We start from the raw sequence: 144,179 nt of genomic DNA on the forward strand, positions 1-144,179 counted from the left end.
TATTTTTTCAGAGGTAGATGCAGAAAAAAATTATATTCAGTTTGCAAGCTGATGGAGGTCAGTATAGATGGACTAATAGAACAAGTCCCACACACTGCTAGAAGGCCAAATATTTTTTCAGAGCTAGATGCAGAAAAAAATTATTTTCAATTTGCAACCTGATGGAGGTCAGTATAGATGGACTAATAGACCAAGTCCCATACACTGCTAGAAGGCCAAATATTTTTTCAGAGCTAGATGCAGACAATAAACATTTTTAATTTGCAACCTGATGGAGGTCAGTATAGATGGACTAATAGAACAAGTCCCACACACAGCTAGAAGCCCAAATATTTTTTCAGAGGTAGATGCAGAAAAAAATTATATTCAGTTTGCAACCTGATGGAGGTCAGTATAGATGGACTAATAAAACAAGTCCCACACACTGCTAGAAGCCCAAGTATTTTTTCAAAGGTAGATGCAGAAAAAAATTATATTCAGTTTGCAACCTGATGGAGGTCAGTATAGATGGACTAATAAAACAAGTCCCACACACTGATAGAAGCCCAAATATTTTTTCAGAGCTAGATGCAGACAAAAAATTATTTTGAATTTGCAACCTGATGGAGGTCAGTATAGATGGACTAATAGAACAAGTCCCACACACTGCTAGAAGGCCAAATATTTTTTCAGAGCTAGATGCAGATAAAATTATTTTTAATTTGCAACCTGATGGAGGTCAGTATAGATGGACTAATAAAACAAGTCCCACACACTGCTAGAAGCCCAACATTTTTTCAGAGGTAGATGCAGAAAAAAATTATATTCAATTTGCAACCTGATGGAGCTCAGTATAGATGGACTAATAGACCAAGTCCCACACACTGCTAGAAGGCCAAATATTTTTTTCAGAGCTAGATGCAGACAAAAAAATATTTTTAATTTGCAACCTGATGGAGGTCAGTATAGATGAACTAATAGACCAAGTCCCACACACTGCTAGAAGGCCAAATATTTTTTCAGAGCTAGATGCAGACAAAAAAATATTTTTAATTTGCAACCTGATGGAGGTCAGTATAGATGGACTAATAGAACAAGTCCCACACACTGCTAGATGCCCAAATATTTTTTCAGAGCTAGATGCCGACAAAAAAATATTTTTAATTTGCAACCTGATGGAGGTCAGTATAAATGGACTAATAGAACAAGTCCCACACACAGCTAGATGCCCAAATATTTTTTCAGAGGTACATGCAGAAAAAAATTATATTCAGTTTGCAACCTGATGGAGGTCAGTATAGATGGACTAATAAAATATGTCCCACACACTGCTAGAAGCCCAAATATTTTTTCAGAGATAGATGCAGAAAAAAATTATATTCAGTTTGCAACCTGATGGAGGTCAGTATAGATGGACTAATAGACAAAGTCCCACACACTGCTAGAAGGCCAAATATTTTTTCAGAGCTAGATGCAGAAAAAAAACATTTTTAATTTGCAACCTGATGGAGTTCAGTATAGATGGACTAATAGAACAAGTCCCACACACTGCTAGAAGCCCAAATATTTTTTCAGAGGTAGATGCAGAAAAAAATTATATTCAGTTTGCAACCTGATGGAGGTCAGTATAGATGGACTAATAAAACAAGTCCCACACACAGCTAGAAGCCCAAATATTTTTTCAGAGCTAGATGCAGACAAAAAATTATTTTGAATTTGCAACCTGATGGAGGTCAGTATAGATGAACTAGTAGAAAAAGTCCCACACACTGCTAGAAGGACAAATATTTTTTCAGAGCTAGATGCAGACAAAAATTATATTCAATTTGCAACCTGATGGAGGTCAGTATAGATGGACTAATAGAACAAGTCCCACACACTGCTAGAAGGCAAAATATTTTTTCAGAGCTAGATGCAGACAAAAAAATATTTTTCATTTCCAACCTGATGGAGGTCAGTATAGATGGACTAATAGACCAAGTCCCACACACTGCTAGAAGGCCAAATATTTTTTCAGAGCTAGATGCAGACAAAAAAATATTTTGAATTTGCAACCTGATGGAGGTCAGTATAGATGGACTAATAGAACAAGTCCCACACGCTGCTAGATGCCCAAATATTTTTTCAGAGCTAGATGCCGACAAAAAAATATTTTTAATTTGCAACCTGATGGAGGTCAGTAGAGATGGACTAATAAAACAAGTCCCACACACTGCTAGAAGCCCAAATATTTTTTCAGAGGTAGATGCAGAAAAAAATGATATTCAGTTTGCAACCTGATGGAGGTCAGTATAGATGGACTAATAGAACAAGTGCCACACACTGCTAGAAGGCCAAATATTTTTTCAGATCTAGATGCAGACAAAAAAATATTTTGAATTTGCAACCTGATGGAGGTCAGTATAGATGGACTAGTAGAACAAGTCCCACACACTTCTAGAAAAACAAATATTTTTTCAGAGCTAGATGCAGAAAAAAATTATTTTCAATTTGCAACCTGATGGAGGTCGGTATAGATGGACTAATAGAACAAGTTCCACACACTGCTAGAAGGCCAAATATTTTTTCAGAGCTAGATGCAGACAAAAAATTATGTTTAATTTGCAACCTGATGGAGGTCAGTATAGATGGACTAATAAAACAAGTCCCACACACTGCTAGAAGGCCAAATATTTTTTCAGAGCTAGATGCAGATAAAATTATTTTTAATTTGCAACCTGATGGAGGTCAGTATAGATGGACTAACAGAACAAGTCCCACACACTGCTAGAAGCCCAAATATTTTTTCAGAGCTAGATGCAGATAAAAATTATTTTTAATTTGCAACCTGATGGAGGTCAGTATAGATGGACAAATAGAACAAGTCCCACACACTTCTAGAAGAACAAATAATTTTTCAGAGCTAGATGCAGAAAAAAATTATTTTCAATTTGCAACCTGATGGAGGTCGGTATAGATGGACTAATAGAACAAGTTCCACACACTGCTAGAAGGCCAACTATTTTTTCAGAGCTAGATGCAGACAAAAAATTATATTCAGTTTGCTACCTGATGGAGGTCAGTATAGATGGACTAATAGAACAAGTCCCACACACTGCTAGAAGGCCAAATATTTTTTCAGAGCTAGATGCAGACAAAAAATATTTTTAATTTGCAACCTGATGGAGGTCAGTATAGATGGACTAATAGACCAAGTCCCACACACTGCTAGAAGGCCAAATATTTTTTCAGAGCTAGATGCAGACAAAAAATATTTTAATTTGCAACCTGATGGAGGTCAGTATAGATGGACTAATAGAACAAGTCCCACACACTGCTAGATGCCCAAATATTTTTTCAGAGCTAGATGCCGACAAAAAAATATTTTTAATTTGCAACCTGATGGAGGTCAGTATAAATGGACTAATAGAACAAGTCCCACACACAGCAAGATGCCCAAATATTTTTTCAGAGGTAGATGCAGAAAAAAATTATATTCAGTTTGCAACCTGATGGAGGTCAGTATAGATGGACTAATAAAACAAGTCCCACACACTGCTAGAAGCCCAAATATTTTTTCAGAGGTAGATGCAGAAAAAAATTATATTCAGTTTGCAACCTGATGGAGGTCAGTATAGATGGACTAATAGACAAAGTCCCACACACAGCTAGAAGCCCAAATATTTTTTCAGAGCTAGATGCAGACAAAAAATTATTTTGAATTTGCAACCTGATGGAGGTCAGTATAGATGGACTAGTAGAACAAGTCCCACACACTGCTAGAAGGCCAAATATTTTTTCAGAGCTAGATGCAGAGAAAAAAATATTTTTCATTTGCAACCTGATGGAGGTCAGTATAGATGGACTAATAGAACAAGTCCCACACACTGCTAGATGCCCAAATATTTTTTCAGAGGTAGATGCAGAAAAAAATTATTTTCAGTATGCAACCTGATGGAGGTCAGTATAGATGGACTAATAAAACAAGTCCCACACACAGCTAGAAGCCCAAATATTTTTTCAGAGCTAGATGCAGACAAAAAATTATTTTGAATTTGCAACCTGATGGAGATCAGTATAGATGGACTAGTAGAAAAAGTCCCACACACTGCTAGAAGGACAAATATTTTTTCAGAGCTAGATGCAGACAAAAATTATATTCAATTTGCAACCTGATGGAGGTCAGTATAGATGGACTAATAGAACAAGTCCCACACGCTGCTAGATGCCCAAATATTTTTTCAGAGCTAGATGCCGACAAAAAAATATTTTTAATTTGCAACCTGATGGAGGTCAGTATAGATGGACTAATAGAACAAGTCCCACACACTGCTAGATGCCCAAATATTTTTTCAGAGCTAGATGCAGACAAAAAATTATTTTGAATTTGCAACCTGATGGAGGTCAGTATAGATGGACTAATAGAACAAGTCCCACACACTGCTAGAAGGTCAAATATTTTTTCAGAGCTAGATGCAGACAAAAAAATATTTGTCATTTGCAACCTGATGGAGGTCAGTATAGATGGACTAATAGACCAAGTCCCACACACTGCTAGAAGGCCAAATATTTTTTCAGAGCTAGATGCAGACAAAAAAATATTTTGAATTTGCAACCTGATTGAGGTCAGTATAGATGGACTAATAGAACAAGTCCCACACACTGCTAGATGCCCAAATATTTTTTCAGAGGTAGATGCAGAAAAAAATTATTTTCAGTATGCAACCTGATGGAGGTCAGTATAGATGGACTAATAAAACAAGTCCCACACACAGCTGGAAGCCCAAATATTTTTTCAGAGCTAGATGCAGACAAAAAATTATTTTGAATTTGCAACCTGATGGAGGTCAGTATAGATGGACTAGTAGAACAAGTCCCACACACTGCTAGAAGGACAAATATTTTTTCAGAGCTAGATGCAGACAAAAAAATATTTTTCATTTGCAACCTGATGGAGGTCAGTATAGATGGACTAATAGACCAAGTCCCACACACTGCTAGAAGGCCAAATATTTTTTCAGAGCTAGATGCAGACAAAAAAATATTTTGAATTTGCAACCTGATTGAGGTCAGTATAGATGGACTAATAGAACAAGTACCACACACTGCTAGATGCCCAAATATTTTTTCAGAGCTAGATGCAGACAAAAAATTATTTTGAATTTGCAACCTGATGGAGGTCAGTATAGATGGACTAATAGAACAAGTCCCACACACTGCTAGATGCCCAAATATTTTTTCAGAGCTAGATGCAGACAAAAAATTATTTTGAATTTGCAACCTGATGGAGGTCAGTATAGATGGACTAATAGAACAAGTCCCACACACTGCTAGAAGGCCAAATATTTTTTCAGAGCTAGATGCAGAAAAAAATTATATTCAATTTGCAACCTGATGGAGGTCGGTATAGATGGACTAATAGAACAAGTTCCACACACTGCTAGAAGGCCAAATATTTTTTCAGAGCTAGATGCAGACAAAAAATTATGTTTAATTTGCAACCTGATGGAGGTCAGTATAGATGGACTAATAAAACAAGTCCCACACACTGCTAGAAGCCCAAATATTTTTTCAGAGGTAGATGCAGAAAAAAATTATATTCAGTTTGCAACCTGATGGAGGTCAGTATAGATGGACTAATAGACCAAGTCCCACACACTGCTAGAAGGCCAAATATTTTTCAGAGCTAGATGCAGACAAAAAATTATTTTGAATTTGCAACCTGATGGAGGTCAGTATAGATGGACTAGTTGAACAAGTCCCACACACTTCTAGAAGCCCAAATATTTTTTCAGAGGTAGATGCAGAAAAAAATTATATTCAGTTTGCAACCTGATGCAGGTCAGTATAGATGGACTAATAAAACAAGTCCCACACACTGCTAGAAGCCCAAGTATTTTTTCAGAGGTAGATGCAGAAAAAAATTATATTCAGTTTGCCACCTGATGGAGGTCAGTATAGATGGACTAGTAGAACAAGTCCCACACACTTCTAGAAGAACAAATATTTTTTCAGAGCTAGATGCAGAAAAAAATTATTTTCAATTTGCAACCTGATGGAGGTCGGTATAGATGGACTAATAGAACAAGTTCCACACACTGCTAGAAGGCCAAATATTTTTTCAGAGCTAGATGCAGACAAAAAATTAAGTTTAATTTGCAACCTGATGGAGGTCAGTATAGATGGACTAATAAAACAAGTCCCACACACTGCTAGAAGGCCAAATATTTTTTCAGAGCTAGATGCAGATAAAATTATTTTTAATTTGCAACCTGATGGAGGTCAGTATAGATGGACTAACAGAACAAGTCCCACACACTGGTAGAAGCCCAAATATTTTTTCAGAGCTAGATGCAGATAAAAATTATTTTTAATTTGCAACCTGATGGAGGTCAGTATAGATGGACAAATAGAACAAGTCCCACACACTTCTAGAAGAACAAATAATTTTTCAGAGCTAGATGCAGAAAAAAATTATTTTCAATTTGCAACCTGATGGAGGTCGGTATAGATGGACTAATAGAACAAGTTCCACACACTGCTAGAAGGCCAACTATTTTTTCAGAGGTAGATGCAGAAAAAAATTATATTCAGTTTGCAACCTGATGGAGGTCAGTATAGATGGACTAATAAAACAAGTCCCACACACTGCTCGAAGCCCAAATATTTTTTCAGAGGTAGATGCAGAAAAAAATTATATTCAGTTTGCAACCTGATGGAGGTCAGTATAGATGGACTAATAGACAAAGTCCCACACACAGCTAGAAGCCCAAATATTTTTTCAGAGCTAGATGCAGACAAAAAATTATTTTGAATTTGCAACCTGATGGAGGTCAGTATAGATGGACTAGTAGAACAAGTCCCACACACTGCTAGAAGGCCAAATATTTTTTCAGCGCTAGATGCAGACAAAAAAATATTTTTCATTTGCAACCTGATGGAGGTCAGTATAGATGGACTAATAGAACAAGTCCCACACACTGCTAGATGCCCAAATATTTTTTCAGAGGTAGATGCAGAAAAAAATTATATTCAGTATGCAACCTGATGGAGGTCAGTATAGATGGACTAATAAAACAAGTCCCACACACAGCTGGAAGCCCAAATATTTTTTCAGAGCTAGATGCAGACAAAAAATTATTTTGAATTTGCAACCTGATGGAGGTCAGTATAGATGGACTAGTAGAACAAGTCCCACACACTGCTAGAAGGACAAATATTTTTTCAGAGCTAGATGCAGACAAAAAATATATTCAATTTGCAACCTGATGGAGGTCAGTATAGATGGACTAATAGAACAAGTCCCACACACTGCTAGAAGGTCAAATATTTTTTCAGAGCTAGATGCAGACAAAAAAATATTTTTCATTTGCAACCTGATGGAGGTCAGTATAGATGGACTAATAGACCAAGTCCCACACACTGCTAGAAGGCCAAATATTTTTTCAGAGCTAGATGCAGACAAAAAAATATTTTGAATTTGCAACCTGATTGAGGTCAGTATAGATGGACTAATAGAACAAGTCCCACACACTGCTAGATGCCCAAATATTTTTTCAGAGCTAGATGCAGACAAAAAATTATTTTGAATTTGCAACCTGATGGAGGTCAGTATAGATGGACTAATAGAACAAGTCCCACACACTGCTAGATGCCCAAATATTTTTTCAGAGCTAGATGCAGACAAAAAATTATTTTGAATTTGCAACCTGATGGAGGTCAGTATAGATGGACTAATAGAACAAGTCCCACACACTGCTAGAAGGCCAAATATTTTTTCAGAGCTAGATGCAGAAAAAAATTATATTCAATTTGCAACCTGATGGAGGTCGGTATAGATGGACTAATAGAACAAGTTCCACACACTGCTAGAAGGCCAAATATTTTTTCAGAGGTAGATGCAGAAAAAAATTATATTCAGTTTGCAACCTGATGGAGGTCAGTATAGATGGACTAATAGACCAAGTCCCACACACTGCTAGAAGGCCAAATATTTTTCAGAGCTAGATGCAGACAAAAAATTATTTTGAATTTGCAACCTGATGGAGGTCAGTATAGATGGACTAGTTGAACAAGTCCCACACACTTCTAGAAGCCCAAATATTTTTTCAGAGGTAGATGCAGAAAAAAATTATATTCAGTTTGCAACCTGATGCAGGTCAGTATAGATGGACTAATAAAACAAGTCCCACACACTGCTAGAAGCCCAAATATTTTTTCAGAGGTAGATGCAGAAAAAAATTATATTCAGTTTGCCACCTGATGGAGGTCAGTATAGATGGACTAATAGAACAAGTTCCACACACTGCTAGAAGGCCAAATATTTTTACAGAGCTAGATGCAGATAAAAATTATTTTTAATTTGCAACCTGATGGAGGACAGTATAGATGGACTAATAGAACAAGTCCCACACACTGCTAGAAGCCCAAATATTTTTTCAGAGCTAGATGCAGATAAAAATTATTTTTAATTTGCAACCTGATGGAGGTCAGTATAGATGGACTAATAGAACAAGTCCCACACACTGCTAGAAGGCCAAATATTTTTTCAGAGCTAGATGCAGACAAAAAAATATTTTTAATTTGCAACCTGATGGAGGTCAGTATAGATCGACTAATAGAACAAGTCCCACACACTGCTAGATGCCCAAATATTTTTTCAGAGCTAGATGCCGACAAAAAAATATTTTTAATTTGCAACCTGATAGAGGTCAGTATAGATGGACTAATAGAACAAGTCCCACACACTGCTAGATGCCCAAATATTTTTTCAGAGCTAGATGCAGAAAAAAATTATATTCAATTTGCAACCTGATGGAGGTCAGTATAGATGGATTAATAGAACAAGTCCCACGCAGTGCTAGAAGGCCAAATAATTTTTCAGAGCTAGATGCAGACAAAAAATTATGTTTAATTTGCAACCTGATGGTGGTCAGTATAGATGGACTAATAAAACAAGTCCCACACACTGCTAGAAGCCCAAATATTTTTTCAGAGCTAGATGCAGATAAAAATTATTTTTAATTTGCAACCTGATGGAGGTCAGTATAGATGGACTAATAAAACAAGTCCCACACACTGCTAGAAGCAAAAATATTTTTTCAGAGGTAGATGCAGAAAAAAATTATATTCAGTTTGCAACCTAATGGAGGTCAGTATAGATGGACTAATAGAACAAGTCCCACACACTTCTAGAAGGCCAAATATTTTTTCATAGCTAGATGCAGAAAATAATTATATTCAATTTGCAACCTGATGGAGGTCAGTATAGATGGACTAATAGACCAAGTCCCACACACTGCTAGAAGGCCAAATATTTTTTCAGAGCTAGATGCAGACAAAAAATTATTTTGAATTTGCAACCTGATGGAGATCAGTATAGATGGACTAGTAGAACAAGTCCCACACATTGCTAGAAGGACAAATATTTTTTCAGAGATAGATGCAGACAAAAAAATATTTTTAATTTGCAACCTGATGGAGGACAGTATAGATGGACTAGGAGAACAAGTCCCACACACTGCTAGAAGGACAAATATTTCTTCAGAGCTAGATGCAGAAAAAAGTTATATTCAATTTGCAACCTTATGTAGGTCAGTATAGATGGACTAATAGAACAAGTCCCACACACTGCTAGAAGGCCAAATATTTTTTCAGAGCTAGATGCAGAAAATAATTATTTTTAATTTGCAACCTGATGGAGGTCAGTATAGATGGACTAGTAGAACAAGTCCCACACACTGCTAGAAGGCCAAATATTTTTTCAGAGCTAGATGCAGACAAAAAGTATTTTGAATTTGCAACCTGATGGAGGTCAGTATAGATGGACTAGTAGAACAAGTCCAACACACTGCTAGAAGGACAAATATTTTTTCAGAGCTAGATGCAGAAAAAAATTATATTCAATTTGCCACCTGATGGAGGTCAGTATAGATGGACGAATAGAACAAGTCCCACATACTGCTGGAAGCCAAAATATTTTTTCAGAGCTAGATGCAGACAAAAAATTATTTTTAATTTGCAACCTGATGGAGGTCAATATAGATGGGCTAATAGAACAAGTCCCACACACTGCTAGAAGCCCAAATATTTTTTCAGAGCTAGATGCAGATAAAAATTATTTTTAATTTGCAACCTGATGGAGGTCAGTATAGATGGACTAATAGAACAAGTCCACGCTACCACTAGATATGCCACTCTTGGGCTGTAAGCCTGTATGGACAATATGTCTATGCATGGGGTTTTAACCTACAATGTATGGGCTGGTAGAGCTAGTTAAAACCACCTGTGACTGAATGGGAGGGACACATGGTCAGAAAAAAGGCTGTCAAACTTCTAATAGTGTGAACACGTACCTGCTGCAATGCTCCAGGAGCGGGATCCCAAAAATGATTAATAGAAAAAAAGAGAGGGGTCGCTCACTGGTCTATTCGGATGCTCTGAAGAAAAGAGTAATCTCAATTGCAAAAAGAACTTCGGCACTCCATACATGAAAATATAAGAAATATTGTATCTAGACTAATGTCACTTTAAAAAATGAAGGTTTTTTGCGCATAATTTGGCCAATTTATGTGTGCCCATCAACCATGACAAGGTCACCTTCGTATGATGGGAAACTACGCTACGCTACCACTAGATATGCCACTCTTGGGCTGTAAGCCTGTATGGACAATATGTCTATGCTTGGGCTTTTAACCTACAATGTATGGGCTGGTAGAGCTAGTTAAAAGCACCTGTGACTGAATGGGAGGGACACATGGTCAGAAAAAAGGCTGTCAAACTTCTAATAGTGTGAACACGTACCTGCTGCAATGCTCCAGGAGCGGGATCCCAAAAATGATTAATAGAAAAAAAGAGAGGGGTCGCTCACTGGTCTATTCGGGGGCTCTGAAGAAAAGAGTAATCTCAATTGCAAAAAGAACTTCGGCACTCCATACATGAAAATATAAGAAATATTGTATCTAGACTAATGTCACTTTAAAAAATGAAGGTTTATTGCGCATAATTTGGCCAATTTATGTGTGCCCATCAACCACGACAAGGTCACCTTCGTATGATGGGAAACTACGCTACGCTACCACTAGATATGCCACTCTTGGGCTGTAAGCCTGTATGGACAATATGTCTATGCTTGGGCTTTTAACCTACAATGTATGGGCTGGTAGAGCTAGTTAAAACCACCTGTGACTGAATGGGAGGGACACATGGTCAGAAAAAAGGCTGTCAAACTTCTAATAGTGTGAACACGTACCTGCTGCAATGCTCCAGGAGCGGGATCAAAAAAATGATTAATAGAAAAAAAGAGAGGGGTCGCTCACTGGTCTATTCGGGTGCTCTGAAGAAAAGAGTAATCTCAATTGCAAAAAGAACTTCGGCACTCCATACATGAAAATATAAGAAATATTGTATCTAGACTAATGTCACTTTAAAAAATGAAGGTTTTTTGCGCATAATTTGGCCAATTTATGTGTGCCCATCAACCACGACAAGGTCACCTTCGTATGATGGGAAACTACGCTACGCTACCACTAGATATGCCACTCTTGGGCTGTAAGCCTGTATGGACAAAGTGACATTAGTCTAGATACAATATTTCTTATATTTTCATGTATGGAGTGCCGAAGTTCTTTTTGCAATTGAGATTACTCTTTTCTTCAGAGCACCCGAATAGACCAGTGAGCGACCCCTCTCTTTTTTTCTATTAATCATTTTTGGGATCCCGCTCCTGGAGCATTGCAGCAGGTACGTGTTCACACTATTAGAAGTTTGACAGCCTTTTTTCTGACCATGTGTCCCTCCCATTCAGTCACAGGTGGTTTTAACTAGCTCTACCAGCCCATACATTGTAGGTTAAAAGCCCAAGCATAGACATATTGTCCATACAGGCTTACAGCCCAAGAGTGGCATATCTAGTGGTAGCGTAGCGTAGTTTCCCATCATACGAAGGTGACCTTGTCGTGGTTGATGGGCACACATAAATTGGCCAAATTATGCGCAAAAAACCTTCATTTTTTAAAGTGACATTAGTCTAGATACAATATTTCTTATATTTTCATGTATGGAGTGCCGAAGTTCTTTTTGCAATTGAGATTACTCTTTTCTTCAGAGCACCCGAATAGACCAGTGAGCGACCCCTCTCTTTTTTTATATTAATCATTTTTGGGATCCCGCTCCTGGAGCATTGCAGCAGGTACGTGTTCACACTATTAGAAGTTTGACAGCCTTTTTTCTGACCATGTGTCCCTCCCATTCAGTCACAGGTGGTTTTAACTAGCTCTACCAGCCCATACATTGTAGGTTAAAAGCCCAAGCATAGACATATTGTCCATACAGGCTTACAGCCCAAGAGTGGCATATCTAGTGGTAGCGTAGCGTAGTTTCCCATCATACGAAGGTGACCTTGTCGTGGTTGATGGGCACACATAAATTGGCCAAATTATGCGCAAAAAACCTTCATTTTTTAAAGTGACATTAGTCTAGATACAATATTTCTTATATTTTCATGTATGGAGTGCCGAAGTTCTTTTTGCAATTGAGATTACTCTTTTCTTCAGAGCACCCGAATAGACCAGTGAGCGACCCCTCTCTTTTTTTCTTTTTTTCTAATAGAACAAGTCCCACACACTGCTAGAAGCCCAAATATTTTTTCAGAGCTAGATGCAGATAAAAATTATTTTTAATTTGAAACCTGATGGAGGTCAGTATAGATGGACTAATAGAACAAGTCCGACACAGTGCTAGAAGGCCACATATTTTTTCAGAGCTAGATGCAGACAAAAAAATATTTTTAGTTTGCAACCTGATGGAGGTCAGTATAGATGGACTAGTAGAACAAGTCCCACACACTGCTAGAAGAACACATATTTTTTCAGAGCTAGATGCAGAAAAAAATTATATTCAATTTGCAACCTGATGGAGGTCAGTATAGATGGACTAAAAGAACAAGTCCCACACACTGCTAGAAGCCCAAATATTTTTTCAGAGCTAGATGCAGACAAAAAATTATGTTTAATTTGCAACCTGATGGAGATCAGTATAGATGGACTAATAAAACAAGTCCCACACACTGCTAGAAGGCCAAATATTTTTTCAGAGCTAGATGCAGATAAAAATTATTTTTAATTTGCAACCTGATGGAGGTCAGTATAGATGGACTAATAAAACAAGTCCCACACACTGCTAGAAGCCAAAATATTTATTCAGAGGTAGATGCAGAAAAAAATTATATTCAGTTTGCAACCTGATGGAGGTCAGTATAGATGGACTAATAAAACAAGTACCACAAACTGCTAGAAGCCCAAATATTTTTTCAGAGGTAGATGCAGAAAAAAATTATATTCAATTTGCAACCTGATGGAGGTCAGTATAGATGGACTAATAGAACAAGTCCAACACACTGCTAGAAGGCCAAATATTTTTTAGAGCTAGATGCAGACAAAAAATTATTTTGAATTTGCAACCTGATGGAGGTCAGTATAGATGGACTAGTAGAACAAGTCCCACACACTGCTAGAAGGACAAATATTTTTTCAGAGCTAGATGCAGACAAAAATTATATTCAATTTGCAACCTGATGGAGGTCAGTATAGATGGACTAATAGAACAAGTCCCACACACTGCTAGAAGGCCAAATATTTTTTCAGAGCTAGATAAAGACAAAAAATTATTTTTAATTTGCAACCTGATGGAGGTCAGTATAGATGGACTAATAGAACAAGTCCCACACACTGCTAGAAGGCCAAATATTTTTTCAGAGCTAGATACAGACAAAAAATTATTTTTAATTTGCAACCTGATGGAGGTCAGTATAGATGGTCTAATAGAACAAGTCCCACACACTGCAAGAAGGCCAAATATTTTTTCAGAGCTAGACGCAGACAAAAAAATATTTTTAATTTGCAACCTGATGGAGGTCAGTATAGATGGACTAATAGAACAAGTCCCACACACTGCTAGATGTCCAAATATTTTTTCAGAGCTAGATGCCGACAAAAAAATATTTTTAATTTGCAACCTGATGGAGGTCAGTATAGATGGACTAATAGAACAAGTCCCACACACTGCTAGAAGGCCAAATATTTTTTCAGAGCTAGATGCAGATAAAATTATTTTTAATTTGCAACCTGATGGAGGTCAGTATAGATGGACTAATAAAACAAGTCCCACACACTGATAGAAGGCCAAATATTTTTTCAGAGCTAGATGCAGACAAAAAATTATTTTTAGTTTGCAACCTGATGGAGGTCAGTATAGATGGACTAATAGAACAAGTCTCACACACTGCTAGAAGGCCAAATATTTTTTCAGAGCTAGATGCAGATAAAAATTATTTTTAATTTGCAACCTGATGGAGGTCAGCATAGATGGATTAATAGAACAAGTCCTACACACTGCTAGAAGGCCAAATATTTTTTCAGAGCTAGATGCAGACAAAAAAATATTTTTAATTTGCAACCTGATGGAGGTCAGTATAGATGGACTAATAGACCATGTCCCACACACTGCTAGAAGGCCAAATATTTTTTCAGAGCTAGACGCAGACAAAAAAATATTTTTAATTTGCAACCTGATGGAGGTCAGTATAGATGGACTAATAGAACAAGTCCCACACACTGCTAGATGCCCAAATATTTTTTCAGAGCTAGATGCTGACAAAAAAATATTTTTAATTTGCAACCTGATGGAGGTCAGTATAGATGGACTAATAGAACAAGTCCCACACACTGCTAGATGCCCAAATATTTTTTCAGAGCTAGATGCAGATAAAATTATTTTTAATTTGCAACCTGATGGAGGTCAGTATAGATGGACTAATAAAACAAGTCCCACACACTGCTAGAAGCCCAAATATTTTTTCAGAGGTAGATGCAGAAAAAAATTATATTCAGTTTGCAACCTGATGGAGGTCAGTATAGATGGACTAATAGAACAAGTCCCACACACTGCTAGAAGGCCAAATATTTTTTCAGAGCTAGATGCAGACAAAAAATTATTTTGAATTTGCAACCTGATGGAGGTCAGTATAGATGGACTAGTAGAACAAGTCCCACACACTGCTAGAAGAACACATATTTTTTCAGAGCTAGATGCAGATAAAAATTATTTTTAATTTGCAACCTGATGGAGGTCAGTATAGATGGACTAATAAAACAAGTGCCACACACTGCTAGAAGCCAAAATATTTTTTCAGAGGTAGATGCAGAAAAAAATTATATTCAGTTTGCAACCTGATGGAGGTCAGTATAGATGGACTAATAGAACAAGTCCCACACACTTCTAGGAGGCCAAATATTTTTTCATAGCTAGATGCAGAAAAAAATTATTTTCGTTTTGCAACCTGATGGAGGTCAGTATAGATGGACTAATAGACCAAGTCCCAGACACTGCTAGAAGGCCAAATATTTTTTCAGAGCTAGATGCTGACAAAAAAATATTCTGAATTTGCAACCTGATGGAGATCAGTATAGATGGACTAGTAGAACAAGTCCCACACACTGCTAGAAGGACAAATATTTTTTCAGAGCTAGATGCAGACAAAAAAATATTTTTAATTTGCAACCTGATTGAGGTCAGTATAGATGGACTAGTAGAACAAGTCCCACACACTGCTAGAAGGACAAATATTTTTTCAGAGCTAGATGCAGAAAAAAATTATATTCAATTTGCAACCTTATGGAGGTCAGTATAGATGGACTAATAGAACAAGTCCCACACACTGCTAGAAGGCCAAATATTTTTTCAGAGCTAGATGCAGACAAAAAAATATTTTTAATTTGCAACCTGATGGAGGTCAGTATAGATGGACTAATAGAACAAGTCCCACACACTGCTAGAAGCCCAAATATTTTTTCAGAGGTAGATGCAGAAAAAAATTATATTCAGTTTGCAACCTGATGGAGGTCAGTATAGATGGACTAATATAACAAGTCCCACACACTGCTAGAAGGCCAAATATTTTTTCAGAGCTAGATGCAGAAAAAAATTATTTTGAATTTACAACCTGATGGAGGTCAGTATAGATGGACTAGTAGAACAAGTCCCACACACTGCTAGAAGGACAAATATTTTTTCAGAGCTAGATGCAGAAAAAAATTATATTCAATTTGCAACCTGATGGAGGTCAGTATAGATGGACTAATAGAACAAGTCCCACATACTGTTAGAATCCCAAATATTTTTTCAGAGCTAGATGCAGACAAAAAATTATTTTTAATTTGCAACCTGATGGAGGTCAGTATAGATGAACTAATAGACCAAGTCCTACACACTGCTAGAAGGCCAAATATTTTTTCAGAGCTAGATGCAGACAAAAAAATATTTTTAGTTTGCAACCTGATGGAGGTCAGTATAGATGGACTAATAGAACAAGTCCCACACACTTCTAGGAGGCCAAATATTTTTTCATAGCTAGATGCAGAAAAAAATTATTTTCGTTTTGCAACCTGATGGAGGTCAGTATAGATGGACTAATAGACCAAGTCCCAGACACTGCTAGAAGGCCAAATATTTTTTCAGAGCTAGATGCAGACAAAAAAATATTCTGAATTTGCAACCTGATGGAGATCAGTATAGATGGACTAGTAGAACAAGTCCCACACACTGCTAGAAGGGCAAATATTTTTTCAGAGCTAGATGCAGACAAAAAAATATTTTTAATTTGCAACCTGATTGAGGTCAGTATAGATGGACTAGTAGAACAAGTCCCACACACTGCTAGAAGGACAAATATTTTTTCAGAGCTAGATGCAGAAAAAAATTATATTCAATTTGCAACCTTATGGAGGTCAGTATAGATGGACTAATAGAACAAGTCCCACACACTGCTAGAAGGCCAAATATTTTTTCAGAGCTAGATGCAGACAAAAAAATATTTTTAATTTGCAACCTGATGGAGGTCAGTATAGATGGACTAATAGAACAAGTCCCACACACTGCTAGAAGCCCAAATATTTTTTCAGAGGTAGATGCAGAAAAAAATTATATTCAGTTTGCAACCTGATGGAGGTCAGTATAGATGGACTAATATAACAAGTCCCACACACTGCTAGAAGGCCAAATATTTTTTCAGAGCTAGATGCAGAAAAAAATTATTTTGAATTTACAACCTGATGGAGGTCAGTATAGATGGACTAGTAGAACAAGTCCCACACACTGCTAGAAGGACAAATATTTTTTCAGAGCTAGATTCAGAAAAAAATTATATTCAATTTGCAACCTGATGGAGGTCAGTATAGATGGACTAATAGAACAAGTCCCACATACTGTTAGAAGCCCAAATATATTTTCAGAGCTAGATGCAGACAAAAAATTATTTTTAATTTGCAACCTGATGGAGGTCAGTATAGATGAACTAATAGACCAAGTCCTACACACTGCTAGAAGGCCAAATATTTTTTCAGAGCTAGATGCAGACAAAAAAATATTTTTAGTTTGCAACCTGATGGAGGTCAGTATAGATGAACTAATAGACCAAGTCCTACACACTGCTAGAAGGCCAAATATTTTTTCAGAGCTAGATGCAGACAAAAAAATATTTTAAATTTGCAACCTGATGGAGGTCAGTATAGATGGACTAATAGAACAAGTCCCACACACTTCTAGAAGCCCAAATATTTTTTCAGAGCTAGATGCAGACAAAAAAATTATTTTGAATTTGCAACCTGATGGAGGTCAGTATAGATGGACTAGTAGAACAAGTCCCACACACTTCTAGAAGGACAAATATTTTTTCAGAGCTAGATGCAGAAAAAAATTATATTCAATTTGCAACCTTATAGAAGTCAGTATAGATGGACTAATAGAATGATGCTATGCCCAAAAGGTTTTACTTCACTAGGTGCAGTAAAAAAAATGGTATTCTATACACAGGTGGTGTATCTTGCAACACAGATGGGCTACTCCACTGACTAACACACTCTGCAATAGGCCAAAAAGGATTAGCTTTGCTAGATTCAGCCAAATGCTGTGAAAAAAACTTGCACAGCCCTGGCACAGACCTGCCTGGCAAAAACTGATAGGAACTGATGTAACTTAGTCCTGAAAAGGACTGCAATTACAATTAGTCTTTACTCCCACAACCTATCTATTTAAGAGCACAGACCAGCCTGATAAAAGTCGTAGTAAATGCTGTAACCTAGTCCTTAAAAGGACTGCAATCACAACTATTCCCTACTCCCAAGCTATCTGTAGATTTGTGCGAAAATTGGCTTGAAATTAACAAGGTATAGTGCACACAGCAACAGCGGTGCCGTCTAACACGCAGCTGCAGCAGTGAGAAAATGGTGGCGAAGGGGAAAATGGCTGGGTCTTATAGGGCAAGGACATGTGACATACACTGCCAATGACACATGCCCTTGCTTGTGTGAAAAAAAGCACTTTGCTCCGTGTGTGCGCTGCTGTTAGGCTGACAGATTGCACCTCCCCACTGTAAATGCGGGAAAGAGAACAAAAAAAGGAGATCTTCATTATTCCTGCAGAGATCCATCTCCTGCCTCTCCCCCCCGCCCCGCTGTACACTCAAACTGCGTATTAACATTAATTTTCGTCATTACTGAGAAAAAATCCAGTTATGATTTTGGTGCACGAACAGTTATCGAACATAACCTCGAGCAGCCAAATTTTTCTCAATTCGTTCGTGTTCGCCGAACGGCTTGAACACCGCCCAAAACAGCTCGAATTTGAGATTGGCGAACAGTTCGAGTCGAACAACGCTCATCTCTAATCCTGACATACCCATCATTGTGTGTTGGAGGCTAGGAAATACTGTGACTGCAATAATACAACCTGCAGTAGCTTAATAATGCTGCAATACCCCCACAATAGTGTCAGTCATAGAGTCTTGCGCTAGCAATTACTTTTACCAATTGTCATTTTTATCACTTAATAAATGTTATAAAAAGAAATCACCCCAAAAAATGACAGATTTGCATTTTTTCACCATTTTACCACACTAGGATTTTTTTTCCATTTTTCATTACAATACAGAGTAAATTGTCTAATTCAAAAATTGTAATTCATAAAGAACAAGCAGTGGCGTACCTAGAGTTTGATGGTGCAAAAATTGGACATAGCCACCGCTCCCTGCATGTTGGTCAGATGTATGGGCCCTTTAAGGACATACATGTTGCCCTCTCCCTCCCCCACATTATGTATTAATGTCCCACATTCTGGGATTCTTCCAGGTATATATGTCCCCCATCCTGAGCATCTTCCTGGTATAGATGTCCCCCATTCTGGTATATATGTCCTCCATCCTCCTAGGATCCTTCCTTATATATAACCTCCATCCTGGTATATATGCCCTTCCATCTTGGGTTTATTCCTGGCAAAAATGTCCCTATTCTGCCACTGTTCTCTAACACATGAAAAAAAATTCTTCTCACCTTCCCCTGCTCCCACGACTTGCAACGTCCTCTTCTATAGCTGGCACAAAGGGTGGCTGTTGACATTGGTGTGCCTGGTATTAAAAATAGCAATAAGTGGTACCCAGTTAGTTACAATAATAAATAGCAAGAGGGTAAAACATAACCTTTATTCAGTATTATTTGAAAAAAGGTTCAAAAAGGTGCAAAGTGCATGCATAAGTACAAGAAGTACCAAAGTACAAAAATATTAAGACACAATAGGAAACTTATCCTTATCCTGATGGTGTTCCTATATAAGAAATGGGTCACACAAGACCTTAGAGGAAATGATTTCTCAGGTAAATGATGAATACTTACAAAGATAATTTCACTGGTATAGTTCACCAAACAACCGTGTCCTCTCTAGCTATTTCCCATCCATAATTCAGCCAAAAAAGATAAGGTGTTGATGTAAATACAATACACAGCATATGGGAAAGGTATATGCTAGTAAGTATATAAAGCAACTCAGCCAACCATATAGAACAACAATATTTTTGTACTTTGGTACTTCTTGCACTTATGCATGCACTTTGCACCTTTTTTGAACCTTTTTTAAAATAATACTGAATAAAGGTTATGTTTTACCCTCTTCCTATTTATTATTGTGCCTGGTATTAGCAACGTATGATGACACTGCCATGTGTCACCTGCCGATGTCAGCCTCTGATTAGCAGGCAGCGTTTATTGCGGTGCAGGGACCCGGCGCCGCAATACATTTCAGCTGAATGTGCGTCCTTGGATGCACATCCAGCTGAAATAGACGTTAGCATTGGTGAGCTCCTCTCCAACACGGGCCCAGTCGGTGTTACTCCCTCATATGGCTATATTGACAGAGAAATAAAAAAGTTATGGCAATTAGAAGGAGGGCAGTAAGAAACAAAATGCAAAAATGGAAAATTGACAGGTCAAAATGGGGTTAAAGCAATTCAAACTTGTTTCTAATTTATGTCGTGTCATGTCTATTTTTTTATGCAACTAACATGTTAATTTTTAAATATGCATGAACAACAAATGTACATATGAAGAAGGATAAATTACACAAAGACTAAATAGAAGATAGATAGATAGATAGCTTTTCTATCTATCTATCTATCTATCTATCTATCTATCTATCTATCTAACTGTCGAGAAATGCCCAGCAGAAAGATATAGCTCTATTCTTCTTGCTTCTGTGAATAATATTTTTTTTACTATAATTATATAACTTACACTGCATTGTAACACTAGGGAGCAGACTTTCACTATGAATTAGGCTGCCTGAAATATCTTCAGAGAATGTGTATCCCACCATCTGTAAAATGGTAATTCGGCCGTGTTCCAGACAGGGCCCTGCTGTGCAATATAAGAAAGCATAAGAATATGACAGTACTAATGGTAAACAGTGTCCTTTTCATCAAAAGGCTAAAGGGCGGCCCATCTAACTTTTGAATTTAGTGAATGGTATGCGGATATACAGCTGTTTGGTTGGAGGCATACATTGAACAGATGAACTTGAACTTCATGTCAACTCATTTTTCGCAGATCAGCCTTTTACGTTCTAAAATCTTGAAAAGTGAAATGAAATCCTTTTAAAAGGCATGCACATATAAAATGTCAATAAGGTATTAAATATATACTTAAGCCATATATGCTGTTATTACTGCTTCCATTCCAGCAATTATGCATAAGCACCATCTAACCATACATTTCACTAATGGAAAAGTTTTATGTATTAGTCATTACAACTTTAGTGAGACTTGATATGTCAGCAATTGAACAAGTGCAGGTATGGGACCTTTGTTGTGGTGTTCTGGTTTGTAAAATACATGAAACTTGTGACAGATAATATCAGTGTTAAAAAGAATTGTCTTATCTCTTCATATGTTATAGCTGATTTCCATGACACAACTATCTATCAACTTCTGACCAGGCATTCTAGAGTTATTGTAGCTGAGAAAGGAAAAATATTTCAGTGGTAGCACAACATGAACATCTGCCATGTAATTACAGTTGTGCTCAAAAGTTTACATACCCCAGCAGAATTGTTCCTTTCTTGGCCTTGTTTCAGAGAATATGAATGATAACAAAAAAACTTTTTCTCCACTCATGGTTATTGGTTGGGTGAAGCCATTTATTGTCAAAATACTGTGTTTTCTCTTTTTAAATCTTAATGACAACCAAAAACATCCAAATGACCCTGATCAAAAGTTCACATATCCTGGTGATTTTGGCCTGATAACATGCACAGAATTTGACACAAATGACTAAAGGTTACTAAAGGTAACATCCTCAACTGTGACCTGTTTGCTTGTAATCAGTGTTCGTGCATAAAAGCTGAGTGAGTTTCTGGGATACAGACAGACTCTTGCATATTTCATCCAGGCACTGACGTTTCTGGATTGTGAGTCATGGGGAAAGCAAAATAATTGTCAACGGATCTACGGGAAAAGGTAGTTGAACTTTACAACACAGGAAGGGGATACAAAAAAATATCCAAGGATAACTGTGATTAACCAATGGAAAATCTGGGGCTCTGTAAAACCCAAACCACGGTCAGATAGACCAACAAAAATTTCGGCCACAACTGCCAGGAAAATTGCTCGGGATGCAAAGAAAAACCCACAAATAACATCAGCTGAAATTCAGGACTCTCTGAAAACTAGCGGTGTGGCTGTTTCAAGATGCACCATAAGGAGGCATTTGAAGAAAAATGGGCTGCATGGTCGAGTCACCAGAAGAAGGCCATTACTGTGCAAATGCCACAAAGTATCTCGCCTACAATATGCCAAACAGCACAGAGACAAGCCTCAAAACTTCTGGAACAAGGTAATTTGGAGTGATGAGACCAAAATGGAATTTTTTGGCCACAACCATAAACTTACATTTGGAGAGCGTTAACAAGGCCTATGATGAAAGGAACACCATTCCTACAGTAAAGCACAGAAGTGGATCGCTGAGGTTTTGGGGATGTGTGAGCTACAAAGGCACAGGAAACTTGGTGAAAGTTGAAGGAAAGATGATTGCAGCACGTTATCAGCAAATACTGGAGGCAAATTAGCACTCACCAGCCCGGAAAATGCGCACGGGACGTACTTGGATGTCCCAACATGACAACGATCCAAAACACAAGTACAAGTAGACCTGTCATTGGCTATAGAAGAACAAAGTGAAGGTTCTGGACTGGCCATCTCAGTCTCCTGACCTTAATATCATTGAGCCACTCTGGGGAGATCTCAAGCGCTCAGTTCATGCTAGACAGCCTAGGAATTTACAAGAACTGGAGGCTTTTTGCCAATAAGAATGGGCAGCTTTACCATCTGAGAAAATAAAGAACCTCATCCACAACTACCACAGAAGACTTCAAGCTGTCATTGATGTTAGAGGGGGCAATACACGGTATTAAGAACTGGGGTATGTGAACTTTTGATCAGGGTAATTTGGATGTTTTTGGTTGGCATTAAGATTTAAAAAGAGAAAACACAGTAGTTTGTCAATAAATGGCTTCACCTAACCAATAACCATGAGTGGAGAAAAAGTTTTTTTGTTATCATTCATATTCTCTGAAACAAGGCCAAGAAAGGAAAAATTCTGCTGGAGTATGTTAACTTTTGAGCACAACTGTATAGCCCAATAAGTGCTTTTATACTGCTAAGAAAAATCGAATTGGCCCTGACAAAAAAAAGTATCATGACTGGTAATAAACATGCAGCAGTACATTACTGCATTGAAAACATGGTTCATATCTACACCTGAAATATGTTTACTTGGAGCATCTGCTAAAGGGATGTCCCAGTCTACATGCATTATCACATATCCACTAGGAAGGTGATATTTGTTAGACCTCCAATCAAAGTATCTGTCATATATTTTGAATGGAGGTGCCGCACACTTATGTGATCAGGTTCTTCATTAAACAGTTTTTAATTATGTCTTGTATTGTAATAGCTAGAGAAAAAAGAGGGACACAAGTAGCACATTCAATGATTGGTATGGGTTCCAGCAGTGGAAGTCACACCATTGTAACTATTCAGTAGAGATGATAATTTAGTCTGAAATGTCACTTTAAGAGTGTTTTAACATACACAATTTTAACCCCTTTGTGCCGAGTCCAATAAAAATAATTCTTTCTTCCATCCTTTTCTACTTTCAAGAGCCATGTCTTTTTTATTTTTCTGTTGACATAGTCATTTGAGGGGATGTTTTTACTGGGTGAGTTCTAGTTTTGCTTAGAGATGAACAAATCTTTTGAAATTCAATTTCGCCAACTTCGCTGAATTTAACCAAAATATTCTATTTGCGGCGAATATACTTACGCAAATCTCAATACCGGAAAGATTGTTATTGTTTGAAAAATAGACATGGGGTAGAGGAGGGAGACAAAACCTCGCTAGCCATAAGATCTTACATTTTACAGGCAACAGCGAGAGAGGACAGCACTGACCATAAGAGCTTTCACTCTACAGGAGAGAAAGAAGACATTACTGACCATAAGAGCTTACACTCTCCAGGAGAGAGAGAGAGAGAAGACATTGATGAGCACAAGAGCTTTCTACAGGAAAGAAAGACTTACCCAATGACTCTGGAGATGGAAAATTACTCTGATATGCAAACTGTGCGCTACTGGGAACCGGTGATCTCAGATGGCCCGCGCACTGACCACCACTGTACTAGGTATGATAATCCATAAGATGTCATAGCTGCATGGCATTATGGGGTGGCTCGCTTGGCAATGCAAAATTACATTAGCCTTCAGGTCTGTGTGAAATAGTTTTCTTGGCATATTGCAATTCAGAAAAGTAACTATAGGGGTTTGAATGCTCACCAGTAGTGATGAGCGAACGTTCTCGCCACTACTCGGTATTCACCCGAACATCACGGTGCTCGACAATCTCAGTGCTCGGCGAGTATTTCCATGTTGCTCGGGCAGGAGCTCGGGTCCCCGTCCTGCATGTTTGGCACTTTTTAGAAACCAAATAAACATGCGGGGATTGCTTGCCACACACTGTAATTCCGTAGCCATGTTGGTTCTGGCATTACAGTGATTGGCAGGCCGCATAGCATCAATTGGTCTATTTAAGACCCGGTGACGCTAGGCTCATCACAGTCTACCCTGGAACAGGCATAGTAGACAGAGATGCTGCTGAGTCAGGGAGAGATTTGCTTGTTTATTAGTGTAGTTATTCCACAACATATCTACAGTTATATGAAAAAGTTTGGGCACCCCTATTAATTTTAAGCTTAATGTTTTATAAAAATTGGTGTTTTTGCAACAGCTATTTCAGTTTGATATATGTAATAACTGTTGGACACAGTAATGTTTCTGCCTTGAAATGAGGTTTATTGTACTAACAGAAAATGTGCAATCTGCATTCAAACAAAATTTGACAGGTGCATAAGTATGGGCACCTCACCAGAAAAGTGATATTAATATTTAGTAGATCCTCATTTTGCAAAAATAACAGCCTCTAGTCGCTTCCTGTAGCTTTTAATGATTTCCTGGATCCTGGATGAAGGTATTTTTGACCATTCCTCTTTACAAAACAATTCCAGTTCAGTTAAGTATGATGGTCGTCGAGCATGGACAGCCCTCTTCAAATGATCCCACAGATGTTCAATGATATTCAGGTCTGGGGACTGGGATGGCCATACCAGAACATTGTAATTGTTCCTTCCTCTACATGAATGCCTGAGTAGATTTGGAGAGGTGTTTTGGATCATTGTCTTGCTCTAAGATCCATCCCCTGCGTAACTTCAACTTTTTCACTGATTCTTGAACATTATTGTCAAGAATCTGCTGATACTGAGTGGAATCCATGCGTCCCTCAACTTTAACAAGATTCCCGGTGCCGGCATTGGCCACACAGCCCCAAAGCATGATGGAACCTCCACCAAATTTTACTGTGGGTAGCAACTGTTTTTCTTGGAATGCTGTGTTTTTTTTCCGCCATGCATAACGCCTTTTTGTATGACCAAACAACTCAATCTTGGTTTCATCAGTCCACAGGACCTTCTTCCAAAAAGAAATTGTCTTCTCCAAATGTGCTTTTGCATACCTCAGCCGACTCTGTTTGTGGCGTGCTTGCAGAAACGGCTTCTTTCGCATCACTCTCCCATACAGCTTCTCCTTGTGCAAAGTATGTTGTATAGTTGACCGATGCACAGTGACCCCATCTGCAGCAAGTTGATGCTGCAGCTCTCTGGAGGTGGTCTGAGGATTGTCCTTGACTGATCTCACCATTCTTCTTCTCTGCCTTTCTGATGTTTTTCTTGGCCTGCCACTTCTGGCCTTAACAAGAACTGTCCCTGTGTTCTTCCATTTCCTTACTATGTTCCTCACAGTGGAAACTGACAGGTTAAATCTCTGAGACAGCTTTTTGTATCCTTCCCCTGAACAACTATGTTGAATAATCTTTGTTTTCAGATCATTTGACAGTTGTTTTGAGGAGCCCATGATGCCACTCTTCAGAGGAGATTCAAACAGGAGAACAACTTGCAAGTGGCCACTTTAAGTAGCTTTTCTCATGATTGCATACACCTGGCTATGAAGTTCAAAGCTCAATGTGGTTACAAAACCAAAAAAAGTGCTTTAGTAAGTCAGTAAAAAGTAGGTAGGAGTATTTAAAGCAAGAAAATGATAAGGGTGCCCAAACTTATGCACCTGTCAAATTTTGTTTGAATGCAGATTGCACATTTTCTGTTAGTACAATAAACCTCATTTCAAGGCAGAAACATTACTGTGTCCAACAGTTATTACATATATCAAACTGAAATAGCTGTTGCAAAAACACCAATTTTTATAAAACATTAAGCTTAAGATTAATAGGGGTGCCCAAACTTTTTCATATAACTGTATATATCCATCTGAACTAACAGTCCTTCTGAGGACTAACTAAGCTGCATATATTCAGTGGTCAGGCAGGCAGAGAAATTTGTGAACAATATACAACACAATAGTGTTCATTGCACGTTTTGTCTGCTCCTGCTCTTACAGATATCCGTAGACATAGTCCCAGATATCAGGGCCAGGGCTAATTTTTTTTTATCTTAATCCTGATTATTTGCTTAAAAAGCAAGGCAGGCAGGGTTTGTGGCAGTGCATACAGCACAAGAGGGTCCATTGCACGTTCTGGCTGTTGCTGCTGTTACAGATATTTATAGATATAGCCCCATATATCAGGGGTCAGGGCTAACTTTTTTTTATCTTAATCCTGAATATTTGCTTAAAAAGCCATCCAGAGTACACAATTTGTCTGCTTCATTTGCTTTTTAGCACTGCAGAATACAGACAGATCTTTTTCATATTACAGCGATAAAAATCTAGAAATTTGTAATGAACTTGGAAAATATTGGCCTCCATTTACTGTTTGTTGCAGTGTGTCAGTGAAGCTATTCACACGTGCTCGCTGTGAAGAATAGTAAACTACAAGCCCTCTATTTAAAACCATGGTTTTCCGTCAGGTGTACCACATATAACTGCAGTTCAAATCCAGCCATTTGTAGTGAACGTGTAAAATATTGTCCTTCATTTAAAATGGACAAGATGCATGGCAAGGGATGGGGAAGAGGACGTGATGGTGATGGTGCATGCAGAGGCCGAGGTTGTGGACCAGCTGAAATTGTGCCACAACAAACACCCACATCTTGTCGCTCGACCTTCCTGTCCCAATTGCTAGGGGACCGCAGAACACCACTATTGAACACAGAGCAATGTCAAAAGGTCATTGGTTGGATAGCAGATAATGCTTCCAGTCACTTTGCCACCACTACCAGCACCACCACCCTGTCTTCCACATGGTCAAGTCTCAGTAGTCGTGAGTTTGGATCGCATATTCCTCACCCTGATCCTCCTTCCTCCCACCATGCCGAGTGTCCGGAGACAACTTATCACACACTTGCACACTCAGAAGAGCTGTTCACTTTTCAATTTATAGATTCGAGTCTCTCGCCCGTCCAGTTTCAAGCGGAGCAAGAGGAGAATGCATGTAGCGATGCCCAAAATATTTGAGCAGCCACACGAAGGCAATGGTAGGAAAGCGCAATTACTATTGCAAGAGGTGGATGATGATGATGAGACACAATTGCCAGAAAGTCAGGAAGAGGACCAGGGTGTGGAAGTGGAAGACGAGGTGGTGGACGATATAGTCACTGACCCAATCTGGCAAGGACACATTGCAGAGCGAGGAGAGCAGCACACAAGGGGAGGGAGGCATAGCACCACAAAAGGCAGGAAGAAGCAGTGGTGATACAAGGTGGGCAATCGTTCCCCAGAACACCAACACAATGGAAGTTGCCAGTACAAATGTTAGGTATTGCCACGAGCCTGGTTGTTTTTTAAAGACTCTGCCGATAGCCCTAAAAAGGCCATTTGCACCATCTCCCAGGCCAGCATCAGCAGGGGTAGCAAAACTACCAGCCTGACCACCACCAGCATGATCAGTCACATGACAGCAAATCACCTGACTAGGTGGGCAGAATGCCAGGGTCCAGAAACAGTGTCTGTGGGTGATACCACCGCTTCTTCTGCTGTTGTGTTGTGTTGTGTAGGCCAATCTCCTATACATGGCACATGCGAAGATGCCTCCTGCCCTGCACCTGTCATTGCAAACTGTCAACAAGCACCATCAGCAAGCACGTTCACATCCTTGTCCCAGCGCAGCGCAGCGTTCAGTTATCCCTACCCCAGTCCTTGGAATGCAAGCGTAAATACGCAGCCAACACCTCACAGGCCACACTACTAAATTCACACATTTTGTGAATGTTTGCACTCAAAATGTTGCCTTTTAGGCTGGTGGAGACGGAAGCCTTACGCAACCTGATGGCGGCGGCCGACCCTCGATACTCAGTCCCCAGTCACCACTATTTCTCCCGATGTGCCATCCCCGCATTACACAAGCACGTGTCCCACAACATTAGCCGTACCCTCAACAACGAAGTTACTGTTAAAGTCTACCTAACCACGGACATGTGGACAAGTGCTTGTGGGCAGGGACGGTACATCTCGCTGACGGCACACTGGGTTAAAATAGTGGAAGCCGAGACCCAGTCGGATCTTGGGATGGAACGCTTCCTCCCGAAACTGAGGATTGAGTGCCCTGGGTCAAACAGGGTTGCCCCCACATTCTACACCTCCTGCACCTGCTCCTCCTCTTCAGCCTCCATCTCCTAAATGACCACATCAGTCAGAAGCTAGAAGCACTTCAGCACTGCCTTGGCCAAGCGGCAACAGGCTGTGCTGAAGCTAATATGCTTAGGTGACAAACCGCACAAGCTGAAGAGTTGTGGATAGCTTTGAAAGAGCAGGCAGATCTGTGGCTGACACCGCTGAACCTACAGCCAGGCATGGTCATGTGTGACAATGGCCGGAACCTGGTGGCAGCTCTGAAGCGAGGCGAGCTCACACAGGTACCATGCCTGGCCCATGTGCTTAACCTTGTGGGTAAGCGGTTTCTCACAACCTACAAGGATCTGCTGGATCTGCTTGTCAAATTTTAGAAAGTCAGCTACAGCTTCCGCCACCCTTGCCGTGCTTCAGCAATGTTTGCAGCTTTCAGCTCACTGACTGGTGTTGGAACTCAACTTTTCTGATGTTGGGAAGGATTTGTGAGCAGCAGAGGGCAGTTGTTGACTACCAGCATGAACACGGCCATTAGTATTCAGGTCAGCCTCCACACATAAGACCTCAGGGGTGGGCATGTATGTCAGACATCTGTGCCATCCTCCAAAACTTTGAGGACTCCACCAAAATGTTCAGCGGCCATGATGCCATAATTAGAGTCACCATCCCACTTCTCTGTCTTCTGAAGCACTCTCTGCTCACAATTAAAGTGGAGATATTGGAGGCTGAGCACGATGAGATGGAGCAATGAACCATACAGGGTGATTCCACACAGCCCAGCCTCATCTCATCCCAATGTGGATTGGGTGACAATGAGGAAGAGGAGGTGGAGGAGGAAGAACAGGAACTAGTTTCCTGCGCTATTGATGGTACTACCCGAAAAACTCTCATACCCACTTCCTAATATTGGGAAAAAATATTTCTTTAGGCCCTCCTCTACGTCTCTTGCAAGTGGCATTGGAGTGCCTCCAATTTTTGTCAGCCCTTGCATTCACTACATAGGCAATAGCAGTATGTGAGACCCACTTCCTAATAATAGGAAAAATAAAATTCATGAGGCCCTCCTCTACGTCTCATGCAAGGGGCATTGGAGTGCTTCCAAATTTTTGGCCGCCGTTGCAGTCATTGCAACGCAAGAATAGTATGGGAGACCTGCTCCTTTCTAATGGGAACATGTCATTACTGAGGCCCATCTCTAGGTGTCTTTAAATTGTTATTGGGGTTTTTCCTAAATTTTGGCAGCCGTTGTACTCACTGCATACCCTATTACTATACAGCAGAACCGTTCCTTTCTAATGAGAACATGTCGTTACTGAGGCCCGCTTCTATGTGTCTTTAAATTGCTATTGGCATTTGTCCTTAATTTTGGCAGCCACTGTACTCACTACATATGCAAGAACTGTATGGGGACCAACTCCTTTCTAATTGTTAACATGTCATTACTGGGGCCCACCTCTATGTGTCTTTAAATTGTTTTTAGGGTTTTTCCTAAATTTTGCCAACCGCTGTATTCACTGCATACTCTATAACTGTATAGCAGAACTGCTCCTTTCTAATCGGAATATGTCATTACTGAGGCCCACCTCTATGTGTCTTTAAATTGGTATTGAGGCTTTTCACAAATTTTGGCAGCCGTTGTACTCACTGCATACAATATAAATGTATAGCAGAACCGCTTCTTTCTAATGGGAACATGTTATTACTGAGGCCCACCTCTATGTGTCTTTAAATTGTTACTGGGGTTTTTCCTAAATTTTGGCAGCCTGTTAGGCCGGTACGCAGGAGAAGGGCTTTCTCGCGGCATCCGGCCAGGCCCTTTCCTGCTGGTCAGTAATTGTCAGCATTTAGGTTCAGTTCTAGGGATTCTAAGTGTGGTTTCTGCGTTTCTGCTCATGTGCCGCTAAGCCACGCCCCTTGTGGTCATGTGCCACTGAGCCACGCCCCCTTGCATTCATGTGTCGCTAAGCCACGCCCCAAGCTGTCTGGTACAGTGTGGCTGGTTGTCCTGGGGGGCTGGGGCTGTCTCTAGTGTACTCAAGGGCTCCGTGGGCTCCGCCCCATTGCCTAGTCTATCTCTTTCTATCCTGGGGTGAGGTCTCTGGCAGTAAATGCAGTGTGTGAGAGTCGTTGCCAAGGTTTCCTGCTGAAAGCTCCCTAGTCATCCTAGCCATCAATTAGGGCTAGGGGAATGCTGTGAGCAGCACGCTCTACCGTGTCGGTTCACCGGTTGGTGTCCACGCCACGGAGGCGTCCTTGCTACCGATCCAGCATTCCAGGGTCCGCCATTGTATGTGTGGTCACACTGACGCTTTTACACCCATGTGTTGGGTGCTGCCGAGATCCTCCTCCTCTTTAGGAACTAAAGTTCCAGGCCTTTCCTGGCTTGCAGCTATCTGCAGCTCTATACGTCGCCATCTAGTGCTCAGGCGTTTCATGCTGCCAAATCCTTCCTGCTCTGCACAGTGGTGTCTTGCAGTGCAGAAGTTTATTAGTTTCGTTTTTGGAGTGTTGCTAACTCCCAGCATTGTACCTTGTTAGTTACTACTTGTGTGTGCACTTAACACACTAGTTCATTTCTTTCTCTGTGCTTAGCTGAACATTCCTCTGGGACTCAGCTGCTCCAGCTCCTCTGCAGTCCGGTGGACCCCGGCGTGTCCTTTAAGTTTTAATTTATTTTATTACTGGACACGCCAGCATAACACAGCAATTGTACTCACTGCATATCCTATAACTGTATAGCAGAACAGCTCCTTTCTAATGGGAACATGTCATTACTGAGGCCCACCTCTCTTTTCCCAAATTTTGGCAGCCCTTTCAGTCATGGGCATTACCACTATAGGAGACCCGCTCCTTTATAATGGGAACATTTTTTTTTAATGAGGCCCTCCTCTATGTCTCTTCAAAGGGGTATTGGGGTCCATCCACATTTTTGGCAGTGCTTCCATTCACTGCATACGCAATAACAGTATAAGAAACCCACTCGTTAATAATGGGAACAACAAAGCATAGCCGACTGATGGATCTTTAACAATAGTGAGGGCCGACTGCTGGCCCTTTAAGAATAGTAAGGGCCGCCTGATGGCCCTATAAAAATAGGCTTTGTGACTTTCAGAGTCCCTCCTTCATAAATTAAACAGGATGTGTCCGATCATGTTTCACACACCACATGACCAAATAAGGTAGTAAAATGTTAAAATGACATTTACCGGTCAATAGATTTTTCACCTTTGAAAGCAATGCAAAAGTGCAAAAATGCATCAAAAACGCTATGCGTGAACATAGCCCAAGGTGTGGAGGAGCATTTTTGTTTTTTCATATTTATTTTGCCTTATATACAAGTCATTACCCTGGAAAGGATGTTCCCTAACATTTTTCCCAGGAAAATCAATTTTGGTTTAGTTTTTGTATGTTTTATTGTGAGTACGTAAAAGTGGCATAATACTCTGACAACATTGTTGACAGCATTGACCTGGGAGTCAGAGATGCTTCCAGGGGTCTTCCCCATGCTGTTCTCATGTCATCTGAGCACTGTTCCCATTGATTTGGGCAATTTTTAGGCCCTCTGCAGACCGCTCAAGTTTCCCATAGACTTACACTGGGCTCGTTGCTCGGATCGAGCATTCGAGAATTCCAATTTGCTCGACTCGAACAACGAGCACCCGAGCATTTTAGTGCTCACTCATCACTACTAACCAGCTGTTGCTAAGCTCATTGATACACCTTTTTTATGATGCCAAAGCTTTTGGTACCGGGAATTAACAATATGAAGGACTAGCGCTCCCATTATTCCTCCCCACACAATGAGAAAGATTAAAAGTGTTATCCTCTGTAAAGAATTTTTACTACCAATTCTCAGAATAGGTATTCAATATCAGATAAGTAGAGATGAGCGTTGTTCTACTCGAACTGTTCGCCAATCTCAAATTCGAACTGTTTTGGGCGGTGTTCGAGCCGTTCGGCGAACACGAACAATTTGAGAAAAATTCGGCTGTTCGAGGTTATGTTCGATAACTGTTCGTGCACCAAAATCATAACTGGATTTTTTCTCAGTAATGATGAAAAGTAATGTTAATACGCAGTTTGAGTGTACAGCGGGGTGGAGGGAGGGGCAGGGGATGGATCTCTGCAGGAACAATGAAGATCTCCATTTTTTTTTTCTCTTTCCCGCATTTACAGTGGGGAGGTGCAATCTGTCAGCCTATCAGCAGCGCACACACGGAGCGAAGTGCTTTTTTTCACACAAGCAAAGGCATGTGTCATTGGCAGTGTATGTCACATGTCCTTGCCCTATAAGACCAAGCCATTTTCCCCGTCGCCACCATTTTCTCACTGCTGCAGCTGCGTGTTAGACGGCACCGCTGTTGCTGTGTGCGCTATACCTTGTTAATTTCAAGCCAATTTTCGCACAAATCTACAGATAGCTTGGGAGTAGGGAATAGTTGTGATTGCAGTCCTTTTAAGGACTAGGTTACAGCATTTCCTACGACTTTTATCAGGCAGGTCTGTGCTCTTAAATAGATAGATTGTGGGAGTAAAGACTAATTGTAATTGGAGTCCTTTTCAGGACTAGGTTACATCAGTTCCTATCAGTTTTTGCCAGGCAGGTCTGTGCCAGTGCTGTGCAAGTTTTTTTCACAGCATTTGGCTGAATCTAGCAAAGCTAATCCTTTTTGGCCTATTGCAGAGTGTGTTAGTCAGTGGAGTAGCCTATCTGTGTTGCAAGATATACCACCTGTGTATAGAATACCAATTTTTTTACTGCACCTAGTGAAGTAAAATCTTTTGGGCATAGCATCATTCTATTAGTCCATCTATACTGACCTCCATCAGGTTGCAAATTGAATATAATTTTTTTCTGCATCTACCTCTGAAAAAATATTGGGCTTCTAGCTGTGTGTGGGACGTGTTCTATTAATCCATCTATACAGACCTCCATCAGGTTGCAAACTGAATATATTTTTTTCTGCATCTACCTCTGAAAAAATATTGGGCTTCTAGCTGTGTGTGGGACTTGATGTATTAGTCCATCTATACTGACCTCCATCAGGTTGCATACTGAATATATTTTTTTCTGCATCTACCTCTGAAAAAAATATTGGGCTTCTAGCTGTGTGTGGGACTTGTTCTATTAATCCATCTATACAGACCTCCATCAGGTTGCAAACTGAATATATTTTTTTCTGCATCTACCTCTGAAAAAATATTGGGCTTCTAGCTGTGTGTGGGACTTGTTGTATTAGTCCATCTATACTGACCTCCATCAGGTTGCAAACTGAATATATTTTTTTCTGCATCTACCTCTGAAAAAATATTGGGCTTCTAGCTGTGTGTGGGACTTGTTCTATTAATCCATCTATACAGACCTCCATCAGGTTGCAAACTGAATATATTTTTTTCTGCATCTACCTCTGAAAAAATATATGGCCTTCTAGCAGTGTGTGGGACTTTCTCTATTAGTCCATCTATACTGACCTCCATCAGGTTGCAAACTGAATATATTTTTTTTCTGCATCTACCTCTGAAAAAATATTTGGCCTTCTAGCAGTGTGTGGGACTTGTTCTATTAGTCCACCTATACTGACCTCCATCAGGTTGCAAATTCAAAATAATTTTTTGTCTGCATCTAGCTCTGAAAAAATATTTGGCCTTCTAGCAGTGTGTGGGACTTTCTCTATTAGTCCATCTATACTGACCTCCATCAGGTTGCAAACTGAATATATTTTTTTTCTGCATCTACTTCTGAAAAAATATTTGGCCTTCTAGCAGTGAGTGAGACTTTCTCTATTAGTCCATCTATACTGACCTCCATCAGGTTGCAAATTGAATATAATTTTTATCTGCATCTAGCTCTGAAGAAATATTTGGCCTTCTAGCAGTGTGTGGGACTTTCTCTATTAGTCCATCTATACTGACCTCCATCAGGTTGCAAATTGAATATAATTTTTATCTGCATCTAGCTCTGAAAAAATATTTGGCCTTCTAGCAGTGTGTGGGACTTTCTCCATTAGTCCATCTATACTGACCTCCATCAGGTTGCAAATTAAAAATAATTTTTATCTGCATCTACCTCTGAAAAAATATTTGGGCTTATAGCTGTGTGTGGGACTTGTTCTATTACTCCATCTATACTGACCTCCATCAGGTTGCAAACTGAATATATTTTTTTCTGCATCTACCTCTGAAAAAATATTGGGCTTCTAGCTGTGTGTGGGACTTGTTGTATTAGTCCATCTATACTGACCTCCATCAGGTTGCAAATTAAAAATAATTTTTATCTGCATCTACAGTACCTCTGAAAAAATATTTGGGCTTCTAGCTGTGTGTGGGACTTGTTCTATTAGTCCATCTATACTGACCTCCATCAGGTTGCAAAATGAATATCATTTTTATCTGCATCTAGCTCTGAAAAAATATTTGGCCTTCTAGCAGTGTGTGGGACTTTCTCTATTAGTCCATGTATACTGACCTCCATCAGGTTGCAAATTAAAAATATTTTTTATCTGCATCTAGCTCTGAAAAAATATTTGTCCTTCTAGCAGTGTGTGGGACTTTCTCTATTAGTCCATCTATACTGACCTACATCAGGTTGCAAATTAAAAATAATTTTTATCTGCATCTACAGTACCTCTGAAAAAATATTTGGGCTTCTAGCTGTGTGTGGGACTTGTTCTATTAGTCCATCTATACTGACCTCCATCAGGTTGCAAATTGAATATAATTTTTATCTGCATCTAGCTCTGAAAAAATATTTGGCCTTCTAGCAGTGTGTGGGACTTTCTCTATTAGTCCATCTATACTGACCTCCATCAGGTTGCAAATTAAAAATAATTTTTAACTGCATCTAGCTCTGAAAAAATATTTCGCCTTCTAGCAGTGTGTGGGACTTTCTCTATTAGTCCATCTATACTGACCTCCATCAGGTTGCAAATTAAAAATAATTTTTATCTGCATCTACCTCTGAAAAAATATTTGGGCTTCTAGCTGTGTGTGGGACTTGTTCTATTAATCCATTTATACAGACCTCCATCAGGTTGCAAACTGAATATAATTTTTTTCTGCATCTAGCTCTGAAAAAATATTTGGCCTTCTAGCAGTGTGTGGGACTTGTTCTATTAGTCCACCTATACTGACCTCCATCAGGCTGCAAATTCAAAATAATTTTTTGTCTGCATCTAGCTCTGAAAAAATATTTGGCCTTCTAGCAGTTTGTGGGACTTTCTCTATTAGTCCATCTATACTGACCTCCATCAGGTTGCAAACTGAATATATTTTTTTTCTGCATCTTCCTCTGAAAAAATATTGGGCTTGTAGCTGTGTGTGGGACTTGTTCTATTAATCCATCTATACAGACCTCCATCAGGTTGCAAACTGAATAAAAAATTTTTCTGCATCTACCTCTGAAAAAAATATTTGGGCTTCTAGCTGTGTGTGGGACTTGTTCTATTAGTCCATCTATACTGACCTCCATCAGGTTGCAAATTGAATATAATTTTTTTCTGCATCTAACCCAGCCAATAGTTTTGGCCTAATACCACAGTTTTGCCACTCAGCTCTGCTCGGTTCCCATCCATTGTTTTTTTGTGCAAACAACTCCAGAGTTGTGAATTAGTTAACCACCAAAATGAGTGGAAAAGGCCTGCTGCTGGTGGAAAGGGGAATAGGCGTGTTGGGAAGGGGAAAAAAGGTTGTGTCCATGGGGTAGGTGTTAAAGCAACAGTAACTTCTGCAGAAGAAAGACCATCTTCCAGCCAAACTAAAATGTCTACTTCTTTTAGCGGACAATGTGATAAGATCCCTTTCTTACGGCCACGCCAATCGCTACAAATTCCAGATGAGGCACAAAAACAGCAGGTGCTTCAACGGATATCAAGTGCTCCTTTAAGTGGGCTCTCCTCCACATCAACTTCAACATCACAAATACTCCAGTCCTCAAAGGTGTCACCCCAATCGCACTTGCTTCCTCACAGCTCCCAAATCTCCAGCTGCCCGTCTGAGTATGAGGTAGAACAGATGGTTGAGTCTGCAGAGCTGATTACTCATACTATAGCCTGGGAATCAGAGGTCGACTCCAGCGCTTCTGTGAATCCAGACGAGGAAATGATCTGCACTGATGCCCAGAATCTTTATGAGTCGGATCCAGGACCAGACGCAGAAGGTTCTGACCATAATGTAGACGCTCATTCCCAAACTGTAACTCCTGTTGGTGGAGACAATGAGGAAGACGATGATAAGACTCAAATACCTGATTGGAGCGACAACTTTAGTTTTTTGTCAGGGCAGGAACAGGTTGGCTCTGAGGACGACGGGTGTGATAACGCACAGGGTGATGATGATGAGGTTGGAGATCCCACTTACTGTCAACCCACAGTCAGCCAGTCGATGATGTCAGCAGAGGAGGTGGAGGAAGATGCTAGTGACGACGAGGTCAGGTTGCGCCTTCCTGGACAGAGACGTAGTACTGGAAGCACGTCAACAACTGCATCCTCAAACACAACTCTGCCTCTCACCACAAGTCGTGGTGGCTCTTCAGGTCGCATGGGTGCTCAGCCTTGCATAGCCTGGGCATTTTTTCAGATCGATAAAGATGACCCAACTCGTGTTATCTGTAACATTTGTCAGCAAAAGCTAAGTAGAGGCCAAAAAATACATAGTTTGAGTACTTCATGCATGAACCGGCACATGGACATGAAGCATAAGTTGCAGTGGGAAGCTCAGTGTGCTACAATGCGGCCTAGCCGGCCGGGCCAACCACCGTCTGCCATATCTTGTGCATCCGCGGCCTCTTCATCCTCTGTGACTGGGGGGACAGCAGTCACACCTGTTTTGGGGCGCAGACCTGCCACCTCTTTACCCGCAACAGCCAGCGTGATTGGCAGGTCATCATTTTCTTTGGAGGTGGTAACACCAGCTGGTGTTGAGCGCTGTCCAACATCGATAGCACCACCTTTGGATCAAGGCAACCTAACATGTCCGCCTGCATCTTCCTCACAGACCGGCAGTTTGCCGGGGACACCCTTATCAACCCCGTCTAAGCACAATAGCCAGCCCTCGGTCCCTCAGATGTGGACAAGTAAAGGACCATTTCCTCCTAGCCATGAGAAAGCTAAGAGGTTGAATTTCACCATCTGCAAGCTCTTGGCTACAGAAATGCTGCCTTTCCGCCTGGTGGACACAGAGGATTTTCGAGACCTTATGTCCGTCGCAGTGCCCCAGTACCAGATGCCCAGTCGGCACTACTTCTCAAAGAAAGGTGTGCCTGCGCTCCACCAGCATGTCGCACACAACATCACCGCTTCTTTGAGAAACTCTGTGTGTGACAGGGTGCATTTCACCACAGACACTTGGACGAGTAGGCATGGACAGGGGCGTTACATGTCGCTGACTGGGAACTGGGTAACTATGGTGACAGCAGGACAAGGGGCTGCTGTCCAAGTCTTGCCGTCCCCACGAGTTGTGCGTCAATCCTCTTTATGTCAAAGTTCCTCCACTGCTTCTGCCTCCTCAACCTCCTCTCGGTCTTCCACCTGCACCCATAGCCTGTCTGGTCATGCCACAAGCTTTCTATCTGTGCAGAAGGGATCCTGCACACCTCCTTACTATGCTGGCAGTAGGGCTCAACGTCATCAGGCGGTTTTTACATTGAAATGTCTGGGAAATATGAGTCACACAGCGGAGGAGTTGTGGTCAGCTCTGGAGAACCAATTTCATGAACAGTTGTCTCCACTGGACCTGAAACCAGGGAAGGCCGTGTGCGACAATGCTGCAAACCTGGGTGCGGCCCTTCGCCGGGGCAATGTCACACACGTGCCTTGTATGGCTCACGTGTTGAACCTGGTTGTCCAGCAATTTTTAGCCCACTATCCCAGACTAGATGGCCTTCTGCAGAGGGCACGGTCGCTGTGTGCTTACTTCTGCCGTTCGCATCCCGCAGCTCAGCGACTTACATCTCTACAGAAGTCGTTGGGTCTGCCACTTCACCGGCTAAAATGCGATGTGCCTACCCGGTGGAATTCAACTCTGCACATGTTGCAGCGACTGTGGCAGCACCGACAAGCCCTGGTGCAATACGTTCTGACGTATAGCCTGGGCCAACGAGATCCAGAGGTGGGGCAAATCACGCTGGAGGAGAGGTCTCAGATCAGGGACCTATGCACCCTTCTGCACAGTTTTGAAATGGCGACGAAGATGTTTAGTGCTGACGATGCCATTATCAGCATGACTATTCCGGTGATTTACATGCTGGAACACATGTTAAACAGAATTCGGAGTCAGGTGGTGGCACAAGAGGAGGTGGAGGAAGTAGAGGAGGAGGAGTTGTATGCGGAAGGGCTAACATCTGCAAGGTCCAGACGGTCGGCAGCACCAAGGCGGCAGGCATGTGAGGGTGGGGGAGATGGTTTTACCAGGGCGCATGGAAGCAGCCAAACTAGTGAGGAAGGTGCAGGAGCCCAGGAAGAAGTGGAGGACGAACTGATGGAAGACTCATCAGATGAGGGAGACCTTGATCACATTTCTGTTGTGCGAGGTTGGTGGGAGAGGACAGAGGAAGGAAGCATGATTGTTACCTCACCACCAACACAACAGGGACTTGGTGCTCCTGTATGCGCAACACACATGAGTGCCTTCTTGCTGCACTACCTGCAACATGACCCTCGAATTGTGAGAATTAGAAATAATCCTGACTACTGGGTTGCCACACTGTTAGATCCCCGGTACAAAAGTAAATTTGCAGAAATTATTCCTGCCATAGAAAGGGATGCACGCATGCAGGAGTATCAGCAGAGACTGTTGCAGAATCTTACATGTGCTTTTCCACAAAATACCAGTGGTGCACGTAGTGAATCTCACAGTTCCAACTTGCCAACCGTGGGACCGTCAAGTGTTCAGCACTCAAACCGTAACAGAACCACAGTATCTGCTGGTAACATCAATTTTGCGGAATCATTTCACCACTTTTTTAGCCCATCCTTTGCAAGGCCACAGGAGACAAGAAGTCTGACACATAGTCAACGCCTAGAGACGATGGTACAGGAGTATCTCCAAGTAAACATTGAAGCCATGACTGTGTCACTGGACCCTTGCTCGTTTTGGGCTTCCAATCTGGATAAATGGCCGGAGCTCGCCACTTACGCCTTGGAGATCTTGTCATGCCCCGCAGCCAGCGTTCTGTCTGAACGTGTGTTCAGCGCTGCTGGTGGTGTGCTGACAGATAAGCGCACGCGGCTCTCCACTGATAATGTAGACAGACTCACGTTCATAAAGATGAACAAATCATGGATCTGAAACGACTTTTCTACCCCTGTGTCATCCTGGGGAGAGTAAAAGCTTGATTATTGGTTAAAATCACCCTACCAACCGTTTTAAGCTTTCAAATTACTAATCATGTTTATCTGTATCTTGGCGGGAAAATAATTTGGGCTTTGTAGCAGTGTGCAGCACTGATCCTATTAGGCCATCTATACTAAAGCTTCACCAGATTTAAAATTAATAATAATTTTTATCTGCATCTAGCCCGGAAAATAATTTTGGGGCTCCGAGATGCGCAAGACACATAAGTGCCTTCTTGCTGCACTACCTGCAGCATGACCCTCATATTGTCAGAATTCGAAGTAATCATGACTACTGGGTTGCCACACTCTTAGATCCCCCAAACATTTCGATCAACCTTTTCATTTTAATAAAGACCAAAAAAATGGTCATTTTTGAAATTATAAGCATTAGCTGGTTGTTAGAAACTGAAATCAAACAGTTTTCAACTCAAAACTTTATTCTAGGTGATGTTACATTTTCACATAGGACCCCTTGTTCGAAAGGAGCTTCTGAACTCTCTCGTCCATTGAATTTGTCAGGTTTTGGATGGTTTCTGCTTCAATTGTTTTGCATGAGGACAGAATACCCTCCCAGAGCTGTTGCTTAGATGTGAACTGCCTCCCGCCATCATAGACACTCCTTTTAATGATGCTCCAAAGGTTCTGAATGGGGTAGAGGTCAGGGGAGCATGGGGGTCACACCATAAGTTTGTCCCCTTAAATGCCCATATCAGCCAGAGATGCAGATGTTTTATGTGCAACATGAGATGGTGCATTATCATGCAAAAAAATGATCTTGCTGTGAAAGACACGGTTCTTCTTCTTGAACCATGGCAGGAAGTGCTGTTTGAGAAAATCCACATACATTATGGAGTTCATCTTTAGCGCCTTCAGGGATCCTAAAGGGGCCGACAATCTCTCTCCCCATGATTCCAGCCCAAAACATTACTCCACCTCCTCCTTGTTGGCGCTGTAGCCGTGTTTGCGTGGGGTGTCCATCAACCAGCCATCCTCCACTCCATCCATCTGGACCATCGAGCGCTGCACGGCACTCATCCATGAAGAAAACAGTTTTGAAATCAGTCTTCATGTAATGTTTGGCCCACTGGAGCCGTTTCTGCTTGTGTGAAGTGGATAGAGGAGGTCGACAGGATGGCGTATGCACACCTGCAAACCTCTGAAGGACCCTGCATCTTGTTGTTCGGGGAACGTTGGAGGCACCAGCAGCTTCAAAAACTTGTCTGCTGCTATGACAAGGCTTTTTTGCCGCTGCTCTTTCAACCTGACGTAATTGCCTGTAGGAAAGAGTCCTCAATTTGCCCTTATCAGCACGCACACGTGTGTACTGTGAATCAGCTACATACTTCTTGATTGCCAAGACACTTCATCCTGATCATCGCACAATGTTGATTGTAGTCATGCCTTGACCTAAACACTCCACAATTTGTTGCTTCTCAGCAGCCGACACATCCTTTTTCTTTCCCATTTTGGCAGAAAATGTAGGCTGCTTAATAATGTGAGACAGCCTTCTTAAGTAGTCTTGCCTTTCATTGGACACACCTGCCAAACTAATTAGCACAGGTGTCTGCAATTGCTTACAGTGATATAAAGAGCCCTGACACACATCACCATCAATGAGTTTAACTGACAAACAAACAAATTCTTCCCTTATCACTCCTAAACACTTTTTGCATAATAATTTGGAACACAGTGTACATGTGCTTTTCCACAAAACACCAGTGGTTCACGTAGTGAATCTTACAGTTCTAACTTGCCAACCGTGGTCTGTATGGAGTTGTTCAATAAAGGGCAAAAAATTAAGATAACATAGATGGGAGAGGTCTCTATGAATAGGAATTCCTAAGTATTTGATACCCTGTGAGGGCCAGGCAAAGGGAAAGTTGGACTGGATGGAATCCTATATGGATTTGGGGAGGGAGACATCGAGGGCCTCAGACTTCGCTGCATTGATTTTAAAATTTGACCATGTAACAAAGTGATCTATTTCAGCCATAACAGCATGGATGGATATATGTGATTGAGTGATATATGCTAGGACATCATCAGCAAATAGAGAGCACTTGTACTCGGTGCCTCCCACCTCAATCCACCTAATATTGGGGTTATGGCGAATTGATGAGAGCAGGTGCTCCGTCATTAGGATGTATAAGAGAGGGGACAGAGAACATCCCTGCCTTGTCCCATTGGTGATTGTGAAAGGTGATGAAATAATAATAATAATAATAATAATAGTTTATTTTTATAGCGCCAACATATTCCGCAGCACTTTACAAATTTTAGGGGGGACTTATACAGACAATACAGAATAAGCATATCTCATATCGAACGGAGTGAGGGCCCTGCTCGCGAGCTTACAGTCTATGAGGAAGTGGGGGAGACACAAAAGGTAAAAAGTACATATATTGTATAATGCAGCCTTGATATACTGAATAGGATAAATAATAATACATGGACTGGTCGCCAGCCAGTATGTGTGCAGTCCTGACAGAGGCTTTTATGTGCATGGTTGGTTTGAACCCGAAGTTGAAGAAGATTTTAATATGGGGGAAAGCTGGGATGGACAGAGTGTGTTTAGGTGATACGCCAGTCTAAAGAAATGTGTTTTTAGGGTTCGCTTGAAACTGTGGGTATTGGGAATTAATCGAACTGTCCTGGGTAGTGCATTCCAGAGAATTGGCGCAGCACGCGAGAAATCTTGGAGACGGGAGTGGGAAGTTCGGATTATGGAGGATTTTAGTTTCAAGTCATTTGCAGAACGGAGGGCACGTGTAGGGTGGTAGACTGAGACAAGGGAGGAGATGTAGGGGGGTACTGAAGCATGGAGCGCTTTGTGGGTAAGCGTGATAAGTTTAAAACTAACTCTATATTGGATGGGCAACCAATGCAATGACTGGCACAGGGAAGAGGCATCTGAGTAGCGGTTGGCGAGGAATATGATCCTGGCTGCTGCGTTCAGGACGGATTGGAGAGGGGAGAGTTTAGTAAGAGGGAGACCGATTAGTAGAGCGTTGCAATAGTCAAGACGAGAATGAATAAGAGCGACAGTAAGAGTTTTTGCCGAGTCAAAGGTGAGAAAAGTCCTGATTCTTGAGATGTTTTTGAGGTGTAGATGACATGAACGAGCGAGTGATTTGATGTGAGGAGTGAAAGAAAGATCTGAATCAAAAATGACCCCAAGACAGCGGGCTTGTAGCTGGGGAGTAATAGTTGAGCCACAAACGGAGATGGCAATATCGGGCACAGGTAGATTAATGGAGGGAGGAAAGACGAGTAGTTCAGTTTTTGACAGATTCAGTTTTAGGTAGAGGGAGGACATAATGTTAGACACAGCAGAAAGACAATCACTGGTCTTTTGTAGTAATGCAGGGGTGATGTCCGGAGCAGAGGTGTATAATTGGGTGTCATCAGCATAGAGATGGTACTGAAAACCGAATCTACTGATTGTTTGTCCAATAGGAGCGGTGTATAAGGAGAAAAGAAGGGGGCCTAGGACTGATCCTTGAGGAACCCCGACAGTAAGAGGAAGTAGGGAGGAGGAGGAGCCGGCAAAAGACACAGAGAAGGAGCGGTCAGAGAGATAAGAGGAGAACCAGGAGAGAACCGTGTCCTTGAGGCCAATAGTGCGGAGCATAGTGAGGAGGAGCTGATGATCCACAGTGTCGAATGCTGCAGTGAGATCCAGGAGAATCAGCAGGGAGTAGTGACCATTAGATTTAGCTGTTAGTAGATCATTAGAGACTTTAGTGAGGGCAGTTTCAGTAGAATGTAAAGAGCGGAAACCAGATTGTAAAGGGTCAAGAAGAGAGTTGTCTGAGAGATAGCGGATTAGACGGGAGTGGACCAGGCGTTCCAGGAGTTTAGAGATAAAGGGAAGATTGGAAACAGGTCTGTAGTTGGCCGTGCAGTTCTGGTCGAGGGATGGTTTTTTAAGTAATGGTTGTATGCTGGCGTGTTTAAAAGAAGAGGGAAAGATACCAGATGAGAGGGAAAGGTTGAAAATTTTAGTTAGGTGAGAGGTGACAGCTGGAGCAAGGGACTGAAGGAGATGTGAGGGAATAGGGTCGCTGGTGCAGGTGGTAGGGCGAGAAGATGCAAGGAGCCTGATCACTTCATCTTCCGTGACTGGTTCGAAGTCAGAAAATGAGCAAGATACAATGTGGCGGGGGGGAGCATGCATAACATTTGGGGATTGGGAGAAAATTTCCTGTCGGATATGGTCAATTTTTTCTTTGAAATAGTTAGCAAGATCGTCAGCGCTGAGGTCGGTGGTCGGGGCCTGTGCTGTTTGATTGAGGAGAGAATGAAACGTGTCAAAGAGTCGTTTAGGATTATTGGAAAGTGAGATGATGAGGTTGTTAAAGTAGGTTTGTTTGGAGAGGTGAAGGGCAGAGTTATATGTTTTCAGCATAAATTTATAGTGGAGGAAATCTTCGGGCAGATTTGATTTTCTCCACAGCCGTTCAGCGCACCTGGAGTACCTCTGGAGAAGACGTGTTTGAGGCGTGTGCCAGGGTTGTCGCCGTCTATGCCGAATTGTTCTTTGTGTAGGAGGTGCGGCTTCATCCAGGGCGCATAGCATTATTTTGTTATAATGCTTCAATGCAGATTCGGGACATGAGAGGGAGGAGATTGGGGCCAATGATGATTGCAACCTTTTTATAAATTTCTGGGTGTTAATGGCGCGTAAATTTCTATAAGTGTGGACGGTGGGAGTGTCTTGAGTAGAGTCACAGTTCTTGACAGAGAATGAAAGAAGATTATGGTCAGAGAGTGGAAGGGGAGAGTTAGTAAAGTCATGTACTGAGCAAAGCCGGTAGAAGATCAGGTCCAATGCGTTCCCGTCCTCATGTGTAGGAGAATTAGCAAGCTGTGAAAGGCCGAAGGAGGAGGTTAATGATAAAAGATGCGTGGCAGATGGGGAAAGAGGATCGCCAATTGGGATGTTAAAGTCTCCCATGATTATCGTGGGGATGTCGCAGGATAGAAAATTTGTAAGCCAGGCAGCAAAGTGATCCAGGAATTGACGGAGGGGACCTGGGGGGCGATAGACAACCGCCACTCGCAGGGACAAGGGCCGGTAGAGTCTAACTGTGTGGGCCTCAAAGGACGGGAAGATAAGGGAGGGTACAGGGGGGATAACCTGAAAAGTACATTTTGATGAAAGAAGCAGACCAACACCTCCACCTGATCTGTTGTCAGGTCGCGGGGTATGAGAGAAATGTAGGCCACCATAGGAGAGAGCTGCAGCGGCGGTGGTGTCCGACTGCTGGATCCAGGTTTCAGTGAGAGCCAGAAGGTTGAGGGAATTAGAGAGGAAAAAGTCATGGATGTAAGAGAGTTTATTACAAGCTGAGCGTGCATTCCAAAGGGCACAGTTGAATGAGACAGAAGATATGCAGGGAATATTAATGAGATTAGCAGGGTTTCTGAATGTAACAGGGAAAGAGTTAGTGTTATTATTACTGGAGGGTCCTGGGTTGGGAGAAATATCACCTGCGACTAATAGAAGGAAGATACAGAGAGTGAGCAGATGATTGAGTGATTTGTGAGAGCGTTTCCTGCGTTGTATGGTGGGAATGAATGGATCTGCGTGGTATAACATTGTGAAGAGAGCATGACAACTGTACATAGGAGAAGAGAGGAGTGAGGGATTAATATGGATGAAGTGTGCCGCATTTGTGGGAGAACGGTGAATGTGGATGATTGTAGCAACCAGAGTATAAATGGCACAGATACAAATGGTGAATACTGTTTGCCAAAAAGATGACCTGGAAGCAAGTTTGTTTAATTGTCTTGCATGTCTTACCTGTCTCCTGCCCTGTCCAACTGCCATTTTCTAACTGCCAGGGCACTTTGCTAAATTATGGCACTTCGATAAAGTATGCATAAATGCCCCCGCATAAAAATGATGAAAATGTTCTGACGCGCCCCCTGGGCCTTGGGACACCCGGAGCCGGACCCTTTTTGGTGGATGCTGGTGGTTGTAGTCTCCGTGGTGGCGACCCGGTTCCGTGGCTCAGGGCGGTCAAACCAGTGGCGGAACTATTTATGTGGTTTTGATGTTTAAATGTCCGACTACGCCACCCGTGGATTGCGGTCAGAGTGAACCGCCGCTCCAGGGCAGACCGCTGAGGCTGGTGTTGTGGGTGCAGCAGAGCGTAGCATAACTCCCCACGGGAGGAGTATAGCCTCAGGGCAGTGTATGCGGAGGATGGGGGTGATGGTGCAGGGCAGCAGCAGTAACGACACGGAGTCAGTGATGCAGTCCAGGGCCTTTACTCACAGTTCTTATTATCCAGACCACGTCTGCAGGTAACGGCTGCCCACGTCGTACTCTGCTCACCAGGTGAGGGGCTCAGACAACTCCCAGATAACTTTGGAGCGCTTCACAGGACACCCTTTGTGTGTCCTTTGTCTGGCCTTTCTTACCAACCCTTCTGTCCGGCTGCCTCGGGCCTCCTCTTGGTAAACTTGGCGCCAGTTTGCCTGACCCTATGTGGTGCCTTCCTAGCGGGTGTAGCGAGGGGCTGCGCCACATAAAATGTCACAGCCTCCTGTTTCTAGCTGAGGGTCGTTTCCTGCCTCCACTAGTTTCGGGGACCGGTCTCCCCCTTTGGCCTGACCCCTCCACGCAGGTGGATTCGGGCGTGCGGTGGCGACTCGCCCGTCCGCACCCCTGGAATCCCTTCGTTCCTCGCTCCTGGAGCCTTCTCCGCTCCTCTTCCTTCCTTCTCCTTCTTCCAGGCCTGGGCCTCTGTTACTAGGCCCGCCTCCGGAGCAGAGCTCATGCAGAGCCCCTGCTCCCTGCCACTTCTGCTCAGACTTCTCTGTACTGAACTAAGATGGTGCCCACCTTTTATACTCCCTTCTCAATGCACCCAGGAACTGCTTCCTCCCTGCTCCTGCACTACAGGGTTCCCCTTCCTCAGTGTTCCCTCCCCCCACTCCAGCCAGGGACAGGGACTGTCGTGCCCATCTCAGGGGCATATTGGTCGCCCTGCCCCACGGCAATGTGGTGTAATGCATGCAGGTGTCGGGTCCTGATCCACACTACATCCTTACCTGAGAGTGAGATATCACACCTCTGGGTGAGGTGCAATACCTCTGTAGCAACCGAGCCCTCAGGGTGCTACAGTTCCATTTATCTTCAGCCTAGGTGACGTATTGCGATACAGGGCCGTGATTTTGGCTATAAAAGGGTCCCCTAGACCCCTACCCGAAGCTTTTTAAGAGAATCATATATGGCGTGCCAGGAGACTCTATGGAATGCTTTCTCAGCATCCAACGAGAGTATCTAATTACAAATTTTTAACTGCATCTAGCCCAGGAAATACTTTGTGCCTAGTAGCAGTGTTTGCTAGTCAGCGGATTATCCCGGCTGTTAAGCAAGCTACACCACCTGTAGTTTGGACACTTAATTTTTTCAAAGGAAATGCTTCGGGACCACGGGATACTCAGTGAAGAGCATCAGGAGGCACCCCAAGGCATAGGGGCTGGGACTGGCAGTAGGATGCCTTGCGGTGGACAGCCGAGCTCGATCCTTATAAAACCTTTTTAACTGCAGCAGCTTTAGTGGACGCTACTGGAGCTGGAATTACGCGGCTGCTGGCATGAGACTTGCCCTCCAATAGATCCTTGTAAATGGATTTAAAGTGTATTCATTCAAATTAGAGAGACAATTTAAATTAAAAAGCTTAGAGCTGCCTCCACCACAGGGGGGCTCGCTCGACCCACCAGCGGACAGGCACCAGTATTGGGAGAGGGGGGCTGGCCGTCAGGGTTCACCGCGGCTCTGGCACAAACCCGGCGACGCGGAGGTGGCACGGGCAGGAGCGGACTGAACGTGTCGGCTTCTCACTTTTTGGATTTTAGAAGGGCATGACATGCCTATATCTGTGTCTCCCCCTCCTTTTACTCCTCCACCTCTTTTCTTTTCGCATGACTATATGTACTTGTCACTTTTCCATGTGTTAGTTGTGTCTTCTGAGCAGTTTGTCAGCTTTTGGACACCTTTGAAGGTGTTTTCTATGTGTTTCTATGTGTTTTTGTTTGCCTGCCATTGGTTTTAACGGTGTTCGAAGGTGTTCGACGAACAGTTCGACGAACAGTTCGGCGAACACACGGGTGTTCGACGAACCGAACCGAACTCGAACACTACGGGGGTAGCTCAACACTACAGATAAGTGGAGGTTCAACAACTAGGTCCCCATCAATCAGCTGTTATTCGCTCCAGAGACACCTGGATGAAAACTTTGAATAGAACTGAGCAGTTTGTTAAATGTGTAGCAAATATGCAGGACCCATCAGTAGCTGCTACACATTGAATGGAGCTGTGGTTTTTATCTCTATGCAATGTTTACATCCTCTCGCCTTCAAAACTAGTGACAGCTGATTAGTGAGGGGTTGGGTAAGGCTGTGTGCCCACTATGCGTTTTTTAAGCATTTCCGCAGCGGCAATTCCGCTGCAGAAATGCTTAAAAACGCTTGGTAGAAGGTCTGCCATGTTCTCCAATGATAATCCGCATGTGCTGTGCAAATGCTGTGGAAATTTACGCTGCGGATTATCATTGTGGAAAAATCCGCAGCACTACCAATTATTTTGCGGAAGCGCTGCGTTTTCACCGCCATTGACTTGCATTGGAACGCATGTCATCCACATCACTGGATCTGTACATGCGGATTCCATGCATTTCAATGTGCGGATGGTACCCGGGTTTGGAGAAGAGGAGACTCTCCTCCAGACCCGGGAACCATAGAACCTGTAAATAAAAGAACAAAATAAAAAATAAATATATACTTACCTTCTGATGGCCCTCGGTGTCCTTGTCTCGGCTTGCCGGCAGCTCGCGGTAGATTAAAGGACCTGCGGTGAAGTCATTTAGTCATGTGATGGGTCACGTGACCGCTGATGTCGGCAGGTCCTTTAAACTACCGCGAGTTGCCGGCAAGCTGAGACAAGGACACCGGGGGCCATCAGAAGGTAAGTATAATATTTATTTTTTACCTTTCTTTCGGTCACAGTATATAAATCCATGCAGTTTGCATGGAGTTATATAGTGCGACCAAGTTGTCAAGCACTTTCCAAGTGATGCTAAAATCACTTGGAAAGCGCTTGTCAACCTGCATGCGGAAATGCATGTGAAGAATGCTTCACTTCCCCTTGTCCCTGGCAGGAAAAACGCATGTACAATCCACATGCGTCTTTTCTGCCAGGGAGATGCAGAAACGCTCAGGAAAAATCCAAAGCATTTCTGCATCATGGGCACATAGCCTGAATCAAGTGTCAGGCCACCAACAATCAGATATGGATAGCCTATAGAAAATATAGGTGATGAATAGTGTTGAGCATTCCGATACTGAAATATCGGGTATCGACCGATATTCGCGGTATCGAAGTTCCGATACTGAGTTCTGATACTTTTAGAATATCGAATACCGGAATCGGAAGTTCTCAGTATGCCTGCACTCTGCAGTGTCTCTGAAGGATGACAAGCTGGATGGCAGCGCTCAGCTTACTGTACTTGTCATTTAGTGCTAAAGGATTTATTAAAAAAAATAATACTGTTTTCATGCACCGTCTCTTTAAAAAAGCCGGCCGGCAATTCAGCAGCGGCATACACCGGTACCCGACAATTTACAACAGAAAGAATAGAGCATCACACATAGATTAGATAGATAGAAACATGTCAGTCACATATATAAGAAGTACAGTGACAGTGTTGCTTACTGTACTTGTCATTTACTGTTAAAGGATTTATTAAAAAAATAATAGTGTTTTCATGCACCGTCTGTTTAAAAAAGCCGGCCGGCAATTCAGCAGCGGTACCCGACAATTTAGAATAGAAAGAATAAAGCATCACACATAGATTAGATAGATAGAAACATGTCAGTAACATATATAATAAGTACAGTGATAGTGTTGATTACTGTACTTGTCATTTAGTGTTAAAATAAAGGATTTATTAAAAAAAGCATTGGCGTGGGGTTCCCCGTAATTTTAGTCTCTAGCGGAGGTTAAGCAGATGGCTAGGGCAGATGTTTGAAGCCTGGGAAGGGGGTAATACCCACAGAGCTTCCCAGGTTACTAATATCAGCCCCCAGCTGAATACCTAGCCTTTATTGGCTATTAAAATGGGGGACACCCCCAAAAAAATGACGTGGGGCCCCCCCTATTTTAATAGCTAGCAAAGGCTAGGCAGACAGCTGGGGGCTGATATTAATAGCCCAGGAAGGGTGCCATGAATATTTGCCCCCTCCCAGGCTAGAAATACAAGCCGTCAGCCGCCCCAGAAATGGCGCATCCATAGGATGCGCCAATTCTGGCACTTAGCCTCGCTCTTCCCTTTGCCCTGTAGCGGTGGCAGTGGGGTAATAGGGCTGGGGTTGATGTCAGCTTATAATGCCAGCTGACATCAAGCCCAGGTTAGTAATGGAGAGGCGTCTATAAGACACCCCCATTACTAACCCCATAGTCAAAGTTAAAAAAAAAAACACAAAAACCCAGAATAAAGTCCTTTAATTGAAATAAACACACAATTTTTTAATGTTCTAAATTAAACCATACTTACCATCACTCCCATTCCAGCTGAAGCCATTGTCTTCTGCAATAAAAGTAAAATAATAAAGCAACATCATCCTTACCTTTCCATGGTTCCCACGACAGCTTCAACTCTGCTGCATTGACATGACAGGCTGGATTGCAACAGAACGCTGCCATCCAGCTTGCCATGCCGCAGAGACTGAGAAGCGCAGGTTTGCTAGCGCTCCTCAGTGTCTCACTGTGACGGCATAAAGATGAGCCGAGGTCATGTCCAATGAACTCAGCTCACCTCATGCACGTCACTGACAGCGTGGGAGAATTCTCCTGCTCAAGCGTTGAGCGCAGGAGAATTCTTCCACGCTGTCAGTGACATGCATGAGGTGAGTTGAGTTCATTGGACATGAGCTCAGCTCATGCACGTCACTGACAGCGTGGGAAAATTCTCCTGCGCTCAGCGCTTCAGCAGGAGAATTCTCTCACGCTCAATGCAAGCGCAGGAGAATTTTCCCACGCTGTCAGTGACATGCATTAGGTGAGCTCATGTCCAATGATCTCAGCTCACCTCATGCACGTCACTGACAGAGTGGGAGAATTCTCCTTCGCTCAGCGCTTGAGCAGGAGAATTTTCCCACGCTGTCAGTGACGTGCATGAGGTGCGCTGAGTTCATTGGACATGACCTCGGCTCATCTTTATGCCATCACAGCCAGACACTGAGGAGTGCAAACATGCCTGCGCTTCTCAGTCTCTGCGGCATGGCAAGCTGGATAGCAGCTTTCGGCTGCGATCCAGCCTGTCATGTGAATGTAGCAAAGCTGGAGCCGTCGTAGGAACCATGGAAAGGTAAGGATGAGGTTGCTTTATTATTTTACTTTTATTGCAAGAGATGGTTGGCTTCAGCTGGAATGGGCGTTACGGTAAGTTTGGTTTAATTTAGAACAATAAAGAATTGTGTCTTTATTTCAATTAAAGGACTTTATTCTGGGTGTGTGTGAATTTTTTTTTAACTTTGACTATGGGGTTAGTAATGGGGGTGTCTTATAGACGCCTCTCCATTACTAACCTGGGCTTGATGTCAGCTGGCATTATAAGCTGACATCAACCCCAGCCCTATTACCCCACTGCCACCGCTACAGGGCAGTGGGAAGAGCGAGGCTAAGTGCCAGAATTGGCGCATCCTATGGATGCGCCATTTCTGGGGCGGCTGACGGCTGGTGTTTCTAGCCTGGGAGGGGGCCAATATTCATGGCACCCTTCCTGGGCTATTAATATCAGCCCCCAGCTGTCTGCCTAGCCTTTGCTAGCTATTAAAATAGGGGGGACCCCACATCATTATTTTGGGGTCCCCCATTTTAATAGCTAGTAAAGGCTAGGTATTCAGCTGGGGGCTGATATTAGTAGCCTGGGAAGCTCCGTGGGTATTACCCCCTTCCCAGGCTTCAAACATCTGCCCCAGCCATCTGCTTAACCTCCGCTAGAGTCTAAAATTACGGGGAACCCCACGCCAATTTTTTTTTTAAATAAATTCTTTATTTTAACACTAAATGATGAGAACAGTAATCAGCACTATCACTGTACTTCTTATATATGTGACTGACATGTTTCTATCTATCTAATCTATGTGTGATGCTGTATTCTTTCTTTTCTAAATTGTCGGGTACCGGTGTATGCCGCTGCTGAATTGCCGGCGTTTCATGTAATACATTCTACATTATTCTTTGTTGTTTTCCTTCATGTATAATTAACCTACAAGGAAAGAAAGGGTTTATTTTTATTCCGATATTTGTGTCCCATTGACTTGCATTGGTTTCCGGTATCGGAATCGGCGATATCCGATATTTTTTGGGTATCGGTCCGATCCAATCCAAAGCGGTATTTCCCGATATCGGAAGGTATCGCTCAACACTAGTGATGAATATTGTATATCTGAACAACACCCTTGAAGATAAATACACTAAAATCATACTTTCATGGTATCATATTCTTTATGTGTTTCAGACAATTTTTGTGCTGTGTTTGATGAAGACTTCAAGCCTCACTGAAAAGGAAGTATGAATTCCTGGAGATAAGCTGTGATCTAAATGCAACAATGTGTGGCAAAAAAATTGCACCAAAATTTTGGGAAGCAATCAAAAAATGCCAAAAAAAAAAACATGCAGTCCTTTTGTATCCTTTTATCCACCTTCTTAAGATTCCATTCTTACAAAAAAGGTTTTCAAGGAAATTTATTTAGCATTGATAATCACATTATAATTAGTGTTGAGCCACCCCCGTAGTGTTCGAGTTCGGTTCGGTTCGTCGAACACCCGTATGTTCGTCGAACTGTTCGTCGAACTGTTCGTCGAACACCTTCGAACACCGTTAAAACCAATGGCAGACAAACAAAAACACATAGAAACACATAGAAAACACCTTCAAAGATGTCCAAAAGCTGACAAACTGCTCAGAAGACACAACTAACACATGGAAAAGTGACAAGTACATATAGTCATGCGAAAAGATAAGAGGTGGAGGAGTAAAAGGAGGGGGAGACACAGATATAGGCAAGTCATGCCCTTCTAAAACCAAAAAAGTGCGAAGCCGACACGGCCAGTTCGTTCCTGCCCGTGCGACGCCCGTGTTGCCGGGTTTGTGCCAGAGCAGCGGTGGACCCTGACGGCCAGCCCCACTCTCCCAATACTGGTGCCTGTCCGCTGGTGGGTCGAGCGAGCCCCCCCTGCGATGGAGGCAGGTCTAATCTTTTTAATTTAAATTGTCTGTCTAATTTGAATGAGTACACTTTAAATCCTTTTACAAGGATCTATTGAAGGGCAAGTCTCATGCCAGCAGCCGCGGTAATTCTAGCTCCAGTAGCGTCCACTAAAGCTGCTGCAGTTAAAAAGCTTTTATAAGGATCGAGCTTGGCGGTCCACCACAAGGCGTCCTACCCCCAGTCCCAGCTCCTGTGCCTTGGGGTGCCTCCCCGATGCTCTTCACTGAGTGTCCCGGGGGCCCAAACCATTTCCTTTGAAAAAAATAAGTGTCCAAACTACAGGTGGTGTAGCTTGCTTAACAGCTGGGATAATCCACTGACTAGCAGACACTGCTACTAGGCACAAAGTATTTCCTGGGCTAGATGCAGTTAAAAATTTGTAATTAGATACTCTCGTTGGATGCTGAGAAAGCATTCCATAGAGTCTCCTGGCATGCCATATATTATTCTTTTAAAAAGCTTGGGGTAGGGGTCTAGGGGACCCTTTTATAGGCAAAATCATGGCCCTGTATCGCAATACGTCACCTAGGCTGAGGATAAATGGAACATTTTCATCACCTTTAATAATCACCAATGGGACAAGGCAGGGATGTCCTCTGTCCCCTCTCTTATACATCCTAGTGACGGAGCACCTGCTCTCATCAATTCGCCATAACCCCAATATTAGGTGGATTGAGGTGAGAGGCACCGAGTACAAGTGCTCTGCATTTGCTGATGATGTCCTAGTATACATCACTCAATCACATATATCCATCCCTGCTGCTATGGCTGAAATAGATCACTTTGTTACATGGTCAAATTTTAAAAACAATGCAGCGAAGTCTGAGGCCCTCGATGTCTCCCTACCCAAATACATACAGGATTCCATCCAGTCCAACTTTCCCTTTGCCTGGCCCTCACAGGGTATCAAATACTTAGGAATTTGTATTCATAGAGACCTCTCCCGTCTATGTTATCTTAATTTTGGGCCCTTTATTGAACAACTCCATACAGACCACGGTTGGCAAGTGAGAACTGTAACATTCACTACGTGAACCACTGGTGTTTTGTGGAAAAGCAGATGTACACTGTGTTCCAAATTATTATGCAAAAAGTGTTTAGGAGTGATAAGGTAAGAGTTTTTTTGTTTGTCAGTTAAAATCATTGATGGTGATGTGTGTCAGGGCTCTTTATATCACTGTAAGCAATTGCAGACACCTGTGCTAATTAGTTTGGCAGGTGTGTCCAATGAAAGGCAAGACTACTTAAGAAGGCTGTCCCACAATATTAAGCAGCCTACATTTTCTGCCAAAATGGGAAAGAAAAAGGATGTATCAGCTGCTGAGAAGCAACAAATTGTGGAGTGTTTAGGTCAAGGCATGACTACAATCAACATTGCCAAGACACTTCATCCTGATAATCGCACAATCAAGAAGTATGTAGCTGATTCACAGTACACACGTGTGCATGCTGATAAGGGAAAATTGAGGACTCTTTTCTACAGGCAATTACATCAGGTTAAAAGAGCAGCGGCAAAAAATCATTGTCATAGCAGCAGACAAGTTTTTGAAGCTGCTGGTGCCTCCAACGTCCCCCAAACAACAAGATGCAGGGTCCTTCAGAGGTTTGCAGCTGTGCGTAAGCCATCCTGTCGACCTCCTCTATCCACTGTACACAAGCAGAAACGGCTCCAGTGGGCCAAACAATACATGAAGACTGACTTCAAAACTGTTTTGTTCACCGATGAGTGCCGTGCAACGCTCGATGGTCCAGATGGAAGGAGTGGAGGATGGCTGGTTGATGGACACCCCATGCAAACACGGCTACGGCACCAACAAGGAGGAGGTGGAGTAATGTTTTGGGCTGGAATCATGGGGAGAGAGATTGTCGGCCCCTTTAGGATCCCTGAAGGGGTAAAGATGAACTCCATAATGTATGTGGAGTTTCTCAAACAGCACTTCCTGCCATGGTTCAAGAAGAAGAACTGTGTATTCCGCAGCAAGATCATTTTCATGCATGATAATGCACCATCTCATGCTGCACATAACACATCTGCATCTCTGGCTGATATAGGCATAAAAGGGGACAAACTTATGGTGTGACCCCCATGTTCCCCTGACCTCAACCCCATTGAGAACCTCAGGAGCATCATCAAAAGGAGTGTCTATGATGGCGGGAGGCAGTTCACATCAAAGCAACAGCTCTGGGAGGGTATTCTGTCCACATGCAAAACAATTGAAGCAGAAACCATCCAAAACCTGACAAATTCAATGGACGAGAGAGTTCGGAGGCACCTTTCGAACAAGGCGTCCTATGTGCAAATGTAACATCAACTAGAATAAAGTTTTGAGTTGAAAACTGTTTGACTTCAGTTTCTAATAACCTGCTAATGCTTATAATTTCAAAAATGACCATTTTTTTGTTCTTTATTAAAATGAAAAGGTTGATTGGAGAGTGTGGGGGATCTAAGAGTGTGGCAACCCAGTAGTCAGGATTATTTCAAAGTCTGACAATCTGAGGGTCATGTTGCAGGTAGTTAGGTAGGTAGGTAGCAAGAAAGCACTCATGTGTCTTGCGCATCTAGGAGCCCCAAAATTATTTTCCGGGCTAGATGCCGCTAAAAATTATTATTAATTTGAAAGCTGGTGGAGCTTAGTATAGATGGCCTAATAGAATCAGTACTGCAAACTGCTACAAGGCCCAAATTATTTTCCAGCCAAGATACAGATAAACATGATTAGCAATTTTAAATCTGGTGGAGTTTAGTATAGATGGCCTAATAGAATCAGTACTGCACACTGCTACAAGGTACAAATTATTTTCCAGCCAAGATACAGATAAACGTGATTAGTAATTTTAAATCTGGTGGAGTTTAGTATAGATGGCCTAATAGAATCAGCACTGCAAACTGCTACAAGGCCCAAATTATTTTCCAGCCAAGATACAGATAAACATGATTAGTAATTTTAAATCTGGTGGAGTTTAGTATAGATGGCCTAATAGAATCAGTACTGCAAACTGCTACAAGGCCCAAATTATTTTCCAGCCAAGATACAGATAAACATGATTAGTAATTTTAAATCTGGTGGAGTTTAGTATAGATGGCCTAATGGAATCAGTACTGCAAACTGCTACAAGGCCCAAATTTTTTTCCGGCCAAGATACAGATAAACATGTTTAGTAATTTTAAATCTGGTGGAGTTTAGTATAGATGGCCTAATAGAATCAGAACTGCACACTGCTACAAGGCCCAAATTATTTTCCAGCCAAGATTCAGATAAACATGATTAGTAATTTTAAATCTGGTGGAGTTTAGTATAGATGGCCTAATAGAAACAGTACTGCAAACTGCTGCAAGGCCAAAATTATTTTCCAGCCAAGATACAGATAAACATGATTAGTAATTTGTAAGCTTAAAACAGTTGGAGAGGTGATTTTAACAAATCATCAAGCTTTTACTCTCCCCAGGATGACACAGGGGTAGAAAAGTCATTTCGGATCCATGATTTGTTCATCTTTATGAACGTGAGTCTTTCTACATTATCAGTGGAGAGCCGCGTGCGCTTATCTGTCAGCACACCACCAGCAGCGCTGAACACACGTTCAGACAGAACGCTGGCTGCAGGGCATGACAAGATCTCCAAGGTGTAAGTGACGAGCTCCGGCCATTTATCCAGATTGGAAGCCCAGAAAGAGCAAGGGTCCAGTGACACAGTCATGGCTTCAATGTTTACTTGGAGATACTCCTGTAACATCGTCTGTAGGCGTTGACTATGTGTCAGACTTCTTGTCTCCTGTGGCCTTGCAAAGGATGGGCTAAAAAAGTGGTGAAATGATTCCGCAAAATTGATGTTACCAGCAGATACTGTGTTTCTGTTACGGTTTGAGTGCTGAATACTCGACAGTCCCACGGTTGGCAAGTTGGAACTGTGAGATTCACTACGTGCACCACTAGTGTTTTGGGGAAAAGCACATGTAAGATTCTGCAACAGTCTCTGCTGATACTCCTGCATCCGTGCATCTCTTTCTATAGCAGGAATAATTTCTGCAAATTTACTTTTGTACCTGGGATCTAACAGTGTGGCCACCCAGTAGTCAGGATTATTTCTAATTCTCACAATTCGAGGGTCATGTTGCAGGCAGTGCAGCAAGAAGGCACTCATGTGTCTTGCGCATCCAGGAGCACCAAGTCCCTGTTGTGTTGGTGGTGAGGTAACAATTAGTGTTGAGCCACCCCCGTAGTGTTCGAGTTCGGTTCGGTTCGTCGAACACCCGTGTGTTCGCCGAACTGTTCGTCGAACTGTTCGTCGAACACCTTCGAACACCGTTAAAACGAATGGCAGGCAAACAAAAACACATAGAAACACATAGAAAACACCTTCAAAGGTGTCCAAAAGCTGACAAACTGCTCAGAAGACATAACTAACACATGGAAAAGTGACAAGTACATATAGTCATGCGAAAATAAAAGAGGTGGAGGAGTAAAAGGAGGGGGAGACACAGATATAGGCATGTCATGCCCTTCTAAAATCCAAAAAGTGAGAAGCCGACACGGCCAGTCCGCTCCTGCCCGTGCCACCTCCGTGTCGCCGGGTTTGTGCCAGAGCCGCGGTGAACCCTGACGGCCAGCCCCCCTCTCCCAATACTGGTGCCTGTCCGCTGGTGGGTCGAGCGAGCCCCCCTGTGGTGGAGGCAGCTCTAAGCTTTTTAATTTAAATTGTCTCTCTAATTTGAATGAATACACTTTAAATCCATTTACAAGGATCTATTGGAGGGCAAGTCTCATGCCAGCAGCCGCGGTAATTCCAGCTCCAGTAGCGTCCACTAAAGCTGCTGCAGTTAAAAAGCTTTTATAAGGATCGAGCTCGGCTGTCCACCGCAAGGCATCCTACTGCCAGTCCCAGCCCCTATGCCTTGGGGTGCCTCCTGATGCTCTTCACTAAGTATCCCATGGTCCCAAAGCATTTCCTTTGAAAAAATTAAGTGTCTAAACTACAGGTGGTGCAGCTTGCTTAACAGCCGGGATAATCCGCTTACTAGCAGACACTGCTACTAGGCACAAAGTATTTCCTGGGCTAGATGCAGTTAAAAATTTGTAATTAGATACTCTCGTTGGATGCTGAGAAAGCATTCCATAGAGTCTCCTGGCACGCCATATATGATTCTCTTAAAAAGCTTGGGGTAGGGGTCTAAGGGACCCTTTTATAGCCAAAATCACGGCCCTGTATCGCAATACGTCACCTAGGCTGAAGATAAATGGAACGGTAGCACCCTGAGGGCTCGGTTGCTAAAGATGTATTGCACCTCACCCAGAGGTGTGATATCTCACTCTCAGGTAAGGATGGAGTGTGGATCAGGACCCGACACCTGCATGCATTACACCACATTGCCGTGGGGCAGGGCGACCAATATGCCCCTGAGATGGGCACGACAGTCCCTGTCCCTGGCTGGAGTGGGGGGAGGGAACACTGAGGAAGGGGAACCCTGTAGTGCAGGAGCAGGGAGGAAGCAGTTCCTGGGTGCATTGAGAAGGGAGTATAAAAGGTGGGCACCATCTTAGTTCAGTGCAGAGAAGTCTGAGCAGAAGTGGCAGGGAGCAGGGGCTCTGCATGAGCTCTGCTCCGGAGGCGGGCCTAGTAACAGAGGCCCAGGCCTGGAAGAAGGAGAAGGAAGGAAGAGGAGCGGAGAAGGCTCCAGGAACGAGGAATGAAGGGATCCCAGGGGTGCGGACGGGCGAGTCGCCACCGCACGTCCGAATCCACCTGCGTGGAGGGGTCAGGCCAAAGGGGGAGACCGGTCCCCGAACTAGTGGAGGCAGGAAACGACCCTCAGCTAGAAACCGGAGGCTCTGACATTTTATGTGGCGCAGCCCCTCGCTACACCCGCTAGGAAGGCACCACATAGGGTCAGGGAAACTGGCGCCAAGTTTACCAAGAGGAGGCCCGAGGCAGCCGGACAGAAGTGTTGGTAAGAAAGGCCAGACAAAGGACACACAAACGGGGTCCTGTGAAGTGCTCCAAAGTTATCTGGGAGTTGTCTGAGCCCCTCACCTGGTGAGCACAGTACGACGTGGGCAGCCGTTACCTGCAGACGTGGTCTGGATAATGAGAACTGTGAGTAAAGGCCCTGAACTGCATCACTGACTCCGTGTCGTTACTGCTGCTGCCCTGCACCATCACCCCCATCCTCCGCATACACTGCCCTGAGGCTATACTCCTCCCGTGGGTAGTTATGCCAAGCTCTGCTGCACCCACAACACCAGCCTCAGTGGTCTGCCCTGTAGCGGCGGTTCACTCTGACCGCAATCCACGGGTGGCGTAGTCGGACATTTAAACATGAAAACCACATAAATAGTTCCGCCACTGGTTTGACCGCCCTGAGCCACGGAACTGGGTCGCCGCCACGAAGAGTACAACCACCAGCATCCACCAAAAAGGGTCCGGCTCCGGGTGTCCCAAGGCCCAGGGGGTGCGTCAGAACATTTTCATCACCTTTCACAATCACCAATGGAACAAGGCAGTGATGTCCTCTGTCCCCTCTCTTATACATCCTATTGACGGAGCACCTGCTCTCATCAATTCGCCATAACCCCAATATTAGGTGGATTGAGGTGGGAGGCACCGAGTACAAGTGCTCTCTATTTGCTGATCATGTCCTAGTATATATCACTCAATCACATATATCCATCCATGCTGTTATGGCTGAAATAGATCACTTTGTTACATGGTAAAATTTTAAAATCAATGCAGCGAAGTCTGAGGCCCTCGATGTCTCCCTACCCAAATCCATATAGGATTCCATCCAGTCCAACTTTCCCTTTGCCTGGCCCTCACAGGGTATCAAATACTTAGGAATTCCTATTCATAGAGACCTCTCCCATCTATGTTATCTTAATTTTGGGCCCTTTATTGAACAACTCCATACAGACCACGGTTGGCAAGTTAGAACTGTAAGATTCACTACGTGAACCACTGGTGTTTTGTGGAAAAGCACATGTACACTGCGTTCCAAATTATTATACAAAAAGTGTTTAGGAGTGATAAGGGAAGAATTTGTTTGTTTGTCAGTTAAACTCATTGATGGTGATGTGTGTCAGGGCTCTTTATATCACTGTAAGCAATTGCAGACACCTGTGCTAATTAGTTTGGCAGGTGTGTCCAATGAAAGGCAAGACTACTTAAGAAGGCTCTCTCACATTATTAAGCAGCCTACATTTTCTGCCAAAATGGGAAAGAAAAAGGATGTGTCGGCTGCTGAGAAGCAACAAATTGTGGAGTGTTTAGGTCAAGGCATGACTACAATCAACATTGTGCGATGATCAGGATGAAGTGTCTTGGCAATCAAGAAGTATGTAGCTGATTCACAGTACACACGTGTGCGTGCTGATAAGGGCAAATTGAGGACTCTTTCCTACAGGCAATTACGTCAGGTTGAAAGAGCAGCGGCAAAAAAGCCTTGTCATAGCAGCAGACAAGTTTTTGAAGCTGCTTGTGCCTCCAACGTCCCCCGAACAACAAGATGCAGGGTCCTTCAGAGGTTTGCAGCTGTGCATGCGCCATCCTGTCGACCTCCTCTATCCACTTCACACAAGCAGAAACGGCTCCAGTGGGCCAAACATTACATGAAGACTGATTTCAAAACTGTTTTGTTCACGGATGAGTGCCGTGCAGCGCTCGATGGTCCAGATGGATGGAGTGGAGGATGGCTGGTTGATGGACACCCCACGCAAACACGGCTACAGCGCCAACAAGGAGGAGGTGGAGTAATGTTTTGGGCTGGAATCATGGGGAGAGAGATTGTCGGCCCCTTTAGGATCCCTGAAGGCGCTAAAGATGAACTCCATAATGTATGTGGATTTTCTCAAACAGCACTTCCTGCCATGGTTCAAGAAGAAGAACCGTGTATTTCACAGCAAGATCATTTTTCTGCATGATAATGCACCATCTCATGCTGCACATAAAACATCTGCATCTCTGGCTGATATGGGCATAAAAGGGGACAAACTTATGGTGTGACCCCCATGCTCCCCTGACCTCTACCCCATTCAGAACCTTTGGAGCATCATTAAAAGGAGTGTCTATGATGGCGGGAGGCAGTTCACATCTAAGCAACAGCTCTGGGAGGGTATTCTGTCCTCATGCAAAACAATTGAAGCAGAAACCATCCAAAACCTGACAAATTCAATGGACGAGAGAGTTCAGAAGCTCCTTTCGAACAAGGGGTCCTATGTGAAAATGTAACATCACCTAGAATAAAGTTTTGAGTTGAAAACTGTTTGATTTCAGTTTCTAACAACCTGCTAATGCTTATAATTTCAAAAATGACCATTTTTTTGGTCTTTATTAAAATGAAAAGGTTGATCGAAAAGTTTGGGGGATCTAAGAGTGTGGCAACCCAGTAGTCATGATTACTTCGAATTCTGACAATATGAGGGTCATGCTGCAGGTAGTGCAGCAAGAAGGCACTTATGTGCCTTGCGCATCTCGGAGCCCCAAAATTATTTTCCGGGCTAGATGCAGCTAAAAATTATTTTTAATTTTAAATCTGGTGAAGCTTTAGTATAGATGGCCTAATAGGATCAGTGCTGCACATTGCTACAAAGCCCAAATTATTTTCCAGTCAAGATACAGATAAACATGATTAGTAATTTGAAAGCTTAAAACGGTTGGTAGGGTGATTTTAACCAATCATAAAGCTTTTACTCTCCCCAGGATGACACAGGGGTAGAAAAGTCGTTTCGGATCCATGATTTGTTCATCTTTATGAACGTGAGTCTGTCTACATTATCAGTGGAGAGCCGCGTGCGCTTATCTGTCAGCACACCACCAGCAGCGCTGAACACACGTTCAGACAGAACGCTGGCTGCGGGGCATGACAAGATCTCCAAGGCGTAAGTGGCTAGCTCCGGCCATTTATCCAGATTGGAAGCCCAAAAAGAGCAAGGGTCCAGTGACACAGTCGTGGCTTCAATGTTTACTTGGAGATACTCCTGTACCATCGTCTCTAGGCGTTGACTATGTGTCAGACTTCTTGTCTCCTGTGGCCTTGCAAAGGATGGGCTAAAAAAGTGGTGAAATGATTCCGCAAAATTGATGTTACCAGCAGATACTGTGGTTCTGTCACGGTTTGAGTGCTGAACACTTGACGGTCCCACGGTTGGCAAGTTGGAACTGTGAGATTCACTACGTGCACCACTGGTATTTTGTGGAAAAGCACATGTAAGATTCTGCAACAGTCTCTGCTGATACTCCTGCATGCGTGCATCCCTTTCTATGGCAGGAATAATTTCTGCAAATTTACTTTTGTACCGGGGATCTAACAGTGTGGCAACCCAGTAGTCAGGATTATTTCTAATTCTCACAATTCGAGGGTCATGTTGCAGGTAGTGCAGCAAGAAGGCACTCATGTGTGTTGCGCATCCAGGAGCACCAAGTCCCTGTTGTGTTGGTGGCGAGGTAACAATCATGCTTCCTTCCTCTGTCCTCTCCCCCCAACCTCGCACAACAGAAATGTGATCAAGGTCTCCCTCATCTGATGAGTCTTCCATCAGTTCGTCCTCCACTTCTTCCTGGGCTCCTGCACCTTCCTCACTAGTTTGGCTGCTACCATGCGCCCTGGTAAAACCATCTCCCCCACCCTCACATGCCTGCCGCCTTGGTGCTGCCGACCGTCTGGACCTTGCAGATGTTAGCCCTTCCGCATACAACTCCTCCTCCTCTACTTCCTCCACCTCCTCTTGTGCCACCACCTGACTCCGAATTCTGTTTAACATGTGCTCCAGCATGTAAATCACCGGAATAGTCATGCTGATAATGGCATCGTCAGCACTAAACATCTTCGTCGCCATTTCAAAACTGTGCAGAAGGGTGCATAGGTCCCTGATCTGAGACCACTCCTCCAGCGTGATTTGCCCCACCTCTGAATCTCGTTGGCCCAGGCTATACGTCAGAACGTATTGCACCAGGGCTTGTCGGTGCTGCCACAGTCGCTGCAACATGTGCAGAGTTGAATTCCACCGGGTAGGCACATCGCATTTTAGCCGGTGAAGTGGCAGGCCCAACGACTTCTGTAGAGATGTAAGTCGCTGAGCTGCGGGATGCGAACGGCGGAAGTGAGCACACAGCGACCGTGCCCTCTGCAAAAGGCCATCTAGTCTGGAATAGTGGGCTAAAAATTGCTGGACAACCAGGTTCAACACGTGAGCCATACAAGGCACGTGTGTGACATTGCCCCGGCGAAGGGCCGCACCCAGGTTTGCAGCATTGTCGCACACGGCCTTCCCTGGTTTCAGGTCCAGTGGAGACAACCATTCATGAAATTGGTTCTCCAGAGCTGACCACAACTCCTCAGCTGTGTGACTCACATTTCCCAGACATTTCAATGTAAAAACCGCCTGATGACATTGAGCCCTACTGCCAGCATAGTAAGGAGGTGTGCAGGATCCCTTCTGCGCAGTTAGAAAGCTTGTGGCATGACCAGACAGGCTTTGGGTGCAGGTGGAAGACCGAGAGGAGGTTGAGGAGGCAGAAGCAGTGGTGGAACTTTGACATAAAGAGGATTGACGCACAACTCGTGGGGACGGCAAGACTTGGACAGCAGCCCCTTGTCCTGCTGTCACCATAGTTACCCAGTGCCCAGTCAGCGACATGTAACGCCCCTGTCCATGCCTACTCGTCCAAGTGTCTGTGGTGAAATGCACCCTGTCACACACAGAGTTTCTCAAAGAAGCGGTGATGTTGTGTGCGACATGCTGGTGGAGCGCAGGCACACCTTTCTTTGAGAAGTAGTGCCGACTGGGCATCTGGTACTGGGGCACTGCGACGGACATAAGGTCTCGAAAATCCTCTGTGTCCACCAGGCGGAAAGGCAGCATTTCTGTAGCCAAGAGCTTGCAGATGGTGAAATTCAACCTCTTAGCTTTCTCATGGCTAGGAGGAAATGGTCTTTTACTTGTCCACATCTGAGGGACCGAGGGCTGGCTATTGTGCTTAGACGGGGTTGATAAGGGTGTCCCCGGCAAACTGCCGGTCTGTGAGGAAGATGCAGGCGGACATGTTAGGTTGCCTTGATCCAAAGGTGGTGCTATCGATGTCGGACAGCGCTCAAGACCAGCTGGTGTTACCACCTCCAAAGAAAATGATGAGCTGCCAATCACGCTGGCTGTTGCGGGTAAAGAGGTGGCAGGTCTGCGCCCCAAAACAGGTGTGACTGCTGTCCCCCCAGTCACAGAGGATGAAGAGGCCGCGAATGCACAAGATATGGCAGACGGTGGTTGGCCCGGCCGGCTAGACCGCATTGTAGCACACTGAGCTTCCCACTGCAACTTATGCTTCATGTCCATGTGCCGGTTCATGCATGAAGTACTCAAACTATGTATTTTTTGGCCTCTACTTAGCTTTTGCTGACAAATGTTACAGATAACACGAGTTGGGTCATCTTTATCGATCTGAAAAAATGCCCAGGCTATGCAAGGCTTAGCACCCATGCGACCTGAAGAGCCACCACGACTTGTGGTGAGAGGCAGAGTTGTGTTTGAGGATGCAGTTGTTGACGTGCTTCCAGTACTACGTCTCTGTCCAGGAAGGCGCAACCTGACCTCGTCGTCACTAGCATCTTCCTCCACCTCCTCTGCTGACCTCATCTCTTGGCTGACTGTGGGTTGACAGTAAGTGGGATCTCCGACCTCATCATCATCACCCTGTGTGTTATCACACCCGTCGTCCTCAGAGCCAACCTGTTCCTGCCCTGACAAAAAACTAAAGTTGTCGCTCCAATCAGGTATTTGAGTCTTATCATCGTCTTCCTCATTGTCTCCACCAACAGGAGTTACAGTTTGGGAATGAGGGTCTACATTATGGTCAGAACCTTCTGCGTCTGGTCCTGGATCCGACTCATAAAGATTCTGGGCATCAGTGCAGATCATTTCCTCGTCTGGATTCACAGAAGCGCTGGAGTCGACCTCTGATTCCCAGGCTATAGTATGAGTAAACAGCTCTGCAGACTCAACCATCTGTTCTACCTCATACTCAGACGGGCAGCTGGAGATTTGGGAGCTGTGAGGAAGCAAGTGCGATTTGGGTGACACCTTTGAGGACTGGAGTATTTGTGATGTTGAAGTTGATGTGGAGGAGAGCCCACTTAAAGGAGCACTTGATATCCGTTGAAGCACCTGCTGTTTTTGTGCCTCATCTGGAATTTGTAGCGATTGGCGTGGCCGTAAGAAAGGGATCTTATCACATTGTCCGCTAAAAGAAGTAGACATTTTAGTTTGGCTGGAAGATGGTCTTTCTTCTGCACCTACCCCACGGACACAACCTTTTTTCCCCTTCCCAACACGCCTATTCCCCTTTCCACCAGCAGCAGGCCTTTTTCCACTCATTTTGGTGGTTAACTAATTCACAACTCTGGAGTTGTTTGCACAAAAAAACAATGGATGGTAACCGAGCAGAGCTGAGTGGCCAAACTGTGGTATTAGGCCAAAACTATTGGCTGAATTAGATGCAGAAAAAAATTATTTTTAATTTGCAACCTGATGGAGGTCAGTATAGATGGACTAATAGACGAAGTCCCACACACCGCTAGAAGCCCAAATATTTTTTCAGAGCTAGATGCAGAAAATTTTTTTATTCAATTTGCAACCTGATGGAGGTCAGTATAGATGGACTAATAGACCAAGTCCCACACACTGCTAGAAGCCCAAATATTTTTTCAGAGCTAGATGCAGAAAAAAATTATTTTTAATTTGCAACCTGATGGAGGTCAGTATAGATGGACTAATAGACCAAGTCCCACACACTGCTAGAAGCCCAAATATTTTTTCAGAGCTAGATGCAGAAAAAAATTATTTTTAATTTGCAACCTGATGGAGGTCAGTATAGATGGACTAATAGAACAAGTCCCACACGCTGCTAGAAGCCCAAATATTTTTTCAGAGATAAATGAAGAAAAAAATTATTTTTAATTTGCAACCTGATGGAGGTCAGTATAGATGGACTAATAGACCAAGTCCCACACACTGCTAGAAGCCCAAATATTTTTTCAGAGCTAGATGCAGAAAAAAATTATTTTTAATTTGCAACCTGATGGAGGTCAGTATAGATGGACTAATAGACCAAGTCCCACACACTGCTAGAAGCCCAAATATTTTTTCAGAGCTAGATGCAGAAAAAAATTATTTTTAATTTGCAACCTGATGGAGGTCAGTATAGATGGACTAATAGACCAAGTCCCACACACTGCTAGAAGCCCAAATATTTTTTCAGAGCTAGATGCAGAAAAAAATTATTTTTAATTTGCAACCTGATGGAGGTCAGTATAGATGGACTAATAGACCAAGTCCCACACGCTGCTAGAAGCCCAAATATTTTTTCAGAGATAAATGAAGAAAAAAATTATTTTTAATTTGCAACCTGCTGGAGGTCAGTATAGAAGGACTAATAGAACAAGTCCCACACACTGCTAGAAGCCCAAATATTTTTTCAGAGCTAAATGAAGAAAAAAATTATTTTTAATTTGCAACCTGATGGAGGTCAGTATAGATGGACTAATAGACCAAGTCCCACACACTGCTAGAAGCCCAAATATTTTTTCAGAGCTAGATGCAGAAAAAAATTATATTCAGTTTGCAACCTGATGGAGGTCAGTATAGATGGACTAATAGAATGATGCTATGCCCAAAAGATTTTACTTCACTAGGTGCAGTAAAAAAATTGGTATTCTATACACAGGTGGTATATCTTGCAACACAGATAGGCTACTCCACTGACTAACACACTCTGCAATAGGCCAAAAAGGATTAGCTTTGCTAGATTCAGCCAAATGCTGTGAAAAAAACTTGCACAGCACTGGCACAGACCTGCCTGGCAAAAACTGATAGGAACTCATGTAACCTAGTCCTGAAAAGGACTCCAATTACAATTAGTCTTTACTCCCACAATCTATCTATTTAAGAGCACAGACCTGCCTGATAAAAGTCGTAGGAAATGCTGTAACCTAGTCCTTAAAAGGACTGCAATCACAACTATTCCCTACTCCCAAGCTATCTGTATATTTGTGCGAAAATTGGCTTGAAATTAACAAGGTATAGCACACACAGCAACAGCGGTGACGTCTAACACGCAGCTGCAGCAGTGAGAAAATGGTGGCGACGGGGAAAATGGCTTGGTCTTATAGGGCAAGGACATGTGACATACACTGCCAATCACACATGCCCTTGCTTGTGTGAAAAAAAGCACTTCGCTCCGTGTGTGCGCTGCTGATAGGCTGACAGATTGCACCTCCCCACTGTAAATGCGGTAAAGAGAAAAAAAAATGGAGATCTTCATTATTTCTGCAGAGATCCATCCCCTGCCCCTCCCCCCCGCCCCACTGTACACTCAAACTGCGTATTAACATTAATTTTCATCATTACTGAGAAAAAATCCAGTTATGATTTTGGTGCACGAACAGTTATCGAATATAACCTCGAACAGCTGAATTTTTTCAAATTGTTCGTGTTCGCCGACCGGCTCGAACACCGCCCAAAACAGCTCGAATTTGAGATTGGTGAACAGTTCGAGTCGAACACCGCTCATCTCTAATTATAATCTGCAACTGCAACCTTTGTACCTGTTTAATATGTTATACAGGTGCATCTCACAAAATTAAAATATCATCAAGTAAAGTAAATTTATTTCAGTGTTTCAATACAAAAAGTGAAACTCATATATTATATAGTCATTACAAACAGAGTGATCTATTTCAAGTGTTTATTTCTGTTAATGTTGATGATTATGGCTTACAGCCAATGAAAACACAAAAGTCGTTATCTCAGTAAATTAGAATACTTTATAACAACAGCTTGAAAAATGTTTTTAAATTCCAAAATGTTGGCTTGCTGAAATGTGTGTTCAGTAAATGCACTCAATACTTGGTCGGGGCTCCTTTTGCATCACTTACTGCATCAATGTGTTGTGGCGTGGAGGCGATCAGCCTGTGGCACTGCTGAGGTGTTATGGAAGCCCGGTTTATTTTGATAGCAGACTTCAGCTCGTCTGCATTGTTGGGTCTGGTGTCTCTCATCTTCCTCTTGATAATACCCTATAGATTTTCTATGGGGTCAGGCAAGTTTGCTGGCAAATCAAGAACAGTGATACTGTTGTTTTTAAACCAGGTATTGGTACTTTTGGCAGTGTGGACAGGTGCCAAGTCCTGCTGGAGAATGAAATTTCCATCTCCAAAAAGCTTGTCGACTGAGGGAAACATGAAGTGCTCTAAAATTTCCTGGTAGACGGCTGCGCTGACTTTGGTCTTAATTAAACACAGTGGACCTACACCAGCAGATGACATGGCTCCCCAAACCATCACTGATTGTGGAAACTTCACACTAGACCTCAAGAAGCTTGGATTGTGTGCCTCTCCACTCTTCCTCCAGACTCTGGGACCATGATTTGCAAATGAAAATTGGAACTCTGGGACCTTATGGAGTGTGTCAATGACTGCCTTCTGGACATCTGTCAAGTCAGCAGTCTTCCCTATGATTGTGGAGCCTATTGAAACTAAGGGATCTTTTGAAATGCTCAGGAAGCCTTTGCAGGTGTTTTTTGTTAATTATTTTAATTAACTGAGATAATGACTTTTGTGTTTTCATTGGCTGTAAGCCATAATCATCAATATTAACAGAAATAAATACTTGAAATAGATCACTCTGTTTGTAATGACTCTATATGATATATGAGTTTCACTTTTTGCATTGAAGACCTGAATTAAATAAATAACGTTTCCTTACACTGAGTAGGACATTTCTCTCTAAAATCTCTTGATATTTCTAGTTCTCTGATTTCATGATTACTGTGGTAAGATAACTGTTGGTGAGGTGTTCTTTTCCTTATAAGCTTCATTGCGTCGTCTGTAACAAACTGTTGCTTTGCATTGCAAAAAAGCTCTATTTTTGTTTCATCTGCTCACAGAACATTTTCCTAGAAGTATTGTGGTTTGTCAAGGTACTCTTTGGAAAAGATCAGTCGTTTCTTTTTATGTCTTTTCTTCAGCAATGGTTTCTTCCTTGGCCTTCACTCATAAAGCTCTGCTGTCATGGGTGTGTCAGGGTTGACAGACAGTCATACAGTGTCAGGCTGTAGAATGTCACTGCGTTTAGCCTTTCAAACATCTCCCTGATCCTTTTATGATTCCTCTCTCTTTACGACCCAGCGGTGATCCTCACCTTGCTTGGAGATTATACATTTCCCTTTAGGACCCTGAGGTGTCTTCACCTTTCTGCTGTTAATCAGCACTTTTTGATGTGTCTTTAAATACACTCAGATCCTCAGAGAGTTGCTGGTGATAGCATGCTTTACCTATTCAGGCCTGGGATTCTAGTAGTCAACAAGAATTACCTTGGAGTTCCTTCTTGGATTGTTGCCATGCTTTCTCCAGTGTCATGTTGGAGCTGTTTGTCTCCCCTGTGTTTACTTTAGTCTGTAGTGGGGCTGACTTAGTGCTCAACCCTCCTTCTCCCTACCTAGCCTTAGGGTTAGCAAGGGCCAGGTTTCCTGCTCGGCAATAGGTTCAGAACCTATTTTGGGGGTATAGGGGAGTCAGGGTTTGTCGTTAGATCTGTTTAGGGGTCTCCAATCTCTCTTTTATCCCTTGTTTTAGGGCTTCCTCACCTTTTCCCATCATTATACGCTGGGTTCTCCCCATACCTAGTGTGACATCTGCTTGGTTTAGTGTGTGGCACATGGTACTTGTTGAAACCATGACCCCAGACCGTTCCAGGTTGGCCTTCAGGTCTTTGGATGTTTGACATGGTGTTTTTTCCACCATTCGCACCAATCTTCAAAGACATCGCTTGCAAATTTTCCTCTTTCCCTCATGTGCAGGGAAGTTCTTGACGGTTCCATGCTTGGCAAACTTCTTAATAACATTGTGCTTTGATTAAACTGGGATACCAAGGTTATTGGAGATGGACCCTTTGGAAGTCTTGTGTTTGCTAATAATAGCAGTTCTGATGTCCTCAGACAGCTCCTTTGTCTTCACCATTGTGACAAAGGAACAGGGCCTACCATGTGGCTTTTTAAAACACTGTCATCATTCACTGGCTAATTCATGTCACATGTGCACAACAATTAATAACAGGTGAATCTCTTTTGAGATTTACCACAGGAGAGTCAAAATGTGTTTCCATACTAAATTAATGTAAAGGGTCCCAATAACAGTGATACAGTAAGCTTTAGGTTTTTCTATTTTTCCCTCCCATTGTTTTTTGTTTTAAATAATTGTTTATCATTTGCTCTTTTGCATTTAACACGAGTGTTCTATACAAAAAAACTGTTTCACTTGATTCATTTTTTTAGGAGATATTCCACATTATGTACTTAAACTTCATGGGTGCCAATAACGATGAGCAGGACTGTATGTAATTCCCAGAATTACAAGGTGTCAGCTAGTGTAGTAATTTCCACCATTTTTCACACACAACACTACTCTGCTATCCTCTCCAGGGAGATGGAGGTGGAGAGGGAGAAAAGATAGTACTAGGGATAAATAGGCATATGATGAGTCCTGGCACTAAATGGGGAGTGAGAAGGAAATGAACCATGTTTTAAGAGTATAGTCCTGTGACCATATAAGACTGGATTACAGAGTTGTTTCAGGCAGTTATTTACAGTGCCTTAGCACATGACCCATTTGAACACAATATTTAAATATTGAATAAGGCATTTAACATTTATTTTACTCTTGTCACTGTGAATTTTCAGAACAGCCATGCAGTTCTCTGCTGTCCAGCAGATGCATATGTGCTAGCAGCAGCATGACTGCCCAGGGAGATTACAGCTAGCATCCATACAAAAGTAATTTATTAAGTCTATAATAATTATCATTACATTTATTGGAAGACTCATTACATTGTCTTGTATAGGTACTTTATTAGAAGATATTTGGACCTTCTCAAAAAAGTTTTATAAATCTTGAAAAAAATAACTGTATCCTATATCCAAAATATTTATTAACAAGATTAAAAGAGACATGCATCTGCAAAGTGGCAAAAAATGGTGGAAAACTTCTCCACAGTTATCAAACGTCATGTGAGGCAGGGTCAATTTAACGGCAATTTTTTTTCTCTTCTCTGTCTCATGGTTCATGTATTGTTTCACAAATTATTTGTAATAAAATATTGTAGAGGTCATTAATTAATTTGGCATGTTAATAAGCTTAATTCCCTCTTCTTTAAACTTTTTTTGAAGGTACAGTACGTAATGGATTAGACGACGTTACTAATATTAATGTGATATATTTGAAAATTAAATTGGGACCAATTTGGGACAATTTTATTTGCATGTTAGATTACAAAGTTCTACATATTTTCAAAAGTTGTCAGGTTCAGTTATGAAATGAGCCATTTCACAATGATTTTGACCTCCTGAATTCAAATCTGACAATGACATTTTTTTGTTGGCTCTTATTTCTATCATGTCAAAAAGTTTTTAATTATTAATCTGTTATGTTGCTCCGAATCAAAAGCCTTTAAAAAAGCCTTACCTTGGCCCAGTCTGGAACTGACCTAGGCATAAAAGCTGATCCATAAACCCATGTTGATGATTCATAATAAGGTTACACTGTTCTAGATATTTTCAAAAGTTGTCAGGTTTAGTTATGAAATGATCCATTTCCTAATGATTTTGACCTCCTGAATTCAAATCTGTCAATGAAAATTTTTAGTTGGCTCTTGATATCAAAGAGTTCTCCCTTTACTGCTATATTACTACGTATAATTAATGCATAAAATATTCAGTACTTTGAAACATTATTTTTGCAAATATAAAGATGCAGAATATTTTGTTATGTCAATTTTCTGATATTTATTTATAGGAAACTTAACAACAATTTAAATAACTACAACATGTCTAAATATTGTCGCAAATTATAAACCGTTACAGAAATTGCACTACAAAATTTGGTCCTCATTCAGTGACAATTTTTTTTGCTTGTCTCTTGCATTCCTGCATCGGATCATCTCTTACAGTATTCCAACAGAAATCTGCAAGCATTGATGGATTACATTTTCCTTTATCTCTTTTCTCCATATTTGGAGAAATCTCTCACCATGTTAGTTGCTCACTGCTCCAAAGTTTGGTGGAAAAAAGTCTAGATGCAAATGTAAGAAATTAATCTTTAAGGACATGTTACACCCAAAATCCTTATATTTTTAAAGGGATTTTTCACAAACTCTACATAGTTATCTGCTGTTGAGTTTCCCAAAAAAATAATTACCACTAATGCGATTTCCACCCAAGCAGCTTTTTCCTTACCCTGCAACAAACGGGAAATTTCACAGCTTGAAGAAGTCTAATGAAGACTACTTGCTTAATCTTTGCTTCACTCAACCTCAGAAATTTATCAGATACTTGAATGATTTTGCATTTTATCCATTGCCTTATCAAAGGTCTTCATTAGGCCCAACTTGATATGCAATGGTGGTAGAAAAATCTTATTTGGGTGAAAAAGTGCTGGATGCAGGACATTTCTACAAACTGGCATAAGTGAATCTCGGCGAGACCAGTCTTTTTTATCATAGTGATATTCTCTTGTATAATTGTCCCACTCACACAGAAAGCAGCAGTATTTTGTGTATCCACCCTGGAGATGAAGTAAGAGAGCAACCACCTTTATAGCGCCACAGAGGGGCCACAAATGTTGGTCATTGTTCAGGCACCTCAACAGCTGTTTCATGTTGTCATAGGTTTCTTTAATGTGGACTGCATAACCAACTGGAATTGAAGGTAGCCCCTTGCCATTATGCAGCAAGACAGGTTTTAGGATTGTTTTGGACGAATCAATGAAGAGCCTCCATTCTTCTGAATTTTTACTTAGCTTCAGAGCTTCTATTAAACTGTTGATTTATTTTGCATGCCACAAGATGACCTTCCATGAAGAAGTATTGAACACTATCTTTATCACAAAATCCGAACATCGCCTGCCAGGAGAATCCACTGCTGTAGCCTGGAACCTAAGATATCAGCCTTTCTCTTGGGCAGATCCAAATCTCTAACAAGAAATGACGTCACAGCAACCAGACAGAAGTAATCACACTTTTAAAAACATGCTAAACTTTTGGCCCAGGGAAAATATATATTTTTGTACCGTGTTAGCCAGTAGATAGAAAAATATTTAGATTTGAGAGTCCTCAGTGGTTGAAACCTTTTAATGGCTAACTGAAAAGATGGTAACAAATTGCAATCTTTTGAAACCACTCAGGTTTCTTCATCAGGCACAGTAGATAAACTAGTATATATCAATGCCTGATGAAGAAACCTGAGTAGTTTCGAAAGCTTGCAATTTGTTATCATCTTTTCATTTAGCCATTAAAAAGCATCAACCACTGAGAACTCTCGAATCTAAACTTTTGGTCGCCACGGTATCTGAAAAAACATAGAAAAATATCAATATGTTAAGAAAGTAAGCTAAGAAATCCTAAAACTGTATACCTTACACAGAGAGCCTTTATAAAAGTAGGTGATGCAATGTTAATTAGGAGCTGAGTTGGTGTTTTTTGATTGGTCACCCTAAGATGATAGAATACTGAAAACTCAATAGACTGAATAGATAATGTAAAAGACTAGCTACTAACAATGCAATAATGATGATGAAATAGAAAAGATGCAATTTTTCTATAAGCCTGCATGAAAAGTGTCATAAGCAATTTCAACCTCCTCTGGAACTTGAAAATTAGAGCCAGTCAGCAAATTAAAGCATTATATTTAGTGTTGAGCAAGCATGCTCGACACTGCTCGTTACTCGCCCGAGCATCTCACTACTCGGGATGTTCGGCGAGCACCGAGCATTTCCGGGTTACTCGGGCGGGAGCTCGGTTCTCCACCCTGCACGTTAGGTGCTCTTTACAGAGCCAATGAACATGCAGGGATTTCCAGCCAGTCACTGTAATGCCGCAGCCATGTTGTTTGTGGGCATTACAGTGATTGGCTGGCCACACAGCGTCACTTTGAGTATTTAAAACCAGGCGCCGCTATCTTGGACAGGATCAGACAGTGTAGAGAGGGTGCTGCTGAGTTAGGGAGAGATATATAGTGCGAAATAGGTAGTGTAGGGTCTCTAAAGCCTGCCAAATCAAACAAACAGTCCTTCTCAGGACTAATATCCATCCCAGATATCAGGCAGACAGGCCGTATAGGAGACGCAGTGGTTATACCAGCAAACGCTGCATTACAGTCCTGTGTGCTCTGGTTGGTCAAATTGCTAGACTTATCACCCCGATCTCAGGGGCCAGGAAAAATTTTTTTTTTTCATCTAAATCCTGTATTTTTTTTTCCCTCAGTCAGACAGTACAAATACGTGTCTTATTAACCTTTTGGTATTCCCCCCCGCAAAAAAAAAAATTGAGTGTGTCTGTGACTGTTCAGACACCAATATATCTGTTTAAAAGAGTCTGGTGTAGGCAAGAAAAATAGAACTGTGGTTTTGCAGTTCCACGGGTCAAATCTCTGTATTATCATGCTTTTGGCATTTTTTGCCGTAAAAAAAAACTGTAATAGTGTCTCCCTGACTGGTCAGACACCAATATATCTGTTTAAAAGAGTCACGGTTCTAATCTCCTTTTTATTACCCTTTTTCCATTGATAGCGTGAGTGTAAGCTATTTTGCTTCATTTACAATGGGCAAGGCGCGTGGCAAGGGACGTGGAACTGGATGTTCTGGTGATGGTGCTTGTAGAGGACGGGGCCGTGGCCAAGGTGAAAATGTGCCACAAGCAACAGCCACATCTTCTCGCTCCCACTTCTTGACCGAATTACTAGGGAAGCACACTACAACACCAGTATTGCGAACTGATCAGTGTGAAGAGGTTATTAATTGTATAACAGATAATACTTCCAGCTACCTGGGCACCACCACCTCCAGTCTGTCTTCCACACGGTCAAGTTTTAGTAGCCATGAGTCTCGACTGCATACTCTTCCTCACCCTGATGCTCCTTCCTCCCACCATGCCGAGTGTCGTCAGACAGCAACTGACCCCACACTTGGACACTCTGAAGAGCTGTTCACGGGTCCAATTCCATATTTGTGCCCCTCGCCTGCTCCGCTTGAAGTGGTGGAAGAGGAGATCCCATATAGCGATGCCCAAATATTTGAACAGCCACGGCCACAGGAAGTCGACGCTGGCAATTTGTCACAAGAGGTGGACGATGACGAGACACAATTGCCATGAAGTGAGGAGGAGGATCGTGGTGCGCAAGTGGAAGAGGAGGAGGTGGTGGATGATCTAGTAACTGACCCAACGTGGCAGGAGGACATGCAGAGTGAGGCCAGCAGCACACAGGGGGAAGGAGGCAGAGTACCCCAGCAGGCAGGAAGAAGCAGTGTGGAGGCCGTTCCCCGTAACACCAACATGAGGGATGTTGGCAGTACAACCAGTAGGTCTTCCAGAGTCTGGAATTTTTGTAAAGACTCTGCTGATATCCCCAAAAAGACCATTTGAACCACCTGCCATGCCAGCATCAGCAGGGGTGACAAAACTACCAGCCTGACCACAGTCAGCATGATCAGGCACATGGCAGCAAAGCACCCAACTATATGGGGCGAACCCCAGGGTCCACAACCAGTGTCAGCGGGTGTCACTACTGCTTTTTCCGCTTTTGTGCGTGTAATAAAACCCCCTGTTGTGCGTGCAAGGCAATCCCCTGTCCATACTGCATGCAAAGATGCCCCACTTCACTTCACTTGTTATGGCAGTTTCTCATGAAACAGCATCAACATCCACGTCCACGTCCCACCGCAGCATTCAATTGTCCATATCCCAGAGCTTTGAATGAAAGCGCAAATTTGCAGCCAACGCCCCACAGGCCACAGTCCTAAATTTGCACATTTCATGACTGCTTGCGTTGGAAATGCTGCCTTTTAGGCTGGTGGAGACGGAATCCTTCCGCAACCTTATGGCGGTGGCCGTCCCTCGGTACTCGGTCCCCAGCCGACACTATTTTGCCCGGTGTGCCATCCCCGCACTACACAAGCACGTGTCCCAAAACATCTTGCGTGCCCTCAACAACGCAGTTACGGGGAGAGTCCACCTGACAACGGACACGTGGTCAAGTGCTGTGGCCAGGGACGGTACATCTCCCTGACGGCACACTGGGTAAACATAGTGGAAGCCGGGACCCAGTCGGACCTTGGGACGGAACACATCCTCCCCACACCGAGGATTGCGGGCCCTATGTCAGTCAGAGTTGCCCCCACAGTGTACAGCTCCTGCGCGTCATCCTCCTCCTCCTCCTCATGTTCATCCTCCATCTCAGATGTCACCACATCAGTTACAAGCTGGAAGCACTGCAGTACTGACTCAGCCAAGCGGCAACAGGCTGTGCTGAAACTCATAAGCTTAGGCGATAAACCTCACACTGCTTGTGAGTTGTGGACAGCTGTGAAAGAGCAGGCAGATCTGTGGCTGAGACTGCTGTACCTACATCCAGGCTTGGTCGTGTGTGACAATGGCCGTAACCTGGTGGCGGCTCTGAGGTGAGGCGAGATCACACACGTACCATGCCTGGCTCATGTGCTTAACCTCGTGGTTCAGCGATTTTTTTAAATCGTATCCCGAGTTGCCAGATCTGCTCGTCAAAGTACGCCGCCTGTCAGCTCATTTTCGGAAGTTGGTTACAGCTTCCGCCGCCCTTGCTGTGTTGCAGCAGTGTTTGCAGCTTCCGGCACACCGACTGGTGTGATGTCCCCACACATTGGAACTCTACCCTCCACATGTTGCAAAGGATTTGTGAGCAGAAGAGAGCAGGTGTGGAGTACCAGCTGCAACAAGGCCGTATATATTCAGGTCAGACTCCACACATAAGACCTCAGGAGTGGACCTGGATGTCTGACATATGTACCATCCTGACAAACTTTGAGGAGTCCACCAAGATGGTGAGTGGCGATGACGCCATCATTAGCGTCAGCATCCCACTTGTCTGTCTTTTGCAACGCTCTCTGCAGAGAATTAAAGAGGAGGCATTGCAGCCAGAGTATGATGAGATGGATCAAGAACCCGTAATGGACGATTGCACACAGCCCAGCCTCATCTCATCCCAACGTGTATTGGGGGACAATGAGGGAGAAGAGCAGGAGGAGGAGGAAGAACAGAAGCTGGTATCATGCGCTGTAGACGGTAGTATCTGTACAACTGTCATACAGTCGGTCCAGCGTGGGTGGCCTGAGGACAGGGGGGAGGAGGAGGAGGAGGAGGAGAGCATGGTCAGTCGTCATCTTGGTGAGGACACGGAAGTCTTGCCCGTTACCAGTCTGGCACGCATGGCTGACTTTATGTTACACTGCCTTAACCGTGACCCTCGAGTTGTCAAAATGTTGGGTGACAGTCATTACTGGTTGGTGACACTTTTAGACTCCCGCTAAAAGGAGAACTTTCACTCTCTTATTCCTTAGGTGGAGAGGTCTACAAAAATGGTGCAGTACCAGAAGGCCCTTGCTGCAGAACTGTTAAAAAAATTCCCATATGAACAAGCTAGCGGCAGAGGTCACAGTTCGTTGACCAACCAATGTGTACAGGCAAGAGAGACGCAACTCCAATCCAGCAGAGGCAGGGGAACACTGTCAATATTCTGGGACAGTTTTCTGAGACCCGCCCAGCTTACAGGCCCTGAGGCACGGGGTAATCTCACAAGGAGTGGAAAGTTTCAAAAGATGGTGAGGAAGTACCTTGCCGACCGTACCAGCTTCCTCCGTGATTCCTCCTTGCCTTTTAATTGTTGGGTATCCAAGCTGGACACTTGGAATGAACTCGCTCTGCACACCTTGGAGGTCCTGGCCTGCCCAGCCGCTAGCGTGTTATCGGAGCGTGTTTTTAGTGCTGCTGTGGGAATTATAACTGATAAGCGCACTCGCCTGTCAACTGACAATGCAGACAAGCTGACCCTTATCAAAATAAACAAGGGCTGGATTGGGCCAGACTTCTCATCACCACCAAATGACAGCAGAGTAACAAAAAGTCAAATCCACTGTGTTATTTCGGGAGGTGTATTCCCATGCACCGCTTCACACTCACACATGGGTATATGCTTCCTCATCTCGGCTGTATTTTGCTCTTCTCCTTATCCTCAGCCTCCACCACCACTAGACCACCAGGGTGACCATGGTCCATGTTGCCAGCATTGCAAGTTCCTCCGTCCTAATTTTTGGCAGATTTTGCTTGGAAGGCATAGGCAAAGACTATGGGAGACCCACTCCCCAATAATGGGAATAATGTTTTTAATATGCTGTACTGCATGGCTCTTGTTAGGGGCATGAAAACCATCTTGTTAAGCTACTGCGACCTCCACCACTTTTCCCAGGGGCATTGATATTGTTTTATTATTCCACTGCGACCTTCACCACTTTTCCCCGAGGCATTGATATTGTCTTTCTATTCCACTGCGCCCTCCACGTCTCTTATAAGGGGCATTAAAACCGTCTTGTTAAGCTACTGTGACCTCCACCACTTTTCCCAGGGGCATTAAAATCGTCTTATTAAGCTACTGCGACCTACACCACGTTTTCAAGGGGATTGATATTGTCTTTTTATTCTACTGCGAACTCCACGATTCTTCCAACGGGCAATGCATTTCCTCCAAATTTTAGTCAGCTTTTCCTTTTCAATGCATAGGCGAACACTAAGGAAGACCCACTCCCCAATAATTGGTAGAAGGTTTTTAGTATGCTGTAATCAACGTCTGTTTCAAGGGGCACTGCAGTTCCTCATAATTTTTGCAAAGCCTTCCATTCACTTCTTAGGCCAACAGTGCACAGGAGGCCCAGCTGCTATGAATGGAAAAAATGGTTTAGTTAAGGCCCTCTGATCTCCATGTCACTTCCAAGAGGCATTGGAGTGCCTCAAAATTTTTGGTAGGCATTGCACTCACTGCATGCCCTATAACTGTGTAGCCGAACCCTGCTTTTGTAACAGAAACATATCCTACAAGACATGTGTGGTTGACTGGCCTGATATTGATGTCAATGGTCCCTGTTCCTCCTGCTCTTTCTCATTTGCCACCACTTCATCCATCATTCATCACCTGAAGCTTTGTTTTAACGGGAGTCATAGAACTGGGATAGTAGCAGGAAAACATCCAGCAATCCTTGGAGGAGGTAGGATATGCGCCAAAAGACTGACCACCTCAGGCCTAGCCGCTACTACATACATGCGCTTGCATTCCAGGAAAGCAAAGCAGATGCTAACTTCTATCATCATCATCATGCTCCTCACCTCACTCTCAACTCCCCTGATGGAGAAGCCAGGGCCCACCGGAGGAGTATGGTTCTCTGGTGGGCTCGTCCAATGCTGCCCTAAAGAAAGCCGGGCTAAGAAAAGTGTGGGGGGAAGTTCCAAGGAGAAATAGGAGCGGCTGGGGACTGTTTAAGGACACCCGGCCGCCCCCAGGCGGCTGGGGACCGTGTGTGGACAAGGGCCATGGGGCGGCTGGGGACCGAGCATGGACACCCGGCCGCCCCCTGGCGGCTGGGGACCGAGCATGGACACCCGGCCGCCGGGCAGCTGGGGACTGAGTATGGATACCATGCCGCCAATGCAGCCATGACATGGTGGCCGGCGTCTGCCTCCACATTCGTAAAAGGCCCAATTTCAAGTGCAAGCAAGCTAGCAGTATGGTATTGCAGCCTGGGGGTGGGTGGGTGGCAAGTTGCACACTTACGCTTGCATTCCAAGAAAACAAAGCAGATACTAACTTCTATCATCATCATCATGCTCCTCACCTTGGCACTCTCAACTCCCCTGATGGAGAATCCAGGGCCCACCGGAGTAGTCTGGTTCTCTGGTGGGCTTGTTGAATGCTGCCCTAAAGCAGACCGGGCTAAGAAAAGTGTGGGGGGAAGTTCCAAGGAGAAATAGGGGCGGCTGGGGACCGTTTATGGACACCCGACCGCCCCCAGGCGGCTGGGGACCGTGTTAGGACACCCGGCCGCTGGGCGGCTGGGGACCGAGTATGGACACCCGGCCGCCCCCTGGTGGCTGGGGACTGAGCGTGGACACCCAGCCGCTGGGCGGCTGGGGACTGAGAATGGATACCAGGCCGCCAAAGCAGCCATGACATGGTGGCCGGCGTCTGCCTCCACATGCCAAAAAGGCCCAATTTCTAGTGCAAGCAAGCTAGCAGTATGGTATTGCAGCCTGGGGGTGGGTGGGTGGAAGGTTGCACACTTACGCTTGCATTCCAAGAAAACAAAGCAGATGCTAACTTCTATCATCATCATCATGCTCCTCACCTTGGCACTCTCAACTGCCCTGATGGAGAAGCCAGGGCCCACCGGAGGAGTCTGGTTCTCTGGTGGGCTCGTCCAATGCTGCCCTAAAGCAGGCCGGGCTAAGAAAAGTGGGGGGGGAGTTCCAAGGAGAAATAGGGGCGGCTGGGGACCGTTTATGGACACCTGGCGGCCCCCAGGTGGCTGGGGACCGTGTGTGGACACCCGGCCGCGGGGCGGCTGGGGACCGAGTATAGACACCTGGCCGCCCCCTGGCGGCTGGGGACCGAGAGTGGACACCAGGCCGCCAGGCGGCTGGGGACTGAGTATGGATACCTCCAAAGCAGCCATGAGGTAGTGGCCAGCTTCGGCCTCCTCCAAACTAAAAGGCCCCATTTCAAGTGCAAGCTAGCAGTATGGTATTGCAGCCTGGGGGTGGGTGGGTGGGTGGCAGGCTGCATAATTGCGCTTGCATTGCAAGGAATGGGGGAGGTACAATTGAACACTGCCCTGGGACAAGGACTTACAAGTCTGCATCTTCTGATGTGGCAAGGATCACTTCTGATGGGCACAGTTTTAGGCAGTGACCTGGGTGTCAGAGATGCTCCCACGGGTCTTCCTCATGCTGTTCCCATGACTTTTCAGCACTGTATGCATGTGTCACACAGCACATGGCCAGATAAGATTGTAAAATGTTAAAATGACATTTACCGGTGAATGCATTTGTCATGGTTGAAAGCAATACAAAAGTGCAAAAACGCATAAAAAATGCTACTTGTGAACATAGCCCAAGGAGTATTTTTGTTTTTGTTTATTTATTTTACCTTATACACCAGTCTTTACCCTGGAAAGGAAGTTCCTTAACATATTTCACAGGAAAACCGTTTCAGTTTCGTTTTTGAACGTTTTATTGTGAGCCCGTAAAAGTGGCTTAATACCTGTGACCATGTTGTTGACAGCAGTGACCAGGGGGTCAGAAATGCTTCCTGGGGCAATCCTAATGCTGTCCCCATGTCATTTGAACACTGTCACTATTGTTTTGGGGACTTTTTAGGCTTTCTACAGACTGCCGGGGGTGCCGCCGCAAAAATGCTCGGGTCTCCCATAGACTAACATTGGGCTCGTTGCTCGGGTCGAGCACCCGAGTATCACGGTGAGCTTGGCCCGAGCTTCGAGCTCCCGAGCATTTTATTGCTCTCTCAACACTAATTATATTCATTTTTAGTATCACAAAATAAGTTACCTTCAACTGGTTTAGTCTTTGAACCAATTTTGCTGTAGAACAGTGTTACCAGTAATTTTAGAAGAATTGACTTTACTTTTGTTCTAGAGATACAACAGTCCTATACAGATTTGAGAGTAAGGGTTCTCGGTTTTCTTACAACCTACAGAAAACTCTCTTGAAATGTTTCCCAATAACCTTTATGTGGATTGTCAGTACTAAGACAAATCTGCTCATTCATCATGAGTGTCAGAGTTCCCATTCTGGAGCTCTATCAGTAATTAGCAAAATCTTGTTATTGCTCAAGGCTTGTGCATCTGTCACTTTGATAAAAAGGACTCTATTGCTCATTGTAGATAACATGCTAACCTTTCAGATTTGTAGAGCCAACATAAACCAAGTTTTTGAGTTATATTGCTCATTTCCTAGTCAGGAAAACATGTTACTGGCTGTACCTGCATGATGATTATTCTTATTTCTCACATAAAGTTTTGGATTTTATACAATGTAATTTTTTTTTATTATTATGTGCAAAAACATATATTTCTAATATATGGAATAAAAGCAATATTTTGCATTATTTTTTCAAGCAAGAATTAAAAATCCACTCTAAAGTGATGGATATTTTTCTACGTAGTTTTATTCCAGGAGGCTGTACTGATCCATGAGCCATTAGAAGGGGGACTGGCGTCTCCTCTACACTTTTGTACTTCATTTTAATGTTATACTTCGATTGAAACATTGTAGCACACATTTTAATATATGCTTTATCTCCTTGTGAAGTCTGATATTTTATTCAAAGTCTCATCCCTAAATATTGATTCGCCTTAAATGTATGCCTGAAGCTTACCTGATATTGACTGATAAAAAAAACACATTGTCCTGCAAAATCTGTCCTTCAAATAGTCTATGACTTATTTCTTTACTTTCAAAGCATAACAAACATGTTACAAATTGGTATGCAAAATTTTTAAATTACATATCTTTTCATCATGCTTTTGCAACTGTTACGCTCACACCCAGACTATTTGGTGTGAGCGTGGTTTGTGGTCCCACTGGGCCACGAACTGAGGAGTGCCTGGAGGGGCGTGACTAGGGGCCTCACCAGATCCGACCACGGATGCACGGCGGCTTAATCGACTCCGTGGTCCGAGGAGGGACGAGGGAGGTGGCCCAGGGCAGAACTCGGTCACACAGCTGTTGACCCACACCGGGGTATGCAGGAATGGGCAGGTTCGACTGGTGTGTAGATAGACAGGTACTAGCGGGCACGGCTGATTTACAGGCGGGCAGGTATGGCTGGTATACAGACAGGCGGGTAGACATCCTGTATAGGGACCAGTACAGACTGGGATACAGGAGCAGAGACGCAGGTGCGGCCAAGAAGCAGAGCAGAGCAAGGCAGAGCAGAGACTCAGGTGCGGCCGGGAAGCGGAGCAAAGCAGGGCAGAGCAGAGCCGCAGGTGCGGCCGGGAAGCGGAGCAGAGCAGGGCAGAGCAGAGCCACTGGTGCGGACAGGGAGCAGAGCAGGGCAGAGCAGAGCCGTGGACGGTAAGTGAAGCAGAGCAGGGCAGAGCCGCAGGTGCGGATGGGAAGCGGAGCAGAGCAGGGCAGAGCAGAGCCACAGTTGCGGACGGGAAGTGGGGCAGAGCAGGGCAGAGCAGAGCCACTGGTGCGGACAGGGAGCAGAGCAGGGCAGAGCAGAGCCGTGGACGGTAAGTGAAGCAGGGCAGAGCCGAGCCGCAGGTGCGGACGGGAAGCGGAGAAGAGCAGGGCAGAGCTGAGCTGCAGGTGCGGACGGAAACGAAGCAGAGCAGGGCAGAGCCGCAGCTGCGGACGGGAAGCGGAGCAGAGCAGGGCAGTGCCGCAGGTGCGTACGGGAAGCGGAGCAGAGCAGGGCAGAGCCACAGGTGCGGACGGGAAACAGAGCAGGACAGTGCCACAGGTGCTGACGGGAAGTGGAGCAGAGCAGAGCAGGGCAGAGCAGAGTCGCAGGTGCAGACGGGAATCAGAGCAGAGCTGCAGGTTCAGAGCAGGGCGGGCATGCCGCAGAGCGTGGCCAGGCGGGACAGGGCTCTGTTCGCAAGTAACATACAGTCAGGAAAATGCAAGAAGATAGCAAGAACACGGGAGGTAGATACAGAGGCAGGGAAATGGGACAAGCAAAGCCAGATACACACAAGGTACTTGCTATGAAGTAGCGAGTGGACACAGAACTCACAAATACAGAGACAACGAGTTGGAGTTCGGTACTGGTTCAGGCACTGCAGAATATGAGAAGGAACGGACAAAGAGGCTAACAGGTAAGGGGCTAGGACACTGTTCAGACAGGAACGAGGTACAGGAACGAGATACAGGTACAGGCCTAGGTACTCAGGGTGGCAGAAACACACTGAAAGTCTCAGGTACAGGACACAGGCCTGGATATACAGCCCCCAGGGTGACAGAAAAGGATAGATGCAAGACACAGGTACAGGCCTGGGTACTCAGCCCCCAGGGTGGCAGAAACAGGCAAGATATGAGACAGGACCTAGCAACTCACAGTTGCACAGAACACACTGTAAGAAAGTGTTGCTCAGGCACCTCCCACTGTGCCTTCCTCACAGCAACAGGCTGGGGACGCATTAGGAATATGCGCACTATCCCTTTAAGAATCAGGAAGTTCCAGCTCCGCTGTCGCCCTAAGCCTGCAAACAAGAGACATGCACAAAGCAAGTAGAGGAGCACAGTGCACAGCCTGGACTGGTAAGCGGTAAGCAGTGGTAAGCCATGCCAGCACGCTACCAGGAATGTTACAGCAACACTAATTCTACATTCATACTTAAAAGGATTGTCCAGAACTTGTATAGTGTATACCTGATACCTCTGATGATTTATTCTAATAGGGGCGGATGTGCAGTATCTGGCCCCAACCACTATACAGTTGATGGAGCTGTGCAGTGCTGTTTGCTGGGGGTGCTGGGTGTCGCACCACGACTACTTTATAATATTGATAATCTATCCTAAGAATAGGCCATCAGTATAAAAGTATTGATCAACACCTTTAATACTTCTGAGCAACCCTTGCTATAGCCTATGCAATTATTATAAAAAAGTCTCATTTTTCATATGTTAGGGTTGATTTCCATGGCACAGCTACACTGTGTTCCAAATTATTATGCAAATAATATTTTCTCAGATTTTCCCAAATTACCTATATGAATTGCAGTCATTGTAATTTTCCAGTCAAATAACTATTAGAGTACAATTGAAAGATTTTTATACAAACTGTCTATAATAACAGTATATTTTTTAAAAAATAAACCACTCAAACTGCACTCAAAATGCACGTTCCAAATTATTATGCACAGCAGAGTTTTCAACCTTTTCATTTTAATAAAGAACAAAAAAATGGTCATTTTTGAAATTATAAGCATTAGCAGGTTATTAGAAACTGAAATCAAACAGTTTTCAACTCAAAACTTTATTCTAGGTGATGCTACATTTGCACATAGGACCGCTTGTTCGAAAGGAGCTTCTGAACTCTCTCGTTCATTGAATTTGTCAGGTTTTGGATGGTTTCTGATTCAATTGTTTTGCATGAGGACAGAATACAATCCCAGAGCTGTTGCTTAGATGTGAACTGCCTCCCGCCATCATAGACACTCCTTTTGATGATGCTCCAGAGGTTATCAATGGGGTTGAGGTCAGGGGAGCATGGGGGCCACACCATAAGTTTGTCCCCTTTTATGCCCATAGCAGCCAGAGATGCAGATGTGTTATGTGCAGCATGAGACGGTGCATTATCATGCATGAAAATGATCTTGCTGCGGAATGCACGGTTCTTCTTCTTGAACCATGGCAGGAAGTGCTGTTTGAGAAACTCCACATACATTATGGAGTTCATCTTTACCCCTTCAGGGATCCTAAAGGGGCCGACAATCTCTCTCCCCATGATTCCATCCCAAAACATTACTCCACCTCCTCCTTGTTGGTGCCGTAGCCGTGTTTGCATGGGGTGTCCATCAACCAGCCATTCTCCACTCTATCCATCTGGACCATCGAGCGTTGCACGGCACTCATCGGTGAACAAAACAGTTTTGAAGTCAGTCTTCATGTATTGTTTGGCCCACTGGAGCCGTTTCTGCTTGTGTGCAGTGGATAGAGGAGGTCAACAGGATGGCTTATTCACAGCTGCAAACCTCTGAAGGACCCTGCATCTTGTTGTTCGGGGGACGTTGGAGGCACCAGCAGCTTCAAAAACTTGTCTTCTGCTATGACAAGGCGTTTTTGCCGCTGCTCTTTTAACCTGACGTAATTGCCTGTAGGAAAAAGTCCTAAATTTTCCCCTATCAGCACGCACACGTGTGTACTGTGAATCAGCAACATACTTCTTGATTGTGCGATGATCACGATGAAGTATCTTGGCAATGTTGATTGTAGTCATGCCTTGACCTAAACACTCCACAAATTGTTGCTTCTCAGCAGCCGACACATCCATTTTCTTTCCCATTTTGCCAGAAAATGTACGCTGCTTAATAATGTGGGACAGCCTTCTTAAGTAGTCTTGCCTTTCATTGGAGAAACCTGCCAAACTATCTAGCACAGGTGTCTGCAATTGCTTACAGTGATATAAAGAGCACTGACACACATCACCATCAATGAGTTTAACTGACAAACAAAAAAATACTTACCTTATCACTACTAAACACTTTTTGTACAATAATTATGGAACACAGTGTATGTGTCAATTTCTGACCAGGCATTCTAGATTGATCATATATACTCAGTATCTCTATCAACTAAAGAATAAGCTGAAGAAATAAAGAGATTCTAGCTTGATATTAAAAATACATGTTTATTTTAACAAATTGATTAAACCACAATACAATATTAATAACAGGGCAAAAGGAACCTCCAAAGAAGGTGACATATTAAGCTAAATCCCTAATGGTGAGGCTATACTTTGAATCTGAATGTGCCCGAATGCCCCTTACTTCTTCCCTACCTATGGTGATTTTTCTGTCTGAGGTAATATACCTGTTACTGCTCACTAATGATATTAACATACTGCTATTCTATTAACCTTAGCCGTCTGTATGATTGCACTTTGCACTTTATTTAAGCTATGATATAGGCAATAATTATTTGGCTTATGGCAACATGCTATATTAGGCATTATACTATTGAGATGCTGCTGCTCTATATTCTGTTTCAGTAAATAGATTATTATTTTGTGTCATTTGCGATCAGTTTACTTAAGCATATGTACATCACTGATTACTATTGCATTTTGCATCTTTCTATATATATATACTAGCTATTGAGCCCGTTCTACACCCGGGTGGTGAGCATTTTTATTGCTATGTGCTGCCCACATCCTGGTATTTGTGCTGCCCCCATCCTGGTATGTGTGCTCCCCTCATCCTGTTCCCCCATGCTGTTATGTGCTGCCCTCATCTCTATCCTGGTATGCATGGCACCCCTCCTCCATATCCTGGTATGCATGGCACCCCTCACCCCAATCCTGGTATGCATGGCACACCTCACCCCAATCCTGGTATGCATGGCACCCCTCATCCCCAATCCTGGTATGCATAGCTCCCCTCACTCCAAATCCTGGAATGCATGGCACCTCTCACCCCCAATCCTGGTATGCATGGCACCCCTCACCCCCAATTCTGGTATGCACAGCACCCCTCATCCCCAATCCTGGTATGCATGGCACCCCTCATCCCCAATCCTGGCATGCATGGCACCCCTCATCCTGGTATGCATGGCTCCCTGATACCCAAACCTGGTATGCATGGCCCCCTCGGCTTTATCCTGGTCTGCATGGGCCCCTCACTCCCATCCTGGTATGCATGGCACGCCTCATCCCTATCCTGGTATGCATGGTACCCCATCCCTCATCGCTATCCCTGGTATGTATGATACCCCTCATCCTGGTATGCATGGTTCCCTTCATTCCTATCCTGGTATGCATGGCACCCCATACCTCCTCCTGGTATGAATGGTACCCTTCATCCCTATCCTGGTATACATGGTACCGCTCATCCCAATCCTGGTATGCATGGCCCCCGCACATCCCTATCCTGGTATAAATGGTACCTCTCATCCCTATCCTGGAATGCATGGCACCCCTCATCTCCAATCCTGGTATGCATGACACCCCTCATCCCCAATCCTGGCATGCATGGCACCCCTCATCCCCAATCCTGGTATGCATGGCACCCCTCATCCCCAATCCTGGTATGCATTGCACCCTCCATCCCCATTCCTGGTATTCATGGCACCCCCATCCCCAATCCTGGTATGCATGGCACCCCCCATCCTAAATCCTGGTATGCATTGCACCCCTCACCACTAATCCTGCTATGCATGGCACCCCGCCATCCCCAACCCTGGTATGCATGGCACCCCCCGTCCCAAATACTGGTATGCATGGCACCCTCCATCCCCAATCCTGGAATACATGGCACCCCCCATCCCCAATTCTGGTATGCATGGCAACCCCTCATTCCCAATCCTGGTATGCATGGCAACCCTCATCCCCAATCCTCGATCCTGGTAAGCATGGCACCCCTCATCCCCAATCCTGGTATGCATGGCATCCCCCATCCCCAATCCTGGTATGCATGGCACCCCCCATCTCCAATCATGGTATGTATGGCAACCCCCATCCTCTATCCTGGTATGCATGGCACCCCTCACCACTAATCCTGGTATGCATGGCACCCACCCATCCCCAACCGTGGTATGCATGGTACACCCCCATCCCCAATCCTGATATGCATGACACCCCCCATCCCCAATCCTGGAATACATGGCACCCCCCATCCCCATTCCTGGTATGCATGGCACCCCTCAACCTCAATCCTGGTATGCATGGCACCCCTCACCCCCAATCCTGGTATGCATTGCACCCCTCACCAATAATCCTGGTATGCATGGCACCCCTCCATCCCCAACACTGGTATGCATGGCACCCCCCCAACCCCAATGCTGCTATGCATGGCACCCTCCATCCCCAATCCTGGAATACATGGCACCCCCCATCCCCAATCCTGGTATGCATGGCACCCCTCATTCCCAATCCTGGTATGCATGGCAACCCTCATCCCCAATCCACGATCCTGGTAGGCATGGCACCCTCATCCCCAATCCTGGTAGGCATGGCACCCCCCATCCCCAATCCTGGTACGCATTGCACCCCTCACCACTAATCCTGCTATGCATGGCACCCCGCCATCCCCAACCCTGGTATGCATGGCACCCCCCGTCCCAAATACTGGTATGCATGGCACCCTCCATCCCCAATCCTGGAATACATGGCACCCCCCATTCCCAATCCTGGTATGCATGGCAAACCCCTCATTCCCAATCCTGGTATGCAATGCAACCCTCATTCCCAATCCTCGATCCTGGTAGGCATGGCACCCCTCATCCCCAATCCTGGTATGCATGGCACCCCCCATCTCCAATCTTGGTATGTATGGCAACACCCATCCTCAATCCTGGTATGCATGGCACCCCTCACCACTAATCCTGGTATGCATGGCATCCACCCTTCCCCAACCCTGGTATGCATGGTACACCCCCATCCCCATTCCTGATATGCATGACACCCCCCATCCCCAATCCTGGAATACATGGCACCTCCCATCCCCATTCCTGGTATGCATGGCACCCCTCACCCTCAATCCTGGTATGCATGGCACCCCTCACCCCCAATCCTGGTATGCATTGCACCCCTCACCAATAATCCTGGTATGCATGGCACCCCCCCATCCCCAACACTGGTATGCATGGCACCCCCCCAACACTAATGCTGCTATGCATGGCACCCTCCATCCCCAATCCTGGAATACATGGCACGCCCCATCCCCAATCCTGGTATGCATGGCAACCCTCATTCCCAATCCTGGTATGCATGGCAACCCTCATCCCAATCCTCGATCCTGGTAGGCATGGCACCCTCATCCCCAATCCTGGTAGGCATGGCACCCCCCATCCCCAATCCTGGTAGGCATGGCACCCCCCATACCCAATCCTGGTATGCATGGCACCCCTCACCACTAATCCTGGTTTGCATTGCACCCCCCATCCCCAACCCTGGTATGCATGGCACCCCCCATCCCCAATCCTGGTATGCATGGCACCCTCCATCGCCAATCCTGGAATACATGGCACCCACCATCCCCAATCCTGGTATGCAGGGCACCCCTCACCCCCAATCCTGGTATGCATGGCACCCCTCACCCCCAATCCTGGTATGCATTGCACCCCTCACTACTAATCCTGATATGCCTGGCAACCCTCATCCCCAATCCTGGCATGCATGGCACCCCTCATCCTGGTATGCATGGCTCCCTCATACCCAATCCTGGTATGCATGGCCCCCTCAGCCTTATCCTGGTCTGCATGGGCCCCTCACTCCCATCCTGGTATGCATGGCACTCCTCATCCCTATCCTGGTATGCATGGTTCCCCATCCCTCATCCCTATCCTGGTATCTATGGTACCCCTCATCCTGGTATGCCTGGTACCCCTCATTCCTATCCTGGTATGCATGGCACCGCATCCCTCACCCTGGTATGCATGGTACCCCTCATCCCTATCCTAGCATGCATGGCCCCTCATTCTAATCCTGGAATGCATGACCCCCCACATCCCTATCCTGGTGTGCATGGTACCCCTCATCCCCTATCCTGGTATGTATGGCACCCCTCATCCCCAATCCTGGTATGCATGGCTCCCCTCATCCCCCATCCTGGTATGCATGACATCCCTCATCCTCAATCCTCGATCCTGGTATACATGGCACCTCCCATCCCCAATCCTGGTATGCATGTAACCCCCCATCCTCAATCCTGGTATGCATGGCACCCCCCATCCCTGATCCTGGTATGCATGGCATCCCATCTCTCATCCTGGTATGCATGGCATCCCATCTCTCATCCTGGTATGCATGGCCCCCTCATCCCAAATTTGATATACATGGCACCCCTCATCCCAATCCTCATATGCATGGTTCCCCATCCCTCCTCCCTATCCTGGTATCTATGGTACCCCTCATCCTGGTATGCCTGGTACCCCTCATCCCTATCCTGGTATGCACGGCACCCCATCCCTCATCCTGGTATGCATGGTATCCCTCCTCCCTATCCTGGCATATATGGTACCCCTCATCCCTATCCTAGCATGCATGGCCCCTCATTCTAATCCTAGAATGCATGGCCCCCCACATCCCTATCCAGGTGTGCATGGTACCCCTCATCCCCTATCCTGGAATGCATGACACCCCTCATCCCCAATCCTGGTATGCATGGCACCCCTCATCCTCAATCCTGGTATGCATGGCTCCCCTCATCCCCAATCCTGGTATGCATGACATCCCTCATCCTCAATCCTCGATCCTGGTATACATGGCACCTCCCATCCCCAATCCTGGTATGCATGTAACCCCCCATCCACAATCCTGGTATGCATGGCACCCCCCTTCCCTGATCCTGGTATGCATGGCATCCCATCTCTCATCCTGGTATGCATGGCCCCCTCATCCCAAATTTGATATACATGGCACCCCTCATCTCAAACCTCATATGCATGGCACCCCTCATCCCCAATACTGGTATGCATGGCAGCCCCATTCCCAATCCTGGTATGCATGGTACCCCCCATCCCCAATCCTGGTATGCATGGCACCCCTCATGTCAAATCTGGTATTCATGGCACCTCTCATCCCCATCCTGGTATGTATGGCACCCCATCTCTCATCCTAGTATGCATGGCCCTCTCATCCCAAATTTGATAGACATGGCACCCCTCATCCCAAACCTCATATGCATGGCACCCCTCATCCCCAATCCTGGTATGCATGGCAGCCCCAATCCCAATCCTGGTATGCATTTTACACCCCATCCCCAATCCCAGTATGCATGGCACCCCTCATCCTCAATCCTGGTATGCATGGCTCCCCTCATCCCCAATCCTGGTATGCATGACATCCCTCATCCTCAATCCTCGATCTTGGTATACATGGCACCTCCCATGCCCAATCCTGGTATGCATGTAACCCCCCATCCACAATCCTGGTATGCATGGCACCCCCCATCCCTGATCCTGGTATGCATGGCATCCCATCTCTCATCCTGGTATGCATGGCCCCCTCATTCCCAATACTGGCATGCATGGCAGCTCCATTCCCCATCCTGGTATGCATGGTACCCCCCATCCCCAATCTTGGTATGCATGGTATCCCCCATCCCCAATCCAGGCATGCATGGCACCCCTCATGTCAAATCTGGTATACATGGCACCTCTCATCCCCTTCCTGGTATGCATGACACCCCATCTCTCATCCTAGTATGCATGGCCCCCTCATCCCAAATTTGATAGACATGGCACCCCTCATCCCAAAACTCATATGCATGGCACCCCTCATCCCCAATCCTGGTATACATGGCAGCCCCATCCCCAATCCTGGTATGCATTGTACCCCCCATCCCCAATCCTGGTTTGCATGGTACCCCCCCATCCCCAATCCTGGTATGTATGGCACCCCTCATTTCAAATCTGGTATACATGGCACCCCTCATCCCAATCCTGGTATGCATGGCACCCCATTTCTCATCCTGGTATGCATGGCCCCCTCATCCCAAATTTGATATACATGGCACCCCTCATCCCAATCCTGGTATGTATGGCACCCCTCATCCCCCAATCCTGGTATACATGGCACCCCCCATCCCCAAATCCTGGTATGTATGGTACCCAAATCCTCATCCTGGTATGTGACACACCCCCTGGGGCCGCCGTGGGATACTCGGTAGCTGGGCCAGTCCTTTTCTGGGGTAGTCACGGTGGCAGTGACTCGGTCCCTGGCCCCGGGCGGTCAAATGAAGGTAAAGTGTAAAAGTCAATTTGGGAATAAAGAAAAGGGGAAAAATGTTTGTGACGCCACTTGTGGTATGCGGCTATATGGGACCACCGCTGCGCTGCAGATCCGCTGGAGCTGATGGTGACGCAGCAGAGTTGGTTCAGCTCTCCACAGGCAGAGCTAAGCTCCAGTGCACAATATGATGAATTGTGGAGGTAGATGTTGTTGGTGCGGTGTAATGCAGGGCTGGTGATGCAGTAATTAGTCAAGGATACAGTGGGGTGCAGTCTTCAGGCTTTACTTAAAGTTGTTAAGCTGCTCCAAGTTACAATGGCCAGGTTATAACCGCCCACGTCGTCCTGTGTCCTCAGGGAAAGTGATCTAGCCAACTCTCAGGTATCTTGGAAGCACTTGAACGGGACCCCTTTCTGTGTACATCTCCAGGTCGTCTCTCTGCGCTGGCTCTCGCCCTCCTGCCCTGCGCCTCACACCCAGTGTCCCAAGCCAGTGGCCGCAGGCCTTGTCCGGCGACGTCCTCTTTGTCCCCTTGGTCCTCTATGGCCACCATTTTGGCGATTAAGTGTGGAGTGTGGCTACAACACCTGAAATGCTGCAACCTCCGGTTTGCTAGCTGAGACCTAAAGTGCTCCACTAGGCTGGGGCCGGCCCCCTACTGCGGCCTGATCCATCCACGTCAGCTTGAATTCAGGTGCACGGGTGGCATCCTGCACTCGCCGTGCCCCTGGCATCCCTTCTGTCTCTCTGGAGCCCTCCTCACTGCTCCTGTCTTCTTTCCTCACTCTCCTCCTGGGCCTCTCTCACTAGGCCCCTCTCCTCTGCTCTCCTGAGCAGGACTGTCTTCAACTGCTCCTGAGCAGATCTCCCCTCAAAACTCCTTCAAGATCTTTCCACCCTTCTTTTTATATGCTTCTCTCTGCTCCCCTAAACTCCTTCCTCCACCCACACCCACTACATGGTTCCCTCTCTCTTGGTTCCCCCCTTTCCAGCCAGGGACAGGGCTCAGCAGTGACCAAGTGCATCTTGCCCCTCATGCTAATCTGGAGTGATGTAGTGTTGGATGTAAGTATGTGGGTCCTGGGTAGTACTCCCTCCTTACCCAAAAGTGGGGTGCCACACCTCTGGCTGAGATACAGTACCTCTGTGGCAACTGGACCCGTAGGGGCGCCACATATGCATGGCTTTCTCATCCCCAATCCTGGTTTGTATGGCCCCCTCCTCCCTATCCTGGTATGCATGGCCCTCCTCAACCCCCAATCCTCGTATGCATGGCACTCCTCATCCCTATCCTGGTATGCATGGCACCCCATCCCTCATCCTGGTATGCATGGTACCCCGCATCCCTATTCTGGTATGTATGGTACCCCTCATTCTGGTATACATGGCACCCCTCATCCCAATTCTGGTATGTATGGCCTCCTCATCCCTCAATCCTGGTATGCATGGCACTCCATCCCTCATCCTAGTTTGCATGGTACCCCGCATCCCTATCCTGGCATGCATGGTACCCCGCATTCCTATTCTGGTATGCATGGTACCCCTCATCCCTATTCTGGTATGCATGGTACCCATTATCCTGGTATGCATGGCACCCCATCCCTCATCCTGGCATGCATGGTACCCCATATCCCTGTTCTGGTATGTATGGTACAACTCATCCTGGTATACATGGCACCCTTCATCCCAATTCTGGTATGTATGGCATGCCTCATCCCCCAACCCTGGTATATATGGCCTCCTCATCCTCCAATCCTGGTATGCATGACACCCAATCCTTCATCCTGGTATGCATGACAACCCTCATCCCCTATTCTGGTATGCATGGTACCCCTCATCCTTATTCTGGTATGCATGGTACCCCATCCCTCATCTTCCTATGCATGGTACCCCGCATTCCTATTATGGTATGCATGGTACCCCTCATCCCTATTCTGGTATGCATGGCACCCCTCATCCCCAATGCTGGTATGCATGGCACCCCTCATCCCCCAATCCCGGTATGCATGTTCCCCTCACCCCCTAATCCTGGTATGCATCCCCCCCTCATCCCCCAATCCTGGTATGTATGGCACCCCTCACCCCCCAATCCTGGTATGCATGGTACCCCTCATCCGTCAATTCTGGTATGCATGGTACCCCTCATCCCCCAAACCTAGTATACATGGTGCCCCTCATCCCCCAATCCTGGTATGCATGGTGCCCCTCATTCCCCAATCCTGGTATGCATGGTACCCCTCATCCCCCAATCCTGGTATTCATGGTACGCCTCATCACCCAATCCTGGTATGCATGGTACGCCTCATCCCCCAGTCCTGGTATGCATGGTACACCTCATCCCCCAATCCTGATATGCATGGTACCACTCATCCCCCAATCCTGGTATGCATGGTACCCCTCATCCCCCAATCCTGGTATGCATGGTACCCCTTATCCCCCAAACATGTTAAGTGTGGCCCCCTCATCCCCCAATCTTGGTATGTGTGGACCCCTCACCTCCCAATTCTGGTTTGTATGGCACCACTCATCCCTTTCACGCTGCACATATCCAAAAAAAAAAACGCTTATACTCACCTTTCTTCCCTGTGCTCCAGTGCTGCCTTGTCCTGTTCTGCCGGAGGCCGGGGGAGGAGTGTGGGGGAGAAGTGTGGCGCCGGAGTACGTGCATGCCCATACCACGTTGTCCGTTGCCATTTTGCTGAAGACACACTGCAAATGTGTTTTTAGTAAAATGGCGCCGTATAGCACTATGCGCATGCGCCGATTCCGCCTTCACTCCTGCCCCTGTCTCCGGCGAAGAGAGGCGCCACGACAACACTCCTCCCGGTCAGGTAAGTATGTAAGTATGGCGCCGGAAATCGCGGTATGCGTTCAATGCCTACGCATACCGCAATTTCCGGTGCCATAAACACTCCTCTTACCTGTAACGGCTCCATGCGTTCTTCTGTCTCGATCTAGCCTGCACAGGTGAGTCGCACTTGCACAGTCTATAGAGGCTTCAGACAGAGGGATGCTTGTACGATTATATTATAGATATTCTTATAAATGTGGTTTATGTAAGTGGAACTTCTCCACTTAATATATACTATATTATCATCTTATACTCCTGTTCTCCTGTTTGTATCATTGGATTACCATCTTTTAAATATATGCTTTACAGTAATATAGGACAGCTTAATATCTATTACCAGCCAATCTACTAATATTCCATCTAACGGACAGAGTCAGATTCAATGTATAGCCTCACCTTTAGGGATTTAGCTTAACATGTGTCTCCTTCCTTGGAGATTCCTCTTGCCCTGTTTTTAATATTGTATTGTGGTTTTATCAATTTGTTACAATAAACATATATTTTTAATATCAAGCTAGAATCTCTTTAATCCTTCAGTTTATCCTTTAGTTGATAGGGACCCTGGGTATATATTGTTTGCAAAGTGTCAATCACTTAAACATCGTCTTGTTATGTTTAGTGATGAGTGAACGCGCTCGCCACTACTCGGTACTCGCCTGAGCATCAAGGTGCTCGACAAGCTCGGCGCTCGGCGGATATTTCCGGGTTGCTCGGGCAGGAACTCGGGTCCCCTCCCTGCATGTTTGTCGCTCTTTAGAGAGCCAATGAACATGCAGGGATTGCCTGCCATGCACTGTAATGCCGTAGCCATGTTGGTTGTGGGCATTACAGTGATTGGCTGGCCGCACAGCGTCATCAGGTCTATATAAGACCTGGCGCCGCCATGCTCGTCACAGTCACTCCGGATCAGACAGAGTAGGGAGAGCTGCTGCTGTGTCAGGGAGAGATTTAATCGAGTATTAGGTAGTGTAGGGAGAAAAACCGTACATTACACATATCCATCTTAACAAACAGTCCTTTTGAGGACTAACTAATTCATCTGCAGAGATATCAGGCAGGCAGGGTATATAACAGACTGCAGTGCACATAGGACAAAAGGCTCCATTCCAGTTCTGCCTTCTGCTGCTGTTATATTTCTAGAAATATGCCCAGGTCTCAGGGGCCAGGAATAATTTTTTTTGGATCTTAATCCTCATTATTTGCTTAAAAAGCAATCCATAGAACACCGTTTTTCTGCGCCATTTGCTTGTTGGCACTGCAGAATACAGCCAGGTCCGTTCCATATTACAGACCTAAAAATCCAGCTATTTAAAACTGTGTTTTCTCCGTCACACGGATCACATATACGTTTTCAGAAAATACTGCTATTACTGGCCTGCATAAAAAAATTTTTTCACTGTGTCAGCAAAGTTTTTGACACTGGTTTGCTGTTCAAAACAGTTACCTACAGGCTAGGTATTTAAAACTGTGTTTTCCTCGTCACACGGATCACATGTACGTTTTCAGAAAATACTGCCAATTCTGGCCTCCATTAAAAAAAAATTTCAGCGTGTCAGCACAGTTTTTGACACTGGTTTGCTGTTCAAAACAGTTACCTACAGGCCAGGTATTTAAAACCGTGTTTTCTCCGTCACACGGCTCACATATACGTTTTTAGTAAATACTGCCATTTCTGGCTTCCATTAAAAATTTCCTTTAGTGTGTCAGTGAAGCAATTCCCACCAGTTCGCTGTTCAAGCAACTTACCTACAGGTCAGGTATTTAAAACTGTGTTTTCTCCGTCACGCGGATTACATATACGTTTTCACAAAATACTGCCATTTCTGGCCTCCATTAAAAAAAAAATTTCAGTGTGTCAGTGATGCAATTGACACCAGATTGCTGTTCAAAACAGTTACCTACAGGCCAGGTATTTAACATTGTGTTTTCTCCCTCAAACGGCTCAAATATAAGTTCGCTCCAAGCTCAGTCATTTATAGTGAGCGTGGAAGATACTGTTCTCCATTTAAAATGGGCAAGTTACGTGGCAAGGGACGTGATGGTAATGGTGCATGCAGAGGCGGAGGAAAAGGCCGTGGGCAAGCCGAAATTGAGCCACAACAAACACCCACATCTTCTCGCCTGACCTTCTTATCCCAATTTCTAGGGGACCGCAGCACACCACTATTGAACCCAGAGCAGTGTCAAAAGGTTGTTGGTTGGATAGTGGATAATGCTTCCGGTCACTTAGCCACCACCACCACCACCCTGTCTTCCACACAGTCAAGTCTCAGTAGCCGTGAGTCTGTACCGCATGTTCCTCACCCTGATCCTCCTGCCTCCCACCATGCCGAGTACCCAGAGACAACTGATCCCACACTTGGACACCCTGAAAAGCTGTTCACTTTTCCATTTATAGATTCAGGCCTCTCGCCCGGTCCACTTGAAGCAGGGCAAGAGGAGATCGCGTGTAGCGATGCCCAAATATTTGAGCAGCCACGGTCACACGAAGGCGACGGTGGGAAAGTGTCATAAGAGGTGGACGATGATGAGACCCAATTGCCAGAAAGTCAGGAGGAGGGCCAGCCTGTGAAAGTGGAAGACAAGGTGGTGGATGATATAGTTACTGACACAACATGGCAGGAGGGCATGCAGAGTGAGGAGAGCAGCACACAGGGAGAGGGAGGCAGAGTACCCCAACTGGCAGGAAGAAGCAGTGTGATGGCCACAGACAGAATGCAGTCAACCGCTCTACGTACCACCAACACGAAGGAAGTTGCCAGTACAACTATTAGGTCTTCCCGAGTCTGGTTGTTTTTTAAAGACTCTGCCAATAACCCCAAAAAGGCCATTTGCACCACCTGGCAGGAGAGCATCAGCAGGAGTGGCAAAACCACCAGCCTGACCACCACCAGCATGATCAGTCATATGGCAGCAAAGCACCTGACTTTGTGGGCCGAACCCCAGGTTCCAGGAACAATGTCTGCAGGTGGCACCACTGCTTCTTCCGCTGTTGTGCATGCAAGCCAATCCCCTGTCCATGGTGCATGTGAAGATGCCTCATGCCCTGCACCTGTTGTTGCACACTCTCAAGTAGCAGCATCAGGAAGCACGTCCACGTCCTTGTCCCAGCGCAGTGTTCAGTTGTTCATACCCCAGTCCTTGGAACCCAAGCGCAAATACGTAGCTAACGCCCCACAGGCCACATTATTAAATTCACACATTTCACAATGCGCTCGAAATGTTGCCTTTTAGATTCGTGGAGATGGAAGCATTCCTCAACCTGATGGTGGCGGCCGTTTCTCGGTACTCGGTCCCCAGCCACCACTGTTTCTCCCGGTGTGCCGTCCCCGCATTACACAAGCACGTGTCCCAAAACATTAGCCGTGCCCTCAACAACGCAGTTACCCGGAAAGTCCACCTAACCACGGACACGTGGACAAATGCTTGTTGGCAGGGACGGTACATCTCGCTGACAGCACACTGGGTTAACATAGTGGAAGCCGGGACCCAGTCGGACCATGGGACGGAACACGTCCTCCCAACGCCAACGATGGCAGGCCCTAGGTCAATCAGAGTTGCCCCCACAGTCTACAGCTCCTGCAACTCATCCTCATCTGCCCCTTCCTCCTCATAAGCCTCCATCTCTGAAATGACCACATCAGTCACAAGCTGGAAGTGACGCGCCCCTGGGCCTGTGTCGCGCTGCGGTGCGCACGCGGGAGCTTACCCGGAGCCGGATCCGTGGAGGGTTGTAGTCTCGTGGCGGTGACCCGGTCCGTGCCCAGGGAGTCAAACTGGACGGCAGTCTACTAGTAGTAAATAGTTGATGACTACGCCACCCGTTGAGTGCAGCCAGGGAGCTGCTGCTGCAGGGCAGACCGCTGAGGCCGATGGTAGGATTATGCAGCGTGATAGTATAACCCCCAACGGGAGGGGTATGGTCTCAGGGCAGCCGACGTGGATGATGGGGGTAGCAGGAACCACTCAGAGACGGTACGGTGTAGTTCAGGGTCTTTACTGGTGACAATGATAGACCCTCCCGGAGTACTTGCTAGCGAACGGGGCCTGGTCAGTCCTTGAGCAGATGGGATCTCCCCTGGCCAGGCGTAGTTGTAGGCCTCCCAAACTGACTGTACTCTTCTGGCTACCTTGCTAGAAGCTGATGTAAGTAGCCCACGTCCCTGAGTGTACCGTGTGGTGCTCACCCGTATGGCCGGTGACTCGGGGCCTTCTAATGGCTTCCGCTCCACGATGGCGGTGCTGGTCCCACGCGTGTGACCGTGCCTTCGGGCTTCTGGGCCAGAGGAGCTGAAATCCCCTGCCTGACGGATTCTGCTGCTGGGTAGGAGTTAGTCCCCACAGCCTCGGACTCCGGGTCCGGAAAGAAGTCTTCTTAGTCAGGGCGAGCTCTGCGGCTGCCAGCCCCTGACTCCTTGTAACTCTGCTGTTTCCTATGCTGCTTCTTGTCTCTACTCCACTTGTCTGACTCACCCTGCCTCAGCCCCGGGTTTATACAGGGGAAGTTCTTCCCCTCCCCAGACTGGGCAGGAGGTGTGGCATGCACAGGATCCCTGACCAAAGGACCTCCCACCTGCTCTCAGACATAACATTACATTACTGTGGAAAACCAGACCCCTGGGGTGCCACATTCCCCCCTAGTGAAATTTAGTACTCCGGGACTAAACACATTTAGAAAAACATAACAAGGCAAAAACATTAATAATACAATAAGAAAACATATAAAGATGGTTACGGCGTGTCCGCAACCGGGTGCAGTCTCTGAAGAGAGCAAGGTGTCCATTTCACCAACACAGGGAGACGTAACCAGGTAGGGGTCTGTCCTACCCCGAGTCCTTAACAGTCTCTAGTCCATCCTGGGTTACGCTCCAACTATGTACAAGGATTCCCGGTAAATCCACCAAGGATTCCTAAAAATAACTAGAAACACAAAATTATACACAAGCAACAAGACACAGAAAAACATAAATAAAACAATTTATACACTTTAAATTCTCCAGCGTGCGGGTAACTGGCCTCTAGTGGCCCGAGTGGACCTACGGAGCTGACTGTCTGGCCCTGAACTACAGGGTGTAGGAGCTGTCAAGGGTAAACTGGGCAGCTGTCTACCGGCTCTTTGTCTCACTAGGGGTACGGCAGGCTCACTATAAGCAGAGGGTTGATTCTCCTGTTCTGCTTGTGTGGAGTCTTCTGCCTCCTGGACCGGCTGTTCTTCCAGCTCTACCCGTTGCTCCGTAGGTTCTTGGGATGATGGTTGGAGGAAGGTGAGTACGGGTACCACAACTGCACCATTGACTTGAGTCCAAGACTGAGGGAAGTCCCCGAGCACGGTACTAACCATATCTTCCCTTTCTTCCACGGGTCGATGGTCTTCTTGTTCCTCTTCAGGGTTCCTCAGTTGTTCGGGACACTTCTTCAGGTGGTCCCGGGATACAATGGCTGTGGTTTCCCCTCCGTCTTTACTGATGGTACAGACCTTCGGGTTCTCGTGGCTTGAAGGCAGTACGGTGTACGGGTCCTTCTCCCACTGGTCGTCCAACTTGTGGAGCCGTCTCTTCCTCTTCAAGACCTGCTCTCCGGGTACCAGGGGAACAGCGGGAGCATACTGGTTGTAAGTTTTCTCTTGTCTTTCCCTAGCCTGACAGAGACTTCGCTCCACGCTCTCCTGTACTCTCCGGTACTGCTGCTGCCTCTCTGTGTCCCAGTCTGTTTCTGGTGAAGTGTCCTCGGGGGTCAGGACTCCCATTTCCAGGTCAACAGGTAACTTACCAGGTCTTGCCCTCATTAGGTAAGCCGGGGTACAGTTGGTGGAACCTACCGGGATGTGGTTGTATAGGTCCACCAGATCGGGCAACTTTTCAGGCCACAGACTGCGTTCTTCCAGGGGCAACGTTTTTAGAAGATCCATTACCACCTGGTTCATTTTTTCACAAAGTCCATTAGTCTGCGGATGGTAGGGTGTCGTCCTTATCTTCCGGCAGCCATACAGATTGCAGAATTCCTGAAAGACCTCCGCTTCAAAGGCAGGTCCCTGGTCCGTCAGCACTTGGTCCGGGTACCCGTGTGGACGGCAGAAGTGCTGCTGGAAGGCTCTAGCTGCTGTTTGAGCCGTTAAGTCCTTGACGGGGACGACAACCAAGAACCGGGAGTAATGATCCACGATGGTTAACGCGTAGACGTAGCCACTTCTGCTTGGGGTCAGTTTTACATGATCCAAGGCTACCAGTTCCAACGGTTGCCGGGTGACGATGGACTGCAGGGGAGTCTTCTGGCTGGCTCGGTCCTTCCTTCTCAGGTTGCACGGGCCACAATCTCTGCACCACTTCTCGATGGTTCCCCTCATGCCTACCCAGTGGAACCGCTCGCGCAGCAGGAACTCCAGCTTTTTCCACCCAAAGTGTCCAGCTCCGTCGTGGTATGCCTCCATCACCATGGCTGCGTCTCTTCGTGGCACCACTACTTGCCAGAGTAATTCATGCGTCCGGGAGTTAACCATTCTGCGGCACAACTTCCCTTTGTAAAGGAACAGTCGACTCTTCTCTGCCCATAGTTGTTTGGCTTCCTCCGGAGCGTCTGGTTCAAGGCGAGCCTCCGGCCAAGTCAGCATCTCCTTCACCAGTCGGACGGCAGGGTCGCTGTCTTGCGTTTCCGCCCAGTTGTAGTGGGGTAAGGGGTTCAACGTAGCAGCCTGCTTACTCCTTACCCGGTGGGAATACTGAATAGTCCCATGACGGTGGAACGCAGGGAGTTCAACTTCTTCCAGTCCCTCCGGATCTTCTCCTCCGTCCGGCAGGTTGGGCATCCTGGACAGGGCGTCCGCGTTGGTATTGGAGCGTCCTGCCCGGTATTTAATTGTGAACTCGTAGTTGGACAGACGGGCCATCCACCTCTGCTCCAGGGCACCGAGTCTTGCCGTGTCCAGGTGTGTCAGCGGGTTGTTATCCGTGTACACGGTGAACCGGGAAGAAGCGAGGTAATGCTTAAAGCGCTCAGTGATTGCCCATACTACGGCCAGGAACTCTAACTTAAATGAGCTGTAATTCTCGGGGTTCCTTTCGGTGGGTCGCAGTTTTCGGCTGGCGTAGGCGATTACTCGTTCCTTCCCCTGCTGGATCTGGGACAGTACGGCTCCTAGCCCGATGTTACTGGCGTCGGTGTAGAGGATAAAGGGCTGGCTATAATCCGGGTACGCCAGGATTTCGTCCCCCGTGAGGGCCATCTTCAGCTGGCGGAAGGACTCTTCTTCCAGCTCTTCCCATTTGAAGGGCGGCTTCTGGTTCTTGGCCTTCCGGGACTGGCCTATCAGGAGGTCCTGCATAGGTGCTGCCTTTTTGGTGAAACCGGGAATAAACCTTCGGTAGTAGCCTACCAACCCGAGGAACTGCCGCACTTCTTTTACGCTGGAGGGGCTTGGCCATTCCTTAATTGCGGTGATTTTATCAGGGTCGGGAGCCACTCCGTCAGCGCTCACTACGTGTCCCAGGTACTGCACCTTTGGTTTCAGGAGGTGACACTTGGAGGGTTTCACCTTTAGGCCGTAACTCGCCAGAGCCTCGAACACTTCCGCCAGGTGTTTCAGGTGGTCCTCATACGTCTTGGAATATACGATGACATCGTCCAGGTACAACAGGACCGTCTCGAAGTTTCTGTGGCCCAGACAACACTCCATTAGGCGTTGGAAGGTTCCTGGTGCGTTGCAGAGTCCGAACGGCATGCAGGTGAACTCGCTAAGTCCCATCGGGGTGGTGAATGCGGTCTTCTCCCGGTCCGCCTCTGCTACAGGAACCTGCCAGTACCCGCTAGTGAGATCCAAGGTAGAGAAGAAGTTAGCAGATCTTAAAGCAGCCAATGACTCCTCTATCCTTGGTAAGGGGTACGCATCCTTGTGTGTGATACGGTTGATTTTCCGGTAATCTACACACATCCTCATGGTGTTGTCTTTCTTTTTGACTAAAACTAATGGGGCTGCCCAGGGGCTACAACTATCCCGGATTACCCCAGCCTCCTTCATGTCTCTAAGCATCCCCTTGGCGTGTTGGTAATGTGCAGGGGGTACGGGTCGATACCTCTCTTTTATGGGAGGATGATCTCCCGTGGGGATGCGATGTTCTACCCCCTTGACTCGCCCGAAGTCTAACGGGTGTTTACTAAACACTCTCTCATACTCTTGAACCACCCGATAGACTCCTTGTTTCTGATGTGAGGGAGTGGAGTCAGTACCCAGATGTAGTTGCTGACACCAGTCCTCCATGTCTTTCTTAGAGCCGTTACCTTCCTCCGGGTGAGATGGAGGCAAGGGTTCCACAGATTGTATAGAATTTTGATTAGTGATATATAATTTGGCTAGCGTGGCATACCGGGGCAGGTACACTTCCCTCTCCCCGATATTTATTATGCGAACGGGCACCCTCCCATGGCGTACATTGACGACCCCCCGTGCTGTCAAAATGGTGGGCCTACTGTCTGAGTAAACTGGTTCTACCATTGCCTGGTAATCTCTACCTCTCAGACCAATAGCTGCCCGGCACCAAATCATCATTTCACTTTTTGGGGGCATGGCAATAGGAAAAGGGTCACACATTCTTACGCTACCAATCTCACCGCCGGAGAGTTCCACTTGTTGCCGTTGCATCAGTGCCCGGATCTCTTTCTGGAGCACCCGATGCTCGCCGGAGCTGGCATTCTTGGCAACCTGCTGTAAAAGGAAAATCACCTCTGCAAGACAATTTTCAATTACATTAGTTCCTAGAGTTATTTTTGGGTGACTCTCATGTTTATCAATATCTACAATGATCAGTCCCTGTGCGGCCAGTTCGACTCTACCAATTTTGATGGTCACCTCTTTAAATCCGATCTGTGGCACGGGCTGACCATTGCTGGCGATGATACTCAAGTCGTCGTCGGGGTAGCGGGTAATATCCGAGTCATTCCAGTACTGCTTGAAGAGCACGTACGGGATGGTGGTGACCTGTGACCCGGTGTCCAGTAGGGCACTCATGGGAATGCCATCCAGTACCACAGGCAAAACTGGACGTCCTCCCACATATCTGTCGCGCCAGTTCGATGGGCCTGGTGATCTTTTTCCTGGGGGTTGGCCCTCTACCCCAGGTTGTGCCCGTTTAAAGAACAGTACCTTGCCATATGTCCGGGTTGATTGCAGCGGCGGCAGATGGGTCGTCCGTCCTCACTGTATCGGTCACTGGGTCTTCCTCTGGCCGGTGGGGTCCTCCTTGGTCGACGCCACGGGATGTCCTCCGGTCCGGATGCCAGCTGGATCTTCCCTGGGGTGGAAACCTGTAAAGACTGCACAGTTCGGGTTAGCGCAGCAACGCTCTTAGCTAGCTCTTGGACCTGATGGTGTAGGTCTGGAGCCGGGTCATTGTCCAAAGCCTGCGCATCAGCTCCCACAGGCCCTGCTGACAAGGGCGCCGCCTCCTGGTAGTAAGTGGTAGTGGGGCGTCTGTGGGTCACAACGCCACCTGGTGCCGGTTCTCGGAGCACCCGGATGGCTCTGTCCTTGAACTGTGCAAAGTCCAGATGGGGATCCTGTAAGGCCATTGCCCGCAACTGGGTTCGGTGGGCATTGCAATATAAACCCTCTATAAATTGTTCAGTCAACAGCCTGTCCTCGTTTCCCACCCCATCAGGGTCGGTCTGCTTTATGGCCCTCAGGGCCTCTTGTAGGTTTAGTGCATAGTCCCTTATACTCTCATGCGCTCGCTGCTTGCACCCGTAGAATCTAAGCTTAATCTCGGCTGAGGTGCGGGTATCAAAGGTGTCCTTCAGCCGGGTTAGTATCCCTGCGACAGTCTTCCTCCCAGGTGGCCAGGATTTTACTTCCCTTTTGGCTGCCCCTGTTAGTTGGGCCACCAGGATGCTCACTTTTTGCTCTTCTGTGAGGGGGTACACCTGGAAGAGGCTATCCAGCTTTTCTCTAAAGTCATGCAGGGTATGTGACTCCCCTGAGTACTGGGGTAGCCAAGCTGCTCCCGGGATATAGGGCATGGTGAAGGGCATAACTGCAGCAGCGGTAGCGCTGGCGGGGGTTGAGGCAGTGAAGCTCTCCTCCATATCCGACATCTTCCTCCCCCCTAGTGGACCGTGGCCTACCTTGCAATGATCCTCTTCCGTAGGCCGCGGCTCCGCAGTGGATCGTCAGGGTTGAGGACCTTCCGTCGCGCTCCTGTGACGTCGGCGTCTGCTGGGCTCCTTCCAGGACCTTACGCAACGTCCGGACGTGAGGCGGGGCTTCAGTTCTCGCGCGCTTTCGGAGTCCACGCCCCTCTTCTTCCCGCGCGGCGTCCTCAAGATGGCGTCCAATGGCGGGAAAACTCCACGGATGGCGGGAAGAAGGTCGAAGATGGCGCCGGATGGCGGGAAAACTTCGCGGATGGCGGGAAGAAGGTAGAAGATGGCGCCGGATGGCGGGAAACCTCCACGGATAGCGGGAATTTTCACCACTGGTAAGTTTGAACAGTCTTTGCTTTTCAGGCACGCAGTACCCGGTGGTTGCGGGCACGAAATCCTGCCGACTACGCCAAAGTTGACGCGCCCCTGGGCCTGTGTCGCGCTGCGGTGCGCACGCGGGAGCTTACCCGGAGCCGGATCCGTGGAGGGTTGTAGTCTCGTGGCGGTGACCCGGTCCGTGCCCAGGGAGTCAAACTGGACGGCAGTCTACTAGTAGTAAATAGTTGATGACTACGCCACCCGTTGAGTGCAGCCAGGGAGCTGCTGCTGCAGGGCAGACCGCTGAGGCCGATGGTAGGATTATGCAGCGTGATAGTATAACCCCCAACGGGAGGGGTATGGTCTCAGGGCAGCCGACGTGGATGATGGGGGTAGCAGGAACCACTCAGAGACGGTATGGTGTAGTTCAGGGTCTTTACTGGTGACAATGATAGACCCTCCCGGAGTACTTGCTAGCGAACGGGGCCTGGTCAGTCCTTGAGCAGATGGGATCTCCCCTGGCCAGGCGTAGTTGTAGGCCTCCCAAACTGACTGTACTCTTCTGGCTACCTTGCTAGAAGCTGATGTAAGTAGCCCACGTCCCTGAGTGTACCGTGTGGTGCTCACCCGTATGGCCGGTGACTCGGGGCCTTCTAATGGCTTCCGCTCCACGATGGCGGTGCTGGTCCCACGCGTGTGACCGTGCCTTCGGGCTTCTGGGCCAGAGGACCTGAAATCCCCTGCCTGACGGATTCTGCTGCTGGGTAGGAGTTAGTCCCCACAGCCTCGGACTCCGGGTCCGGAAAGAAGTCTTCTTAGTCAGGGCGAGCTCTGCGGCTGCCAGCCCCTGACTCCTTGTAACTCTGCTGTTTCCTATGCTGCTTCTTGTCTCTACTCCACTTGTCTGACTCACCCTGCCTCAGCCCCGGGTTTATACAGGGGAAGTTCTTCCCCTCCCCAGACTGGGCAGGAGGTGTGGCATGCACAGGATCCCTGACCAAAGGACCTCCCACCTGCTCTCAGACATAACATTACATTACTGTGGAAAACCAGACCCCTGGGGTGCCACAGAAGCACTGCAGCACTGCCTCAGCCAAGCGGCACTGGAACTCTACACTGCAGATGTTGGGAAGGATTTGTGAGCAGAAGAGGACAGTTGTTGAGTACCAGAATCAACAAGGCCGTCGGTATTCAGTTCAGACTCCACACATAAGACCTCAGTAGTCGACATGGATGTCAGACATATGTACCATCCTCCAGAACGTTGAGGACTCCACCAAGATGGTGAGTGGAGATAATACCATAATTAGCATCACCATCCCGCTTCTCTGTCTTCTGAAATGCTCTGCTCACAATCAAAGAAGATGCATTGCAGGTGGAGCACGATGAGATGGAGCAAGGAACCATACAGGGTGATTACAGACAGCCCAGCCTCATCTCATCCGAATGTGGATTGGGTGACAATGAGGGAGAGGAGGAGGAGGAAGAACAGGAGCTAGTTTCATGTGCTATAGACGGTACTACCTGCACAACTGTCATACTGTCTGTTTAGCGTGGATGGCCTGAGGACAGAGAGGAGGAGTAGGAGAGTATGGTCACTCGTCCTCTTGGTGAGGACACGGAAATCTTGCCTCTTAGCAGTCTTGCACGCATGGCTGAGTTTATGCTACACTGCCTTTCTCGTGACCCTCATGTTCTAAAAATTTTGGGTGACAGTCATTACTGGTTGGTGACACTTCTAGGCCCATGCTACAAGGAGAACTTTATCTCTTATTCCTGAGGCGGACAGGTCTACAAAAATGGGGCAGTACCAGAAGGCCCTTGTTGCGAAATTATTAAAAAAATTCCCATCTGAAAACGCTGGCGGCAGAGGTCATAGTTCGTTGGACAACCAAGGACTACAGGCGAGAGAGACACAACTCCAATCCAGCAGAGACAGGGGAACACTGTCAAAGTTCTGGGAGAATTTTCTCAACCCCTCCCATCGCACAAGGAGTGCAAAATTTGGGAAGATGCTGAGGGATTACCTTGCCAACCGTACCAACATGCTCTGTGATTCCTCTGTGCCTTATAATTATTGGGTATCCAAGGTGGATATGTGGAATGAACTGGCTCTCTTTGTCTTGGAGGTCCTGGCCTGCCCTGCCGCTAGCGTTTTATCAGAGTGGGTTTTTAGTGCTGCTGGTGGAATTATAACTGTTAAGTGCATCTGCCTGTCAACTGAAAATGTGGACAGGCTGACTCTTATATAAATGAACAAGGGCTGGATTGGGCCAGACTTCTCAACACCACCGAATGATAGCAGCGTAACATAGACTCAAATCCAGTGTCTTTTTTGGGAGCTGTATTCCCATGCACTTTTTCACACCCACACATGGGTATATGCTTCCTGATTGTGGCTATTTGCTCTTGTCCTCCTCCTTCTCCGCATCCTCATCCTCCACCATCATATTATCAGAGTGACTGTGGTCAGTGATGCAACACCCACATCATTTTTTAAAGGGTGTTTATGATGACTGTAAACATTTTTTTAATACAGTATGTTCATGTATACCTCCTAGGGGTAAATGTTTGTCAGCCCATACACTTAGTGCATGGGCATTTCAAGTATAAGAGACCCGCTCCTTTCTAATGGGAACATTGTTTTTAGGAGGCTCTCTTGCAACGGGCATTGGAGTGCCTCCAAATTTTTGGCAGCCATTGCTTCACTGCATAGGAAAACAGTATGTGAGACCCTCTCTTTTCTAATGGGAATTTTTCATATGCTATAACTGTATAGCACACCCGCTTGTTTTTAATGGAAACATGTCATTACTGTTGCCCTGTTCTATGTGTCTTTAAATTGTTAGTGGGGTTTTTCTTAAATTTTGTCAGCCGTTGGACTCACTGCATACCCTATAATTGTATAGCACACCTGCTCCTTTGTAATGGAAACATACCATTATTGTGGCCATGCTCTGTGTCTTTAAATTGCTAGTGGGGTTTTTCGTTAATTTTGGCTGCCCTTCCAGTAACAGCATGGGCATTACCTGCTCCAAAAATAATGGGAACATTATTTTTTACTGAGACCCTCCTCTGTCTCTTCAAAGGGGCTTGGGGTTGCTTCCAAATTTTTGGCAGCCCTTGCAGTCACTGCATATGCAATAACAGTATAGGAGACCCACTCGTTAATAATGGGAACAACAAGGCGTAGCTGGCTGATGGCTCTCTAACAATAGCAAGGGCCGACTGCTGGCCTTTTAAGAATAGTAAGGGCCGCCTGATGGCCATATAAAAATAGGCTTTGTGACTTTCAGAGTCCCTCTATCATAAATGAAACAGAATGAGTCTGATGATGTGTCACACATCACATGGCCAGATAAGGTTGTAAAATGTTAAAATGACATTTCCCTGTGAATGCATTTGTCTTAAAAAATAAATCTAAAAAAAAAAAAACAGTAGGATCTTTCTTTAGTATAAAAAACAGAATCGCCGATGTAACTGCAATGGAATCACATTGTTCAGCTTCTGCACCTCCTCCTCCATCTCTGAAATTACCTCATCAGTCACAAGCTGAAAGCACTGCAGCACTGCCTTGGCCAAGCGGCAACAGTCTGTGCTGAAGATAACATGCTTAATGCTTAGGTGACAAACTGCCCACTGCTGCAGAGTTGTTGAAAGCTTTCAGATTGCAAAACATTGGGCCCACCAGAGGATTTGATTCTGAGGGCTCACCTTTCTCCCCTGCTCAAGAGCCCCATAGCAGTTTCAAAGTTTGAGCTATCATGAACCGTCCTGATGTAGGAACCAGGGCACACTAGAGGATTCTCTGGTGGGACCATCCAACCCTGCCGAGAAGCAGTCCTCGCTAAGAAAAGTGTTTGGGAAGGTTCCCGGACACTCTATGGCTGCTTTTTTACTGAGGTGGAAACCCACGCAAACACGGGGAAAACATACAAAATCCTTGCAGATGTTGTTTGTAACATACCTGGCGGCGTTTTGCATAGGGCACCATCTCCCACTATGCAAGATCGCAAACTTGATCATCAGTCCAGTCTGCTAGACTGGCTTCTTTCCATGCTGTCTGCTTGCCTCTGTCCTGGCTGCTTAGGGCGGCGGCTCGGTCACTTCCTGTTTCTTGTAGCTGCTGTGGGCACACCTCTAATGCGTCCTCAGCCTATTGCTGTCAGTCACTGGATATTTAAACCAGCTTCACCTGGAAGCTGATGCCTGAGCAACTTTAACATTCAGTGTGCTCCTTGACTCTGAATGTGCCAGGTCCTGCTCTATTTTTCCCTGCCTGTCCGCCTTTCTGGAGGCTGTATTCCCAGGCCTGTCTGAACACGCTCCTAGCCTGTTCGTTTCTGCCTCTGGGGGCCGTATACCCAGGCTCGTTCCTGTATTTCGCTGCAGTAACAGTTCCTGTCTGAACTGTCTCCTAACCTGTTACTTGTTTTGTTTCTATGTCCATTTCCTCCCTTTTGCTGCAGTGTCTGAACCAGCTCTTGGTTATATCTAGGCTCGTTCCTGTATTTCGTTGCAGTACAGCTCCTGTCTGAACTGTCTGCTAACCTGTTACCTGTTTTGTCTCTATGTCCGTTTCCTCCCTTTTTATGCAGAGTCTGAACCTGCACCTAACTCCTACTCATTGTCGCTGTACTTCTGTTTGTGAGTTTGGAGCCCACTCGCTACTTCTTTGCTAGTACCTTGTGTATATCTGGTTCTGCCTTTCCCTTCCAGTCTGTTCCGTGTGAACAGAGCTCTGTCCCCTCTGCTCTGTCTTTGCTCACCGCTTGGGCGGTTTATCTTTGCTCTGCCTTACTTACCGGTCTGGCCGTTTCTGCCTGCTCTGCTCTGCTTTGTCTACCGCACTTGCGGTTTCGCTCTGCTCAGCCTTGTCGACCGCGCCTGCGAATTCGCTCTGCTCAGCCTTGTCCACCGCGCCTGCGGTTTTGCTCTGCTCAGCCTTATCCACCGCACCTGCGGTTTCGCTCTGCTCAGCCTTGTCCACCTCATCTGCGGTTTCGCTCTGCTCAGCCTTGTCCACCGCATCTGCGGTTTCGCTCTGCTCTGCCTTGTCCACCGCATCTGCGGTTTCGCTCTGCTCTGCCTTGTCCACCGCATTTGCGGTTTTGCTCTGCTCAGCCTTGTCCACCGCACCTGCGGTTTGCTCTGCTCAGCCCTGTCCACCTCACTTGCGGTTTCGCTCTGCTTAACCTTGTCCACCGCACCTGCGGTTTCGCTCTGCTCAGCCTTGTCCACCGGATCTGTGGTTTTGCTCTGCTCAGCCTTGTCCATCGCTCCTGCGGTTTCGCTCTGCTCAGCCTTGTCCACCGCATCTGCGGTTTTGCTCTGCTCAGCCCTGTCCACCGCACCTGCGGTTTCGCTCTGCTCAGCCCTGTCCACCACACTTGCCGTTTCGCTCTGCTCAGCCTTGTCTACCGTACCTGCGGTTTCACTCTGCTCAGCCTTGTCCACCGCACCTGCGGTTTCGCTCTGCTCAGCCTTGTCCGCCGCACCTGCAGTTTCGCTTTACTCTGCTTGATTACCACATCTGCGGCTCTGAACCAGTCTCCTAGTCTGTACTGGACCCTACCCAGCCTGTGCTCTAACCTGCCTGTTCCTCTATTCCCCGGTGTGGGTCAACAGCCGTGTCTGGGGTCTGACCTGGAGTCGCACCTGGTCCCTCTGCTCGGCTCCTCCCTGGTGCACAAGAGTCGTTAGCCGTCGTGCGACCTTGTTCGGATCAGGTAGATACTTAGTTACGCCCCTCCAGGCACTCTCCAGTTCATGGTCCAGTGGGATCACTAAACACGCACACGCCAGTCAGTCCGGGCGTGTGCATAACATTGTCCTTGCTGGGATTTGAACCCAGGATACCAGCGCTGCAAGGCCTCAGTGCTAACCACTGATCCAATGTGCTGCCGTTCACCCTCTGATATCTAACAGGCTGGAGAAACTTGTACCTACTGCCACTCTATCTTCAGCTCCTTTGTGAGAAGCTAATGTATTTGGGCAGCCACTCAGTCTACCAAATAAAATTCCTGAGATGGAAATTGGTAGTGGGGGCAGTGCTAATACCATGGTGTTGTACCATAGTTTTACTGCAAATATTCCAGGCTGGTAAGAGGCAAGCAGATTCCCACAGAAATGCACCAGCAGTAATGTTCAGGGACCCTTGCTTGTGGAAGGCGGAGACAATACCGGGAGAAAGTGGCGGCTGGGGACCGAGTATGGACACCTGCCTGCCGCTGCCATTAGTTTGTGGACAGCTTCCACCTCCATGAACCTAAAAGGTCACGTTTCAAGTGCAAGCAGCTGCACAGAAATCTGGCAGTTTAGTTTTGAGGCCTGTGGGAGGGTGGCTGGCTGCATACTTGCGCATGCATTCCAAATAACTGAAAATTAAGCAGATGGCGGCCTCTATCATCATCATGGCCTCACCTCGGCACTATGAACTCTCCTGAAGGAGAAGCCAGGGCCCAAGAAGGAGTCTCTGGCTCTCTGGTGGGCCCGTCCAACCCTGCCGAGAAGAAGCCCTGGCTAAGAAAAGTGTGTGGGAAGGTTCCCGGACACTCTATGGCTGCTTTTTTAATGTGGATTGGACGTGCTTATGCATGTTATTTCTCAAACCGCATTGCAGATCAAACCTTTGCCCAACTCTGTAGTCATGAAATTAAAGGCACAACTGAGAGTGGGATACCATTGGCTTATATATAGCTTTGTCCATTTATCGCTACATGTGAGTTATATTGTACAGATCTGTTACAGCTCACATGAGGAAAAATCACCATAGCTGCTAGCACTAGACACCTTTTTTATCAGTTGTACTTTATAAATATGACTTGAGATAAATCATTGATTTCACTTTAAAATTTGCAGGTCTAAATATAGCTAATGGCACTAGACACTTTATAAGCTGTAAAACTCTGAATCTAGAAAGTTTATTTCAGCTAATGGCACTGGACACTTTATCAATAGTTGCACTTTATGAGTAAAAAATCTAGATTCAACTATTTATTAAATACATCCTTTACATCAGTAATAACATAAATCTATTCATGTCAATTTATTCCATAGGATTGAGACCTATATTTGAACCCTGATGCTGAATAATTTTCCTCCTGCTTAATTTTAAATGTATTTTCCTTTTTAATGGATTTAATAAAATATTTCTTTTAATACAATACTGTCTATACTCTATTTTCCCTCTACCTATATGTGTAGTGGGTGACGTGTGATATATGAAATTAAAGGCGCAAAGAAAGATGCTTGTGTGTCGAAGCACCACCGACAAGTGCAAGCTGATGTTGGATGGGCTGCTATTGCTTCTGCAACAAGCTGCATTAGAGGACTTCCTGGGAGAAATGACACTCAGAGTAGAAATGGTTTCCCTCTATGCCAGTCCTTTCACCGAGCTAAAGAATATGGCTGTGGTGAAATACAACTCCCACTGAGAAGCAGTTTCAAACTGAAAAGCATTGGTCCTATCAGAGGATTTAATTCTAAGGGCCCACCCTTCTCTCCTGCTCAAGAGCCCCATAGCAACTGCAAAGTTTGCACCTATCATGAACTCTCCTGATGGAGATGCCAGGGCCCACCCGAGGATTCTCTGGTGCGCCCTTCCAACCCTGCCGAGAAGCAGCCCTGGCTAAGAAAAGTGTGTCAAAGCAGCTGTCAAAAATTTGGCAGTATAGTATTGCAGCCTGTGGGTGGGTGGCTGGCAGGCTGCATACTTACGCTTGCATTCCAAGGAATGGGGTAGGGACAATTGAACAATGCACTGGAACAAGGACGTGGACGGTGATTGTTGCAAGTCTTCAACTACAGGTGCATGGCGGGAGGCATCTTCGCATGCGCTAAGGATCACTTATGATGGGCACACTTGTAGGCAGGGACCTGGGAGTCAGAGATGCTTCCAGGGGTCTTCCCAATGCTGTTCCCATGTCTTTTCAGCACTATATGCATGTGTCTGATGATGTGTCACACACCACATGGCCAGACAAGGTTTCAAAATATTAAAATGACATTTCCCAGTGAATGCATTTGTCTTGTTTGAAAGCAATGTCAAAGTGCAAAAACGCATCAAAAACGCTACATGTGAACATAGCCCAAGGTGTGGAGGAGTATTTTTGGTTTTGTATATTTATTTTGCATTATATACAAGTCATTACCCTGGAAAGGATGTTCCTTAACATATTTTCCAGGAAAATCCATTTTGTTTTTGTATGTTTTATTGTGAGTCTGTAAAAGTGGCGTAATACCTCTGGCAACGTTGTTCACTGCAGTGACCTGTGAGTCAGAAATGCTTCCAGGGGTCTTCTCCATGCTGTTTCCATGTCATTTGAGCACTGTTCCCATCGATTTGGGCAATATTTAGGTCCTCTGCTGATAGCCGGGGGGAACCGCCTGAAAAATGCTCGAGTTTCCCATATACTTACATTGGGCTCGTTGCTCGGGTCGAGCACCCGAGCATTCCAATTTGCTCAACCCGAGCATCGAGCACCCAAGTGTTTTAGTGCTCACCCATCACTACATACAATACAAAAGATAAAATAACCTGTAAACTACACTTAGACAGAGTCAGAAATGTAGACCAAAAGACCCTATGCACAATAGGACCCTAAACAAGGAAAATCAATTTGCCAGCAGACAACATGTGTAACATCACGTTACTTAGAAATTAAACAATTGATATCACAGCTGGCCACAACATATAGGCAAACAATTACAACATAAATCCATGCTAAGATGTCATATCTGTTATCAGTAGGAACCCTTCTGTAGTGACGCATAGGGTTTCACCCATAGATCCACATGTGGTCAAGTATACATGGCAATCAAATCCCTCTAGGGACAAAGCACATATGTACAAACAAATAAAAAATATTGACCCAGTAAAAATCAATCAGGGCTACTAGAGTGAGAAAACCCACCAAATAGGCTAAATACATACAACAGCCCCAACAAATGAAAGGATCTGAAGTATTGCAATGCTCTCCGGTCAGATATAGTGTCATATTGCAAAAGTGACATCCTGACGTTCGGGGTAATAGTTAACAGGTACATCACTCCCTAAGCATTTTACTAAAGATTCATCAGGGAAGACTACTGTGGGCAGGTGAAACGCATCAAATCACCTAGCCTGTAACCTCGTGTCGCTGGTTATGAACAAATAGCCCTAATCCTATCACTGCTGGTCAGCCTTGCAGCACTGGGGTCCTGGGTTTAAATCCTACAAATTACATAATCTGCAAGGAGCTTATGTTCTCCCCATGTTTGCTTGTGTTTCCTCCAGATACTCTGGTTTTCTCCCACACTCCAAAGACATACTGATAGGGAATCTAGATTGTGAGCCCCAATGGGGACTGTAATAATGATGTCTGTAAAGCACTGTGGAATTAATGGTGCTATATAAGTGAGTAAAATAAAATAAATAAATATGGGTCCCACCACTATATCACACGGTCTCATATCAGTCATTGTTAATTTATGTAGAATGAAATACCCCTTCACTGGCCAATCAGAATTTACCAATCAGTTCATAATAGTGCTGGTTTAGCAGTTGCCGTTTCATAGAAGTTCTCAAAATTATTAAATTAGAGAAACTTAGGAACTGATCATTAATACTGAGATTTTGGAAACCTGTCTTAATGAACAGTGTGAAAGAATAAAATTCACTAAATCCAATATCAGGTGCATACAGTATTTGAGATCTTTGTGACATGGTTCTGAAAATAATTGTGTGAATGAATGAATTCTAATTCTGCCCATTCTTCACTGTTTTTCTTTTATTGAAACTTTAATTGCAGCTCTAGCTAAAGTTACTTGATAATATCCATGACTGTTAGAATTAAAACATCCTATTTATTTTCTTCACATATAATTGTAATTGCATCAATAAACAACTCATTTATTTTTCTTAACAACATTTGCAAATATGTGATTATTATATTAATAGTGGTAATAAATCATGATTCATTGACATTCTAATTAAATGACCATTTTTATCTCACTGTTTGCAATTTCAAAGTTTTTTTTGTTTTTACCATTCAATGCCCAGTTGTGAAAGTCACAAAAATCAAGCTCTCAAACCTTTCAGCACTGTACAACTAATGTTAAGACTTACACACATATGCACTGCATTATATGTTTGGTAGGGTATGGAGCTATTCAATCAATTATTACAAAATGGATGATATACAGAGCTATTCTGTAGACAAGGGGTGAGGGTCTTCCGACCCATGTGCTTTAAAGATGTCCTTTTCTCCGCCCCCTATTGAAAAATCCAAAGGGGGCCGCATTGATAGGTCATCTACCCGTTTTCCATCCATTTAATTGCTCCTTACACTGTGAGTATACTCATGCATCACTGAATGCCGTGGTGAATGCAACGAAGGCATATTTAATGACACTGGCAGTTGTCAAAGTCAGCGTGCTCTGTGCTCCAGTCAAACCAATGAAGACATTAGCCCTAGCATCGCCTGTATAATGCTCCAGGCCAAGCATTTCCTATGTAATGTGTACGCTCCATCCGCAGTCTATCCTATGTGATACATATACCCCAGTTTCTCCTATGTGATGTCCAAGCTCCTGCCCTATTCTTTCCCATGTGATTGATATGTTTCAGAATCAGCATTTCCTATGTGATGTTAATGCTCCAGCCACAGTCTCTCCTGTGTAATGTATATGCCTCAGCATCGCCTATGTGATATATGCTCCAGCCTCAGTGTCTCCTAAGTGATATATATGCTCCATCGGCAGCATCTCCTTTGTGATGTATATCCTCCAGCCCCAGTGAATCCTATGTGATGTGCATGCTTCTGCTCCACTGTCACGTATGTGCTGTATATACAGCAGTCTCAGTATCTCCTATGTGATGTACAGTCATGGCCGAAAGTGTAGGCAAACTTGAAATTGTTCCAGAAAATGGAACAACACAAAAATATAGAAAAAAAGGCAAAATGAACATAATTTCACACAAAACCCCCAAAATGGGCTGGACAAAATTGTTGGCACTTTCAACATAATACTTGGCTGTACACCCTTGGGAATAAATAACTGTAATCAATTGCTTCCTATAACCATCAAGCTTCCTACACCTCTCAATTGGAATTTTGGACCATTCTTCTTTTGCAAATTGCTCCAGATCTCTCATATTTGAAAGGAGACTTCTCCCAACAGCAATTTTAAAATCTCCCCACATATGTTCAATAGGATTTACATCTGGACTCATTGCTGGCCACTTCAGAACTCTTCAGCACTTTGTTTCCATCCATTTCTGGCTGCTTCTTGAAGTATGTTTGGGGTTATTGCCTTGCTGCTGGAACACCCATGACTTAGGACACAAACCCAGCTTTCTGACACTGGGCACTACATTGTGACCCAAAATCATTTGGTAATCTTCAGATTTAAAGATACCTTGCACACAGTCAAGTCATCCAGTGCCAGAGACAGCAAAACAACTCCAAAACATTTTTGAACCTCCACCATATTTGACTGTAGGTACTGTGTTCTTTTGTTTGTAGGTCTCATTCCATTTTTGGTAAACAGTAGAATGATGTGCTTTACCACAAACCTCTATCTTGGTCTCTTCTGTTCATAAGATGCTTTCCCATAAAGATTTTGGCTTACCCATGTACATTTTTGGCTAACTGGAGTCTATATTTTTTATATCTTTGTATGTTTCTATATCACCAGTGGGGCCCTCCTGGGTCTCCTGCAATAGCATTTCATTTCATTCAAATGATAGTTTGCGCTGACACTGATGCACCCTAGCCTGCGGGACAGCTTGAATTTCTTTGAAACTTGATTGAGGCTGCTTATCCACCATCCAGTCTATTCTGTGTTCCAACCTTTCATGAATGTTTCTCTGCCGTCCATGTCCAGGGAGACTAGCTACAGTGCCATTGGTTGCAAACTTCTTGATTATATTGCACACCATGGACAAAGGAACATTGAGATCTCTGGAGATGAACTTATAACCTTGAGATTGTTGATATTTTTCAACAATTTTAGTTCTCAAGTCCTCAGACAGTTCTCTTCTTTCTGTTCTCCATACTTAGTGTGGCACACACAGACACACAATGAGTTAACTTCTCCCCTTTTTATCTGACTTAAAGTGTTATTTTCATTTTGTCCACACTTGTTACTTGCCACAGGTGAGTTTGAATAAGCATTACATGCTTGAAGCAAAATTCCTTACTCACAAATTTGGAAGGGAGCCAATAATTTTGTCCTGATCATTTTTGGGATTTTGGGTGAAATGATGTCCAATTTGCCTTTTTTCTGTTTTTTTGAGTTACTAAAATACATACAAAAGAAAATAAACATGTATATAACAAAACATGTGTAACTGCAATAATTTACTGGGAGAAATATTTCATTTTCTGGAACAATTTCAAGGGTGCCAACAACTTCAGTAATGACTATATATACAGCAGTCTCTGTGTGTCCTATGTCATTTATACAGCAGTCTCAGTGTCTCCTATGTAATGTATATACTGCAGCCTCAGTATCTCCTATGTGATGTATATATAGCAGTCTCAGGGTCTCCTATGAGTTGTATATACAGCAGTCTCAGTGTCTCCTATGTTATGTGTGTACAGTCTCAGTGTCTCCTACGTGATGTATATACAGCAGTCTCAGTGTCTCCCATGTGATGTGTATACATCAGTCTCAGTGTCTCCTACATGATGTATATACAGCAGTCTCAGTGTCTCCTATGTAATATATACTGCAGACCTACCACTGCTTGAGTTCTATAAATGTAAAGTGAACAATGAATTTTTCAATGTGAGGTGACATGCTTTGTAATCTGTGTTTGGAACTACTTACTCCTGCAATTTTTTTACAAAACTTATCACAAAGAGTTGACTGTGCTCCAAACCAACACAAATCTGGAAGTTTAGTTGCAAGCATCATCATCAATGTCACCTAACATTACACCTCTCAAAAAAGAGAAACAGTTCCAGCTTTTTTACATTAAGGGTGAATTAATTAAATGTTTGACCAAATAACGTAGAATAAATTTCAAGTTGATAATTTTGTATGGCCAGCAAATGATGGTATAAAAATCCAAATTGCCCTTGGCAGAAAAAAGTTCCCCACCCCTGCTGTAGACTATAAGCCCACAAGGGCAGGGATCTATTCGTCTCCGTTCCAGTTTGTTATTGTTAGTTTGATCTTTGTAATTCACTTTTGTATTTTGTAGTAAAATGCTTTTTACATTTGCAGCGTCATGTAATCAATGCTGTTCCAAAAATAAATAATTATAGTAATATACTATAGAGGCCATGTGTAGTTCTATAGAAGCAATATTGCAGCCTGCAGAGAACTATATTATAATATGATCATGAGCAAGAATTCTTAAAGGTTGTAACTAGTGTTGAGCGATACCTTCCGATATCAGGAAATATCGGATCGGATTGGATCGGGCCGATACCCAAAAAGTATTGGATATCGCCGATTCCGAAACCGGAAACCAATGCAAGTCAATGGGACACAAATATCGGAATGAAAATAAACCATTTCTTTCCTTGTAGGTTAATTCTACATGAAGGAAAACAACTAACAATAATGTGGAATGTATTGGGGGAGGTGGTTGCCCAAATCGATGGGAACAGTGCTCACAATGAAACATGAAAAGCCAGCAATTCAGCAGCGGCATACACCGGTACCCGACAATTTAGAACAGAAAGAATAGAGCTTCACACATAGATTAGATAGATAGAAACATGTCAATCACATATATAAGAAGTACAGTGACAGTGTTGCTTACTGTACTTGTCATTTAGTGTAAAGGATTTATTTAAAAAAGTATTAGTGTTTTCATGCACCGTCTCTTTAAAAAAGCCGGCCGGCAATTCAGCTGCGGTACCCGACAATTTATAACAGAAAGATAGAGCATCACACATAGATTAGATACATAGAAACATGTCAGTCACATATATAAGAAGTACAGTGACAGTGTTGCTTACTGTACTTGTCATTTAATGTAAAGGATTTATTTAAAAAAATATTAGTGTTTTCATGCACCGTCTCTTTAAAACAGCCAGCCGGCAATTCAGCAGCGGTACCCGACAATTTATAACAGAAATAATAGAGCATCACACATAGATTAGATAGATAGAAACATGTCAGTCACATATATAATAAGTACAGTGATAGTGTTGGTTACTGTACTTGTCATTTAGTGTTAAAATAAAGTATTTATTTAAAAAAAAAATTGGCGTGGGGTTCCCTGTAATTTTAGTCTCTAGCATAGGTTAAGCAGACAGCTGGGGCAGGTGTTTGAAGCCTGGGAAGAGGGTAATACCCACGGAGCTCCCCAGGCTACTAATATCAGCCCCCAGCTGAATACCTAGCCTTTACTAGCTATTAAAATGGGGGACCCCCCAAAAAAAATTACGTGGGGTCCCCCCTATTTTAATAGCTAGCAAAGGCTAGGCAGACAGATGGGGGCTGATATTAAAAGACCAGGAAGGGTGCCATGAATATTGGCCTCCTCCCAGTCTAGTAACACCAGCCGTCAGCCGCCCAAGAAATGGTGCATCCATAGGATGCGCCAATTCTGGCACTTAGCCTCGCTCTTCCACGCTGCCCTGGTGCGGTGGCAGGGGGTAATAGGGTTGGGGTTCATGTCAGCGCCATCTGCCATGAAGCCCACGTTAGTAATGATGGGCGTCTATAAGACACCCCCATTACTAACCTACAAAGTGTTAAAAAGAAAAAACACACACTACACCCAGAAAAAAATAATATATTTGAAATAAAACACACCATTTTATTTAATTCTTAGTTTACTAAAAAAAAATAGTTACCTGTCCACATTCCTGCGCTGATCTCCCATGCACAGCTGTCACATCTGGAGATGGTGACAGCTGTGCATGGCTGCTGTAAGCTCACACTGCCGGGAACACGTTCGCTCCCGGCAGCGGAAGCCACTGACTGAGGTCACCGGAGTGCATTCAGTCAGCGCAGCCCCGGAGACCTCCTTTACGGCACTGCTGTACCGTGGGAATTTCTCACGGTACAGCAGGGCCGTAAAGGAGCTGACCGGAGCAGTGCTGCCTGAACTCCGGCGAACCCGCTTATGCAATGACAGGGCTGCTTTATGGCCCCGTCATTCTAGTGGCGGCAGCGGTTCAGAGCGGTCACATTCTATGTGGCTGCTCTAAACTGGAGATCATCGTGGGACACTCGTGGACTACTACGGAGGGGTAAGGATAAGGTTGTGGTTTATTATTTTATATTTTATTACAGGAGATCGATGGCTTCGGGGAGTTAGGTGTCTAGGTGAGTATAGGTGTATTTTTTTATTTTTTACTTTATTTTAGGTGGAGATCGGCGGGGACAGGTAATGTATAAACTAATTTATTTTAGGTAACCACTGGCCACCAATGAAATGTATTTAAAATTTATTGGGGACACAGTAGGGCAATTTAAATAGCAGGATCAGGCTGATGGGAACTACTGCTCCCATCGAGCTGATCCTGCTGGCACGAGTGGACGGGGGACAGACATAGGCCGATGGGAGTAGTAATGTCACATCGGCCTATGTCTGCCTGCATGCACACACCCGCAGACATCGCACAGACACCCGCACACACCAATCATGACAGGCTGATGGTCTGCGAGGTGTGGCTGACCTGTGCGGCCATGGGAAAGTTCATGTGAGTTCATGCAATGCAGTCAAGCATGAACTCACATGAACCCTCTGAGGGCACCGAGGTGACTTCAAATGAACAGCTGATCGGCATCACCTGATACCTCAGCTGTTCATTTGAAATAACCGGCGGGAAAGCGCAGCACAGAATGGGAAAGCCGGCAGTGAAGTCTTTTCATTGCTGGCTTCCCCGCCCGGGTCCTTCGCTCCCCGCTCCTTGGTGCTGCGCTCCCCTCCCGGTCCTAACTTACGATCGGGATGGGAGGTGGCGAGGGGAGCAGAGGATCGGGGTGGGAGGCTGCGGGGAAGCGAGTATGGGGCTGAGTAATTGATGAAAAGCCGGCGAGCGGTAAAAAGCCGCCGGCTTTTAAACAATCAGGAGAATTCTCCCACGCTGGTATGGCATTCTGATGACAGGCTGGATCGCAGCTGAGTGCTGCCATCCTGCTTGTCATCTTTCAGAGACACTGCAGAGTGCAGGCATTATGGGAACTTCCGATTCCGGTATCCGATATTGTAAAAATATCGGAACTCAGTATCGGAACTCCGATACCGCGAATATCGGCCGATACCCGATATTTCAGTATCGGAATGTTCAACACTAGTTGTAACACTTACAGTTTTGGGAGAAATGCTGCAACCAAAAAAACAACAATTCTGGCATTTCAATATTTTTTTATTTTCATTTTTTGATACATATTTTTAGATTTTATTAGTTTGGGCACGTACTCATGCAGCAATACCAAATAAGTAAGTTTTTACCTTTTTAAATTTTTCTGTTTACATTTGGGGAAAAGGGTAATGATTTAACCTTAAAGTTTTTGGCTTCTTTAAAGACTTTTTAAACATATTATATACAGTTTTTTTTATCTTTTTAACTTAAACGTGACTATAATATTGTAGTATATCATGAATTAGGCAATCACTAGTGCTGATCGAGCACTGAAATGCACGAGTGCTCGGTACACAAATTGAGCATGTCGGATGTTCGGACATGCTCGACTAGAGTAGCGAGCATAATGCACCCGGTTCATGTAATTCACTTACGGGGACTCGATCTCTCATGCACCACACGATACTCGGCAACTTGCCCATCACTATTCTCCTGTGAATGTAAGCCATTGCCATAGCAACCAATCAACACTCCATGATCGTTTAGCATAGGGTGCCAATGACTGTCATAAGTAACTGCTACCATCTTCAAGTCCTTTAAGTGCCGCTATCATGCTATACAACCGCATTTAAGAGATTAAACTGTTGCGATTGGAGCTAGGTCTGATTATATGTTACTGTCAGATTAGTTTCATGTAACGCAGCTGATATTGAAGCTGAATGGTTTTGGATTAAGTGCTTGAGCCCTCGCCATACAGTGATAGCCCAGGGATAGCCCACGACTGCGTAGAGAGGAATGAGTCATCACAAATTTTGAATTTTTTTTTATACTTTACATAGCTATCATTGTATATACTGTACACTACAAGTAAATAAACTGAATACTTGCAATTTTAACTCTGACCACTAATCTTATTAGGGTGTTAGTTCATATATTATGTAGAGATCACATTTGGCAAACATCTCTATATCATCACATGCAGGATAATGACAGATGAGGCTACTCAAATGAACATCTTTTCTGATAGCTGCCCATGTGGACAAGTGAAGACAAGAAGAATCCATTGCACATAGTAACGTAGGTGCAATAAAGACCTAGGTCCATCAAGTTCAACCTTTCTCCCGCAATTATGCTCATACTGTATATGATACAATAAGATGAATAGTCATTTATTGTGATCAACAGTCACACATCTGAACATTGACCTATCACATCTATATAGATAACATAGGATCCACCATTTACAATGGGTGATGATCACAGCTCATCTCCCTCTCATTGTACAATGACCTAGATCAAAGCATGCCTTGAAAACTCAGTTTTGGAGGTCAATGGGTCAAAATGAGTTTATTGAGGTCAGTGTGATGGCTGTAAAACATCTCTAAATGTTGTTAAAAGAAGTCAGCAAAGCCATTTAAAGAAAATAAAAAAATAAATAAAAACAATTTAAAAAAACAAGAACATTTATCACTAAATAATATCAGAAAACATAGGTGAGGCTTTTGTATTAAATATATTTTTTAAACAAGTTTTGCATTTTTTTTTACCTATCACAGGTGGAAGTAGGGCGCAACCTCAAAATCACTAAAGTAGAAAAATCACAAAGACAAAGACAAATACACCCCAGAGAATGGCAGGAATTAAGTACAGTGATAGACAGACCATTATTTTAACCCCTTTACTACCGAGGGTGGTTTCCATATTAATGACCAGGCCAATTTTTACAATTTTGACAAATGTCAATTTATGACGTAATAACTCTGGAACGCTTCAACGGATCCCACTGATTATGAAATTGTTTTTTCATTACATATTGTACTTCATGATAGTGGTAAAATTTCTTCAATATTACTTGGTTTATTTGTGAAAAAAATCAGAAATTTGGCAAAAATTTGGAAAATTTTGCAATTTTCAAACTTTGAATTTTCATGCCCTTAAATCAGAGAGATATGTTACACAAAATAGTTAATAAATAATATTTCCCATATGTCTACATTACATAAGCACAATTTTCGAACCAAATTTTTTTGCTAGGAAGCTATAAGGGTTAAAAGTTGACCAGCGATTTCTCGTTTTTCCAACAAAATTTTCAAAACCATTTTTTAGGGGCCACATCACATTTGAAGTAACTGAGGGCCTTTATGACAGAAAATACCCCAAATTGACACCATTCTAAAAACTACACCCCTCAAGATGCTCAAAACCACATTCAAGAAGTTGATTAACCTTTCAGGTGAATCACAGGAATTTTTGGAATGTGGAAGAAAAAAATGAACATTTAGCTTTTTTCACAAAAATGTTACTTTAGACTCCAATTTTTTTAATTTTACAAGGGCAGCAGGAAAAAATGGACCCCAAAATTTGTTGTGCAATTTCTCCTAAGCAAGCCAATACCTCATATGTGGTGAAAAAACACTGTTTGGGTGCATGGCAGGGCTCAGAAGGGAAGGAGCACCAAATGACTTTTTGCATGTAAAATTAGCTTGAATAATTAGCGGTTGCCATGTTGCGTTTGGGGAGCCCCTGATGTGCCTAAACAGTGGAAACCCCCCATAAATGACACCATTTTGGAAACTAGATCCATCAGGGACCTTATCTATATGTGTGGTGAGCACCTTGAACCCCCTGGTGCTTCACAGAAGTTTATAACATTGAGCCATAAAAATAAAATTTTCAAATTTTTCCCACAAAAATGTTTTTCAGCCTCCAATTTTGCATTTTAATAAGGGTAATAGGAGAAAATGCATTATGCAATTTGTTGTGCAATTTCTCCTGAGTAAGCCTATAACCTATATGTGGGAGAAAACTACTGTTTGGGCGAACGGCAGGGTTCAGAGAGGAAGGAGTGCCATTTGACTTTTGAATGTTAATTTGCTTGAATAATTAGAGGATGCCATGTCGCGTTTCAGGAGCCCTTGATGAGCCTAAACAGTGGAAACACCCCACTAGTGAAACCATTTTGGAAACTAGACCCCTCAGGGAACTTATCTATGTTTGTGGTGAGCACCCTGAACCCCCAGGTGCTTCACAGAAGTTTATAGTAAGGAGCCGTGAAAATAAAAAAATAAAACTTTTTCCACAAAAATGATTTTTAGCCCCAAATTTTTTATTTTCACAAGGGTAAGAGGAGAAATTGGACCCCAAAAACTGCTGTGAAATTTCTCCTGAGTACGCTGATACCCCATATGTGGGAGAAAACCACTGTTTGGGCGCACGGCAGGGTTCAGAAGGGAAGGAGTACTGTGTGACTTTTTGAACACAAAATTACCTGGAATCGAGAGCAGACGCCATGACGCATTTGGAGAGCCCCTGATGTGCCTATATAGTGGAAACCCCCAAAAAGTAACCCCATTTTGAAAACTAGACCCCTCAAGGATTTAATAAAGGGGTATGGTGAACACTTTGAACCCAGATGTGCGACACAGAATTTGGTAACATTAGGTCATCATATTGAATAAGTTGTCATTAGTCTTGAGTAGTGATGAGTGAAAGTGCTCTCCACTGCTCAGTACTCGCCAGAGTATGGTGCTCGACAAGTACTATTTCCGGGTAGCTCGGGTGGAAACTCGGGTCCCCGCCCTGCATGTTTGGAGCTCTTTAAAGAGCCAATGAACATGCAGGTATTGCTAAATAAGCCCTGGCATTGCTATGCTCATCACAGTCTACCCCGGAAACAGGCAGAGTAGGGAGAGATGCTTCTGAGTCAGGGAGAGCTTTGCTTGTTTATCGTTAGTTTAGGTATTCCACTATATAGATATATATACAGTACAGACCAAAAGTTTGGACACACCTTCTCATATAAAGATTTTTCTGTATTTTCATGACTATGAAAATTGTACATTCACACGGAAGGCATCAAAACTATGAATTAACACATGTGGAATTATATACTTAACAAAAAAGTGTGAAACAACTGAAAATATGTCTTATATTCTAGGTTCTTCAAAGTAGCCACCTTTTGCTTTGATGACTGCTTTGCACACTCTTGCCATTCTCTTGATGAGATTCAAGAGGCAGTCACCGGAAATGGTTTTCACTACACAGGTGTGCCCTGTCAGGTTTAATAAGTGGGATTTCTTGCCTTATAAATGAGGTTGGGACCATCAGTTGTGTTGTGCAAAAGTCTGGTGGATACACAGATGATAGTCCTACTGAATAGACTGTTAGAGTTTGTATTATGGCAAGAAAAAAGCAGCTAAGTAAAGAAAACGAGTGGCCATCATTACTTTAAGAAATGACGGTTAGTCAGTGCGTAAAATTGGGAAAACTTTGAAAGTGTCCCCAAGTGCAGATGCAAAAACCATTAAGCGCTACAAAGAAACTGGCTCACATGAGGACCACCCCAGGAAAGGAAGACCAAGAGTCACCTCTACTTCTGAGGATAAGTTTATCCAAGTCACCAGCCTCAGAAATCACAGGTTAACAGCAGCTCAGATTAAAGACCAGGTCAATGCCACACAGAGTTCTAGCAGCAGACTCATCTCTACAACAACTGTTAAGAGGAGACTTTGTGCAGCAGGCCTATATGGTAAAATAGCTGCTAGGAAACCACTGCAAAGGACAGGCAACAAGCAGAAGAGACTTATTTGGGCTAAAGAACACAAGGAATGGACAATAGACCAGTGGAAATCTTTGCTTTGGTCTGATGAGTCCAAATTTGAGATCTTTGGTTGCAACCACCGTGTCTTTGTGCGATGCAGAAAAGGTGAACGGATGGACTCTACATGCCTGGTTCCCACCGTGAAGCATGGAGGAGGAGGTGTGATGGTGTCGGGGTGCTTTGCTGTTGACACTGTTGGGGATTTATTCAAAATTGAAGGCATACTGAATCAGCATGGCTACCACAGCATCTTGCAGCGGCATGCTATTCCATCCGGTTTGCGTTTAGTTGGACCATCATTTATTTTTCAACAGGACAATGACCCCAAACACACCTCCAGGCTGTGTAAGGGCTATGTGACCAAGAAGGAGAGTGATAGGGTGCTACGCCAGATGACCTGGCCTCGACAATCACCAGACCTGAACCCAATCGAGATGGTTTGGGGTGAGCTGGACCGCAGAGTGAAGGCAAAAGGGCCAACAAGTGCTAAGCATCTCTGGGAACTCCTTAAGGATTGTTGGAAGACCATTTCCGGTGACTACCTCTTGAAGCTCTTCAAGAGAATGCCAAGAGTGTGCAAAGAATTCATCAAAGCAAAAGGTGGCTACTTTGAAGAACCTAGAATATAAGACATATTTTCAGTTCTTTCACACTTTTTTGTTAAGTATATAATTCCACATGTGTTAATTCATAGTTTTGATGCCTTCAGTGTGAATGTACAATTTTCATATTCATGAAATTACAGAAAAATCTTTAATTGAGAAGGTGTGTCCAAACTTTTGGTCTGTACTGTATATCCATATGAACTAACAGTCGTTCTGAGGACTAATCCAGCGGCATATATTCAGTGGTGATAACAGGAGGCATGCAGGCAGTGTATGTGGCAGACTGCAGTGCATGATACAGCAAAAGAGGGTCCATTGAACTTTCTGTCTGTTGCCGCTGCTGTTCTTACAGATATTTGTAGGCATAGCCCCATATATCAGGGGCCAGGGCAAATTTTTTTTTATCTTAATCCTGTTTATTTTCTTAAAAAGCAATCCAGAGTACACCATTTTTATGCTCCATTTGCTTGTTAGTACTACAGAATACAACCAGATCTGTTCCATATTTCAGCAATAAAAGTTCACGTGGAAAATATTGGCCTCTTTTTACATTCTGTTGCAGTGTGTCGGCCAATCTAATCACACTAGGTCTCTGTGAAGAATAGAATTAGTAAATTACAGGCCTGCTATCTAAAACTGTGGTTCTCTGTCAGACATATTGTTAGAACTCTCCTGTTAGTTTTTTTTTAGTTTGCTGGTCACATGACCATTTTTGCCTATTTAATCCGGCTCCGCCCTCCTGGTCTTGCTGGACTTCATTGTATTTGCTACTCTTGAGCTAGCTTGGTGCTCTGTTGCCGTTCTCTGTTAGTTTTGCTAGGTCTTCTGACCTCTCTGCTTTTTGTTGTGTGTTTGTCTTTGACTGCTACTATTTCTGCTAGGAGGTGTCCAACTTATCCCAGTCCCTAGTTCTTGTAGGGATCCCTCCCTCACATCTATAGGTCTTTGTTCAGACTAGCTGAGGACTTTAGCGGGTCTGATCGCAGGATCAGGTTCCCCGTTACATCGTAGGGATCTAGTTTAGTTCTATTGTAGGGACAGTTCTCCTGTCTTTCCTTAGTCCCTGTAGCAGATCATAACAGTAAGTCCAGCCCTAAAAGAAAAAAAAAAAAATTCTCTAAGGAAAGACCTCCAGTTTTCCATCATGGTCTCGGTTCAAGATTTGGCTCAACGCTTGCAGGGACTCTCTCTGGAGGTGGCCAAGCTCCAACAACATGTGAGTAGCTGTTCTGGAGCACATTTTGTGGAACCAAAGGTACTGTTAGAACCTTGCTGTTAGGTTTTTTTTCCTTTGCTGGTCACATGACCTTGTTGGCCTATTTAATCCTGCTCCGCCCTTCTGGCTTTGCTGGACTTCATTGTATATCTACTTTCTAGCTAGCCTGTGCTCTGTATCTAACTCTGTTAGTTTGCTTGGTCTACGGACCTCTATGTTCTATCTATTTTGTTTGTTCGTCTGTCTGCTACTATTTCTGTTAGGAGGTGTCCCATATTCCTCCCAGTCCTTAGTACTTGTAGGGATTCCCTCCTCACATCTATAGGTCTCCGTACAGACTAGATTAGGACTTTAGCAGGTCTGATCGCAGGATCAGGTTCCCTGTTACATCGTAGGGATTCAGCTGAGTCTTATAGTAGGGACAGATCTCCTCTCTTTCCTTAGCTTTGGTAGCAGAACATAACAGTAAGTCCAGCCTGCAAATTCTCTAAGGAAAGATTTTTTTTTTTTTTTTTTTTTTGTTCCATCATGGTGTCGGTTCAGGATTTGGCTAAACACCTGCAGGGACTCTCTCTGGAAGTGGCCGAGCTCCGTCAGCACGTGAGTAACTGTCCTGGAGCATATTTCTTGGAGCCTAAGGTATGTTTGCCGGATTTATTTTTTGGTGAACATCGAGAATTTTTTTCATTTAAAAATGCTTGCTTATTGTATTTTCGTTTGAGACCCAAGTCCTCTGGGGATGAATCCCAGCGCGTAGGGTTCATAATGTCACTTTTGCGCAAAGAGCCTCAGGAGTGGGCCTTTTCTTTGCAACCTAGTGATACATGCTTCAGATCAGTGGATAGTTTTTTTTCTGCTTTAGGACTATTATATGATGATCCTGACCGTGTGGCATCAGCTGAGACTGAGTTGAGACGTTTAAAACAAGGATCAGGTAATGTCGAAAAATATTGTACTCATTTTCGTCGTTGGTCCACTCAAACAGGGTGGAACGATTCTGCTCTGAAAAGTCTATTTCTTGCTGGGCTCAGTGAAAGGGTTAAAGACCTGCTAATTGCTTATCCTACACCTGAGGATTTGCAACAGGCTATGCAATTAGCTATACGGGTGGATAGAAGACTGCGTGCTAGGGTTAATGAGAGCAAATCCTCTGCTATGTCAGTTTCTGGTTATGATAATGTGTGTACTAACAGTGGTGAACCGATGGAGATTGGATCGGTGGCACCTCGCTCTCAAGAAAAAGACCGTCGTTTTTCAGAAGGCTTGTGTTTCTATTGCGGAAAATCTGGTCATTTGATTAAAGGCTGTGAGCTTCGTATGAAGAAAGAAAAAAAAATGGTCAGTCACGCCCGTATTGCCTGTTTAAATTCCAAGGGTATATTTTTAGCTGCTTCCACGATTGCTCAGGAAAAATTAATGGAATTTCGGGTGTTTGTTGATTGCGGGTCTACACTGAATGTAATTGATGGGGGATTCGTGGAAAAACTCAATTTAAAACCTGAACCTTTATCATCCCCCATTGCTGTGGTTTCTGTGGATGGTTCCCCTTTGAAGAATATTACTCTCAAGGTCAGTGAATTTCCTCTCACTATTAATGGTGTTCACCATGAGAAATTGGATTTGGTAGTGTTGAATAACTTGCCTTCTCCAGTAATATTGGGTTTGCCCTGGTTAAAATTTCACAATCCTGTACTGGATTGGTCTACCAGTGAAATTAAATCCTGGAGCCATAAATGTTATGACAAGTGTTGTAACGGGCGTATTGCAGCTTTGGATAGGGGAGAATTGCCTGTTCCTATTCAGGATTTTTGGAGAGTTTTTTCTGAGAAGTAATCGCAGGTTTTGCCTCCCCATAGAGACTATGATTGTTCTATTGAATTTGTCCCTGGAGCGACTCTTCCTAAAAGTCGTTTATTTAACCTTACCATTCCTGAGAGGAAGGCTTTGGAGGAATACATACAGACAAGTTTGGCCGCCGGTCACATTAGGCCCTCTAAGTCTCCTGTGGCGGTTGGATTTTTTTTTGTAAAAAAAAAGGACGGCGGTTTACGTCCTTGTCTGGATTTTCGTGAGATTAACAAAATTACGGTACGCAATCCTTACCCACTGCCATTGATTCCTGATCTGTTTAACCAGTTATTGGGGGCCAAGTGGTTCTCTAAAATTGACCTTAAGGGGGCATACAATCTGTTGCGCATGAAGGAGGGTGATGAATGGAAGACTGCTTTTAACACTCCTGTGGGTCATTTTGAGAATCTGGTTATGCCTTTTGGTCTTACTAATGCTCCTGCATTTTTTCAGAATCTGATTAATGACATCCTTAGACCTTTGATCGGTAAAAATGTGGTTGTGTATTTGGATGACATTTTGATTTATTCGCCAGATCTGGAGTCTCATTGGCGGAGCGTGCGTGAGGTATTACAGTTATTAATGGACAATTCGCTTTTTGCTAAGCTGGAGAAATGTGAGTTCGCTGTACAGAGAATTAGTTTTTTGGGCTACATTATCTCCAGCAAAGGTTTTGAGATGGATCCGGTTAAGGTTCAGGCTGTGCAGGAATGGCCTAGGCCTATTGGTTTGAAATCGATACAGAGGTTTTTGGGTTTCGCCAATTACTACAGAAAATTCATAAAAAATTTTTCTAGTATTGTCAAACCTCTGACTGATCTCACCAGGAAAGGTGCTGATGCGGTTCAGTGGTCTTCTGAGGCCATTGAAGCTTTTGTGTATCTCAAGGAGAGGTTCACCTCTGCTCCCATCCTTATGCAGCCTGATGTTACTAGGCCGTTTTTGGTTGAGGTTGATGCTTCCTCTGTGGGGGTTGGCGCAGTATTGTCTCAGGATAACGGGGATGGATTACATCCCTGTGCCTTTTTTTCAAAAAAATTTTCGGAGACTGAACTGAATTACGATATTGGTAATCGGGAATTATTGGCTATTAAACTCGCATTTGAACACTGGCGCCACTTCTTGGAAGGTGCGGAATTTCCCGTTCAGGTTCTTACGGATCATAAAAATCTGATATATCTTGATGCTGCCAAGCGCCTGAATGCCCGTCAGGCTAGGTGGGCACTGTTTTTCTCGCGGTTTAATTTCTCCGTTACTTACATCCCTGGTACTAAGAATGTTAAGGCGGATGCCTTGTCTCGCAGTTTTTCTCCCATAGTCGGTGCTGAGAAAGAGGAAAACATTTTACAAGAAGGTGTTGTGATAGCTGCTTTAGACTCCGTTTTGGAAGATGAGATTCTTAAAGCTCAGGAGAATGCCCCATCTAACACTCCTCATGGGAGGTTGTTTGTGCCTGGGACCTTTAGGAGAGATTTGTTTGTTGAGTGTCACGAATCTCGGTTGGCAGGTCATCCCGGAATCTCTGAGACCAAGAGACTGGTGGGTCGCAGTTTTTCGTGGCCTGGATGGCAGAAGGAAGTCATTAAGTGGGTGCGCCAATGTACTATATGTGCTAGATCTAAGTCCTCACATACTCCTGCTGCGGGGTTGCTTTGTCCTTTGGAGGTCCCCAGTGCTCCTTGGACACATTTGGCTATGGACTTTATAACTGACCTTCCCTCCTCTGAGGGTTTTACTGTCATCTGGGTGGTCGTGGACCGTTTTAGCAAGATGTGTCACTTGGTTCCCTTCGTCAAACTGCCCTGCGCTAAAACTCTCGCTAAGGCCTTTGTCAAGGAAATTGTCAGACTTCATGGCGTTCCTACTGACATTGTTTCTGATAGGGGTCCTCAGTTCGTGGCTCGTTTTTGGCGTGCCTTTTGTGACAGGTTGAGAATTCATTTGTCGTTTTCGTCCGGATATCATCCTGAATCTAATGGCCAGACAGAAAGGAAAAACCAGGATGTTGAGCAGTTCTTGCGTTGTTTTGTGGCAGACAATCAAGAGGGGTGGTCTGAGTTTCTGCCACTTGCCGAATTTGCTCTGAACAATCATACATCTTCTTCTGCTGGTTGTTCGCCTTTTTTTTGTTGTTCTGGGAGACATCCGTCGTTTGGGTCGTTCTCCAAGTTGGCATCTGCCGTGCCTGAGGAGGAGAATTTTTCCGGTGATTTGGAAAGAGTTTGGACGGATGTGCGTGGTAATCTTCAGGAGGCCAACAGAAAATCTAAAGACTACTTTGATAGGAAACGACAGGAGGTTTTGTTCGCTGTTGGTGACATGGTTTGGTTGTCCTCTAGGAATCTGTGGTTGAGGATTCCTTCTAAGAAATTGGGTCCCAAGTTTGTAGGGCCCTTTAAGGTGCTTCAGGTTGTCAACCAATCTGCTGTTAGGTTGGAGGTTCCTACCTCCTGGAGAATTAATCCGGTCTTTCATGTCTCTCTGTTAAAAAAAGCTGTTGTGTCGGATGGTGACGCCTCTGCCTCTGTTCCTCCGGTGGTGGAGGACGGGGAATATGAAATTTCTCGCATCCTTGACTCTAGACGGTATAGAGGTAGTTTGCAGTATCTTGTGGCCTGGAAAGGTTTCGGACCCGAGGATAACTCTTGGGTGAGGTCAGATGATGTTTCCGCGTCCAGACTTATCAGAGCGTTTCACAGGAGATTTCCTGATAAGCCTGGTCCTAGGGGATCCGGAGGATCCTCTTAGAAGGGGGGGTACTGTTAGAACCTTGCTGTTAGGTTTTTTTTCCTTTGCTGGTCACATGACCTTGTTGGCCTATTTAATCCTGCTCCGCCCTTCTGGCTTTGCTGGACTTCATTGTATATCTACTTTCTAGCTAGCCTGTGCTCTGTATCTAACTCTGTTAGTTTGCTTGGTCTACGGACCTCTATGTTCTATCTATTTTGTTTGTTCGTCTGTCTGCTACTATTTCTGTTAGGAGGTGTCCCATATTCCTCCCAGTCCTTAGTACTTGTAGGGATTCCCTCCTCACATCTATAGGTCTCCGTACAGACTAGATTAGGACTTTAGCAGGTCTGATCGCAGGATCAGGTTCCCTGTTACATCGTAGGGATTCAGCTGAGTCTTATAGTAGGGACAGATCTCCTCTCTTTCCTTAGCTTTGGTAGCAGAACATAACAGGTACGTCTGCCTGATTTTTTTTTTGGCGAACAACAAGATTTTTTTTCTTTTAAAAATGCTTGTTTATTGTATTTTCATTTGAGACCCGGATCCTCTGGTGATGAATCACAGCGCATAGGGTTCATAATGTCACTTTTGCGCAAAGATCCTCAGGGATGGGCCTTCTCTCTCCAACCTAGTGATCCATGCTTTAGATCAGTGGATAGTTTTTTTTCTGCTTTGGGTTTGTTGTATGATGATCCTGATCGTGTCTCTTCTGCTGAGTCTGAATTGAGACGTTTGAGGCAGGGATCAGGTAATGTGGAAAAATATTGTTCTCACTTCCATCGGTGGTCTGCCCAGGTGGGGTGGAACGATTCAGCTTTGAAAAGCTTGTTTCTTGCAGGGCTAGGTGAAAGGGTTAAGGATTTACAGATTGCTTATCCCACACCTGGAAACTTGCAGGAGGCTATGCAATTAGCTATACTTGTGGACAGGAGACTGCGTGCAAGGGTTAATGAGAGCAAATCCTCTGCTATGTCAGCTCCGAGTCTTGAGAGGGTCTGTGCTGACAATGGAGAGCCGATGGAGATTGGGGCGATGCCACCCCGCTCTCAGGAAAAAGATCGCAGGCTTTCTGAAGGCTTGTGCTTCTATTGCGGAAATTCTGGTCATTTTATTAAGAACTGTGTGCTTCGTTTGAAGAAAGAAAAAAAAATGGTCAGTTATGCCCGTATTGCCTGTTTAAATTCTAAGGGAGTATTCCTATCTGCCACTACTGCTGCTCAGGATGAATTAATTGAATTTCAGGTATTTGTGGATTGTGGTTCTACTCTGAATGTGATTGATGGGGGATTCTTGGAAAAACTTAGATTAGAACCTAAAACTTTGTCATCCCCTATTGCTGTGGTTTCTGTTGATGGCTCTCCCTTGAAGAGTGTTACTCATAAGGTCTGTGAATTTCCCCTCACTATTAATGGTATTCACCAAGAAAATTTGGATTTGGTGGTATTGGATAATTTTCCTTCTCCAGTAATATTGGGGTTACCCTGGTTAAAATTGCACAATCCTGTACTGGATTGGTCTACCAATGAAATTAAGTCCTGGAGCCCTAAGTGTTATGACAAGTGTTGTAACGGACGTATTGCTGCTGTGGATAAAGGGGAATTGCCTGTACCTATTCAGGATTTTTAGAGAGTTTTTTCTGAGGAGGAGTCACAAATTTTGCCTCCCCATAGAGACTATGATTGTACCATTGAATTTGTCCCTGGAGAGACTCTTCCTAAAAGTCGTTTATTTAATCTTACTATTCCTGAGAGAAAGGCTTTGGAGGAATACATACAGACAAGCTTGGCCGCCGGTCACATTAGGCCTTCCAAGTCTCCTGTGGCTGTTGGATTTTATTTTGCAAAAAAAAAAGATGGCGGTTTACGTCCTTGTCTGGACTTTCGTGAGATTAATAAAATTACTGTACGCAATCCTTACCCACTGCCATTGATTCCTGATTTATTTAACCAGTTAGTGGGGGCCAAGTGGTTCTCTAAAATTGATCTCCGGGGGGCATACAATTTGTTGCGCATGAAGGAGGGTGATGAATGGAAGACTGCTTTTAACACTCCTGTGGGTCATTTTGAGAATCTGGTTATGCCTTTTGGTCTTACCAATGCTCCAGCATTTTTTCAGAATCTTATTAATGACATCCTTAGACCTTTAATCGGCAAAAATGTGGTTGTGTATTTGGATGACATTCTGATTTATTCGCCTGATCTGGAGTCTCATTGGCGGAGCGTACGTGAGGTATTACAGTTATTAATGGACAATTCGCTTTTTGCTAAGCTGGAGAAATGTGAGTTCGCTGTACAGAGAATTAGTTTTTTGGGCTACATTATCTCCAGAGAAGGTTTTGAGATGGACCCGGTTAAAGTTCAAGCTATGCAGGAATGGCCTAGGCCTATTGGTTTGAAATCGATACAGAGGTTTTTGGGTTTCGCCAATTATTACAGAAAATTCATAAAAATTTTTTCTATTATTGTCAAACCGCTGACCGATCTCACCAGGAAAGGTGTTAATGCGGTTCAGTGGACTTCTGAGGCCATTGAAGCTTTTGTGTTTCTAAAGGAGAGGTTCACCTCTGCTCCCATCCTTATGCAGCCTGATGTGACTAAGCCGTTTTTGGTTGAGGTTGATGCTTCTTTGGTGGGGGTCGGTGCGGTGTTGTCTCAGGAACACAAGGATGGAGTACATCCCTGTGCCTTTTTTTCAAAAATATTTTCTGAGACTGAACTTAATTCCCACATATTCCCACTGCATTTTGGGGTAAGTGAAGAGTCTCCGCGAGCTCAAAGAACACTGGATTTTGGCTGTTGGAGCTGAAAAGAGGACATCGGTAAACCAGGGGAGGAGTCCTGAGGAGATAATTTGCATATTCCCACTGCATTTTGGGGTAAGTGAAGAGTCTCCGCGAGCTCAAAGAACACTGGATTTTGGCTGTTGGAGCTGAAAAGAGGACATCGGTAAACCAGGGGAGGATTCCTGAGGAGATAATTTGCATATTCCCACTGCATTTTGGGGTAAGTGAAGAGTCTCCGCGAGCTCAAAGAACACTGGATTTTGGCTGTTGGAGCTGAAAAGAGGACTTCGGTAAACCGCGCGCCTACTGGCGCGTGCATTTTGAAGCTTTTTTTTTAAGCTTTTTTCACTGTTTTCAGAACATTAACAGTAAGAACATGGAAGAGTCCAGGAGCCATTTGGTGAGCTGCATATCCTGCTACATGTTCACAGACTTGCCAGTGGAAAAGCCAAACTTCACATGCCAGAAATGCAAGCTTGTGTCCCTGTTGGAGGAAAAGTTGCGAAATCTAGAAGAGAGGTTAACTACCTTGAAAATCATTAAGGAAGGTGAAGAGTTCTTAGACAGAGCAGAATTATCTCTTCATGATTCAGAAAGAGAAGAAATTCGAACTGCACCTGACGAAACAGAGGAATGGAAGCATGTGACCCACAGAAGCAGGAGGATCGAGAGGCAGTCAGCACCCATACTGCTCAGGAACCAGTACCAGGCTCTCACGCAGGAGAACCATGAAGAAATACAGCAAAATAAGACTTTGCCAGCAATGAATAACCTTGTAAGCCCTCAGAATCCTCCTGGATGGAGAAAGAAGAATGTTGTGAAGAAAAAACGGAGAGTGGTGGTCATGGGGGATTCCCTGTTAAGAGGAACAGAGGCCGCTATCTGCAGACCAGACATAACCTCAAGAGAAATGTGCTGTCTTCCAGGAGCAAAAATTAAAGATGTGTCTGACAGGATATCAAGACTCTTCAGACCTACAGATCACTACCCATTCCTGCTAATACATGTGGGGACAAATGACACCGCAAGAAAGGACCTGGAAACCATCTGCAGTGACTTTGAAGACTTAGGCAAGAAAGTGAAAGAATTGGGAGCGCAGGTGGTCTTCTCATCCATCCTCCCAGTGGATGGCCATGGAACAATGAGGTGGAATAAGATTCTACAGGTGAACAACTGGCTACGTCGATGGTGCCGTCAACAAGGATTTGGATTTCTGGATCACGGAATGAATTACCTATACAATGGACTACTTGCTAGAGATGGGGTGCACCTTACGAAGACTGGAAAACATGTATTTGGAAGTTGCCTTGCTACACTCATCAGAAGAGCTTTAAACTAGAACAATGTGGGAAGGGAAGCAAAAGGCCAGAAAAAGCCATACAGCTGACAAATACTATTGAGATCTCTGCTACTGGAAGTGGAAAGGAAGAACAAAGACAAAACAATTTAAATAATAAAAATATGGGAGGAAGAGAAACCAATCACAAACTAAAATGTTTTTATACAAATGCACAAAGCATGGGCAACAAACAAGGAGAATTGAAACTACTAATGCAGGAAAAGGAATATGATGTCATTGGAATCACTGAAACTTGGTGGGACGATACACATGATTGGAATAAAAGGCTAAAAGGATACAACTTATTTGCAAGAAACAGACTTGATAAACGAGGAGGAGGTGTTGCATTGTATGTTAGAAAAGTGTATATCTGCACAGAGATTGAAGCTTCAGAGACTGGGAGTTCTGTGGAAACTGTTTGGGTAAGAATACAAGGAGAGAACAACGGAAAGGACACCATTGTAGGCATTTACTACAGGCCACCTGGGCAAGCTGAAGATATGGATGAACTCTTTATGTATCAAATGACCAAGTTCTCCAAAAAATATGACGTAGTGGTCATGGGAGATTTCAACTATCCAGACATTTGTTGGGAATCTCTCTCAAGTAAAACTAACAGGTCAAGCAAATTCTTATCCTCTCTTGCTGACAACTTTATCTTCCAAAAGGTAGGGGAGAAAACAAGGGGATCTGCTACTTTGGATCTAATCCTTATAAACAGGGAGGAAATGGTTGAGGAGGTAAAGGTGGCTGGGACCCTAGGAGGCAGCGATCATGCTATTATAGAATTTTGGATAACTAGAGGAGGAAGACATGTGAAGACTCAAACTTCAAGGTTAGATTTTAGAAAGGCAGATTTTAAGAGACTCAGAAAGAGAATAGGAGGGATCCAATGGCTGGATGTCCTTAAGGACAAAAATGTCCAGGAAGGATGGGAAATTTTTAAAAATGAGATTCTCAAAGCACAATCGTTAACAATCCCGAAAAGTAGGAAGAATGGGAAGCATTTAAGGAAACCAGGATGGATGAACACAGAACTTAAACACATGCTAAAAAGAAAGAAAGAAATGTTTATTAAATGGAAAGAGGGAGGCATATCTAAAGAAGATTATAATGCAGTCTGCAGATCCTGTAGGGCACGTATCAGGTTAGCTAAAGCTGACAATGAATTAAGGCTTGCAAGAGATGTCAAAAGCAATAAAAAAGGATTTTGGGGGTATGTCAAAAGTAAAAGAAAAGTCAAAGATGCTATAGGATTTTTACAGGATGAAAATGGAGAAATGGTAAGAGAGGATGTTGAGAAGGCCGAACTTTTTAATTCCTATTTTGCATCTGTTTTCTCTCAGAAAGAAAATGTAACATCAACTGATCTTCACTGTCCTTTTAAAGGAATAGAGGAATCCAAGTTATCTGTAAACAGAAAGATTGTGAGGGAATATTTAGCTAACATAAATGAGTTCAAGTCTCCAGGTCCAGATGAATTACACCCCAGAGTACTGAAGGAGATCGTAGAAGAAATTTTAGAACCACTCTCCATAATCTTTGAAAATTCTTGGAGAACAGGAGAAGTCCCAGAAGACTGGAGAAGAGCAAATGTTGTTCCTATCTTCAAAAAGGGGAAGAAGGTGGACCCAGGGAACTATAGGCCGGTGAGTCTGACTTCTATACCAGGAAAGATCTTTGAACAAATTATTAAACAACATGTATGTAAGTACATGGATAAGAATGAAGTGATTAACCAGAGTCAGCATGGGTTTGTAACTAACAAGTCATGTCAGACTAACTTAATTTCCTTCTATGACAGAATCACTGACTGGGTGGATCAGGGAAATGCTGTAGATATAGTATATCTTGACTTCAGCAAAGCATTTGACAAAGTATCTCACACCATCCTTATTGAAAAAATGACCAAGTATGCAATGGACCAGGCAACTGTTAGGTGGATTCATAACTGGCTTAGTGATCGGACTCAAAGGGTGGTTGTAAATGGCTTCACATCCAGCTGGATGAATGTCTCAAGTGGGGTACCACAGGGCTCCGTCCTGGGACCTGTATTGTTCAACATGTTTATCAATGATTTAGATGAAGGAATTGAGGGTAAACTGATTAAATTTGCTGATGACACAAAGCTAGGAGGGATAGCTAATACTAGAGAAGAGAGAGAGAGGATTCAAAAAGACCTAAATAAACTGGAGCAGTGGGCAGCAACCAACAGAATGGTTTTTAACAGGGAAAAATGCAAAGTACTACATCTGGGCAATAAAAATGAAAAAAGCATATACAGAATGGGAGGAATAGAGCTAAGCAACAGTACATGTGAAAAAGACTTAGGTATACTAATAGATCATAGACTGAACATGAGTCAACAGTGTGATGCAGCAGCAAAAAAGGCAAATACAATTCTGGGATGTATTAACAGAAGCATACAGTCTAGATCACGTGAAGTCATTATCGGTCTTTACTCCTCTTTGGTCAGACCTCATCTGGAATACTGTGTACAGTTTTGGGCACCACATTTTAAAAAAGACATAGACAAACTGGAGCAAGTTCAGAGAAGAGCGACCAGAATGGTGACTGGTCTGCAAACCATGTCCTATGAGAAACGGTTGCAGGATTTGGGAATGTTTAGCTTGCAAAAAAGAAGACTGAGAGGAGACTTAATAGCTGTCTACAAATATGTCAAGGGCTGTCACATTGTAGAAGGATCATCTTTATTCTCATTTGCACAAGGAAAGACTAGAAGCAATGGGATGAAACTAAATGGGAGGAGACACAGATTAGATATTAGAAAAAACTTTTTGACAGTTAGGGTGATTAATGAGTGGAACAGGCTGCCACGAGAGGTGGTGAGTTCCCCTTCAATGGACGTCTTCAAACAGAGGCTGGACAGACATCTGTCTGAGATGATCTAGTCAATCCTGCTTTGAGCAGGGGGTTGGACCAGATGACCCAGGAGGTCCCTTCCAACTCTACCATTCTATGATTCTATGATTCTATGATTCTAATTACGATATTGGTAATCGGGAATTGCTGGCGATTAAACTCGCATTTGAACACTGGCGTCACCTCTTGGAAGGTGCTGAATTTCCCATTCAGGTTTTCACTGATCATAAAAATCTGATCTATCTTGATGCTGCCAAGCGCATGAATACCCGTCAGGCTAGGTGGGCACTTTTTTTCTCGCGGTTTAATTTTTCCGTTACTTACATCCCGGGTACCAAGAATGTTAAAGCGGATGCTTTGTCTCGCAGCTTTTCTCCCATGGTCGGTGTTGAGGAGGAAGAGGAGAGCATTTTACAAGAAGGTGTTGTGATTGCTGCTTTGGACTCCGTTTTGGAGGATGAGATTCTTAAAGCTCAGGAGAATGCCCCATCTAACACTCCCCATGGGAGGTTGTTTGTGCCTAGGACCTTTAGGAGAGATTTGCTTGTTGAGTGTCATGAGTCTCGGTTGGCAGGTCATCCAGGAATTTCTGAGACCAAGAGACTTGTGGGTCGCAGTTTTTGGTGGCCTGGATGGCAGAAGGAAGTCATTAAGTGGGTGCGCCAATGTACTGTGTGTGCTAGATCCAAGTCTTCGCATGCTCCTGCTGCGGGGTTGCTTTGCCCTCTGGAGGTTCCTAGTGCACCTTGGACACATCTGGCTATGTACCTTATTACTGACCTTCCCCCCTCTGAAGGTTTCACGGTCATCTGGGTGGTCGTGGACCGTTTTAGCAAGATGTGTCACTTGGTTCCCTTCATCAAACTGCCTTGCGCTAAGACACTCGCTAAGGCTTTTGTCAAGGAAATTGTCAGACTACATGGTGTTCCTACTGACATTGTTTCTGATAGGGGACCTCAGTTTGTGGCTCGTTTTTGGCGTGCCTTTTGTGACAGGTTTGGCGTTCATTTGTCGTTTTCATCTGGATATCATCCTGAGTCTAATGGCCAGACAGAAAGGAAGAACCAGGATGTTGAGCAGTTCTTGCGTTGTTTTGTGGCAGACAATCAAGAGGGGTGGTCTGAGATTCTGCCACTTGCTGAATTTGCTCTTAACAACCATACATCCTCTTCTGCTGGGTGTTCGCCTTTTTTTTGTTGTTCTGGGAGACATCCGTCTTTTGGGTCATTCTCCAAATTGGTTTCGGCTGTGCCTGAGGAGAAGAGTTTTTCCGGTGATTTGGAGAGGGTTTGGACGGATGTGCATGGTAATCTTCAGGAGGCTAACAAAAAATCTAAGAGGTACTTTGATAGGAAACGGCAAGAGGTTTTGTTTGCTGTTGGTGACATGGTTTGGTTGTCCTCTAAGAATCTGCGATTGAGGATTCCTTCTAAAAAATTGGGTCCCAAGTTCGTAGGGCCCTTTAAGGTGCTTCAGATAGTTAACCAATCTGCTGTTAGGTTGGAGGTTCCTACGTCCTGGAAGATTAACCCGGTGTTTCATGTTTCTCTGTTGAAAAAAGCTGATGTGTCTGATGGTGACGCCTCTGCCACTGTTCCTCCGGTGGTGGAGGACGGGGAATATGAAATTTCCTGCATCCTTAATTCTAGACGGTATAGAGGGAGTTTGCAGTATCTCTTCGCTTGGAAGAGTTTCGGACCTGAGGATAACTCATGGGTGAGGGCGGATGATGTTTCTGCTTCCAGACTTGTCAGAGTGTTTCACAGGAGGTTTCCTGGTAAGCCTGGGCCTAGGGTATCCGGAGGATCCTCTTAGAAGAGTAGGTACTGTTAGAACTCTCCTGTTAGGTTTTTTTTAGTTTGCTGGTCACATGACCATTTTTGCCTATTTAATCCGGCTCTGCCTTCCTGGTCTTGCTGGACTTCATTGTATTTACTACTCTTGAGCTAGCTTGGTGCTCTGTTGCCGTTCTCTGTTAGTTTTGCTAGGTCTTCTGACCTCTATGCTTTTTGTTGTGTGTTTGTCTTTGACTGCTACTATTTCTGCTAGAGGTGTCCAACTTATCCCAGTCCCTAGTTCTTGTAGGGATCCCTCCCTCACATCTATAGGTCTTTGTTCAGACTAGCCGAGGACTTTAGCGGGTCTGATCGCAGGATCAGGTTCCCCGTTACATCGTAGGGATCTAGTTTAGTTCTATTGTAGGGACAGTTCTCCTGTCTTTCCTTAGTCCCTGTAGCAGATCATAACACATATCACATATAACTGTGGTTCAAATCCAGCCATTTGTAACCAACATGGAAAATATTGTCCTCCATTTATAGATTGTAGCAATGTGTCAGTGTACACCATTTTACAGCTCCATTTGTTTGTTCACAGAATACAGTCAGATTTTTTTTGTTTTATTCATATTACTGTATTGTGGAAGCAGAGAAACTTTTTTCAATGATCAGACGCACGTGATGCATATGACTGCCGTAATAATGCAGAAATTTTGTGGAGCGTGGCAAATATTCCACTCCATTTAAAGTCAGCCACCTGTGTTTTGTTGAACCAATTGACACTTGGTCACTGACAAATACCATATTATTAGGTGACTGCCTGAAACCCGTGGCCTTCAGATGATATCCCATATGACTGCCCTAATAATGCAGCAATTATTGTGAGCGTGTCACATATTACACTTCATTTAAAGTATTGCAGTTGTGGGTTGAAACCTATTCACAATTGGCCGCTGACAAATAGCATATCTGTGAATAATGTTGTCAGAGTATTACGCCACTTTTACGGACTGACAAATAAAAGCCCATACAAAAAACAAGCTAAAATGGAAAAAATGTTAAGAGACATTCTTTCCAGGGTAATGACTTATATATAAGGCCAAAGAAATAAAAAAAAAAAAGTTATGGACTGTGGAAGACGTTTATGCAACCAGAATGAACACTTATCTGTAGATGGTGATGACACCATCTAGCATCACCTGTCCCTATTGTAAATTCATCTAACAGCGTTATCGATAGGGAATATAATTGATTTTATTTTTTTTGGGCACCAGCAGCATTCAGTATAAGGCAATAATATCTGGCTTTATCGATGTAAAATGCTATCCATACTGCGATACCTCACCCGTAAAAGAATTTCAGATAAGACAGTTAATATTCTAGAATATAGAATCTATTTGAATTGTCCTTCCCATTATTAAGGAGTGTGTCTCCTATACTGTTATTGCATATGCAGCTATTTCAAGGGCTGCCAAAAATTAGGACAAACTCCAATACACATTTGAAGAGACGTAAAAAAAAATAAATAAATAAATAAAAACACAGTAGGATCTTTTTAGTATAAAAACCAGACTTGCCAATGTATCCTCAATGTAATCACATTGTTCAGCTCCTGCACATCCTCATCCTCCCATTCGGCTTCCATCTCCGAAATGACCACATCAGTCACAAGCTGGAAGCACTGCAGCACTGCCTTGGCCAAGTGGCAACAGGCTGTGCTGAAGATCATATGCTTAATTTTTAGGTGCAAACCACCCACCGCTGCAGAGTTGTTGAAAGCTGTAGCACAGGAGCCTGATCTGTGGCTCTCACCGCTGAACATACAGCCAGGCATGGTCATGTGTGACAAGGGGCGGAACCTTGTGGCGGAGAAATGACAGCCGGAGTACATACGGTTTCCCTCTATGCCAGTCCTTACACCGAGCTAAAAAATATGGCTGTGGTGAAATACAACACTCACTGAGAAGCAGTGTCATTCTGAAAAAAGATTGGGCAAACCAGAGGATTTTATTCTGAGGGCCCACCTTTCTCCCCTACTCAAGAGCCCCATAGCAGCTGCAAACTTTGCGCTATTAACAACTCTCCTGATGGAGAAGCCAGGGCCCACCGGAGGATTCTCTTGTGGGCCCGTCCAACCCTACTGAGAAGGAGCCCTGTCTAAGAAAAGAAAGTCTGTGGGAAGGTTCCTCGACACTCTAGGACTGCTTTTTTTCTGAGGGAGAAAGCCACGAAAACATGGGGAGAACATACCAAATCCTTGCAGATGTTGTCCTTGGTGGAATTTGAACCCTGGACCCCAGCGCTGCAAGGTGTGCCCTCTGTTCTGCAACTGATCTAAGACAGACATCCTCCTTAATCAGAACCTCACACTTCCGTCTCCAAAAATTCTATTGTGCCATGCCAGTTTTCTGTAATGTCCAAAATGCGTACAACGTGATGGTCACGGTAAAGGCAGGGGA

The sequence above is a fragment of the Phyllobates terribilis genome, unplaced genomic scaffold (assembly GCF_046119375.1).
Source record: "Phyllobates terribilis strain yellow unplaced genomic scaffold, ASM4611937v1 Scaffold_2__4_contigs__length_985480577, whole genome shotgun sequence".
NCBI lineage: Eukaryota > Metazoa > Chordata > Amphibia > Anura > Dendrobatidae > Phyllobates > Phyllobates terribilis.